The 102,668-nt window shown below is 43.3% G+C and overlaps 3 protein-coding genes and 1 long non-coding RNA gene across 10 annotated transcripts; 2 read left to right on the top strand and 2 right to left on the bottom strand.

The window, feature by feature from the left end:
- The first annotated feature begins 31,291 nt into the window (after positions 1 to 31,291).
- On the top strand, positions 31,292 to 48,781 carry LOC115777766 (uncharacterized). Of its 3 annotated transcripts, XM_030725753.1 has the most exons (13): positions 31,292 to 31,452; positions 34,780 to 34,808; positions 44,801 to 44,923; positions 45,009 to 45,323; positions 45,428 to 45,911; positions 46,017 to 46,099; positions 46,193 to 46,331; positions 46,419 to 46,442; positions 46,649 to 46,826; positions 47,440 to 47,528; positions 47,610 to 47,681; positions 47,847 to 47,977; positions 48,080 to 48,781. In XM_030725753.1, the coding sequence occupies exons 3-13, from the start codon at positions 44,809 to 44,811 to the stop codon at positions 48,235 to 48,237; spliced, it is 1,788 nt and encodes a 595-aa protein (XP_030581613.1). In that variant the 5' UTR covers positions 31,292 to 31,452; positions 34,780 to 34,808; positions 44,801 to 44,808; the 3' UTR covers positions 48,238 to 48,781. The 3 variants fall into 3 exon arrangements, with proteins under 3 accessions (XP_030581613.1, XP_030581611.1, XP_030581612.1); XM_030725751.1 differs by having other exon boundaries at positions 46,017 to 46,331; XM_030725752.1 differs by lacking the exon at positions 34,780 to 34,808 and having other exon boundaries at positions 46,017 to 46,331.
- Positions 45,136 to 49,710, bottom strand: LOC115777768 (uncharacterized). The gene is made up of 3 exons (XR_004019675.1): positions 49,654 to 49,710; positions 47,012 to 47,039; positions 45,136 to 45,253 (listed from the first exon to the last, which is right to left on the bottom strand). It is a non-coding gene; the product is annotated as an uncharacterized LOC115777768 (long non-coding RNA).
- A 4,115-nt stretch (positions 49,711 to 53,825) lies between these two features.
- pisd (phosphatidylserine decarboxylase) lies at positions 53,826 to 70,050 on the top strand. Of its 5 annotated transcripts, XM_030725741.1 has the most exons (9): positions 53,826 to 53,879; positions 57,389 to 57,432; positions 57,553 to 57,689; positions 67,839 to 67,973; positions 68,071 to 68,172; positions 68,280 to 68,403; positions 68,701 to 68,859; positions 68,936 to 69,096; positions 69,306 to 70,050. In XM_030725741.1, the coding sequence occupies exons 1-9, from the start codon at positions 53,842 to 53,844 to the stop codon at positions 69,567 to 69,569; spliced, it is 1,164 nt and encodes a 387-aa protein (XP_030581601.1). In that variant the 5' UTR covers positions 53,826 to 53,841; the 3' UTR covers positions 69,570 to 70,050. The 5 variants fall into 5 exon arrangements, with proteins under 5 accessions (XP_030581601.1, XP_030581602.1, XP_030581600.1 ...); XM_030725742.1 differs by lacking the exons at positions 53,826 to 53,879; positions 57,389 to 57,432; positions 57,553 to 57,689 and adding exons at positions 65,234 to 65,378; positions 66,732 to 66,876; XM_030725740.1 differs by lacking the exons at positions 53,826 to 53,879; positions 57,389 to 57,432; positions 57,553 to 57,689 and adding exons at positions 65,243 to 65,518; positions 66,732 to 66,876.
- Positions 70,051 to 77,347: 7,297 nt separating this feature from the next.
- On the bottom strand, positions 77,348 to 79,711 carry rnf224 (ring finger protein 224). The gene is made up of 2 exons (XM_030725715.1): positions 79,472 to 79,711; positions 77,348 to 77,668 (listed from the first exon to the last, which is right to left on the bottom strand). The coding sequence occupies exons 1-2, from the start codon at positions 79,709 to 79,711 to the stop codon at positions 77,348 to 77,350; spliced, it is 561 nt and encodes a 186-aa protein (XP_030581575.1).
- Positions 79,712 to 102,668: the final 22,957 nt, after the last annotated feature.

Below are 102,668 nucleotides of genomic sequence, written 5' to 3'. Positions count from 1 at the left end.
CCCTGAGCCACGGGATATGGCAACCATAGGGCCCCTGGGCCACAGGAAACGGCAATCAAAGGGCCCCTGGGCTATGCGGTACGGCGACTAGAGCGCCTAGGGGGACAGCAATCAAAGGGCCCTGGGCTACAGGATATGGCAACCAGATGGTCCCTGGGCCATGCAGTACGAAAACCAGAGGGCCCCTGGGCCACAGAATATGGCAACCAGAGGGCCCCTGGGGCATGGGGGACGACAACCAGAGGATCCCTGGGCCATGAGGAACGGCAGCCATTGTAAGAGAAAAACCAATATGGATTTTCCAGTGGACTCAGTCCTGCTAAAAATCACAGAAAGTCGCAATTGGCTCTCTGAAAAGTCGCTTAAAGTCACCAGATGACATCATGACATTACGTATGATGTCACAGCACCATGCACGCAATGCCAATCTCTAGAAAAACGTGTGGGGACGGTTATGTCTGTAGTAGAAGAAGACAGTGCTAGCGGATTTTTACAGATCAGAGCTAATCTGCAGCACTGATTCACCGTTAGAAATGCTTCTGACAGCGGCGCAAAGCTACAGTTATGTTGAGAACAATGATTTTTGTCACTTTAAAGACGAGCAGCCAGATTCACCAAAAGGTTGCGAAAGTTGCTAAATGTTTTTTTGTTGCTAGGGACGCCCACAAGTGCGGACATTTTTCCTTTCCAAAACCTCGCCACTCCGAACGGGGTTAGGGTTAGGGTAAGGGGGTAGGGATATGCACCCCCGGTTTCGGGTTTCGGAGTAGCGGGGTTTCGTAATGGAGAGGTGTAACCCCCACAAGTCACTAAATCAGAAGAAACAGCCTTTATTGTCCCACAGAGGGGAAATTTGGGTGTAACAGCAGCCGCAGTTATTATAAATATAAATAAAAATATAATAATTTACACTAAATCTAACGGCAAAGTTTAAATCTTTTCGAGTTTAAATCTTTTCGTTTAAATCTAACGGCAAAGTTTCTCAATTGACAACACCTGCTTCGTGACCACAACGTATCCTGGGCCTAACGCTGGCCCCAGTAGAGAGCTAGTAGAACTTGTATCTATTTTCTGTGGGAAGTGATTTCGATGGTGATTCACTTGTCATGATACCTATTAGTTGTCTTCGGGGAGAGTAATAGACAAGTAGACATTCACCTTCGGAACACCAGGTTTTGTACCACTTCACTTTGTAGATTACGCTTCCATATGTCCCACAGTTAAGTGAAAATTGAATCTAATATTCTTAAATCCATTTATCGAAACTTCTATCAATATTATTTTATTAATATCTCACATATCAGATTTAGCCACCAACAATTTGTTTAAAAGCTCATAGACATTTACATAATATTATAACTGTATTGGAATAAATTATATTGTACTTAAAGACTTATGTCATTGAAAGAGCAACTGTATTTTTTCAGTGAACAAATTTGGATTTCCAATGTCGATTTTCCAGTGGACTCAGTATTGTTAAGAAAATCACAGAAAGTTGTTATTGACTCTCTCAAAAGTCGCTAGAAGTCGCCAGATAAAGTCATGACATTATATATAATGTCACAGCGTTATAATGGGTGCACGGCTACGACTGTCCTACAAGAAGGCAGTGGGATTCATGTCGCTATTGCGACATGCTGCTATGCCGACAATTGATGTCTATTGTCGGCATAGCGATATGTGCCTAACCCAAAACTATTCCTAACCTTAACCATCAGTGAAGAAGTGTCGGAATAGCGACATGTCGACATAGCGGGATGTCGGAATAGGTATTGCTAACCAAGGCAGTGCTAGCAGCTTTTTACAGATCAGAGCTAATCTGCTGCCCTATTTCTCCATTAGAATGGCTTCTGACAGTGGCGCAGGGCTACAGTTGTGTTGAAAAATAATGCTTTTGTCACTTAAAAGACAAGTAGCCAGATTTGCCATAAAATCGCCAAAGTCAATAGATGGTTTCTTTTATCGCTAGAGATGCGCACAAGTTACTAGACCTAGCAACACTGTCGCTTTGTGACCACCGCATATCCTGGGCCTAACGCTGGCCCCAGTAGAGAGCTAGCAGAACTTGTATCTATATTCTGTGGGAAGTGATTTCGCTCCTGCACAATATTGTTTGCACACAAAATGACATGGTGATTCACTTGTCATTATAACCTATTAGTTCTCTTCGGGGAGAGTAATACACCAGTAGATATTCACCTTAAGAACACAAGGTTTTGTACCTCTCAACTTTGCAGATTTCGCTTGCATATGTCCATATGAACAAATTTGGATGTCCAATATGGATTTTCCTGTGGAAATCACAGAAAGTCACTATTGGCTCTCTGAAAAATCGCCAGATGACGTCATGACGTGACATATGACGGCAAAGCGTCATACACAACGCTCATCTCTAGAAAACGTGCATGCATGGCTGTGTTCATAATGCAAAAGGGCAATGCTAGCAATTTTTAAAGATTAGAGCTAATCTGCAGCACTATTTCACCATGAGAAACACTTCTGATAGCAGCACAGAGTTACATTTATGCTGAAAAACAATGACTATGCCGGGTGCATGTCGCTATTGCCATTGATTTCTATTGTCGGCATAGCGGTATGTTTTGGTTTTGTTTATTACTGACACACTGTTTAATTAAATGTGCCTAACCCAAAACTATTCCTAACCTTAACCGTCAATAAAGGCATATGCCTTACCCTAAAACTATTCCTAACCCTAACCGTCAGTAAAGGCAAATATTTATTACATTAGTTGTCGGAATAGCGGCATGTCGGGATAGCGAGAATCAACGGACAATGCCACTGAAAAGATGAGTTGAGTCATCAGCTGACCAAAAAGTTGCCAAAGGCGCTACACGACATTTTTAGTCGCCAGGGACCATCAAAAGTCGCTGAATTGGCCACAAGTAGTGGACTGAAAGAAGGGTCGGAGACTTTGGCTCTGTCTCTATATATATAACCCCCTGCATCACTTCTGTTCACTCAGAACTTGACCTTGGCTTACTGCTTGACAAATTGCTTTGCATTCAACCTGTGCAACATCACTTGTTTAGTTGTAATAATCAACAGCCTTTTTAAAGGCTTGCATTCATTTGTATCATATTATAATAGGCTATACTATATCATTATACGTATAGTTTAATATTCAACAGCCTATTTAAAGGCTTGTATACATTTATATTATATTGTATTATATTATATCATACTATATCATCATATGTAGTTTAATATTCAACAGCCTTTTTAAAGGCTTGTATACATTTATATTTTATTATTGTGTACTATATCACATTATACTATATCACATTATACGCATATCACATTACACCTTTAAAGGTTAAAAGCCTACCTTAAAAGGCTAGTGTATTTCGTGTTTAAATATAACACCTTCCGAACTTTAAGGAGTGTTGTATTGTATTTGGCCATTCTCTGGCAACTTCATTTAGTGAATTTAGCGACATTGCCTATTAGTTTTGATATGTAAACAACAGCTACTTTCTGCCTTTAAGCTTCACACTGCAACTTTTGGCCATCTTTAATAACTAAAAAGCTGATAAGTGACTTTTTCCCATTTTAATCATTTCATCATATTCTGTTCTGTCTTAGGAAGTCGTTGACTCGTTGACTCCACTCCCGATCTTGCACATGTGGACCAACTCACTTTTATTTTCAGATTTGTTGAAGCTGGGGGAGACGTTGTTGAGCGGTTTCTGGGTTTCGAGCCTATTGAGAATCATAGCGGGAGCAATTTGGCTGAGTGTGTTGTTGCAATGGTGGAGAACCTGGGCCTAGACATAAGTAATTGTCGTGGCCAGTCTTACGACAATGCAAGTAATATGTCAGGAAAGTACAATGGAGTTCAAGCTCATCTGAAACGCATAAACCCATTGATTTGTTATGTCCCCTGTGCTGCGCATTCATTGAATTTAGTTGGTGTCAATGCTGTTGACAGTAGCCCAGAAGCTGGGCGTTTCTTTGACTTCCTGCAATCTTTGTACACATTTTGTGCCTCTTCAACACACAGGTGGGGAAAGGTTTTCAGAAATACAAATGTGAAACTCACACTGAAGTCCTTGTCAGGCACTCGCTGGAGTGCAAGAGCTGAATCAACAAATGCTCTGTGGAAATATTATGCACAACTGAGAGATTCACTGAACAATATTTCCAAAGATCCACAGGAGAAACGTGACACTAGAAGTGAGGCCTCTGCACTTTGTGGCAAGCTGGACACCCTAGAGATAGCTGTCATGGCATACTTTTGGGATACAATACTGCAGCGGTTCCAAGCCACAAGCCTGCAGTTACAGAAGCCTAACATCAACATAAATACGGCAACACAGCTTCTCAGTTCTCTTTGTGATTTTGTGGCAGCACAGAGAGACAATTTTGCCCATTTTGAAAGATCAGCCTTAAGTGTTACTGATTCAGTCTCCCAAGACTACAGACATGATCTCCAGCGCACAAAGAAGCGCAAACATATGGCTGATGAAAGTGCAGAGCCAGATGTTAAATTAGGTGGAAAAGAAAAGTTTCGAATTGAAACGTTCAATGTTGTGTCCTGTCTTGACCATCGGTTAACTGCATACACACACTTGACCAATCTTTTTCATGTTCTTTTCATGCCTGATAATATGTCAATCAGTGAGCTCACTTCAAGGGTTAGGGTTATCCCACTGATCTAACCATGAGCCTGGCAGATGAACTTGTTCAATTCAAATCATTCATTCCAAAAGAACAAAGATGCCCAAATACAATGCTAAAGACCGTGGTAAATTTGGATTTGCAGTCCACTTTTCCAAGTCTTTACATCACACTTCGACTGTTCTTGACTCTGCCAATTACGAACTGTGAAGGGGAACGGTCATTCTCCAGAATGGCTCGAATAAAAAATGAGCTCAGGATGAAAATGACCCAAAATCGTCTGAACTCCCTCTCACTTCTTGCAATTGAATCACAGTTTGTGCAACAGCTGAACTTTGATGAGTTGGTAGATGATTTTGCACGAAGGAAGAGCAGAAAGAGACTTTTGTAGGGGAGTGTGTGTCGGGGGGGGGGGGTTGGGTTGGTATGGGCTCAGAGCGGGAGGGCGGGAGGGGGGGGCCCTTGCAATCTCCTTGCCCCAGGGCCCAGACCCACCTTAATCCGGGCCTGAGCACAATGAGTAGGCGACTGACCAAGCGATTCTCTTTCGAAAAGGTTCTGGTCCAGGTTTTTGGACATGATGAAGAGAGCACTGAAGGTGAGCCAAAGATAGAGGAGGATGTCTCGGAAGTGGAAGACAACACAGATTTTGATCCAGACCTTGAAGAGACTCATCAGTCAATAGATGGAGAGGGAGAGGCACCTGAAGAACAGGCACCTGAGGAGACATTCCAGTCCAAGAGTGGACACTTGCTCTGGTCTTCATCCCCCCAGGACAGAGGAAGTAGAGTGAGAGTAGAAAACATCATAAAGATGACGCCAGGGCCAACACGATACGCAACATCTCGTGTGGATGACATCAAGTCCAGCTTCCAATTCTTTTTACAAGAGTCCACTGAGGGAATTATACTGGAGATGACAAACCTGGAGGGGAAGCGTGTGTTTGCAAGGCCCAAATTGACCGGAGTGTCACATGCCACTCATGTGTATGAATTCTCTCTCACACACACACACACACACACACACACACACACACACACACACACACACACACACACACACACACACACACGACTTCATGTTGAGTTTGGTTTTTGGTTTTCCATTTATTTTTTGCATTACATGTTCGGTTTGTAATACAGTTTCAGTACCTATTGTATTTTCACTGTATTTTATGTCTAATTCTAAAAATTTGTGTTAAACACTACTTTGAGACATTATTAACACCTGTTGAATAAAAATTTGGTGGTGAAAAATGTTTTTTGAGCTAATTTAAGAGCAGTTTGTGTTCCCGGTCAAAATTGACTGGGAACACTAAAGTAAGGGGGGGGGGGGGCATAACCGGAGGGCTAGCAATGATGAGCAGACCCTTTTATATCCAGCTGCTGATGAGCCACACCTTGCTACACATCTTGCAGGCGTATTTTCCTGCCAATAATTAAAATACATAGTTATACATTAAACATTATTGTCATTCAAAATTGCACCATACAGTGCGCATTAGAACGAGATTTCGGTGCTATAGGCTCGGATTAAATTTGGAGGAACTGCAGCAGTGATGTACAAATAAGACTACCAGAAGGAAAAAAATAAGAGAAAATTACTAAATAAATAATCTAGTTAAAAATAGAGTATATGTATATACATACACACACATATACATATATACGCACACACATACATATTTACATATTTATGTAAAAAATCTATCTACATATATATACATATATATACCATACACATATACATACTATAATGTATAGATAGAGATACACACACTCACACATACACCTATATATATATACACATATACGCATACATACACACGTGTCCAACACCTGACATGCCCAGATATTCCTATAGACATAGTATAAATATATATGTGGCGACAGAGAACCAGTTGTGACACACACAGTGAAGAAATGGTCTGAGGAGACTGAAGAAGCTCTGAGAGACTGCTTTAACTCCACTGTGTGGGAAGAGCTTTGTGCCCCTCATGGGGAGGACATCGACAGCATCACGGACTGCATCACTGATTACATCAATTTCTGCGTGGAAAACACTGTGCCCACCAGGAGGGTACGGTGTTTTTCAAACAACAAACCCTGGATCAACTCCGAAATAAAGGCTCTCCTGAATGATAAGAAGAGAGCCTTTAGATCAGGAAATAAGGAGGAGCTGAGAGCCGTGCAGAAGGATCTGAGAAGGAAAATCAGGGATGGAAAAAACATCTACAGGAAGAAGATGGAGGACCAGCTACAGCAGAGCAACATCAGTGGGGTTTGGAGGAGTTTGAACTCAATTTCAGGCCACAAACCAAGCCCTAGGGTTGTGGGAGACTTAGAGTGGGTTAACAACCTGAACCAGTTCTTTAACAGGTTTGACCAGCCACCCACCCCTCCCCCAGCCCAGTCCCCCCTGCTGTCAGCCCCACCATCTTTAATGACTGCCAACCTTTCTTCTTCTTGGGACCTCACACCTCTCAGCTCTCAGCCATCACCCACCCCCTTCACTTCTGAGGACTCCATCTCACAACCCCCATCCCCCACCTCCATCTTGTCCCTCTCAACTCATCATGTGAGGAAGGAGCTACGTAAGATCAAGGTGCGAAAGGCTGCTGGTCCAGACGGCATCAGCTCCAGGCTCCTGAGGTGCTGCGCAGATCAGCTGTGTGGCATCATGGGATACATGTTCAACCTGAGCTTGAAGCTGGGGAAAGTACCACAACTGTGGAAGACCTCCTGCGTGGTACCGGTACCAAAGACCAAACATCCAAAGGATCTCAGCAGCTACAGGCCGGTAGCCCTGACATCGCATCTAATGAAGACCCTCGAGAGGCTGGTCCTCAACCATCTACGCTTCATGGTGTCGTCTTCGTTGGACCCGCTGCAGTTCGCCTACCGGCCTGGCATCGGGGTGGATGACGCCATCATCTACCTCCTGCACCGAGCTCTGACCCACCTGGAGAAGCCTGGAAGCACTGTGAGGATCATGTTCTTTGATTTCTCCAGTGCTTTTAACACCATCCAGCCAGGACTTCTGAGAGACAAGCTGGAACTGTCAGGAGTGGACCACCACATCTCCGAGTGGATACTGGACTACCTCACTGACCGCCCACAGTACGTGAGGACACAGGGCTGTGTCTCTGACAGGCTGGTCTGCAGTACGGGGGCCCCACAGGGAACTGTGCTGGCACCGTTCCTCTTCACCCTCTACACTGCAGACTTCTCCATCAACTCCCCACGCTGCCATCTGCAGAAGTTCTCTGACGACTCTGCCATAGTTGGCCTCATCACAGGTGAGGATGACTCAGAGTACAGACAGTGGACTCAGGACTTTGTGGACTGGTGCCAGCGGAACCACCTCCTGATCAACGCCGCTAAAACCAAGGAGCTGGTGGTGGATTTCCGCAGGCGCAGACCCACCACACGGACACCGGTGAACATCCAGGGAGTGGACATTGAGATAGTGGACTCTTATAAGTACCTGGGTGTTCACCTAAACAATAAACTGGACTGGACTCATAACACTGATGCGCTCTACAGGAAGGGTCAGAGCAGACTCTACCTGCTGAGAAGGCTGAGGTCTTTTGGAGTGCAGGGGACACTCCTGAAGACCTTCTATGACTCTGTGGTGGCATCAGCCATCTTCTATGCAGCAGTATGTTGGAGCAGCAGCTTGTCTACAGCTGAGAGGAAGAGGATAGACAAGCTCATCAGGAAAGCCAGCTCTGTCCTAGGATGTCCTCTCGACTCAGTGCAGGTGGTGGGAGACAGAAGGACTCTGACCAAAATAACATCACTGATGGACAAGGTCTCCCATCCCATGCATGAAACTGTTGCTGAGCTGGAGAGCTCCTTCAGTGACAGACTGCTGCATCCTAAATGCACAAAGGAGCGTTACCGCAGATCCTTCCTCCCAGTAGCTGTAAGACTTTATAACCATCACTGCTCCCAACAAAAACCACAATAGCCTACACAATGTAGGATAATATATAATATACTGTAAATAGTCCGGCCTGTTAAGGTTCAACACACAGGCACATCATGTACATTGTATATAGTGTTATTATTAGTAGTATAAAGGTTAATATTGTTTGTTGATTTTATATATATTCTTTTCTTAATAGTGTGAATTATTATATCTTTATTTATATTTATAATAACTGCGGCTGCTGTTACACCCAAATTTCCCCTCTGTGGGACAATAAAGGCTGTTTCTTCTTCTTCTTCTTCTTCTTAATATATAAAATATAAGACATAAGATATGTTGCATAAAAAAGTGTTTCACTGGAGCTCCATAGAATAGAGCCACCAGGAAGATTGGAGCAACAGTCTGATGGCATACAGGAAGAAGCTGTTTTTACATCCTCACTGCGTATAACTTTGGATACTGTGGCTCCTCTGAAAAGGAAAGCTTCAAATCAGAAGTGCCTGACTCCGTGGTATAATTCACAAACGCACAGCTTAAAGCAGATAACCCGAAAGCTGGAGAGGGAATGGCGTCTCACTAAATTAGAAGATGCTCATTTAGCCTGGAAAAAGAGTTTGTTGCTCTATAAAAAAAAGCCCTCCGTAAAGCTAGGACATCTTACTATTCATCATTAATTGAAGAAATTAAAAACAACCCCAGGTTTGTTTTCAGCACTGTAGCCAGGCTGACAAAGAGTCAGAGCTCTGTAGAGCCGAGTATTCCTTTCACTTTAACTAGTAGTGACTTCATGGATTTCTTTACAAATACAATTTTAGACATTAGAGAAAAAATTATTCATAACCATCTCAAAGATTATTCTTCATGTTCGGCTGCTTTCAGCACTGCTGGTATTTGTTTAGACTCTTTTGCTCCAGTTGATCTTTCAGAGTTAACTTCAATAGTTACTTCCTCCAAACCAGCAACATGTTTATTAGATCCCATTCCTACTAGACTGTTCAAAGAAGTCTTTCCAATTATTGATGCTTCAATCTTAAAAATTATCAATCAGTCTTTATTACTTGGCTATGTACCACAGACCTTCAAGGTGGCTGTAATTAAACCTCTACTTAAAAAAGCCATCACTTGACCCAGCTGTCTTAGCTAATTAGGTTTCAGAGTTCATCACAGTACAGAAATAGCATTAGTGAAGGTTACCAATGATCTTCTTAGAGCCTCTGACAGTGGACTCATCTCTGTTCTTGTCCTGTTGGACCTCAGTGCAGCTTTTGATACTGTTGACCATAACATTTTATTACAGAGATTAGAGCATACTATAGGTATTAAAGGTACTGCACTGCAGTGGTTTGAATCATACTTATCTCATAGACTCCAATTTGTTCATGTACATGGGGAGTCTTCTTCACACCATCCATCCATCCATCCATTCGCTTCCGCACATCCTGTTAAGGGTCGCGGGGGGGCTGGAGCCTATCCCAGCTGTCATAGGGCGAGAGGCAGGGTACACCCTGAACAGGTCGCCAGCCTGTTGCAGGGCTAACACAGAGGGACAGACGACCTTTCACACTCACATTCATGCTCTCATTCACACCTATGGGCAATTTAGATTAGCCAATTAACCTAACCCCAGTAAGTGCATGTCTTTGGAATGTGGGAGGAAACCGGAGTACCCGGAGGAAACCCACGCAAGCACGGGGAGAACATGCAAACTCCACACAGAGAGAGGGAGAGGCCTGGGCCAAGGTGGAATCGAACCCAGGCCTTCCAGATGGTATTCTAACTGTGAGGCAGCAGTGCTAACCACTACGCCACCGTGCTGCCCTCTTCTTCACACACTAAGGTTAATTATGGAGTTCCACAGGGTTCTGTGCTAGGACCAATTTTATTTACATTATACATGCTTCCCTTCGGCAGTATTATTAGAAAGCACTGCATCAGTTTTCATTGTTATGCAGATGATACTCAGCTTTACCTATCAATGAAGCCAGATGACACACATCAATTAATTAAACTGCAGGAATGTCTTAAAGCATTAAGGCCTGGATGACCTCTAATTTCCTGCTTCTAAATTCAGATCAAACTGAAGTTCTTGTACTCGGCCCCACAAATCTTAGAAACATGGTGTCTAACCAGATACTTACTCTGGATGGCATTACTTTGGCCTCCAGTAACACTGTGAGAAATCTTGGAGTCATTTTTGACCAGGATATGTCCTTCAGTGCACATATTAAACAAATATGTAGGACTGCTTTTTTGCATTTGTGCAATATTTCTAAAATTAGAAACATCCTTTTTCAGAGTGATGCTGAAAAGCTAATTCATGCATTTATTACTTCTAGGGTGGACTATTGTAATTCATTATTATCAGGCTGTCCTAAAAGCTCCCTGAAAAGCCTTCAGCTGATCCAAAATGCTGCAGCTAGAGTACTGACAGGGACTAGAAAGAGAGAGCAGATTTCTCCCATATTGGCTTCTCTTCATTGGCTCCCTGTTAAATCTAGAATAGAGTTTAAAATCCTTCTCCTCACCTACAAGGTCTTAAATAATCAGGCACCATCTTATCTCAAAGACCTCTCAAAGACGCCATCTTACAGCTTGGAGCTGTAAGATGGCGCCAGTGTCCTCGGCAGTCCGTCGGTCTCTATATGTTTTATTCATATTCTTTTTGTATTTTGTGGCGTGTAAGTCTCTGTTTGTATATGACCGCCAGTCACTCCTAGATATTAACAAAAGTCTGCGCCAAATGAACTATGATGGTCATAGGACTTTACCCCTACACCTCTCGGCTGTTCCAACCTACCTTCTCCGGACTTGGATTCTGCTTCCTCGGAGTAAACGCCACCACTACCGTGGCAAGCGGGGAAGAAAACTGATAAAACTGAAGAACTATTTGGCACGTTCTTTTCCTCCTCCTTTGGCTAAAACTGGATTATTCTTATCTGTACCTCACCGCTTTCTGGACCCGATTGCTTCCACTCTGATGCCTGTTTCCTGTTCTGAGGTGAGCTTTCAGCTGCGCTCCCCCTGTTTCTCTGGTCTCCGACAACGCGGAATAAATATGCAGAACCTGAGGTCTCTTTCCCGGGCGGCTCGATCGGCTAATCCGCTGACCGCGGCCCCTGTTAGATTTGCCTTGGCGAATGTCAGATCACTGGCAAACAAAACTTATATCCTAAGGGATTTTATCGCCTCTAGCAACTTGGATTTTTTCTGCCTAACGGAGACATGGACTGATGATGGAGACGCCAGCGTCTTTGTGGAACTTCTCCCACCTGGGTTTTCTTATTTTAATTACTCCCGGTCCTCCGGACGCGGTGGAGGTACGGCAATCATCCACAGAAATCACTTCAAGTGTAAACCATGTACCTTTTCAACGACGAGCTTTGAGGCCACTATATGTGTGGTAAATTGCCCTAAACCGGTTCTATGTGCCGTTATCTATCACCCACCGAGATGAGATAAGGACTTTGTAAGTGACTTTTCTGACTTCTTAACAGGATTTATGACTGAGTTTGACCGTGTGCTTATACTTGGGGATTTTAACATCCATATTTGCTGTCCTACTAAGCCATTGGTGAATGAATTTCTTAATCTCGCTGACTCTTTTAATTTGACACAATGGGTGTCTCATCCCACACATGTCCACGGTCATACATTGGACCTTGTTTTTTCCTATGGTCTGCCTGTTTCTGATCTGTTGATTGGAGACAATTTCTTTTCTGACCACATGCCCCTTTTATTTAATGTTGTCTTGTGTGATGCTGCACTTAAACCACCTGTCCCTGCTCGCTATCGTCGGATTTTTAATTCTCTCTCTGTCAATCTGTTTTCTGCTGCCTTTGAGCAGCTTATCTTTCCATGTGATATGGACACAGAGCAATTAAGTCTTTGGCTAGATGCCTCCTGCCTGGAAATCTTAAACACATTGGCTCCTATGAAACTTAGGCAGTCTAAGACCAAACCTGAACCTTGGTTCAATGATCAAGTTCGTGAGGTCAGACGTAAATGTCGTCGAGCCGAACGTAAATGGAAAAAAGACAATTTGCAAGCCTCCTTCCTGCTTCTCAGGAAATATTGGCATCTTTATCAAAGTTCCATTAAGGAGGCCAAAAAGGATTATTTGTCCAAGATTATTCTCTCTCATCAACATAATCTGCATGTCTTATTCAAAACTATTGACTCTGTTCTTAATGTTTCACCGTGCTTGCTTGGGGAGATGGGCAGTTTAACCTGCGATGATTTTATAAATTTCTTTACTGGTAAGGTGTCCAATTTAAGATCTCATATTGTGTTACCTGAAAATGACCCTGCCTGTTTAGCCCCATGTTCGGCCATTCTGGATAGGTTTCAGCCAGTAGACTTGACCTTTTTAAATTACATAGTAGAACACATGAAACCATCGGTCTCTCCTCATGATATTATTCCCCCTTACTTTTATAAGGACATCTTCCCTAGTATTGGGCACTCTATCCTTACCATTGTAAATAGTAGCCTGTTGTCAGGTGATGTCCCTGCGAGTTTTAAACACGCGGTGATACAGCCTCTTCTTAAGAAGCCTAGCCTTGACCAGACTGTTTTGGCTAATTTCAGGCCTATCTCCAAACTGCCTTTTATATCCAAAATACTAGAAAAAGTTGTCCTTTCTCAAATCAAGCCTTTTTTAGACCAACACAACATTTTAGAGACATTTCAATCTGGTTTTAAAGCTCAGCATAGTACCGAATCGGCCTTGGTAAGGGTTCTAAACGATGTTCTTAGGGCTAATGACTCTAGGAACTACGTCATCCTTGTGCATTTAGACTTATCTGCCGCTTTTGACACAATAGACCACAGTATCTTATTGTCCCGTTTAAATAACCATGTTGGCTTTCATGGTACTGTTTTAAAATGGTTCGGTTCCTATTTGTCTGGCAGGTCTATATCGGTTAAACTAGCTGACGCAGAGTCCTTACCTGCCCCATTATCTAGTGGGGTTCCCCAGGGCTCAATTCTTGGCCCACTGCTTTTTTCTCTCTACTTGCTGCCTTTGGGCTCAATTCTGCGGAAGCATGGAATTTCCTTCCATTGCTATGCAGACGACATTCAAATGTATATGTCCTTAAAGAGAGGTGCCTCCTCGATCAAATCATTATTGCTATGTTTGGAGGACATTAAAGCATGGATGGCCCTTAATTTTTTAAGCTTTAATGAAAATAAAACAGAAGTGATAGTGTTCTGCCCAAGTAGCCTGCAGGATTCATCTAAAATTGACCTGGGACCCTTAGCCCCTTACTTAAAGCAGACTGTGTCTAACCTGGGCTTCAAACTTGACTGTGAACTGAAATTTGATCGCCAGGTTGGGGCAGTAGTCCGCTCTTGCTTTCATCATTTAAGACAATTAACTAAGGTTAAGCCCCTCCTTTCTAAGCAGCACTTGGAGTTGGTGATCCATGCTATGATCACTACTAGGCTTGACTACTGTAATGCCCTTTATTTTGGTATCAGTCAGTCCTCCCTCAGACGACTTCAGCTGATTCAAAATGCTGGTGCTCGGCTCTTGTCTGGTGTTGGAAGGAGGGAGCATATTTCTCCTGTTTTGGCTTCTCTACACTGGCTACCAGTTCACTACAGAGTCTGTTTTAAAATTATTTTATTTGTGTTCAAATGTCTTCATGTCTCCTCCGTGAATCGCCACCTTATCGTGGTGGAGGGGTTTGTGTGTCCCAGTGATCCCAGGAGCTATGTTGTCTGGGGGCTTGTCCCCCTGGTAGGGTCTCCCATGGCAAATTGGTCCTGGGTGAGGGTCCAGACAAAGAGCGGTTCAGAAGACCCTTATGAGTGAAAAAACAAGGGAACAGTTTACCCTGCCCGGGATAGGGTTACCGGGGCCCCACCCTGGAGCCAGGCCTGGGGAGGGAGCTCAAGGGAGAGCGTCTGGTGGCCAGGCATTAGCCCGTGGTGCTTGGCCGGGCGCAGCCCGAAGAGGTTACATGGGCCCGCCGTCCTGCAGGCCCACCACCCGCAGGAGGTGTCATAGGGGTCGGGTGCAGTGTGTGTCGGGCGGTGGCCGAGGGCGGAGGCCCTGGCGGACTGATCCCCGGCTATCGAAACTGGCTATTGGGACATGGAATGTCACCTCTCTGGTGGGGAAGGAGCCTGAGCTAGTGCGTGAGGTTGAGAGATACCAGCTAGATATAGTTGGGCTCACCTCAACGCATGGCCTGGGCTCTGGAACCAGTCTCCTGGAGAAGGGCTGGACTCTGTTCCAGTCTGGAGTTGCCCTCGGTGAGAGGCGGCGAGCTGGGTTGGGTATTCTTGTATCCCCCCGGCTTGCTGCCTGTACGTCGGAGTTTTCACCGGTGGACGAGAGGGTAGTCTCCCTGCGCCTTCGGGCTGGGGAACGGGTCCTGACTGTTGTTTGCGCTTATGCGCCGAATGACAGTTCAGGGTACCCACCCTTTTTGGAGTTGCTGGGCGGGGTGCTGGAGAGTGCTCCATCTGGTGACTCCATAGTCTTGCTGGGAGACTTCAACGCTCACGTGGGCAATGACAGTGAGACCTGGAGGGGCGTGATTGGGAGGAATCCGATCTGAACCCGAATGGTGTTTTGTTATTGGACTTCTGTGCAAACCACAGTTTGTCCATAACAAACACCGTGTTCGAACACAAGGATGTCCATAAGTGCACATGGCACCAGGACACCCTAGGTCGCAGGTCGATGATCGATTTTGTAATCGTATCATCAGATCTGCGGCCGTATGTTTTGGACACTCGGGTGAAGAGAGGAGCTGAGCTGTCAACTGATCACCACCTGGTGGTGAGTTGGATCAGGTGGCGGGGGAAGATGCTGGACAGACCTGGCACACCTAAACGTATTGTGAGGGTGCGCTGGGAACGCCTGGCAGAAGCCCCAGTCCACGAGATCTTCAACTCCCACCTCCGGCAGAACTTCGACAGCATTCCGAGGGAGGCTGAGGACATTGAGTCTGAATGGACCATGTTCCGCACCTCCATTGTTGAGGCTGCTGCTCCGAGCTGTGGCTGCAAGGTGGTTGGTGCCTGTCGTGGTGGTAACCCCCGAACCAGATGGTGGTCACCGGAGGTGAAGGGAGCCATCAAGCTGAAGAAAGAGTCCTATCGGGCTTGGTTAGCCTGTGGGACTCCGGAGGCAGTTGACAGGTATCGACAGGCCAAGCGGAATGCAGCTTGGGTAGTGGCCAAAGCAAAAACTCGGGTGTGGGAGGAGTTCGGTGAGGCTATGGAAAAAGACTTTCGGACGGCATCGAAGCGATTCTGGCAAACCGTCAGGCGACTCAGGAGGGGAAAGCAGTGCTTCACTCACACTGTTTATAGTGCGGGGGGGGGTGCTGCTGACTTCAACTGAGGCTATAGTCGGACGGTGGAAGGAATACTTCGAGGACCTTCTGAATCCCACTGACAAGCCTTCTGTAGTGGAAGCAGAGTCTGGGGATGAGGGCGATGACTTGACCATCACTGGGGGTGAGGTCACTGAGGTAGTTAAACAACTCCTTGGTGGCAGAGCCCCTGGGGTGGACGAGATTCGCCCTGAGTTCCTGAAGGCTCTGGATGTTGTAGGGCTGTCTTGGTTGACACGCCTCTGCAACATTGCGTGGAGATCTGGGGCAGTTCCATTGGATTGGCAGACCGGGGTGGTGGTCTCCATCTTTAAGAAGGGAGACCGGAGGGTGTGCTCCAACTTTCGGGGGATCACACTCCTCAGCCTCCCCGGTAAGGTCTATGCCAGGGTGCTGGAAAGGAGGGTGCGTCCGTTAGTCGAACCTCGGATTCAGGAGGAACAATGCGGTTTTCGTCCTGGTCGTGGAACGCTGGACCAGCTCTTTATCCTCTCAAGGATATTCGAGTGTGCGTGGAAGTTTGCCCAACCAGTCTACATGTGCTTTGTGGACTTGGAGAAGGCATTCGACCGTGTCCCTCGGGGTGTCCTTTGGGAGATTCTGCGGGAGTATGGGGTGTCTGGCCCATTGTTGCGGGCCATTCAGTCCTTGTACAACCACAGTGAGAGCTTGGTCCGTATAGCCGGTAATAAGTCAGATTCGTTTCCTGTGGGTGTTGGACTCCGTCAGGGCTGCCCTTTGTCACCGATTCTGTTCCTAATTTTTATGGACAGAATTTCTAGGCGTAGCCAGGTGGCGGAAGGCTTCTTCCTTGGTGGCCTCAGAGTCTCATCTCTGCTTTTTGCAGATGATGCGGTTCTGTTGGCTTCATCAGGGGGGGGCCTCCAGCTCGCAGTGGAACGGTTCGCAGCCGAGTGTGAAGCGGCTGGCATGAGAATCAGCACCTCTAAGTCTGAGGCCATGGTCCTCAGCCGGAAAAGGGTGGAGTGCCATCTCCGGCTCAGGAACGAGTTCTTGCCTCAAGTGGAGGAGTTCAAGTATCTCGGGGTCTTGTTCACGAGTGATGGGAGAAGGGAACGGGAGATCGACAGGCGGATCGGGGCTGCTTCTGCAGTGATGCGGACGCTGCACCGGTCCGTCGTGGTGAAGAGGGAGCTTAGCGTAAAAGCGAAGCTCTTGATTTACCGGTCGATCTACGTTCCTACCCTCACCTATGGTCACGAGCTTTGGGTAGTGACCGAAAGAATAAGATCGCGAATACAAGCGGCAGAAATGAGTTTCCTTCGAAGGGTGGCTGGCCTCTCCCTTAGAGATAAGGTGAGGAGTGCGGCCATCCAGGAGGGGCTCAGAGTAGAGCCGCTGCTCCTCCACATCGAAAGGAGCCAGTTGAGGTGGCTCGGGCATCTGATTAGGATGCCTCCTGACCGCCTCCTGGGTGAGGTGTTCCGGGCATGTCCCACCGGGAAGAGGCCCCGTGGTAGACCCAGGACACGCTGGAGAGATTATGTATCTCGGCTGGCCTGGGAACGCCTTGGGGTCCCTCCGGATGAGCTGGAGGAGTTGGCTGGGGAGAGGGAAGCCTGGGATTCTCTGCTTAGGCTTCTGCCCCCGCGACCCGGCCCCGGATAAGCGGAAGAAAATGGATGGATGGATGGATGTCTTCATGGTCTAGCTCCATCGTACCTGTCTCAGCTAATAACTCCTTATCTCCTAACTCGCTGCCTCGGATCAGCTGATCAGCTGCTACTTGAGGTCCCAAGATCTAAGTTAAAGCTCAGAGGCGATAGAGCTTTTAGCATTTCTGCCCCTGTTTTATGGAACAATCTCCCTTTACACATCAGGAGTGCCCCGTCATTGTCAACTTTTAAAACTTTTTTAAAGACACATTTTTATTCACTGGCTTTTAGTATACATTGAGATCTTATTAATTTTGTAATTCCTGTTTTATTATTGTTGTTCTTGCTCTTTTTAGTGTACAGCACTTTGTTGCAGTTGCTGTTTTTAAAGTGCTTTAAAAATGAATAAAGTAAAGTAAAGTAAAGTAAAGAGAGCACTTCGCTCTCATACTGCTGGCTTACTTGTGGTTCCTAGGATACTTAAGAGTAGAATGGGAGGCAGAGCCTTCAGCTTTCAGGCGCCTCTTCTGTGGAATCAGCTCCCAGCATGGATTCAGGGGACAGACACCCTCACTATTTTTAAGATTATGCTTAAAACTTTCCTTTATGATAAAGCTTATATTTAGGGCTGGATCAGGTGACCCTGAACCATCCCTTAGTTATGCTGCTATAGGCCTAGTCTGCTGGGGGGTTCACATAATGCACTGTTTCTTCTCATTCACCTTATTTACTTTGTTTATACTCCACTCTGCATTTAATCATTAATTGATATTAATCTCTGGCTCTCTTCCACAGCATGTCTTTCTCTCCCCTCAGCCCAACCGGTCGCGGCAGATGACCCCCCCTCCCTGAGCCTGGTTCTGATGGAGGTTTCTTCCTGTTAAAGGGAGTTTTTCCTTTCCACTGTCACCAAGTGCTGCTCATAGGGGGTCGTTTTGACTGTTGGGTTTTCTCTGTATTATTGTAGGGTCTTTACCCACAATACAAAGCGCCTTGAGGCGACAGTTTGTTGTGATTTGGCGCTATATAAATAAAATTGAATTGAATTGAATTAAATCTGGCTGTTCTGCTTTGAAGACTGCGGAGCCTTCTTCCAGAGGCCAACAGGGAGAACATCCCATGGTGGGGGTGTAAGGGATCTTTGTAAATGTTTTGAGCTCTGGACAGGCAGCAGCTTTTAGCAGTGTCTTGTATTCGGAGGAGGGGGGTCCCGATGATTTTCTCTGCTGTCCTCACCACCCTCTGCAGGGACTTCCAGTCTGAGGTGCTGCAGGCACCTGCCCAGACAGAGATGCAGCTGGTCAGTAGGTTCTCTATCGTGCTCCTGTAGAAAGTGGTGAGGATCGGAGGAGGGAGACGTGCCCTTCTCAACCGCCGAAGGAAGTGCATGCGCTGCTGAGCTCTTTTGACCAGAGCTTCAATATGGGTGGACCAGGTCAAAGAGTCTGATATCTGTACCCCCAGGAACTTGGTTGTATTGACTCTTTCCACTGCAGTGTGATTGATGAGAAGCAGTGCATGGTTTGGCCGGCTCCTCCTGAACTCTATGATGATCTCCTTGGTTTTATTTACATTCAGGGCCAGGTTGTTGGTGTGACACCAGCTGACAAGGTGGTTCACCTCAGCTCTGTAGTCCATGTCATTGTCATTCTGGATAAGGCCCACTACCGTTGTGTCATCTGCAAATTTCACAATGTGAGTGGTAGTGGACCTGGCAGAGCAGTCATGGGTCATCAGGGTGAACAACAGTGGGCTCAGGACGCAGCCCTGAGGGGAGCCAGCAGCCAGTTACACAGGGGGGCTGCTGAAAGCCAAGGGGGGCTAGTTTGCTCACTAGGTGCTGTGGAAGGATGGTATTGAATGCTGAGCTGAAGTCCAGGAATAGCATTCTCACATGTGCATTTTTCCTCTCCAGATGTTCTAAGCTCAGGTGGATTGCAGAGGAGATAGCATCCTCTGTGGAGCGATTTGGGCGGTAGGCAAACTGGTATGGGTCGAATGTGGGAGGGAGTCTGGAGGTAATGTGGTCCTTTACCAGCCTCTCAAAGCACTTCATTATGATTGGGGTGAGTGCTACAGGCCGGTAGTTGTTGAGGGAGGAGATTGTGGGCTTTTTGGGCACCGGTATGATTGTGGCGGTCTTCAGGCGTGTTGGTACCACAGCCTGATTCAGCGATGTGTTAAAGATGTCTGTGAAAACCTCCGCCAGCTGATCAGCACATTCCTTTAGTACCCGTCCTGGTATATTGTCGGGGCCTGCTGCTTTCCGAGTGTTCACTCTCCTCAATGTTCTCGGGACATCTGCTGTGTGTAGACAGAGTGTCTTCTCATTGGGCAGAGGAGTAGACTTCCTCACAGGGGTGGTATTGAGTGCTTCAAACCTCCCAAAGTGGTTGTTCAGGTCATTGAGAAAGTTTATGTTGCTCTCACAGGGGGGTGGAGTAGCTTTGTAGTCTGTGATTTTCTGGATGCCTGGCCACATAAGTCTGATGTTTGTCGGTTGCTGGAAGAAATCTTGTACTTTCTGACCATAAGTACGTTTTGCAATTCTTATGGCTCGGTTCAGCTTAGCTCTAGCAGTTCTAAATGCCATCACATCACCAGATTTAATAGCGCTGTTCCGTGCTTTCAGCATTGCACGTACCTCACTGGTCATCCAAGGTTTCTCGTTGGCTTGTGTAACAATGTTTCTAGTCACACTAACATATGTGTCATGGCTCCTGTTAATCATGCCTTGTGTTTCAGGGGTGGGGCCTACTCCTGTTCTTGCCAGCTGGGTTACTCACCTGCTCTCCATCAGCCAATTTCCTGATCCCTTTTTAAGGAGAAGAAAAACCTTTAGTCAGTGCTGGACCGTACACTGCATCCAGTTAGTACTAAGCCTCTCTGTGTATCACTCCAACGTACTTCCCTGTTAACGATTTATTTTCCCCTCTCTGCACAGAATTCCAAGGACCACGCGGGTAGTTGAGTGACGGAGAGGAGAATCCATCGGAGGGTTGGAGTGATCCTGTTTCAGAGGCCATCAGCTGGATATACATCCCTGCAATATTTATACTTAACTTGTCAATAAATCTGTTAATTCTCTTCAGTCTGCAGTTGAGTCTCATCCCTGCCGTAAACATGACACTATGCACTTCTGGATGTATGCAGACACAGACTCCATGTACTCATCCACCTGAGTGTGACAGTTTTCAGTAGCAGCTGCCTTAAAGATGTCCCAGTCCGTGCACTCAAAGCAGTCCTGTAGAGTTTCCATAACTCCCGCAGGCCACACCCTCACCTGCTTCTCTGTGGCTTTTTTCCTGATCAGCAGGGGTTTGTATGCAGGAAGTAGCATCACAGAGAGATGGTCAGAGGAGCCCAGGTGGGGGCGGGGTGCAGCTCTGAATGCCTCTTTGATGTTGCAGTAAGCCTGATCCAGTGTGTTCTTACCCCTAGTTGCAAATTTCACATACTGGTGGAAGTGAGGGAGAACAGTTTTCATACTGGCTTGATTGAAGTCTCCAGCTACAATAAAAACTCCCTCTGGATGTTGAGATTGCAAGTCACTGATGGAATGGTAGAGGACATTTTGGGCTTCTCTTGTGTTTGCGCTGGGGGGTATATAAACTGCTGTGATGATGAGGACAGTGAACTCCCTAGGCAGGTAAAAAGGTCTACATTTTATAATCAGCAGCTCCATGTCAGGGGAGCAGTGGCTTGAGATCTTAACTGCATTGTTACACCAGTTATTATTAGTGAATATGCAGACGCCCCCACCCCGTGTTTTACCAGTGAGAGAGCTGCTTCTATCAGACCGGAATAATATTAGCCCCTCCATGCTAACGGCTTCGTCTGAAATAGATGGATTCAGCCATGTCTCAGTAAAGATTATGGCACAGCAGTCCCTCACCTCCCATTTTGTTGTTAAGTCCAGCCTCAAATAGTCCAATTTGTTCTCTAAGGACCGAACATTAGTAAGCAGGATAAAAGGAAGCGGTGTTCTGCTCGGGTTAGCCTTTTGTTTGCCCGGCATCCCCTCTTACGCTTCCTATCGCATCGTCGCCGCCGCCGTCGTCTCATCCACTGGCGGATGCTGCTGGAGTGAGGCTCCGCTGTATTATGGGTCGCTTGTTGCCGTCGCTGTAGCAGTCCGAGGCTCCGTAGAAGTTCCAGAGTGGATGCATCAATGAGTCCCAAACACCCCGAACTCCTTAAATCTAATAGCTCCTGTCTGTGATATACAGGTTTGTTATATCTATGCTGCAGATTCGTGGTCAAACTGTGCGAAATCACTGTGCTATTAGTCACTAAGTCTCCAATACTAACACGAGCCGTAGCAGGCGCAGCCGAGCAAGGCGCCGCCATCTTGAATTTTTGTAATTAAAACCATCACGCAATACATTTCACTGTGCATTTTACTGTGTATAACTGCGCATGTGACAAATAAACATTATCTTATCTTATCTTATAAAACATCTCCATAACCCATATCTACAATAAAACCATGGACCCCTACAAAAAACACCTAAAAAAATACCTAAAAAATCCCAAGCAACTCCCCCACCCAATTTTCTCCTTGGTCTCTCCCGGAACCTTTAAATAGTGTTCAGACCCCCTAACCCTAACCCAGTAGTTTCAGTGGTGTGCACGAGCGCGTTTCAGTAGTAAGACCATTTCAGCAGTGTGTGTGAGCACGTTTCAGTAGTGTGTGTGAGAGTGTTTCAGTAGCGTGTGTGAGAGTGTTTCAGTAGTGTGTGTGAGAGTGTTTCAGTAGCGTGTGTGAGAGTGCGTTTCAGTAGTGTGTGTGAGAGTGTTTCAGTAGTGTGTGTGAGAGTGCGTTTCAGTAGTGTGTGTGAGAGTGTTTCAGTAGTGTGTGTGAGAGTGTTTCAGTAGTGTGTGTGAGAGTGTTTCAGTAGCGTGTGTGAGAGTGCGTTTCAGTAGTGTGTGTGAGAGTGTTTCAGTAGTGTGTGTGAGAGTGCGTTTCAGTAGTGTGTGTGAGAGTGTTTCAGTAGTGTGTGTGAGAGTGTTTCAGTAGTGTGTGTGAGAGTGTTTCAGTAGTGTGTGTGAGAGTGTTTCAGTAGTGTGTGTGAGAGTGTTTCAGTAGTGTGTGTGAGATGTTTCAGCAATAATGTCCCTAACGGCCCTTCATATTGTTCAGTCTCCCTCAGAGGAACCTTTGAATAGCTGTACCAGTGAACAGCTGTTGAATCTTTTTGAGCATGATGAAGTTGACATTGGAGATAAACGGTTAAAAGAAGATATTAAAGGGTTGTTGGAGGGTATATTAGTTGAAAAAGGGGTATTGCCAGTTAAAATGCAGTCTTGTTGACAGTGTTGGTCAGTCTGAGGCTGCATCCACAGTTCCTTGGTCCTATGAGCAGCAAAAAGAGTTATTGTTGCAAATGGAAAGAAACAAACTAGGTTTAGAGGAGTCTATAGGGTCTCCTTTGCATAAAAAGAATACTTTTGATGTGGTGCATAACTTGCATTTAGTGCCACGGTTTACGAGAAGACCCAGATACCTTTTTTCTCTTTTTGAATGCATTGCCAATTTGAGAGGGTGGCCAGAAGCTGATGGTGTGATTATGTTGTAGTTTGTTCTGACTGGAATGGCCCATGAAGCATATACAGCACAACACAGCTGATAGCACTGGTCAACAAAAAAACCTTTTTGTCTGCTAACTGAGGAAAAAGATTTTTACTAATGTGGGTATGCTGATTCCAAATATGCCAATCACCAAACTCGACGTCAGTGATTTTTATTAGAAAAGTACACCGTGAACATATAACTGGTGAAAAAAAGACACAGATACCAAAATGGTAAATGGACTAGTTCTTATATAGCGCTTTCTACTCTGAGCACTCAAAGTGCTTATACAACACAAAAAAACAAATCAATCATATGAAGAATCTCAAATGAATACAGTCCACAATTCGTCTGCTTAAACAGTTCAAAAGTGTGACAAACACTTGTGCTTGTGCTTCACGGAGGTTTGACTCTGTAGAAACCAACAGTAGTCACCATCATGTACGCGTTATAGTGCCCCTGGTATCTGATCTCCATCTCAGCAATATCTTGATGGAACCTTTCACCATGAATCACTGTGAATCTTCGGTGACATTCTGCAGCCCATGTTTGAATGATACGAGCAACTAGTTCTTCATAGTTTGTGGTTGCCCAAGAAATTCTGTACCACCTGAACAAATGATTCCTGTGCTCTTAGTTCAAGGGTCTGAGCTTAGATGGAAAGTCTTTGTCACTAATGAGCTCAGAGACTTGGGGTCCATCCAAGATCCCAGCTTTAAGCTTAGCATCACTTTGGACTGCCTCAGAAAGACTATTCATCACTGGATGTAGCACTAAAACTTTGTTTTTATCTATTGACAGATCAAAGCAGTCACTATAAGAAATTATAAATTTCTGGCATTGTTGATCCTCAGTATTGGCAGTTAAACTTTATTTGATTGAATTTTGATGACCATAATTGGATTCAGCACCCCCAAAATCACCCAAATTATTGCTAAATTCTGTTCAATTTCAATATTAGAAAATCTTAGCACACTCTACATTTGTGTGAGAAGTGCAGTACAGCAATACATTAGCTAAATATTGACATGTGCATAATTCAAGAACCTGACATGCTAGAGAAGATTGTATTCCACCAGACACTATATTTTGACACATAGAGGGCAGTTTGGTAGGAGCACTGTTTCTGCTAATGTTCCTCCTGGGGATTTTGGTCGGTCTAGGTTTTCTTTATCTGTGTCTGCTAGAGTTAATCCTGATGAGAAATTGGGTGGTTTTGGTCAGGCCTGTAATTATGGTCATGAGACTGGACACTGGAAGGCAGCCTATTCTTTAAGGGGCAAGTTGGCTTGACAGGCTAAACATCTTAAACCTGCTGCTCTGAGCATTCCTGTCAAAACAGTTCCAGCGGCCCCTGGGACAGACCTTGCTTTGACCACAGTTGACTCTGGGACATATTCCAGCTTTGAAGCTTTTGTGTCAGATGGCTTTGTATCACTCACAGGCAGGGCTGGACTGGCAATCGGGCGTACCGGGCAACTGCCCGGTGGGCCGACAGTCCTCAAGGGCCGATGCCGTTGGATTTTTTTTTTCTTCCCTTTTTTTTTCTAAGAGACGGCCCACAATTTAGAGGGGGCGGCCCATTGGCCCATCTTCAATATAGACAGTGGACGGAACCAATCAGGATATAGGATGAAAGCGGCCCCACCCTTTCTCTGCGTGGTGCAGAACACTGAAACTACTCCCGCTAGTAGTTTCAGTGTTGAGCGCGTGTGTTAAAGGAGAGGCAATATGGAGAAACCCAAGCGGCAGAAAGGGGGTGCGGAGAAGTTACGTGTGAAGACATTCACATTCATTGTATATAGTGTTATTATTATTAGTAGTATTAAGGTTAATATTGTTTGTTGATTTTATATATATTCTTTTCTTAATAGTGTGAATTATTATATCTTTATTTATATTTATAATAACTGCGGCTGCTGTTACACCCAAATTTCCCCTCTGTGGGACAATAAAGGCTGTTTCTTCTTCTTCTTCTTCTTCTTCAATTCAATTCAATTCAATTTTATTTGTATAGCGCCAAATCACAACAAGCTGTTGCCTCAAGGCGCTTTGTATTGTGGGTAAAGACCCTACAATAATACAGAGAAAGACATTGAAGAGTGTCACTGTAGATGCTACAAAATGTGTAAAGATCACAGACATGTTCGCTGCTGTAGCCTCCACGTCCTCTGTAACAGTAATGCTGCAGCAACAGCAGCTGTAGGCAGAGCCGGCCAGAGGCATAGGCGACATATGCGGCTGCATAGGGCCCCCTGACCACCAGGGGGCCCCCAAGCTCGCCCACATTTGTCCTGAAACTTTTTTGGTTTGTTTTAATTTTTTACAAATGCCAATTTCCTAAAAGAATGAAGAGACTATTGTAACTGTCCAGATTTGTACACTTGTAACAACACTAATTAAATGAGTAGGCTACACTCTAATATTTCTGTCTCATACTGATGCTAAAAAGCTAATTCATGCATCTGTTACTTCTAGGCTGGACTATTGTAATTCATTATTATCAGGCTGTCCTAAAAGCTCCCTGAAAAGCCTTCAGCTGATCCAAAATGCTGCAGCTAGAGTACTGACAGGGACTAGAAAGAGAGAGCAGATTTCTCCCATATTGGCTTCTTTTCATTGGCTCATAGTACCATATCACCCCAACAGAGCACTTTGCTCTCAGACTGCTGGCTTACTTGTGGTTCCTAGGATACTTAAGAGTAGAATGGGAGGCACAGCCTTCAGCTTTCAGGCCCCTCTTCTGTGGAACCAGCTCCCAGCTTGGATTCAGGAGACAGACACCCTCTCTATTTTTAAGATTAGGATGAACGATGGGTTTTCTCTGTAATTATTGTGGGGTCTTTACCTTACACTATAAAGTGCCTTGAGATGTCTGTTTGTTGTGAGTTGGCACTGTATAAATAAAATGTAATTGAATTGAAAAATTGAATTGAAAAGGCTGAAACTGTAATATATCCTAAAAAAATAAAAATAATAATAATCAACTTTAACCCTCCAGCATTAATAACAATTAAGTTCAGGGGACAATGAAGTGGTATGAAGGGGACCCCAAATCAAATATTGCTTAGGTCCCCTTCAAGGCTTGGGCAGACTCTGCTGTAGGTGAAGACAGCAGCAGTGTGATGAGCAATGGCGATTGATTAATATCAATATTTATTTACATTTGCATACTTCCACAAATCTGGCAGCCACGGCACCTTAAATCTGATAAAATATCAAACGGTCAAGGCTGAGAAGTGTTGGATGAGCAGCAAGTGTCCATTTTAGGCTGCATCATAGCATTTTAGATATTTAGGTTAAAGGTGTGTTGAAAGGCTGCACAGTAGTTTGAATTTGTAGCCTCTGTGCTGGTTAAACATGTTTTAAAAAGCCCTCAAGCAGGTTAAATAACAGATTTTTAAAAACTAAATGATACATCAAAGCTTTGCAATTTAAGCATTACTAAAGTAAGTTAAAAAAAAGTATAGAAGTATTATTAGCAAAAGGTGTGCCCACACTGAAAAAGAGTAAATCAGTGTCAGATGCTTCTAAGACATAGTTGCGGGCCGGTCTAAGCCAAAAATGCCAGGGCCGATTTTTTGTCCCAGTCCAGCCCTGCTCACAGGTGATACTAACAGAGTGACACAGGCAAAGGATCAATTTATCTTGGCTTTTGTACTGCTTTTTTCTCAGGCGACTGATACTGGTGACTGTGCTTGTTCAGGGAATTGGTTTGACCACCCTTTGTGCCCCATTACATGAAGTCAAGTTACCATGTGCCATGGAGGATACTGATAACTGCATTGCAGTGCACCCTTCGTTACCTGATAGCATATACGTCATTTTGGGAAATGACTTGGCTGGTAGTTGAGTCTGGGCTGACAGTTCATTGCCTGTTAAGTCTGTAGTTCTGTAAGACTTGGATGACTGAGGTCTGGCTTTTCCTGATGTGGCTATGAATAGTGAAGATTCTTTAACTTAACAGGAGGGATGTCAGTTGGGACCCAGTTTTAAAAAAAGATCCTGACAGTTTTCCAGCAGCAGCTAGTTCAGGCACAGTGTCCTCTACCTTGTTTAAGCTTTTTGACAGAGTGCAGCCTAGTGATGACGTTAGTAGCACAGCCTCTGGGTATTTTCTGCAAAGGAATGTGCTAGTCCATACGTGGGTTTCGCAGCTTTTTGACTGTGTTGGAAGCCTAGTTATTCAAATTGTGGTTTTTACTATCGTGGTGATGTAATGTAGAATAGAATAGAAGATAAGATAAGATAAGATAAGATAAAACTTTAATGATCCCACGACGGGGAAATTTGCGCATTACAGCAGCTCAGTACAGAAAACTAAAAATAGAATAGAATAAAATAGAATAGAATGCCTTTATTGTCATTATACAGGATGTACAATGATAAGATAAGATAAGATAAGATAAGATAAGATAAGATAAGATAAGATAAGATAAGATAGTGTTTATTCGTCACATGCACAGTTATACACAGTACAATGCACAGTGAAATGTATTTTGTACCTGCAACCATATATACACACACATATAAATAAGAAGAATAAAAATAAAAATAAGCAATTCACACTATACACTATACTCTATATACTATACACTATACACACTTTTACATGGCACTATAGATTATAAATTATAATATTTACATTGTGCAATAATGGTCCAGTTAGGGCTCAGAGTTGAGCAGACGGATGGCTTGTGGGTAAAAACTCTTCTTCAACCTTTCAGTCTTAGTCCTCGGGCAGCGGTAACGCCGGCCTGATGGGAGCAGGGAGAAGAGAGAGTGTCCGGGGTGGCTGGGCTGTTTTAGGATCTTCTTGGCCCTCAGCCTGCACTGCTTGGTGTAAATGTCCTGCAGGTTGGGGAGGGTGGTTCTGATGGTCCGTTCAGCTGAACGAACCACCCTTTTTAGGGCCATGAAGTCCTGCTTGGTGCAGTTTCCCATCCAGGTGGTGATGCTCCCACGCACGATGCTCTCGATGGTGCAGGTGTAAAAGTTCCTGAGCACCTTGAGTGGGAGCTTGAAGTCTCTCAGCCGCCTGAGGAGGTAGAGACGCTGTCTGGCCTTCTTCACAGTGATGTTTATGTGATGAGTCCAGGACAGGTCCTGTGAGATGGTCACTCCCAGGTATTTGAAAGTGTCCACTCTTTCCACCTCAGCACCACTGATGACAAGTGGATGGTAGTCCCTCTGCTGCTTCCTGCTGAAGTCCACGATCAGTTCCTTCGTTTTGCTGACGTTGAGCAGGAGGTGGTTCTCCTGGCACCAGTCCTCCAGGCGGGAGACCTCTCTCCTGTAGGCTGTCTCCTCATTGTGAGAGATTAGTCCCACAACAGCAGTGTCGTCAGCAAACTTGATGATGACGTTGGACTCTGACGTGGCCTCACAGTCATGGGTGTACAGTGAGTACAGCAGAGGGCTGAGCACACAGCCTTGGGGGGATCCAGTGTTGAGGGTGAGGGAGGATGAGGTGAGGTGGCCCACTCGTACCACCTGTGGTCTGCTGGTCAGGAAGCTGTGAACCCACCTGCACAGGGATGGGCCCAGGCCCAGGTCCAGCAGCTTAGAGACCAGCCTGGAGGGAACTATGGTGTTGAATGCTGAGCTGTAATCTACAAACAGCACTCTCACATAGTTCCCCTTACCAGTGTCTATGTGTGAAAGGGTCTTGTGGAGGAGGAAGGATATGGCGTCGTATGTGGATCTGTCTGGCCGGTATGCAAACTGTAGTGGGTCGAGGGTGGTGGGCAGTGAGGAGGTGATGAATGTCTTGATGAGTTTCTCAAAACATTTCATCACCACAGAGGTGAGCGCTATGGGCCTGAAGTCATTGGGGCTGCTGGGGTGTGGTTTCTTTGGGACAGGGAATGAGATTGGAGGGCCACTCCTGTTCAGTGCCATGTAACAGAAAATCAGAAAATAAACAATGTGTAAAATATACAAAAAATAGAATGTATAAAAATATATACATACATATCTACATTGGTGCATCTGTACATTGTAAGAAAGTAAATGCGTGTATACATATAATAATGAAGATGATGAATATTGCACTTGGTGAATGAATATTGGATATTACCAATATAGGAGTGATAGATATTGTTCAGTATGAATAATATAATATTGCACAGAGATGTGGGTGTTGCACAGTTACGGTGGGTGAGTGTGTGAGTTCAGGGTGGTGATTGCTCTGGCGAAGAAACTGTTCTTGAGTCTGTTTGTTCTGGCTTTGATGCACCTGTAGCGCCTGCCAGAGGGCAGCAGGTCAAACAGGTCAAAGCCAGGGTATGAGCTGTCCTTGATGATGTTCCTGGCTCTGCTGATGCAGCGCGAGGTGTAGATGTCCATCAGGGAGGGGAGAGGGCAGCCAACGATTCTCTGTGCTGTCTTGACTACCCTCTGAAGCCTGACCCTGTCTGCCTCAGTGCAGCTGCCGTACCATACTGTGATACAGTACGTCAGCAGGCTCTCAATGGATGAGCGGTAGAAGGTCAGCAGCAGGTTTGAGTCCAAGTTGTTCTTCCTGAGGACCCTCAGGAAGTGAAGTCGCTGCTGAGCCTTCTTGATAACAGCTGTGATGTTATCTGACCAAGAGAGATCAGCAGAGATGAGGACACAGAGAAACCTGAAGGTGTGGACCCTCTCCACACGCTTGCCGTTGATGTAGAGGGGAGCTGGGTCAGTCCTGTGCTTCCTGAAGTCGATGATGATCTCTTTGGTTTTCATGGTGTTCAGTAACAGGTTGTTCTCTAATGTGGTATTCACGTGATCAAATGGGTCATTTGGGTATGAGAAAAATGTATAATTACATCTTGTGCTGTTTCTTTTGGCCATGTCTTAAGCATTATGTTTCTGCAAAGATTAAACACGCCATACCTGTCAAGTGATGATAAGCCAAATCAGTGAAGACTAGGCAACCAGTAAATGATCTGCAGTGATCAGTGAGCAGTGATCAGGTGGCAGTGATTGAACTGCGGTTTTGTGTCGTTTGAGCGTCTTTGGGTGTCACTACAACTACAAACACGCTGCATAAATGCCAGCCTTACCTTGAAGACCAGGAAGTTAAATTTGGCGGCCTCGTGGTTGTTTTAGTTGATAGATGGCGATCCATCAGGCACTAAGACGGTGACAGAGTGGTTCCTCTTCAGCAGCTCTTCTAAGATGGTCCGCATGTTCAACCAATGGTTGAACTCTCCTGGAAAAGCCAGAACATGTCTGCCATGTGCCGGAGCGACAGGATGAAGGAGCAGGAGTGCGACGGGAAGAAGAGGAAGAGGAGGAAATGTGGAAACCCGCATCATGTGTGAAACAACAAAAAGATCCTGAATTTGTGAACAAATTAAAGTCAGACTGAAGCTGCAGGTCCAGAGTCCAGCCTGCTTAGAGGGCAGCTACAGGTGAGAGCTGCGCTCTGATTGGAGGACAAACTGAAAAACACAAAGCCAGGAGCTGTGTGAACTCTGACTTTCTTCAAAGCAAGCACAAAAAACTTGTTTATTCATTGTCCAGTCTGAGGTTATCAAAGTTGATGATCAGCTCTGGTAAAACAATTACAGCAGGTGACTTTAGCCACAGCATCAGCACTGCATTCATTATCAGAGGCCTCCTCTCACACTGTAAATGAGCCCTTCCAGTCGTTCTAATCACACAAACGAACATTTCAAAAACTTTGGCATTCAGATTAGGTAAGATGGGAATCAAACCATCAAACTCCTGATTAGCAGGTGACCTGCTTTACCTCCTGAGCTGCTATATGAATAGTTCATGATGGGCTGCATATCAACAGGGACTAAATGCAACGACAGTAAATGAGTTTTTCACAGGACAGAAACAGCACTGGTAATTTAAATTTTCAGTTACTTCAAACTGTGACTCTTGCTTTGGAGAAACTTCTGGAATCTTTTGGTATGTTTTTTTCTCTGGAGCTTGAAGAAAGGGCGACTGGACTTTTTGTTTCTTGAAGACGTTTCACCTCTCATTCGAAAGGCTTCTTCGGTTCTCAAGAAACAAAAAAGTCCAGTGGCCCTTTTTTCAAGCTCCAAAGACTACTATGACCTGGATGACTGAGAACCTACACAGGTATGTTCGTGTTTGTTTTCATTGTGCTTTAATTTGAAAAGTTTCTTTATTCATTTCCGGTTTTCGTAGAAGCTTTTATTCTGAAGTCTCCGGCGGACGTTGCTCGGTACTGCTGCTAGTTTCCGGCCAATTCGTGATAAAAACTGAGGTTCCGATCCAGTACAGATTCGGCCTTTACCCGTCGGATAACCGACTAAAATGGCTGAGAGGACTTAACGGAGACCGAAGGATCCACGGGGCTAAAGACAGGTGAACGGAGCGGGTAAGTGTCCCGGTGTGTCCCGGTTTATCAGTCTCCCTCAGCAAAGCTTGCTAACGCAGCTAGCCGCTGCTAGCTCAGACGCCTTCCTTTATTTCCCCAAATCCCGTTTTTTTTCCAGCCTGACCTATACCATTTCCACTACGTAGCTTCCCTTGGCATTACGTCACATGATATTCCGCTGTGATGAAAAAACGTCAGATGAGCCCTTAATCAGCTGACAGTGAAAACAGGTAAAAGAGAGCTCTCCAGAAATTAGGGAAGTCTCGCGAGAGGACTTGAAGCAGCTGGAACATCTGTAAACCACCTTTTCCTGTGCTGCTAAAGGTGATGAACCTCTGGGCCGTTTCTCAGTACTCAAGTAGGCAAGGTTGTACCTGCGGACTTCCCATTATTTTTCAATGGGAACACCAGCGTAGTTGATGATATCACAGCTCAGTTCCAGTGTTTCTACCGTCTTCCAGCTTAAATTTACTGATGTTCGGCTTTAAAAACTTCATCTCTCAGCATAAAAACATTATACATGTAGACACTGCTTACTGAACAAAAACAAACCGGTCAGATGTTAAAATTATGTTACTTTTATTCCAGAAGACTTCCACCGCTTACAACAGACAGATGGTGTTTAGAGTTGAATTAATATTTAAAAAGTATGATGCCAAGCCTGTTCATTTATGGAACAGGCTTGGCATCAGTCTGCAGGATCTCCATGAACAGCATCAACATGCCGCTGCGATGTTCCTGTTCCCTGTGAAAAGGCTCTCACATTCCTTCCTGAGTAAAATACTTTTAATATCAGTTTTATGGATTTGCTCAGGAACAAATGAACACTGAAATAAACCAAATATCAGCCATTAGAGATCATCTGAGTGAATTATATCTGTGTTTACTCAGCAGCAAAAACCAGTGGTAATTTGAAAACAATGTGTCATAAGTCAGGCGTTCTCCCTGCGTATTGCGAGCGTCGACCGCCCGGCGAGCAGACGGCTGCTGTTAGAGCATCTCCGAAAACATCGGGGCACTTTTGCAATTAAACAACATCTTGATAAACGGAGCAGCTTTTTGAAGTTTACGCATCTACATTCTTGCCTGGAAAAAATCGTAAAAGTTTATTGTGTCGCAGAAGCAGAAATATTTCAAAATTTATTCAGTTTTAGCCGCTCTCCTATACCATTACTGCTTTTGCATTTCATTCGACGTGCATTCTGGGATACTTGGTTGCACGAAGGCCACACTGGTCACCACGAATGCACCCCTGATAGAAGGGGCGGCGCAAGAACACATCAGGGTACTAATGTATACTTGCCTTAATACGTACTTTGAATTGGAACATCAAAATAAAGTCAGTGCAAAGTAAAACTTTTTTTTTTTTTTTTTTTTTTCCCAAGGATGACCTGAGCTGTGTGAGGTCACTTGTTTCATTTCTTTATCCCCACTGTCACCTCACAGGTCGTCATGATGGTTGGTGCCCATGATCATTTACTTGAGCTTCCTGTTAGGTGGAGCTGTATAAATAAAGCTTAATTGAACTGACGGTACAGTGAGATGCTCTATGGAGCATGTGCAGAGTGGCTTTGCCTTCGTATGTTACAGAGCTGTCTGAGGTTATCCATCAGACTGATCAGTCAGTAGGGGCAGCAGGTCTGTTTTTGCTGTGGGCGGGCTGTGATTATGTGACCTGTGCTCTCTGATGGCAGCGGTGAAGAGTTCAGGGTGTTTGTGGACTGTGCGGTGATGTCAGTTTCTGATCTGAGGAGCACAAATATTTCTGTGGTAGCAGCTGAAGGATGGTTGAGCACCATGAAACAAACTACCTTCAGAGGTGTAATTATTGATCTCCTGACCTTAATGTGTGTGATGTTTGAGTTCGATGTGAATCCATTAAAGGAGACACATTGGGCTGCAACTATCGATTATTTTAGTAATAAAGTATTCTATCAATTATTCCATTGATTACTTGAGTAATTGGATAAGAAATACTTTTTTTGTATTAACAGTTCTTCTGCATATTTTAACTTCCGTACTGCAGTTTTTCCCTGTGTGAAACAAACAGGGCGGATGGAGCAGCCACAGAGTTTTCACTTGCTGATCAGTGTAGTTAATGAAGGTGCTCCAGGTGCTTCCCAGTAAAGGTTTTAAGGTGGTTACGGGGGGGGCATCTTTTGGAGGCTAAAAATGTTTACTTTCACTCCACCTGAGCTCAGTCTCTATAATGGCTCCGCCTCTTTGTGCTTGCGTAGACAAACTGCACGTGAAACAGCTGCCTGCTGCTGTTGTGTTATCAGTGTTTTGGTTGAAAAACTGGGCTGCAAAAGCGAAATGTTGTAATTCTTTGTGGTCACAAGTATTCTCCTAAATACATTTCTACTGCAGGTCTATTTTTAGTCACTAATCAGGAATTAAAGCATTAAAAAATATTTTGACGGGGTAGCTAGTGCTAATAGTGGCGCGCGCTAGCAGTATGTGATCCGTTCTGGGAGCTGAAGCAGAGACAAAAATAACAGCTGAAATTCTCAGCACAGCGAGCACAACACACAAATACGGCAGAGCAGTGGAGGCATGGAAAACATGTCAGTGATGATCCACTCAGTGTTAAAGGGAATCCGTTGCAGCAACAGGGAAAGTTTTAGAATCTGAGGAGGTTTTTTTTCTAACTCCTGATCCACACTCAAGTCCAGTAGGTGGCAGTAATGCAGCTCTAAGCTGGTTTGCCCACCACCATTAAACCCATAAGAAGACACCGACGGAGAAGTTTAATGTAGCTAATCGGGGAAATGCTCCAATTACACGGAGACACCTGAGCGCTGCAGAGTTTAAACGACACATCGAAGCAACAAATTTGCTTCAAGGCTTTTTTTCATAATTTGAGTTAATCAAGGAATCATTGCAGCCCTAATATAATTCAAAATCCACTTTTTTAGCCCTTAAATACATTTTTGTTGTGTACTGAGTGTGTAGCAGTGCAGCAAATTTAAATGTATTCTGTCCCGGTGCTGCGTAGATATCTTTATATTCTTTTTGGGTCATATTTTTCAGTCTGTTCAGTTTTCTCTATTCCCTGTTAAGTTTTCTTTCCTCTTACGTCACAGTATTTGCTATGGAACTGCTAAACAAGGTCATGAACTTCCAGCTAACTAATTCTGTGAATCCGCCATTTTTTTCTCGCAGTGATTTTGTAGTCCAAGTTCAGTTATGCCGAAGTTACAAGTAGGCACGTCAAAATGTTTGGTTGTTGGTGTATTAACCCACATATGTGTCCTTTAACGCCATGTGAGTCTCATTACATACTACTTTGAACTTCAGCTCATGACCCTCCTCTGTTCCTAACAGAAACACCTGAGACAGGTCAGCTGTACCAGGTAAGTAAATGGAAAGTGGTCTGGTCCAATGGAATCAGTTATTATTCTGTCTCTCTTCCACAGCATGTCTTTTGTCCTGTCTCTCTCCCCTCAACCCCAACTGGTCACCACAGATGACTGATGTATGTAAAGAAAATTGAATCAAGTTCTTATTTAGCACTTTTGTACTAGCGATGAGAAAATGAAGCTTTTGTGAAGCACTGAACCACTTGAACAACTGTTTCGAAAATGGGCTCATTACTCGAAGCTTCAATTATAGCGCCCTCTCCTGGAAAGGTTTTTAATTACACACCTGCATGCACATGCTCACACACAGTGATCTGAAGCATCTTTCCGTTGTTTGAGGTGCACACGTTATGATCAAATATCATGATATCAGGTTCTATTTACAAATATACAAGTGCAGGTCATAAAATTAGAATATCGGGAAAAAGTTGATTTATTTCAGTAATTCCATTCAAAAAGTGAAACTTGTATACTCATTCATTACACACAGTCTGATATATTTCAAATGTTTCTTTTAATTTTGATGATTATAACTGACAACTAATGAAAACCCTAAATTCAGTATCTCAGAAAATTAGAATATTGTGAAAAGGTTCAATTTATCAGACACCTGGTGCCACACTCTAATCAGCTAATTAACTCCAAACACCTGCAAAGGCCTTTAAATGGTCTCTCAGTCTAGTTCTGTAGGCTACACAATCATGGAGAAGACTGCTGACTTGACAATTGTCCAAAAGACGACCTTTGACACCTCGCACAAGGAGGGCGAGACACAAAGGTCATTGCTAAAGAGGCTGCTATTCACAGAGCTCTGTGTCCAAGCACATTAATAGAGAGGCGAAGGGAAGGAAAAGATGTGGTAGAAAAAAGTGTCCAACAACAGGGATAACTGCACCCTGGAGAGGACTGTGGAACAAAACCCACTCAAAAATGTGGGGAGATTCACAAAGAGTGGACTGCAGCTGGAGTCAGAGCTTCAAGAACCACCAGCACAGACGTATGCAGACATGGTTTCAGCTGTCGCAGTCCTCGTGTCGAGCCACTCTTCAACAGAGACGGCGTCAGAAGCGTCTCGCCTGGACTAAAGACAAAAAGGACTGGACTGCTGCTGAGTGCTCCACACTTATGTTCTCTGATCAAAGTCAATGTTGCATTTCCTTTGGAAATCAAGGTCCCAGAGTCTGGAGGAAGAGAGGAGAGGCACAGAGTCCACGCTGGCTGCGGTCCAGTGTAAAGGTTCCACAGTCAGTGATGGTTTGGGGTGCCGTGTCATCTGCTGCTGTTGGTCCACTGTGTTTTCTGAGGTCAAAGGTCAACGCGGCCGTCTACCAGGAAGTTTTAGAGCACTTCATGCTTCCTGCTGCTGACCAACTTTATGGAGATGCAGATTTCATTTTCCAACAGGACTTGGCTCCTGCACACAGTGCCAAAGCTACCAGTACCTGCTTTAAGGACCATGGTATCCCTGTTCTTGATTGGCCAGCAAACTCACCTGACTTTTAACCCCATAGAAAATCTATGGACTATTGTGAAGAGGAAGATGTGATACACCAGACCCAACAATTCAGAAGAGCTGAAGGCCACTATCAGAGCAACCTGGGCTCTCATAACACCTGAGCAGTGCCACAGACTGATGGACTCCATGCCACGCTGCGTTACTGCAGTAATCCAGGCAAAAAGAGCCCCAACTAAGTACTGATTGCAGTACATGCTCATACTTTTCACGCTCACACTTTTCACGCTCACACTTTTCACGCTCACACTTTTCATGTTCATACTTTTCAGTTGGCCAACATTTCTAAAAAGCATTTTTTTGTATTGGTCTTAATTAATATTCTAATTTTCTGAGATACTGAATTTGGGGTTTTCATTAGTTGTCAGTTATAATCATCAAAATTAAAAGAAACAAACATTTGAAACATATCAGTCTGTGTGTAATGAATTAATATAATATACAAGTTTGACTTTTTGAATGGAATTATTGAAATAAATCAACTTTTTTATCATACTCTAATTTTATGACCAGCACCTGTAGATGGATGAATGTGTGTTATTGAGCAGAGTGCTGGGAAAACATGGCATTAACTGGCTGTTCTTGTGTAACTGCCGCTTTTGTGTTAATCTTGATACAACAGCGTCCGTCATCATGTTGAAAGGACGAGCCAGCAAAGGTTGTCTTTAACTCATAACTCAGCAGTAACTGTTGGCCATAACACTAAAAAATGTCAGAGTGTGAACCTGGCAGTCTCGCTCCTTCACTTGTAAGCAGCGAATCACCTGAGCCAGTCAGGTGATTCGTTCTGAGAGCGAAGCAGTTGCTGTTTGGATGATATATGTCACATCAATTTTTTTTTTTTTTTTTTCCATCCTGAAGTAAGCTTCGAAGGTTCTCTGGAGTTCAAAGCACGTATCAAAGCTTGGGTTTCACACACTCATCACTATTTTGCACTCTAATTTGAGCACTCAACGTGCTTCATAGAACATGCCTCATTCACCCATTGATACAAGCATTTATTTCTACAGCTAAGTGCTTTCTATCATTCACATATTCAAACTCCGATGGTTGCGTCGGAGAGCAACTTTAGTTCAGTTTCTTGCCCAAGGATACTATGGCATGCAGTCTGGAGCAGCCAGGGATTGATCCACCAACCTTCTAATTAGTAGGTAACCTGCTCTACCTCCAGAGCTACAGCCAATCCCATCACATCTGAACTCTTTCACAACGGCTGGGACTCTAATTTTACTGTGAGGAACATAGGTTTTGATCCCAGGAAGCAGGTGCAGAGTTTGCTGATCCTGAGTCAGTTGCTGTGGTAACAGACTCTGGGAACAGAAATAATGAAGGCCTGATAAGGCTGCTATAGCCATTTCAGACATTCAGTGTTTACTGAATAATTATTGAAACATGATCATGAACCTGACCTGGGGGCTGATCCTGGAGGCTGCTGCTGCCTGGCTCAGTAAACTGTGTCCGAGCTGTTTCTCCACACCCTGACATCTAACAGCTGAAGCATTAGATTTAAAATCAAATTCAGCTTCACTGGATCAAAGCTCCAGCTGCTAAATGACGACCGCAGACAGAATCAACTTTATTCAGTGTGTGATGACAGAGAGCGGGTTAACCCATTCAGTCACAATACAGGAATCATCTTCTGCCAAGATCATCTTTTTAGGTAGGAGAGCATTAAAGTACAATATTTAACTGTAGAAAGTGAAGGACACAGGTGTGTATGTGGCAACTGGTGTGGAGCTGGTTAAAATGACTCTTTTACCGTCTCTAAGATCAGGATCATGGTTGCACTCACATCTGTTCCTGTTCTTACTGGTCTGGATTCAGATGGAGGTGCTGCACTTTACCTGTTGACATGGCAAATCCTTGTATTGGCACTCCATTGACGATGGCTCTCTGTCATTAACTCAGGGTGAACATATGAGGAATGTTTCCTTCTTGAATTTGAAGGATGAGTCCAGTGTATCCTTTGTGGCCTACCATATCCCATGATTCATTGCACATCAAAACTCAAACGTGGCAATGGCGGAGGATAGCGGACAAAAAAAATTTGAAATGACTGTTTCTGTGACACAAAATAAATTTAAGATGTTTTCAGGCGAGAATGTAAACGTGATAAGCGTCAAAGATATCGCTTAACTGCAAAAAGTGCTCCGATGTTTTCGGAGATGTCCATTGCCGCTGCTCTACCAGCAGCTCGCCTCGCTAGTTGTCAGATGACCGGGCTATTGAGGCTCACCTTAGCCGGAGAGAACACCCGACTGCCCGCACATCCTTTTCAAACCCTCACTGCATTTCACCACTGAGTTGAAGTTAAACATACGTACAGTGGTATGCAAAATTTGGGCACCACTGATAATTTTCATGATTTTCCTTTATAAATCATTGGTTGTTCGGATCAGCAATTTCAGTTAAATATATCATATAGCAGATGAACACAGTGATATTTGAGAAGTGAAATGAAGTTTATAGGATTTACAGAAAGTGTGCAATAATTATTTAAACAAAATTAGGCAGGTGCATAAGTTTGGGCACCCTTGTCGTTTCATTTATTTGAATACCTTTAGGCCTAATTATTGCAACACAAAATTTGTTTTGTAAGCTCATTGACCCTTGACCTACATACACAGGTGAATCCAACTATGAGAAAGGGCTAAGGTGGCCAATTGCAAGTGTTTCTCCTCTTTGCATCTTCTCTGAAGAGTGGCAACATGGGAGCCTCCAAACAACTCTGAAATGAGCTGAAAACACAGATTGTTCAACTTCATGGTTTAGGGGAAGGATCCAAAAAGCTCTGAGATTTCAGGAATCAGTTTCCACTGTGAGGAACATAGTGAGGAAATGGAAGACCACAGTTCTAGTTAAGGCCTGAAGTGGCAGGCCAAGAAAAACCTCAGATAGGCAGAGGAGAAGGATGGTGAGAACAGTCATAGTCAACCCACAGAGCAGCTCCAAAGACCTACAACATCATTGTGCTGCAGATGGTGTCGCTGTGCACCTTTCAACTATTCAGCGCACTTTGCACAGTGAGAGGCTGGATGGGAGAGTAATGCAGAAGAAGCCTTTTCTACACACAAACAGTCACTGAGGTCTGCTAAAGAACATTTGGACAAGCCAGCTTCATTTTGGAATAAGGTGCTGTGGACTGATGAAACTAAAACGGAGTTATTTGGACATAACAAGGGGTGGTATGCATGGTGGAGAAAGAACACAGCACTCCAAGACAAACACTTGGTACCCACAGTAACATTTTGTGGTGGTTCCATCATGCTGTGGGGCTGTGGGGCCAGTGCAGGTACTGGGAATCTTGTTAAAGTTGAGGGTCGCATGGATTCCAGTCAATATCAGCAGATTCTTGAGAACAATGTTCAACAATCAGTGACAAAGTTGAAGTTGTGCCGGGGCTGGATACTTCGACAAGACACCGACCCTAAACACTGCTCAGAATCTGAGGCATTCATGCAGAGGAACAAGTACAACGTTCTGGAACGGCCATCTCAGTCCCAGACCTGAATATTATTGGAAATCTGTGGTGGGATTTAAAGCGGGCTGTCCATGCTCAGAAACCATCAAACCTGACTGAACTGGAGATGTTCTGGAAAGACAAATGGTCCAAAATACCTTCAACCAGAATCCAGACTCTCATTGGAAGCTCAAGGAAGCATTTAGAGGCTGTTATTTCTACAAAAGGAGGATCTACTAAATATTGATGTCATTTTTCTGTTGGGGTGCCCAAACTTATGCACCTGCCTAATTTTGTTTAAATAATTATTGCACACTTTCTGTAACTCCTATACACTTCATTTCACTTCTCAGATGTCTGCTATATGATATATTTAACTGAAACTGCTGATCCGAACAACCAATGATTTATAAAGGAAAATCATGAAAATTATCAGGGGTGGCAAACTTTTGCATACCACTGTATAATTCACTCAGTTGATCCTTAATGGCTGTTTGGTTTATTTCAGTAGTTCATTTGTTCCTGAGCAAATTGGTTTGGCTGAAATTAAAGTTAGGCATCATAAGTGGATAGTTTTATTCAACAATAATGTCTCACTACAGAGCTGTTAATATATTTGGAAGTTAATCATTCACTCAGCTGTATTCCTTAATGTTGAAATGTGTTGCGCTTGTTTTAACAGCTTATTTTGATTTAAAATTAAACCACAAAGGAGCAAAATTTCGTTCTGTTTAACCAGCTGCTTTTCCACAGCTGTGCTTCGCACTGTCATGGTTGCTAGGCGACATGAGCTACGGTGAGGTGAGGGCAGGTGATGCTGATGTGAAGACTAGACCATCCAATTTCACAGCCACTCACTTCCAGCCTTTGTGATCTTTGTGGGCTGCGAAGGACCCGGATCCTTCGAAGGATGCGGCCCCTGAGTTTGGACACAGCTAAGCTAGCGTTTGATTTTAAACTTTTTTTTTTTTTTTTTTTTTTTTTTTTTTTTTTTTTAATTTATTTAAAAAGGGACCATGTACAGTATTAACATAAATTTTACCATTTGATACATTGTACCAGAGTTAGCTTAAAGCTCATTTGCATCTGCAGTCCCTTTGCAGGTTACATACAAAGAATCCTAATAAAAGAATATACACACACACACACACACACAGATCTGGCAAGACCGATATCCTGGCACCATAAATGCATTAGCAGGAGTGGATGGCTGTAACCACGTCTCTGAAATACGTAGTCCAAATTTGATTCTGACAACAGACGAATTAACCGGTCACTCTTTGTGGGAATACTTCTGATGTTTAGCTATCCTCCAAATGGTCCCCTTGGCTTTAGCTTTGAGTTCCAGAGGACCTTGGCATGATTAACGGTTTGAAAAACTTTTGACTGTCAGGTTTGGTCCATTTTTGGTGTAGAAAGATAGCTGATGTGAGTGATCACTCACTCTCGCTACACACAGTAAGCTCAGTGGCAATTTCCTTCAAATCTTCTGGTCTGTGATTCAGATGTACATCACCGGATAGGAGTATAAATAACAGGAATCCAGATATCTTAGACGGAGCGTCTGCGCGCCGCTGTTCTTTTCTCACTGCTGTCCGTCCACATTGCAGAACAGAGGAGTAAATTGTACACTGCCCAAAAAAATAAAGGGAACACTCAAATAACATCCTAGATCTGAATGAATGAAATATTCTCATTGAATACTTTGTTCTGTACAAAGCCGAATGTGCTGACAACAAAATCACACAAAAATCATCAATGGAAATCAAATTTGTTAACCAATAGAGGCCTGGATTTGGAGTTGCACACAAAAATAAAGTGGAAAAACACACTACAGGCTGATCCAGCTTTGATGTAATGTCCTTAAAACAAGTCAAAATGAGGCTCAGTATTGTGTGTGGCCTCCACGTGCCTGTATGACCTCCCTACAACGCCTGGGCATGCTCCTGATGAAGTGGCGGATGGTCTCCTGAGGGATCTCCTCCCAGACCTGGACTAAAGCATCCACCAACTCCTGGACAGTCTGTGGTACAACGTGACGTTGGTGGATGGAGCGAGACATGATGTCCCAAATGTGCTCAGTCGGATTCAGGTCTGGGGAACGGGCGGTTGTCACCCTAACCCTAACCCTCTTGCAGGAACCGCTGACACACTCCAGCCACATGAGGTCTAGCATTGTCCTGCATTAGGAGGAACCCAGGGCCAACCGCACCAGTATATGGTCTCACAAGGGGTCTGAGGATCTCATCTCGGTACCTAATGGCAGTCATGCTACCTCTGGCGAGCACATGGAGGGCTGTGCGGCCTCCAAAGAAATGCCACCCCACACCATTACTGACCCACTGCCAAACCGGTCATGCTGAAGGATGGTGCAGGCAGCAGATCGCTCTCCACGGTGTCTCCAGACTGTCACGTCTGTCACATGTGCTCAGTGTGAACCTGCTTTCATCTGTGAAGAGCACAGGGCGCCAGTGGTGAATTTGCCAATCCTGGTGTTCTCTGGAAAATGCCAAGCGTCCTGCACGGTGTTGGGCTGTGAGCACAACCCCCATCTGTGGACGTCGGGCCCTCATACCATCCTCATGGAGTCGGTTTCTAACAGTTTGTGCAGACACATGCACATTTGTGGCCTGCTGGAGGTCATTTTGCACGGCTCTGGCAGTGCTCCTCCTGTTCCTCCTTGCACAAAGGCGGAGGTAACGGTCCTGCTGCTGGGTTGTTGCCCTCCTACGGCCTCCTCCAAGTCTCCTGGTGTACTGGCCTGTCCCCTGGTAGCGCCTCCAGCCTCTGGACACTACGCTGACAGACACAGCAAACCTTCTTGCCACAGCTCGCATTGATGTGCCATCCTGGATGAGCTGCACTACCTGATCCACTTGTGTGGGTTGTAGAGTCTGTCTCATGCTACCGCGAGTGTGAAACCACCACCAACATTCAAGTACCTGGTCCCTACTCAGAGTTTCTGTCTGATTTCTCAGACTTTTTATCTGATTTAGTGCTCAGTTCAGATAAAATAATTATAGTGGGTGATTTTAACATCCATGTAGATGCTGAGAATGACAGCCTCAACACTGCATTTAATCTATTGTTAGATTCAATTGGCTTCTCTCAAAATGTAAAGGAGCCCACCCACCACTTTAATCATACTCTGGATCTTGTCCTGACATATGGCATAGAAACTGAAGACTTAACAGTATTCCCTGAAAGCCCCCTCCTGTCTGATCATTTCTTAGTAACATTTACATTTACTTTAATGGATTACACAGCAGTGGGGAATAAGTTTAATTACAGTAGAAGTCTTTCTGAAAGTGCTGTAACTAAGTTTAAGGATCTAATTCCTTCATTGTTATGCTCTTCAGTGCCAACACAGTGCAGAGCAGCTACCTAAACTCTGCTCCCAGTGAGGTCGATTATCTCGTCAATAGTTTTACATCCTCACTGCGTATAACTTTGGATACTGTGGCTCCTCTGAAAAGGAAAGCTTCAAATCAGAAGTGCCTGACTCCGTGGTATAATTCACAAACGCACAGCTTAAAGCAGATAACCCGAAAGCTGGAGAGGGAATGGCGTCTCACTAAATTAGAAGATGCTCATTTAGCCTGGAAAAAGAGTTTGTTGCTCTATAAAAAAGCCCTCCGTAAAGCTCGGACATCTTACTATTCATCATTAATTGAAGAAAATAAGAACAACCCCAGGTTTGTTTTCAGCACTGTAGCCAGGCTGACAAAGAGTCAGAGCTCTGTAGAGCCGAGTATTCCTTTCACTTTAACTAGTAGTGACTTCATGGATTTCTTTACAAATAAAATTTTAGACATTCGAGAAAAAATTATTCATAACCATCTCAAAGATTATTCTTCATGTTCGGCTGTTTTCAGCACTGCTGGTATTTGTTTAGACTCTTTGGCTCCAGTTGATCTTTCAGAGTTAACTTCAATAGTTACTTCCTCCAAACCAGCAACATGTTTATTAGATCCCATTCCTACTAGACTGTTCAAAGAAGTCTTTCCAATTATTGATGCTTCAATTTTAAAAATGATCAATCAGTCTTTATTAGTTGGCTGTGTACCACAGACCTTCAAGGTGGCTGTAATTAAACCTCTGCTTAAAAAGCCATCACTGACCCAGCTGTCTTAGCTAATTATAGGCCAATCTCCAACCTTCCTTTTCTCTCAAAGACTCTTGAAAGAGTAGTTGTAAAACAGCTAACTGATCATCTGCAGAGGAACGGTTTATTTGAAGAGTTTCAGTCAGGTTTCAGAATTCATCACAGTACAGAAACAGCATTAGTGAAGGTTACCAATGATCTTCTTACAGCCTCTGACAGTGGACTCATCTCTGTTCTTGTCCTGTTGGACCTCAGTGCAGCTTTTGATACTGTTGACCATAACATTTTATTACAGAGATTAGAGCTTGCTATAGGTATTAAAGGTACTGCACTGCAGTGGTTTGAATCATATTTATCTCATAGACTCCAATTTGTTCATGTAAATGGGGAGTCTTCTTCACACACTAAGGTTAATTATGGAGTTCCACAGGGTTCTGTGCTAGGACCAATTTTATTTACATTATACATGCTTCCCTTAGGCAGTATTATTAGAAAGCACTGCATCAATTTTCATTAAACCTGCCAGGCTGCGTCTGCGTCTCCACACCAGCGCCATTTTCATTGACGGTCCCCTCTGAGTATTGAACAACAACGAAGGGTGGGGGAGTCTACTTTGTGTTGGCTGAGGTGTCCCAGCTAAGAATAGGACTATCACGAAATGGCTTTGCCCGGTTGCTAATTGTTGCTAAAGTGATAGTCAACAGGTAAAGCCCTCAGCCCCTCAGCGCAGTGCCAGCCAATCAGCTGCCCTGTCCTCCCTCGGTATGAAATTGTAGCCGTGAGTCTGTCGATCCACATCAGCGCATCAGTACAAGACATCATTAAAAGCTTTGATCTGCTTTTGTCACAGGATGATCGATAAACATGATTTCTGGTTACATTGATTATTCTCACTCTCTCTCTGCCAGTCTTCGACATGCTCTCTCGACCGCTCACACTGAATGAGAGTGATGACAGGCGGCGGAGCCTGGTAGCAGTAACTCCACCTCATGTTCTCCCATTGGATGAGGATGATGATGACACACAAACAGGTGTGTGTTCAGTTTTGTTTTTATTTCTCTGTTTGAATTAAAACAATAACTTCTCATCCTCCCATTCCTCCTCCACCTCCTTTAGCTCCTCCTCATCCGCCTCCACCTATTTTAGCTCCGCCTCCTCCATCTGCTTCCGCTCTTCCTTATGCACCTTCATTTCCTCCCATTACTCATTCAGTTTCCCCTCCATTAGCCACTCCTCCTCCTCTTCCTCCTCCCTGTTGCCCCTGTGCTTCCCTCCTGCCTCGTCTCCTTTCAGCCCATCGGATGGAGGTACGGCGCCTCCTGCGTGGAGCTCTAGCATCTCTCAGTCGTCGTCTGAACTCTCTGGAAAAGAGCAGAAGGAAGCGGAAGAAGAAAATGAGCAGCCAGAAAGAAAAAGAAGGATGTTCTCATGGTGAGTGGTCTTTGAATGGTTCCTGCAGGTGTCTGAGGGTTCGTGCGTGGAATTTAACCCACAAAGAACAAGTTTACTGTTTCCTGCCTCTGTCTTCTTTTCAGGCTCACCTGTCTTTGGGTCCAGCTCCACTTCCTCTTTCTCCTGTAGCCCTCCGCCTCTCCCATCTCTCACCCTCTCTACTTCATCATCATCATCATCATCATCATCAGACAGTGAGCAGTTGCCCTCGCCTCCTCTTTCCTCAAGTTCCAGCCAATCACAACAGAGGAAGAGGAGGAGGCGAGAGAAGGAGATGGTGAACAGGAGGAAGAAGAGGAGGAGGAAGAACCACAGAGGAGATTTCAGCATTTCTCCAGAAAATAAAGAAGAGGATGAGGGAGAGGGGAGATTTGTGGGGCGGATGGCTGTCTGCGTCAGAGGAGGAAGCAAGGAAGAGGAAGAGGAGGAGCCTCTCACTCTGTATAACTTCAGCCCTAGGAAGAACAGAAGAACAAAGGAAGGGGATTCCAGCCAATCAAAGAAGGCTATCAGTGTGTTTGTCAGGAAGAACGGTTATGGTGCGCTGCCGGCGCCACTGCTAGACAGGTGAGAGGGCGAGAAACGGCTGATGGAACAGCCAATCGCAGCAGAGCAACCTTGCAGGTAATCCACATTAATCTTTTTTTTTTTTTTTTTTTTCTTTCCTTCCAGCTTCTCCCATCATGCTTTGCACCACCTCCAGTCAGCTGAGAGTTTGACGAGCAGCCAATCAGGAGTCTTTACTGTCTCCTCTGGCAAGTGGCATTTTTCAAACTTCACCCATCCCATTGACCTGTCCTCCAATCACACTGCTTTCCACCTCTGGCTTTGCTCCGCCTCTTATTCAGTTAGCCCAGCCCCCATGCTTCACCTACCAGCAGCTACCGTGGAGATGGTGTTGGATTCAGTGAAAGGTGGAGCTTGTTGGAGTCCGCTGCGGCCCCTGAAGGACTGGACAGCCCCGCCCAGCCTGAGCAGTGACCACTGGTTGGTTGGCTTTTGTTTTAAAATGAAGCTAATAAGCTTTAAATCAAAGAGTTTACCTGAAAATGTTTTTCTGTTTCATCTTTGCAGTTATGTTCGGACGCTGACATCAAGGTAATCTAAATTAATAGGATATTTATACAAATAAATATTTAGTAAAACTACAGTCTTCCTTAATATCACTAGTTAAACTAATGAAATTAATGCATCATTAGTTTAACTAACGATGTGTTTTCATATCATGATTATTATCAGTGTCATTGCTAAAAGCAGTGTTTTTGAGTCTTTCTGAAAAGAGAACATTGGTTCTTGTTTTTCAGCCCAGTACTTTCTGCCCGGCAACAGCAGAAGCAGCGATCCAGTCACAGCACTCGGAGCCTCTACCTACCCCAGAGACGACCCCTGCCCCTCCCTGCTTGTTCAGCCAATGGACTGCCTACTTTGCTCCCAGCCGGCCAATCAGCGGTCAGCTCAAGGTTTCTCAGCACAAATGGAGAGGTCAAGTTTCTTTTCTTATTTTTATTGTTTTTTTGAAAATGCATTTGAAATCGTAAAGCAAATCCCAAAAACACAACACCCAAACTTGAGGTAAACAGCACAGTTTCTGCAGAGTGTGAGGAGTGCTATGCAGGATAAATCAAACAGCCACTCCACAAATGCGTGGCACAACACAGGAGACTCACCTGAACAGGACCGGACTCACCTGTACACCTGTAAATAAAGGATAAAAGTCACTCTTTGACGACGCCAGTGTTCACACTTTGTACCGAAAAGACAGATGGTTTGAGAGAGGAGTAAAGGAGGCCATCTATGTCCGCTGTGAATCATTGAACATAGGCGGTGGCTTGCGGCACCAGCTATCAGCCACCTACAATGTGGTCCTGCATTTAACCGGGACCACCTCCAGGTTAAATGCCTGGGACTTTTCATCTTTTACGAGACGCAGCCTCTTGGATGAGAGCTGAAATGTCTTTGTGAAACTGTCTCCTTTTCAAAGACTTGAAACTGTCGTGACCTGGATGACTGAGAACCTCACTGTAGATATTTGTTCCTCACTTTTTACCTTACTGTTTTCTATTCCTTTGTTTTTTTTGTTTGTTTTTTACTGCAGCATGGTAAACGGGTCTCTCAGATTCGGATCCGCCGGGCATCACCACGAGAAATGCTGCTCACACCAATGGGACTGCCAAAGGTCAAAAGGTCAGGAGGGAAACTAAGTGATAAATTAAAAATTCAGTAAAAACAATTATTTCAGATGTGTACCTAAATTTAATTTTTCAGGTTAAAGAAAAAAGAGTTCAGTCTGGAGGAGATTTACACCAACAAGAACTACAAATCCCCCGCTAACAACAGGTAAAGGAAAAAACTACAAATCCCCCACTAACAGGTAAAATCAGCTGGGGCCTTTCAAAGGCAGCAGCCCCTGAATTGGGACACAGCTAACGATGACTGCTCCTGGTGTTAATGTGCCTGTGGAGCCAAACCCTGTCTCCCAGCATGCTTTGCTTCTGCCTGCAGGAGTCTGGAGACCATCTTTGAAGAGCCACGGGAGAAGGACGGAGCGCTGCTCCTGATTGGCCACCAGAAGAGACGCAGGCTCCTTCTCTTTCCTGACTTCACACAGCCCAGGAAGAGGAAGAGACCACAAGGTACACTGGCAAACAGTTTGCATTGGGCAGGTTGTTGCAGTCAGACAGGCTGGTTATTATTTATCAGCTGTTTGTGAAATTAATGAGAACTTTTGTATTTAGGGGCAGGACTTCCTGTCACCACAGTACCCAGGAAACGATCGGCTGCTCGGCGACATTGCCACAGCAATGGTGGCGATGACGCGGACCTTGACGTGATGCTGGTGGAGCGACTGAGTGCACTCGAAGACTTCCTGACACGACAGGGCCTGGATGTCTGAGCTGTAACATAACTTCCTGTCAGCTGAGAAAAGGCCAAAAAAATGAGCTGCTACAGTGCCTGCTGACACTGCGTAACCATAGTAACATTATCAGGCAGTCCGACAGTGGGCAGGTTTTTTTTTTTTTTTTTTTTTATTTTATTTTATTTTTTAAACAATGAGAATGTGAAATGTGAACCTGCTTTGATCTTTTTATAGTTTGAAACCACGCCCCCTGCAGGGCTCACATGAAAAAAAAAATGTGACATGTACTTTGAGCTATTCAAGAGGGCGGAGCTTATAAACACTATGCTGCTGATAAGACCCGTGACTCTGAGCATGCCCCAGCTATTTTTTTTTTTTCTCCCCACATTTATTAAAGTTGACCAACCTTCCCACCCTCAACCCCACACCATGCACATGCTGTACTCTGCAGTACTCTGTGCACAGTGCAGTACTCTACTGTGTGTACTGGGTAGTGCTTTGCAGTACTGTGTGTACTGGAGGTTGTGTATTTTGTCTGCTGAGTCTATTTTTGGATCAATAAAGTTTGTTTTGTCTCAGACTGACTTTGGTTTTCTGAGGTCAGAGGTCCCCGAGTAACACTTCCTATATGTGCTTGTCAACTTGATGTTTCCAGATGAACTGACATCATTTTCCATGGTTTGATTATCAGTAAAGTTCAGCTTTATTCCTTATCAAACATGCTAATTACCTTAAAGGCTCCTTATCCTGCCTGAACTCAGTGTCCTTCCACCTTCACAGATGATTTTGTCTGCCAGCGTTATTGATCAATACTCTTTCCTGATCAATACTGGGTCATAAAAGAGTTTCCAAGTTTTCAGCTGTGAACTTTAATGTTTGAGATGACCAAAACAGGAAGTCTGTGGTTTCTAATTGATCATTTAACATTCTGTCTCAGACTGATGGTGAGAAGCTAATTCATGCATTTATTACTTCTAGGCTGGACTATTGTAATTCATTATTATCAGGCTGTCCTAAAAGCTCCCTGAAAAGCCTTCAGCTGATCCAAAATGCTGCAGCTAGAGTACTGACAGTGACTAAGATAAGAGATAAGATAAGATAAAACTTTAATGATCCCACGACGGGGAAATTTGTGCATTACAGCAGCTCAATACAGAGAAAAAATGAAAAGGATGAGTAAGAACAAATAACTAAACTAAAAACTAAAACTAAAATTCAATAGAATAAAATAAAATAGCAAAAAACTATACACATATACATAAGCACTAGAAAGAGAGCAGATTTCTCCCATATTGGCTTCTCTTCATTGGCTCCCTGTTAAATCTAGAATAGAATTTAAAATCCTTCTCCTCACATACAAGGTCTTCAATAATCAGGCCCCATCTTATCTCAAAGACCTCATAGTACCATATCACCCCAACAGAGCACTTCTCTCTCAGACTGCTGGCTTACTTGTGGTTCCTAGGATCCTTAAGAGTAGAATGGGAGGCAGAGCCTTCAGCTTTCAGGCCCCTCTTCTGTGGAACCAGCTCCCAGCTTGGATTGAATTGAATTCATGACAGCAGTGATACATCAGTTATTAATCCCAGATTCCATCTGCAATCATTGTTTAAACTGATCTGATTGGTTTAGCAGCTAATCGTTTTCTTTGTTTACACAGACACACAGGAAGTGACTTCATCCAGTAAATCAATACAAACGGCAGTCCCACTCAGGTGTTAAAGCTCAAAAACAGAAACCTCTTCAAATGAACTTTTACACAGTGAGAATGACTTTATCAGTTTCTGAACTTCATTAAAGTTGCACAGAGATCCACAAACAGTTCTGATCTGAAACTAAAAACACTTCAGTTCATTTTGAAAACCTTTAAATCTGATAGGGTAATCATAAGTCATCTGAGAGAAGCTCCTGCAGGAAATCCCTGACCTTTAACCTCTGACAGACATCACTCACAAAATCAGCTGTTTATTTTCACTGTGAAAAAACAGGAAATGGTATTTACTCCATCCATCACTCTACCCACCCATCCATCCTATCACAAGTCCATCAACCATCCATATATCTGGCCAGCCATCCATCTATCCATCCAATATGATCAATCAGTCTTTATTAGTTGGCTGTGTACCACAGGCCTTCAAGGTGGCTGTAATTAAACCTCTACTTAAAAAGCCATCACTGACCCAGCTGTCTTAGCTAATTATAGGCCAATCTCCAACCTTCCTTTTCTCTCAAAGACTCTTGAAAGAGTAGTTGTAAAACAGCTAACTGATCATCTGCAGAGGAACGGTTTATTTGAAGAGTTTCAGTCAGGTTTCAGAATTCATCACAGTACAGAAACAGCATTAGTGAAGGTTACAAATGATCTTCTTACAGCCTCTGACAGGTCAAATAAATATTTATTATCCCCAGGGGGCCAAATAGTTTTGCAGCTAGCAGTGACAATAAAACACAACTGCAATCCCACATCTATGAGAATACGTTTAAAAATAAATACTGTATTTTTCGGACTATAAGTCGCTCCGGAGTATAGGTCGCACCAGCCAAAAAATGCATCATAAAGAAGAAAAAAACATATATAAGTTGCACTGGACTATAAGTCGCACTTTTTTGGGGGGGGGGGGGGGGGGGGGGGGGTTATTTGATAGAATCCGAGACCCAGAGCAGAAATTCCATCTTGAAAGGCAATTTAAAATAATAATGGATTAAAGAACAGGCCGAACATGGTTACGCCTACATTATGCTAACGTAACACATTCAGCTACATGACGCACAACGAACAGAGTACGTGTTTGGTATGTTAACGTAACATTAACAGTTATTCAAATAACCATAGCATAAAGAACATGCTAACAAGTTAACCAAACCATCAATCCATTGAATTCTTCATCCTCTGTGTCACTTCTAAACAACTCCTTACACTCCATAGGTAGATGAAGCGCCGCTTCCTCTTCTGTGTCAGACTCGTCGTCAGCTGCAGTTCCAATTATTCCAGCCTTTCTGAATCCCAACAGGATGGTTTGTCACTGAAGCCCATGTTTTCTTGATCCATGACTTCCAGGAAAGTTGGGTGGCGCATTCTCCAGGTTGCCATTAAGCTGTGCTCTCCATCCATCATCCACTGCACCCACAGGTTACGCAAGACTGCCTTAAAGCTCCGGTTCACGGAGATGTCAAGTGGCTGGAGTATTTTGGTTCATGTGTTATAAATGTCACATATAAGTCGCTCCGGAGTATAGGTCGCACCCCCAGCCAAACTATGAAAAAAATTGCGACTTATACTCCAGAAAATACGGTAAATGAAATTTTAAAAAATCACCTTGTGTTATTTAATAAACTTATTGCCACAGTAACAAAAGAGTTTTTGAACCTATTGTCCCATGACCGTGGCACCACATATCTGCAGCCTGAAGGGAGTAACCTGAAGTGGCCATGAAGAGGGTGGCAGGAATCAGCCAGGGCAGAGTGGCTTTTCTTAAAATCCAGACTTTGTACACATCCCCCCCGGGTTGTTCAGGGAAACCCCCATCCTGCTGCAAAGTTTAACAGTTCCCTGGAGACGATTTCTGTTCCTCAAATTTAAAAACCCATACCAACACAGAAAAAGTCTCTTATGTGCTTTCTTGCACACGGCATCAACCTGTGGCTCAAACATGAGTTTATCATCAATCAGCGTGCCGAGGTACTTGTACTGATTAACCACCTCACCTAACTGGTTGTTGATGGTTACAGGAAAAATGATGACTGGATTTTTACCAAAATTTATGATCATCTTTTTTTTGACATCAATATCAAGGAAGGAAGATTTACACCAGTGGATGACATCATCAACCACCGGGTCATGGTCACAGTCTCCATGGCTCACCAGAGAGAGGACGACAGTGTCATCAGCAAACTTCAGCATGTGATGCCTTGCGTGCTGCTCCAACAACTAGTGATGGTGAGATGAAGCTTCATGAAGCTTTGAAGCTTTCCATCCAATCAGCGAACCCATGGGTCAAAGCTTCATGGTGCTTCATTTGCTCTATTGCGCCATCAAGTGGACAGTCAATGTAAAACAGACAGACTGATTACAATCAGACCAAGGCTTTGGTGCGTGAAGCTTTGAACAGAATAATCGATTTTTGTGATGACAATAAATAAATCCTGAACTAATTAATATGGTGTCTGTCCTTATGATACAATGTTGGGAAATAAATTTGGGAGAGAGTTGTGATGTAAATGTGATTGTGTTACTTGGCTGGTAAGTGTGCTCACTAGGAACATTTTACTCATTCGTTTTTATTTAGAAATAACAGCTTTGCCACAGAGCTGAGCTTCAGGCGTTTTTTTTTGTTTGAAACGATTTCACCTGCTTCAGAAAATACCCTTTCACAGGGCACAGATGAAGCTGGAGTAATAATTTATTACTATGTGCTCACATTATTGGGAGAGATCAGCTGAAAATGTTCCCAAACAGGGAAAATCTCCTCTTTCTGGCTGGTTCAATCATCAAAAAAGAAGCAGCTCAAATAGACCGCAAACCAACGCACAATAGTCCCCAAAACCACAATCTGTGAGGGGGGATCTGTTGCATTTCACTGCCCGTTATATTTTGAATCGCACACCAAACCCATGAAAGCCTTAATCAAACATTAGTTTTCAGAACCAATGAAGCTATGAAAGGCCTTCAAGAAAAAAACTACAGTTCCCAGCAAGATGATGTCACTTCCTGTTGTTGCATTAAAATCGTGATAATTACAACGTGGTGGTTGATATTTGAACATAGGAAATGCATTTAGCAGCTGATTGATAAAACATTTGGATTATGTTTTTATTGGGTATGCTCTTCTGGATTATATGCAAAAATGATCACTATCAATCTAATAAGGCCTGGTTTAGCGTTCTGTGTCGGTCCTACGTACATAACTGAAAATCGTCTCTGAACCTAACCTGACATATAAGTACAGGTTCACATAGACTGATTAGGCTTCAGAGGTGCTTTCTGTTACATATGTAGGCCCGTCACTCAATTAACAAGTGGGAGCAGCGCACAACATAAGACGTCATCCCTGCAAGTTTTTTCTCCAGTGATATATAAAGGACATTGACACAAGCTGCTCTTTCTGTGGAATATGAAGAATATCTCTGTCACTTCTGGTCCTGGTCTTTTTCATGTACTTTCTGGCAAAATATACCTTTATTTCCCATATACATTCTTGACAACTTTACCCTTTCTTATACAAATATATTGTTTGGATTCTTCTCTTATCCCTCTAATAAATCAAACCAATTCTATATTCTTAACCTAATCTTATTACTTGCAAAATATCATATGCATAAATCTAAATTCTCAAACCACAATCCTTCCTTCTTAACTTTTAAAGAGGAATTCAAACATTATATTACAACTCTTCAACATTCAAAAAATAATAAAGCTATAAGGACATTTGAACTATGTGTCCAGTTTAATAATTTTGTGAATTTCTTTATTTAATTTCAATTTTTAGTTTGTCTGTTTCTATTTATGTTTGCTATATAACCCCCTGGCATTGTTGTTTTCTTCTATGTCTACAATTTTGTTTTGCTGTACCTTCTATCTTTTATTATCAATAAAGTTGATTTTAAAAAAACGACTTAAGACGTCACTTCCGCAAATTGAAGATGGCGGCGGCCTTTCGGAGGGTATGGATCAGCGGCAGGTATTTACCTTCTCTTCATCTCATCTGCGTAACTTTTTACATTGGTCTGAAGTTAGCTGCCGGTCGCGTGACTCGGACGGCGCCGTACTCCGCTCACCGTTTGCATTAAATTAACGTTTCCTCGCGTTTCCCGTACAAACGGCGTGTCGGTAATGACGTCACATAGATGATTAGTGTGAGCGTGTAAAGAGATTCGGCTCTGGTACTAGTCGGCAGGTGACTGATTCCCTTTAAACCCGCTCTGTATTTCGGTGTGCGCGTGACCCACACATCCCGGTGATGTCACAGAGCAGACAGTGAGTCTCATGACCACCCCTCATCGTAAAGAGTCACATGCTGAGATCGGGGCGGAGCCAAGTGATGAGAGGCTTAATGTGCTCAGGTGAGGGTCCCAGTTCAGCCTCCGGAGAGTAAACTGGTTTATTGAATGTTCCTTTACTGGATGAGAAACTCACGCATCATCACAAGCGTCAGGTGGAAACCTTCTCAGAGCCTTAATCAGGCCAGAGATCACGCAGACACACAACAGTGTGATACAATATGATGCTGAACTTACCCCAAATATACAAAGCAATACAGCACGTGTCCTGTGACTGAAGGAGCTTCACTGACAGCAGTTCCTTTGCCTGATACTCACACACTTTAAGTTTATGAATGTGTAACTTTTCACTGCTCTTCATCCTTTTTACTAGAAGGACCAGAGCACATTTCCCACCAGTGAAAACTTCCCACTTTGACCATAAAATTATTTTAACATGGCCTAAAAAGAATTTGGACAGATGACGAATTATTCTAAACTTTTCTCACTTGTGGTCCTTCACAGAGAAAGCAGCACGCCTGCTCTCCTCCACCTCTCAGCTGGCTCCTCCTCCTCCTCACACACTGCTGAATTCATCCCAGTGTCTCGTCAGGGGTGGAGAGCCTCCGTCCCATCTGCAGCCTGTCCTGACTCTGGGCACTTGCAGCTCTGTTAAGCTGCAGGATTAAAACACAGTTTATAGTTGTGAACACATACTTTGTATATTTGAGTCAGAGAGAAATTGGAAAAAGGCCAGGACAGACAAAAGGTGACAGGCTCAGGTGGTATAAAGCACTACAAAAATACCACAACAGAAAAAGTGTTTTTAATGTGCGTCTTACTGCCCCTGTTCTAAATAAGCTGAGAGCTAACCAGTGTTGCCAGATCTCGCGACAGAAACAAGCAACCAGCTCTATGAAAACAAGCCCAAAAGAAGCCCAACTGGCAACCCACAACACTGTGTAAACCTGAGGCCGAGTTTAAACAGTATATCTCTATAGTAGTATAGCTCACTTCTTTGTTTTGTCTCATTGTGTTTTGGAGCAGTAAAACCCATGGTTCTTAGCCTCATAGAAGAGAAGGGTGCACAGTTTGTGTGTGTGTGTGTGTGTGTGTGTGCCTCTCTGTATTAGCATGTTGAACTAAATCAGCATGGTGAGCACATATTTCACACTTGCAAAATCTGGGGAATGCCTTTGTTACGTCTCCCATTAGGACCGCAGCTACTTTCAGAGGTGTATGCAGACACTTTTTTGGGGGGGGGCGACAGGAGGAGGGGAGGTGAAGGAGTGCCTAATCAGCGCTGTTCCTCTGTTACTTATCATTTCATATGCACAGCTGTTAAATACAGAAAATGCGACTAGAGAAATCATTTCGTCGCATCGTTTTGGCGCAGCCCTCTTGTGCGGCGCCCCTATGCACTGCATATAGTGCATATCCACTTTCAGCGCCACTGTCTCCCATCTGAGCTCGGATCCATTCTGTAAGTGCGCTCTCTTTCTCCCACTCTTTATTATATTTTTTCTATATTTTCCCCACTTACTGGAGCTCATTCTTACGCTGCCTCCTCACTCTGGGCTGTTAGGAGTGTAACCCCTCTGTACTGAACAAACACTTCCTGGTGCTAACGGCCACGCCCACTAGCTAACAGTGACAATAGCAACCTGTTCTGGTAGCCAAAAATAAACCAGCGGAAATTGTCAGCTTGGCACCGCGCCAGGCAATCAGCTGCTAACCCTGCTCTGAATTAGCTTCAGCTGTGGTGTACACTTTAATGACTCAGCAATTATTTAGAGTTTAAAGTATAATTTAATGCAGAACACTTGTACTTTTACTTCAGGAAAGGTTTAATTTTGCAGAATGTGCATGAACTGTAGTATTACTATGTTCATATAAGTACAGGATATAGGATCCTCCTTCCACAGCTGTAAAAAGCTGATAGTCAGGATTTGATCACTGAACACATGAAACAGCTCTGCTAGTCTCTTTATGAACACCATTAAGATCTGTAAATGAACAAATATATGGCCTTATTAAACTAAAATATAGTTGTACAATAAATATTGTAAAAGTGATAACAGCCGACGGATACATGTGTGGTGTTTCCCTGTAGTCTGCAGGTCCAGGGCAGAGACCGCAGTGATGGCTCAGCACATAACTAAAGTTAATCAGCTGCACAGAGATGCCCCCAAACCATAAAAACAGCACACTGAGCACAGGGATGAAGAGTAATATAAGAACCTGACAGCAGCAACTGTCACTGTTTATCAGACACTGGTTCAGTCAGGCTGTCACAGCCTCTCCTGCCCACTCCACAGAGAACCTGTAATATTGCCTGGATGAACTATCATAGTGGAGCACATTTTATATTTGTTCACAATCTGGAAAATTCAGGTGATTATGAAATCTATTTTTCCTTTTTCTCAGGAATGATGTGTGCTCCTCGTTATGACGGCTTTTTAAGTCTTAAAGGTTTGTGATGCTGTGCAGATTAATGGGACAGGAGTGCAGAGACCTCAGAACTCCCCTCCCAGTCCTTAAAAAATTAAAGATTTATAATCCACTGACAGTTGTCAGTATTTCCAACACGACACAGGAAGCAATAACTGCCGACAGTTAATTAACTCGGTTTATAGCAGTAACCTGAACTGGCCATCAAAGTGACCAATCACATTGGACCCCTCTTCCTTTGGGCTCCACCCTCCTCCAAACTGTCCAGAGTCAGTTGCACCGAGTGAGCAGGTGCAGCTCCAAGCACAGAGCTTCCTGCGAGAGTGTGAGACTGCAGAGTAGCACGTGTGACTACTCACATGGATTGTTCAATGTAATTGCATGAATGGAGAATACCTGTACCTGTGAAATTCAATTATTTGCTTGTGATTATTTTTTTTTTCGTGTGTGGTTTTTGACCTAAATGTAATTCCATACTTCATGGTTGCCATCTTGGTGTCTTGAAGCCTGATGTGGCGAGCTCATCGTTAACATGTCATTAACCAATCAGAATCTGAGTTTCTGAAACTTGGAATGACCATAATTTACAAAACCTTTTGTTCAGTTTGAGTGACGGAGCACGTCATGGAGGTCAGAGGTATCGCCTGTCTGCCGGGGGGTGATCCCTGTGCTCTCTGAAGCTGGGGGAAGTAGATTAAAAAGATTGTGTGTGATGGGTGCAATCAGATTGATCAGTGTACGTTTCCCTGCTGTTTTTCAGTCAGAGCTGCAGAACCAGAACCAGCTGCAGAACCTTCAGCACAGGTTAGTTTGCCCCTCCCCCAATCCTCCTCTCTCCAATGGAGGAGGCAGAGCTCCTTTTCTGTTCGTTGTTTTTTGATGATGTAATCTCCGTTGTCCAATCAGCTCTCTTTGTGTCTTTAGGTCGTGGCTTCCTGCCCCGCCCCCGGCCGCTCCCCTTCCTTTTGGTGACTGGCAGTAGTTACCTTGGTTACAAGCAGTACAAGAAGTGGGGTCAGCAGGAGGATGGCGCTCTGCCCTCTGTGGCCACACCCACACAGGTAAAGAGAGAACTTTTTCTGCTCTGCTTTTTTCCAGACTGTATCACAGTCTGTGATATTTCAGGATGTCAGAGGGCAGTTTGAGCTCTTGTTGGCAGAGCTGGGATCACATCTGAGGCAGAGAAATTATTTCAGAGAGCCGACTGACCCGGAGAAGCATGTAGCTGTGTGTCTGAGGTAACACTGTATTATTTTACTATTCCCACATCACTGTATATTCAGTGAATGGGTGCACACTTTGTGGCATAAGCTCACATGTTGCTAAATGCAGCCCTTTGACTGGTCAGATGTTTGTTTGCTGGCAAAAATCAGAAAAATCGAACTTGATCCAAAAAAATAAATGCCTCAAAATTGTCCTGTGAAATGACGTGGTTGGTGTGAACGGCTGCATTAAGAACAGGCAAGTCCGAAAAATATGTTTAATGCACAAAATTTATGCGTCCGGTGTGTAAAGGCCTTTCAACAGGTACGGGAACCAGTGAAGATTGTGGGTTTAAGTTTAGCAGTAACGTAGCACATGACCGAGACAAGCATTGTGGGGCTGACTCAAACTCCCTCCTCAGCTAACAGTTCTGATAAGATGTAGAGTTCATCAGCAGCTAGGTCAGGGAGATCAGTCCAACACTGGTCAGAAGAAGACAGGACAGCGGGGGGGTAGAGCATCTGTTTACAAACATCCCGGAGACAATTTGATAAGCGGCAGTCCAAGGCTGCCAGGGAGCCAAATTCCTGATTCTACCACTTGTTTTGGTGCAGACTGTACTGATTAATTTGTTGACAGCCTTCAGTCTTTCTGGCACCTCTCTGTGGCGAAAAATCCAATTCATCCGAATCTTGTTGGTTCGTTCCTTCGCCGTGCAGAAACAGATACATACATCTCCAAGATCTTACCCCTCCGAATCAGCTCCAGATATACAGAGTCTGAGTTTGAGTCTGTACCTTCCTGCGTTCCTGTCATAAGCAGCCTTACCAAGGCCAGACAGCTGTCTAGACTTCCTGAATTGCAACGACAAGCCAGGTATCTCCTGGTCCAATTAGGAGAAACCCCAGTGTCAATAAGCCAAATGTGTGTGTCCTCCATTGACAATACGGCCAGGCACGTCATCTTCCACACCACACAGGAATCCATAACATAGCCAGCTGGAATGTCAATTGATAAGAGGGAATAGGGTTCTCCTTCCCCCAATCTCCTCATGGTGAAAATTTGATCAAAACAATGGCGTTGAGAGACCAGCTGACCAGATCCATAATTATAAATTTCAGTTCAGAAGTTGTGTGAAGAGAGGCTCTAAAGGAGCAAGCAGCAAAGCAGGGGAAAAAGGAAGGGCTGGGGAGAGAAGAAAAGTGCGACCGTCTCTGCTGAGAGCTGAAGAGAAAAGAATTGGAAGGGAAAGCGAAATCTTAAAAAAAATAACTCAAAGGGCCAAATTGTATTATACTTTTGACATCAACTCACGGGCCGGAAGCAGGGGGGTCGGGGGCCGGAAGTGGCCCGCAGGCCAGGAGTTTGAGACCCCTAGTCTATAATGATCATCTAATGGCATCTGATGCCGGAAATTGTTCTGTTGTCATATTGCTTGACCTCAGTGCTGCCTTTGATACCATTGACCATAATATTTTACTAAATAGGCTTAAGGTTCTGGCTGGCATCTCTGGCTCAGTGTTAGACTGGTTTCCCTCCTGTTCATCTGAGAGGACATTCACTGTTAGGACAGGCACGTTCTCCCCTAGTACTGCTTCTTTAACATGTGGGGTTCCACAAGGTTCAATCTTGGGTCCAGTGTTATTCTACTTTTACATCCATCCATTAGCCGGTATCATTCATTCTTTCTCTGGTATTTCTTAACATTTTTATGCTGAAGACATTCAGCTGCATGTACAGCTGAATGTCTTTTAAGCCTCACCAGTTATCTAGGCTGTCCACCCTGTTTATCCTGGATTAGTGACTGCCTCCCCAATAATTGCCTTGCATTAAACTCCGACAAGACCGAGGCCATGATTATACAGTGGCTTGCAAAAGTATTCATACCCTTTGGACTTTTCCATATTTTGTCACATTACAACCACAAACATAAATATATTTCACTGGAATTTAATGTGAAAAACCAACACAAAGTGGTTACAATTGTGAAGTGGAAAGAAAATTATACATGATCCAAACCGTTTTAACAAATAAAAAACTGAAAAGTGTGGTGTGCAAAAGTATTGAGCCCCCTTTTCTCTGAGTGCAGCCAATTGCATTCAGAAGTTGCCTGATGACTGCTAATGACTAAAAAGAGTCCACCTGTGTGTAATCTAATCTCAGTACAAATACAGCTGCTCCGTGACGGCCTCAGAGGTTGGTTAAGAGAATATTGGGGAGTGTTGTGTAGCGACTCCACCACCATTTGCCGCTACACCTTTGAGCAGGGAGTACTGCACCGCTGACTCGCTCTTAATTGATCACAAACAATTCAGTTCCCACATTGCACTTCAAGATGTTTATTTGTATGTTCCGAGCTTCCACACAGCAGTCAAGCCCAAGCATATGCAGGCTACTTCATGGCACTCCATACAAAGCGAGGCATCACATAGAAAGCGTGAAGAAAGTGCTTAGAAAGCGGTCAACAAAAATACACTCTTCCTACTCACCGATACTCCATGCTGACACACCGGTGACTAGGTGATTATATTTCCTACCCATTAACCAAACACCTCCCACGTGACCTACGTGCCTGCCGTAATCCCAGGCATAAACATGCAACACCGTAAATTCACCATAACACCAACTGAGTTGTATATGGCTCTTACAGGGAGTAAACAGCATCATGAAGTCCAAAGAACACAGCAGACAGGTCAGGAAGAAGGTTGTGGAGAAGTTTAAAGCAGGCTTAGGCTATAAAAAGATTTCCCAAGCGTTGAACATCTCACGGAGCACTGTTCAATCCATTATCCGGAAATGGAAAGAGTACGGCACAACTGTAAACCTACCAAGACAAGGCCGTCCACCTAAACTTACAGGCCCAACAAGGAGAGCACTGATCAGAGATGCAGCCAAGAGGCCCACGGTGACTCTGGACCAAATGCAGAGATCCACAGCTCAGGTGGGGGAATCTGTCCACAGGACAACTATTAGTAGTGCACTGCACAAATGTGGTCTTTATGGAAGAGTGGCAAGAAGAAAGCCATTGTTAAAAGAAAACCATAAAAAGTCCCGTTTGCAGTTTGCCAGAAGCCATGTTGGAGACACAGCAAACATGTGGAACAAGGTGCTTTGGTCAGATGAGACCAAAATTGAACTTTTTGGACAAAATGCAAAACGCTATGTGTGGCAGAGAATTAACACTGCACATCACTCTGAACACACCATCCCCACTGTCAAATATGGTGGTGGCAGCATCATGCTCTGGGGCTGCTTCTCTTCAGCAGGGACAGGGAAGATGGTCAGAGTTGATGGGAAGATGGATGGAGCCAAATACAGGGCAATCTTGGAGGAAAACCTGTTGGAGTCTGCAAAAGACTTGAGACTGGGGCGGAGGTTCACCTTCCAGCAGGACAACGACCCTAAACATAAAGCCAGGGCTACAATGGAACGGTTTCAAACCAAACATATTCATGTGTTAGAACGGCCCAGTCAAAGTCCAGACCTAAACCCAATCCAGAATCTGAAAACTGCTGTTCACAAACGCTCTCCATCTAATCTGACTGAGCTTGAGCTGTTTTGCAAAGAAGAATGGGCAAAAATTTCAGTCACTAGATGTTCAAAGCTGGTGGAGACAAACCCTAAAAGACCTGCAGCTGTAACTGCAGCAAAAGGTGGTTCCACAGAGTATTGACTCAGGGGGGCTCAATACTTTTGCACACCGCACTTTTCAGTTTTTTATTTGTAAAAAATGAATCATGTATAATTTTCTTTCCACTTCACAGTTGTATACCACTTTGTGTTGGTCTTTCACATTAAATTCCAGTGAAATATATTTATGTTTGGTTGTAATGTGACAAAATATGGAAAATTTCAAGGGGTATGAATACTTTTGCAAGCCACTGTAGCTCCTCCTGATATTCATTCAAGTATCAGTCAGGTGATTGCTTCCTTTTGCTCAGCTGCAACCATCACTGTTTGTAATCTATGACTAGGGTTTAATCCCGGTACCCGGGATTCCCGGGAAATGCGATCAGAACCATTTCCCGTTTCCCGGGAAACGTTAAGACGGGAAACCAGGAAAAAAGTTGCATTATGTAGCCTATAAAATATGCCTGCCCTGAACAATAAAGAAATATCTGTTTAACTTCGAGTGTTTCTTTTCCTCATTTGCAGCCACTTACTAACAATCATGAATTAGGATACGGGCCTAATGTGTGAAGAAAGTATCATGAAATAGATTACTTTAACATATTTCGCTTTTAAAATGGAGTTGAGTAAAATGTATATTTTTTAGGCTATAAGGATTGGCCAGTTTTTCAAAAGACGATTCACAGCGAACCTACTTTAACCCTCAGACACGGTGTTATAAATTTGTTGTTGCCAGAATGGCAATGACCAAGTCGTAGTGCATTACTCAAGGCCCTGTGTTATGCCATATTATAGTGTAGTACGGTAGTTAACTTTGCACACTGGTGGAACGGTGTGCATTGTGGAGATATAGTGCAACAGATGTCGCCACGACAGCGTGGCTGAGCCTTTATCAATGCTGTGGAGAAGAACCGTATTGTTTTGCACCAGCAGTTGTAAAATATCTTGGTATAATTCCATGTACAGTGGAGGAATATTCTAATTATATTTGTTAAGGGAGTGTTGAGGAACGATACAACACCGCATAGCTCGAGCACTCAAATGCCGAGATGTAGGTTTTATTGCATTAATCAAGCCAATGTTGCCCCCTACTGGGCATAACAGGACATAGCTGGAACGCTACCTACAATATCAAAATAGTTTAAGCCTGACACAGGCTACAGAAGGCCCAATTAAAATAAAATAAAAAAAAAAAAACCTTTTCCCGGGATTTGATTCATGTCATTTTCGGGAAAAATATTAAACCCTATCTATGACACACATTTATGAACTGAGAGCTATGGTCTCCTCCAATCTGGAAAATATTGTTCATGCTTTTGTGTCATTGTGCTTAGATTATTGTAATGCCCTGTTTACCAGCTTAGATAAATCATATCCAAGCAATATAAGATGCAGCAGCTGGACTCCTAACTCACTCTAGCAAACAAGCACACATTACCCTGTTTTATTCTCTATACATTGGCTCCCAGTGGGTTTTAGGATTCATTTCTCACTCTTATATACACAGCACTCAATGGATCAGCCCCAGAATATTTATCCCAATTACCCTTTAATCATACTGCTGCTCGCTGCCTTCGTTCACAAACTCAAAATCTTTTAGCTGTCCCTCGACTAAGGACTGGGGGGGACAGAGCTTTTCAAGCAGTGGCACCAAAGCTCTGGAACAGTTCACCTCTCCAGCTCTGTTTAGACTCTGGAGTCTTTTAAAAAAACCTTTCTGTTTAATCAGGGTTTCTGTTGACATTTTTCTTTTTTAATATTGTAATTCTGTTTTAACATGGTGTTTTGTTTGATTTTTGATATTGTGTTTTAATTGTTGTACAGCGTTTTGTGACTTTTTTGTCTGTGAAAAGTGCTGTATAATCACTTAATGAGTGATTGCATGAATGAGAATGGGTGAATGTGTGAGGCTTGTAGTAAAGAAAAGCTCGATGTATGTCTGTACCATTTACTCTTCCTCTGCATGGACCCAGACATGCAGACGGAAATGTCCTGGCCTGGTCTTTGGGGGGGGGCGCTGTGCCATATTTACATAATGGAGCACACCAGCTACCTGCTCTCACGTGCATGCTTGAATTGTGGCTTCTTTGTACGACTGTAACCACAGAGGTGACTTTACTTGTGTCAGCTGATCACTTGTTAGTCTGACTCACTGGATCAAAAGTCATCTCTCAGCCTCGGTCTTCATTGCCTCTCTGCTCTGCCTGTGACCGGCAAACATCAAACCCACGGTGTGATGTCACAGATATTCAACATTAAACACCTCAGTAAGAAATGAGGGCTTTTAATTTGAAACTGATACAGGAAGAGGTGAGTTTGTGGAACTGTGACTGACAGAGCATGAAAGAATAAACAATACTAAAACATGTCAAATTAGACAGAAGCTATTTTCAGCAGCTGAGGAGATGAAGGTCGAAGGTGATTGTGAGCTGAAATGTGGCGTGATGTCGGTCAGTCCATGCTCGCTTTGTCAGCATTACACAACAAATACTTATCAGTTATTGTTAGCAATCAATCAGAGGAAACAACATGCTCATAAACTCCTTCCCCTCCTCTTCATCACTCTGAGCTCAGACTGGACTCTCACCTGTCTGATTGACCCCTCACCTGCTGCTCCCCCCTCCCTCTTTGAAACACATTACATCAGACCCTCCTCCTCCTCTTCCTTACCACGGTCACAGAGTTCAAATGTTTCAGTAAAACACACCTGTGTGCTCGTTAGGCTTAGGCTAAGATGATGATGTAATAATGATGTGTATTTTTTCCAGCTGTTTTTATGATTGATTGATTATTGATAACTGATTAATCAGTTTGTAATTTAATGAAACTGTTTGCTGATGGAACAGGACACGCCCTGTTCAGATCACCTGATCTTTTCATACCTGGACTCACCTGGAAGCTGCCAACTTTAAAAAAAGAAAGAAAAAAAAAAAACTCGCCATGTGGTGAGTCAATCTGCTCCCTCTGATTGATTATCTGGGTGAAAGGTGATGTTGTGTCATATTGCCCGGTCACTCAGAGGCCCCACCCCCTCTCCCCACAGCTGTCTGGCTCTGAGTAGTCGATCAGTCAGGGGGCAGCGACACGACAGCTGTGACTGGACCAAATGTCTGTTTATCTGGAGGTTTATTGATCGTCAGTTGGAAAAAAAACAAGAATTGGATGAATGATTCAATAGTTTGAATCATTACAGGTTTTATGATAGAATAAAATAATAAATAATGCTAATAAAATCAATAAATTAAAAGTTTATTTATTGTTTTATAAATATAAGCAAGAAAAATTTTAACTAGTATATTGTCTTTGATTTATTAACTCTCCATAAGATAAAAATATAAATGCAATACATGATTTGATTCGTTTTCATGTATTTAAAAACTGAAAAATTGATCATACATTTGTAAAAAAAAAAAAAAAGAAAAAAAAAAGCAATTTATCAATAAAAACAGAAAACGTTCATTCATTAATAATTTCATAACAGCTTTTTTTTATGCATTTTTATTATTCTGTAAATTCAGTAAATAATACCAGTTTAATAACTTATTTCTATTTTAATTCCTCAAACAGGAAAAATTACAGGGAGGCTAAAAAACAAATTATAAATATTTTCATTATTTAAAGTGTTTTCAAAATAAAATAAAACTGATTTTAAACCTGAGAATAAAAAATGTGAACAAATGGATCAGTGATCAACAGTGTTTTCCTGCTTCACCCATTAATAAACACACGGAGGAGGAGGAGCTCTTCAGTATTATCTCCTCCTCCTCCTCCCTCTACTCCCTCTCATTTCTTCTCCTCTGCTCTCAGTGAACGCTCCTCTTCCTCTCCGCCTTCTCTTTAACTCTTTTCGTCGTCCTGATGTGTCGTCCACCGGTTCGCTCTCCTGCGGCGGCGTCTTTGCCCAACGCTTGTTCATGGTGAGGTTCTTCTCTGGTCGCCATGGCGACAGCAGGCGCCAGGAGCGCGACCTGCTGCGGCAGGTGAGGCGGCAGCGGCGAGCGAGCGAGAGAGATGATGGAGGAGGAGGGGTGAGGATGAGAACGACGGCATGCTTCAGGTGGGAGAGGAAGGACAGAAAAACTTTATCTAAACAACAACTACAGTTACATTTAGAAACACCAGAGGGAGTGACAGACGGGGGGAGTTTGGTCCAGGCTGAACGGCGATGCGACTTTAACAAAAAAATTACTTTTAAATAAAGAATCAGCTGTTCAGGAAGTACACGTTAAGTACACGGAGGAAGCTGAGCGTGTGGTGACGACCGCGGCTCATCACTGACCGGTACAGGGTTTAAAAACAGGACGCTCATTTAAAAGGATGTCAGATTGTTTTCAGGGGCGAGAATCCTACAGGTGTACAGGTGTGAGGTTAAAGAAGATTACAGAGTGAGAGCGTCTGTATGAGAGCGAGAGTGTGCGTGTGTGTGTGTCAGTGTGTGAGAGTGTTTCTGTGTGTGTCAGTGTGTGAGAGTGTTTCTGTGTGTGTCAGTGTGTGAGAGTGTATGTGTGTGTGTGTGTCAGTGTGTGAGAGTGTGTCAGTGTGAGAGTGTTTCTGTGTGTGTCAGTGTGTGAGAGTGTATGTGTGTGTGCTTAGCAGGTCAGCTGTGTTATCTTTAGCCTAGCTCAGCATGTTGTGATCCTGTGCTAACCTGCTAACCCAGATAACTGCTGAAGCTAATCCCCACCCTGTCAGAGTTGTGTATACAGGTGAGTTTTAAAGGAGAACCTACAGAGACACCTTGAATCTCATTGGCTTATAAATATAAATGACATCATCAGTTGCTGAGAGTTTGCTTTTGGGGAGTGGATGACATCATGTTAGCAGACTGTGACATCAGAGCGGTGATAAACACCTGAAATTATGAGATCTGAAGCTTTGCCAGTCCTGTCGCCAGATCTCAGTCTTAAGGGGGGGCTTATGAAATCCAGCGGGGGGGCACCACTATTATTAGCTTGATTAGTGATATGGCTTGGGTGGGCGGGCCAGGGCGGGCCCAAGCGTATCAATGGGCGGGCACGGCCCCCTAGGGCCCGCCCATAGCGACGGGTCTGAGCTTTGTCTGTGCGCAGTGTTAACATCTGCTCCTCTTCCACCTCTCCATACACAAGCCCCGCCTCCTCCTCACCTGTCCACACTCACTTGTTTACAGGGACTCCTCAGCTTTTAGCTATAGTTCAATGTTTATTCATGCCTTTGAAGAGCATTCTTCCCTTATTCACATTCTTTTTTTCAGCTCATTTAATCTCGTTAAATGTCGTTATCGCAATTAGGCTTCAGGTCCCTCGTTTGGCTCTCCGTCGCCGTCTGAGTGCGCTCAAGGGTGGCGTAAGTCGACCCGCTACGTGGCGCCACCGGCCGATCTCCTTCCTGTGCTATATCCTGTCTGTCAGTGCTCTGCGACCACTGGCTAGTCGGGTAAGAAGCCTCTGATTGGTTGAAAGTTCAAGTGGCAGGCGGGTAGCAAACATATATCATATATACGTCCTGCTTCACCTCTTTTCCTCTCTAATCAATTTCTGATCAATCGATCAGTTATCTGCAGCCTTTCCTGTCTGGATTTTCAAAATAAAAGTCAATCAGAAGCAGAAAAACACAGTGCATGTTATTGATCACTGATAACAAACTTATTGATCTGTTCTATTGATTGGATTCAATCCTCCTAAAATACATTGGACACCTCGACTCCCTTTACCCCGACTCCTTTAGTCCATGAACTCCTTCACTTCATAGAATGATTTTTCTTTTATTAAACATTTGAAAAAGTGTACAGAATTATGTGGCATATATACACAAGAGATACATCAGGTTGTACAAGGATCACATAAAAACAGATGAAAAAAGTGTGTCAGATATTAAACGGGGGGGGGGCACTAGTTCTCATGAAATAAGTTCTGTTCCTTATAGGCTTCAAGGAGCTGTACACCATGCCTGCTTTTCATCAATTTTAAGGCTTTCAGGTGGTTGTCCATTAGAAGGCTTTTAAAGGCTGAAAAGGCAGGTTTTCTATTTCCCCATTTACAGGTGTGGATGAAGAATTTGGCAAAGATTCGCAGGTTGTTAAGTGTAAGGTCAATTCTTCAGTCTCTGTGAGTGCTTCCAAATATATTCTCTCTTTTTAAGGCATGGGGTGGGACAGGTTTTGTTGAGATCTAGTCCTGAAAGTTTTCTCAAAATGTTCCAGTGTGCACACAATAGAATAAGAGATGGTCTGTTGTTTCAATATTGTTGTCACAAAAGGTACAGTTGTTAGTGTCCAAGTTGAATCTTTGTCTTAGCAGTTCCCTGGATGGATAGAATGTCTCTTCACAGATGCCTTCCTTGTTCTTATCCTCTGATGTAAATAAATTTAAAGGTGCAGCTCTTGGTTCCTCCTACAGGTGACTTTGTACCGCTCGTTCCCCACTCGCCTCCTCTCTCGGGCCTGGGGTCGTCTGAATGGAGTGGAGCTGCCCACCTGGCTTCGGAAACCCATCTACTCCCTGTACATCTGGACCTTTGGAGTCAACATGCAGGTCAGGACATGCTCTGTTTGTTTTGTTGACCATCTTGTTTTCTTTATTGTTGTTAAACAATAAACCAAACAAGTTTGATCCTCTGTTTGTCCACCAGGAGGCAGCAGTGGAGGATTTACATCATTACAGGAATCTGGGTGAATTTTTCAGGCGGCGACTCAAACCTGCAGTCCGACCGCTCTGCGCTTCCTCCTGCCTGGTAACCTGCTCGTCCTCTTCCTTCTTCTTCCTCCTTAACTGGGAACTGAACTGGGAAATAAAGTTAAACTGGGGCTTAACCTGGTTGGGATCTGCGTTCTCTTCCAGACCTCTCCAGCTGATGGGAGAATTCTTCACTTTGGTCGGGTAAAGAACTCGGAGGTGGAGCAGGTGAAGGGTGTCACTTACAGTCTGGAAAACTTCTTGGGACCACAGAATAGGCGGGGCAAAGGTAAGACCACACCCCCTCCGTGTGACTGTGACCACATGTGGAGCTCAAACATGATAGAAGCAAAGTGAAACAAATAAATTACGTTTGTTTTAGAACAATGGAGTTCTTCTCCATGAAGCAGGTTTGAGAAACCTGAATCTCTAAGACTCTTTGAATCTCACCTGATGGCAGGTGTGTGGCTACCTGAAGCGGCTGTCTTGATGCTTCTCATTCATGCAGTCACAGCTGTAGATTCCTGATCTTTGAAGTTTATTTCAGAATGTTTACCTGTTTAACCTGGCATCTTTCCGTCCTCAGACTCCTCAGACTCCTCGTCCTCCTCGTCCTTCAGGGACCTCCTTCTCTTGTCTCCTGACAGTGACCTGTTCCATGTCGTGGTCTACCTGGCTCCAGGTGACTACCACTGTTTCCATTCACCCACGGACTGGAAGGTGGACCTTCGCCGTCACTTTCCAGGTGAGAGTGTGTTCACCTGTGCAGCTCTGTGCTCTCTGTACTCCCACCTTGACCACCTGTGTACCATCCTCGTTAGGCTCGTTAATGTCAGTGAACCCGGGAGTGGCTCGTTGGATCAAAGAGCTCTTTTGCCTTAATGAGCGTGTGGTGCTCACTGGCCAATGGCAACACGGCTTCTTCTCATTAACGGCAGTTGGCGCCACGAATGTCGGCTCCATCAGAATTTACTTCGACCAGGTGATTTTACTTTGTGTCCCTGTGGATTATCTGAGCATGTGCAAAGTGACATCTGAGCTAACAATCAGGAGATTGATTGTTTTGAATATTTCCTGTTTTTGTTCAGTTACTTTTTGCTGGTGTTTCTTTCACGTTTCGCTCTGTTTATTAATAAATTGATTGAATGATGGTCTGTTTGAATATTTCCTGTTTCTGTTTTTATTCCTCAGGAGCTTCAGACCAACATGCCTCGCTACAGTAAAGGCTCCTTCCACGACCGCAGCTACATCACCAACAAGGTGTTAAAAGTAGCAGGTGAAGGGGGCGAGGTTTCTGTGACTGAAGGGGGCATGGGCTTACAGAAGGGGGAGGCGATGGGGGAGTTTAACCTGGGCTCAACCGTCGTTCTCCTGTTCGAAGCACCCAAAGATTTCAGCTTCAACCTGCATCCCGGGCAGCGAATCAGAGTGGGAGAAGGCCTCGGCAGCCTCTGATTATACAACCTATGGTCTCAGGGGGTGGGGCCTGATCAGAGACAGATTTTCAGAGAGGAGTTTAAGGAATTGTCGATGTTTTTTCTTTGCGGAGGGCTTGAAGAGGACGATTATCACGACTGAGACTCCCAGACTGCCTTGTGCCTGTGAGTGGGAAATGCCAAACCCCTTCCACTCTCTCTCTCTGTCACTCAGACTTCACCAGCAGCTGAAAATATTTGTTTGAATGTTTCAGACTTTATTGTTCATGTGTTTTTGTTAGCATCAGCTAGCTCCCATCTGAAGCAGATGATTGGTGGAAACGTAGCAGGTGGCCAGTGATTGGTTGAAACGGTCATTATTCCCAATTTGTCTTCATTAATCTCAGTTTTTTTATTCTTTGTTGTGGGATTTAAATGTGACACCACCATCTCCATTTCTCTGCTTTTGTAAAATATCTAATTATGAATAAAGTTTTTTTTAAAAAACAAAGAAAAATCTGCATGAAGACGTCTGACACTGCATCGTTTTTCACTTGATTTTCGGTGTGTCTTTGAATTCATCCTCAGTCATTCCCATCAAATGTGGCATCCTTTCCTTCCTAACACATTACCCAGTCCACAGATACAGGATTTATTTTCCTGTTGAGCTCTGATGTGTTTTCTATGGAAGCTTGTTTTTGTTTTAGATTCAGCTGCCAGAGGCCAGAAATGGAAGGATGTTAGACGAAAGTCAGAGTTAAACACAAACTGTCTTTCAGTAGTTTCTTTAAATGTGTCTTTTTGCTGCGCTCGCTGTAGGAGTCACCTGGGAGGTGTTGTGTGTTTAGCAGGTGTTATCCATGGAATTCGGGACAAAAACAGCAAACAAAACACAATGGAGGACAAGAGTCCAAAGAAAAAGGGGAAACAGTCCAGGGGGTTGACCCGGCCAGGATGCTCAGAGCTCACAGGCCTCTCTTACAACTGGGGCTGCTCAGCAGGGCACACTGCAGATACCAGGGCTGAAGCTGAGGCTGGGCCTTGGCCCCCTTTTACCTGCTAAATCACCATGGTAACTAATGCTGAACACCTCACCTGGTCTGGATCAACAGATGTTCAGAGTTTCAGTTTAAAAATCAGCTGACAGTGCCACGATTTCCCTGATTGTTTTATTTCCAGCATGTTCTCAGTGTGATGCAGACTCTGCTGGGAACACGTTTCTATGAGCAGCTCGTTACTGAAAGCTCTGAATGAAGCTGTGAAGTTACAGCAACTCTGACTGAATGTTCTTGGATTCATTAGCAGAAAATGTCTAAATGTGCTACTTGATTCTAACCTGCTGCTGAGTCTCTGCTGAAAACACAGACACACACCAAGAACACCTGTTCATACCTGTTCAGTCAGTCACTTTCATCTGACTCTGATCTGTGACAGACTGAAGTCTCCATCAGGCTGTGGGACAGGAAGCTTTAATGTGTTAAAAGTCTCAGAGTGACCTTAGAAATCAGCAGCAGCACTGACAGCGCCTCAGCCACATAATCATTCACTGCAGTTCAGATCAGATTACAGATTATTTTACCATCTGTTGTGCTGCTGTTGTGGGAAAAAAGTTTACTGCCAGAGCTGTCTTTAGAAAGGAATTTGGTCAATACAGAGCGCGCAGCAGTGCAATGAAGAAAGAGACAAAGGACACAGACCTTACTTATACAAAATCTTTCTCTCTCACATTGCATTGTTCAGCTCCTTGCAGTCATCCTACACTCACTACTTTTCCACCACTGAGATGCTGGTGTGGGTTTCAATGAACCGGCAAAATGCTTAAGAACGGGCCTGCGTTTCCACCGTGCTTTGTGAACTGCTCCTTTAGGAACAGGCCAAAGTTCAGCCTTAGGATCCAACCTAATTCACAGCCATGAAAATTGCATTGCTTTCCTCATGTAATACACACCATGCAGTGAAATAGCGGTAGAAAACTTTACGTTGAGACGGCAGAGTCACGCCCTTCTGCTGCTTGCGTCACATGTTCTTGGTTCCAGACCAGCTAGCTTGCGGTGCTGGAGTCAAACCCTTTTTTGGCCGAGCACCGAGTGCATTCATGATGGAAGAAACGCTGAACAGTTTGAACACGGGCACCGGCACCCGGTCAGTGGAAAAAGGGCCACACAGTTCAGCAATATATTTGTTGCAGTTTGGACAAACAGGTCTCACTGGTGTTGGAGACGGATGTACCAAGACAGAAACCAGGACTCCCTCTGTCAAGCAGGTCTCACATGTCTGCGTCTCCATTATATGCAAGGTCAAGAGGTCAAATAACGTAAAGCATCAGAGAGAAAAAGCTGAATCCTTGGACATAACAAAATAATCTTCAACATAGTTGTGGTACAGGCATGCCGGGTTTGCATCTGACCCATAGCCCTTTGCCATGGGACTCTCTTCCTGCTTTCCTGTCTTTCTGCACTGCACACTAATAAAAAAGAGGCAGTGCCCTATAATACTACTGTTTAATCATCAAACTGCAGGTAGGACCTCTGGTACAGTAATAGATGGAGTGTGACCTGGGGAACACTAGAACACAAGGACTCTAATATAACTAAACTAAAACCAAGAACAGACTCTGATAACTAAACTAAGAAGGCTTGCAAAACTGCAAAACCCATAATGAATCAATGACCAAACCAAACTAAGAACACAACTGAAGAAATTAGACAACAGAACTCCACAAAGCCAAAACATTGTGCAAAAGGCCCAGGACCATGACACAGCCTCTCTAAACCTGAGCATGAAGCCATGGAGAAATATAGTCACGACTTGCTGGCAGCAGGCATTATCCGGCCTTCCTCGTCACCGGCAGGAGCAGGATTCTTCTTTGTAGAGAAGAAGACAAATCCTTACGGCCATGCATCGATTACTGATTACTGTTAAAAAATAAATATCCACTGCCCTTGTTGTCATAGGCACATTTGTCCCACCCAGAAATTACACCGCGGAGGAGAAAAAAATTTAACTCGCGTGCTTTTATTTTGAAGGCGCAACATAGCGTCATGCCACTGCGCTCCCCCCGCCCCCCTCTGAACGGCTCTGCGTGTTTGGGAGCCGGAGACAGCGGCAGGAGTCAGAAACTCTTTGAATGAGGTAAAACGGTCTGTGGGAATGTTACCATGAATATGGCTGTTTGTCAGTTTACTTTCATACACAGGATAAAGTTTACTTACTGGACAAGAAGTCAATTTGAATGAATTTCAAATGAGAGGCAGAAAAATCATTTTGGCATTTTTAACCTTTTGTTTGGATAAATGCAGGGCTGTAAAGAGGCACACAGCTTGTTTATTAAATGTGAGGGGTATCACTTTTATTTATTTATTTTGCTTATTATTTTTATTGATATTTGTTTTGATTTATTAGATTAGAGTTTCAAACTGAATAGGCATATTTTAATAGCTGTTTTTTTTTTTTACTTAAAAAGTGAATAATTTGTTCATTACATTATCTTTGAGGATTCCTTCATGTCAGAACGTTGTTTAATTAAAGAACCAGTTCTGTTGCCAGTCAGCCTACATAAATGCATTTTTGAGCATTATTAAATGTTTTAGACCAATAAAACATATCAAACTTTGCACTTCTGTGCGTTACTAAATTATTTTTGTGCTACTGAAATATTTAGCTTACTAGTATATGAAGGAGTATGAAGGCCACATTGAGAAAAAAATTAATAATTTTGTGCATTTTGAGAATAAAGTCAAAATCATCGAAGTCGTCATTTCAAGTCAAATAATGGCCACAGCTGTTATACTCTCTACAAAATGCCTTGGGTAGAAACAACTTGATCAGCTGTGTTATTGTGTCTTGTGGGTCTACATGTCCCCTCTGTACTGTACGAAGGTGCAGACATCCTTCCATCTAACCGTTGCCAGTTTGTGTGGTTTTTCCCTCTGAGCAAATGCAGCTTTCTGCACTCTCTCTTTAATGTCCTACTTATCACTACATCATGTTTATGTACTAAAAGAGAAATCATTTCCTTGTTACTAAAACCGATTCTAAAGTATAGTTTCACTAACTCATAATACAAGACATTCTGGAGGGTATAACAGAAGTGTCGTGGCAGTTGTTTGACTTGAAATGACTTTAATCTGCACATTTTGACTTTTTTCTCAAAATTTTAAATTTATTCTTAAAATGCACAATTTATTTTTTTCTCAATGTGGCCCTAATACTCCTTTGTACTAGTACCAGTGCGGCCAGCTGATAAAGTAAGCCCTACAGCAGGGGTGTCCAAACTTGCGGCCCGCGGGCCACTTCCGGTCACGCCCATGTCCGGTCCGCGAATTGATGTCAAAAATAACATACAATTTGGCCCTTTAAGTTACTTTTTTGACATTTCGCCTTCCCCTCCAATTAAGAGGGTTAAGCGAAATGTCAAAAAAAGTACCTTTGTGGTTTGAATCATATTTATCTAATAGACTCCAGTTTGTTCATGTAAATGGGGAGTCTTCTTCACACACTAAGGTTAATTATGGAGTTCCACAGGGTTCTGTGCTAGGACCAATTCTATTTACATTATACATGCTTCCCTTAGGCAGTATTATTAGAAAGCACTGCATCAATTTTCATTGTTATGCAGATGATACTCAGCTTTATCTATCAATGAAGCCAGATGATGCACATCAATTAGTTTAACTGCAGGAATGTCTTAAAGACATAAAGGCCTGGATGACCTCTAATTTCCTGCTTCTAAATTCAGATAAAACTGAAATTCTTGTTCTCGGCCCCACAAATCTTAGAAACATGGTGTCTAACCAGATACTTACTCTGGATGGCATTACTTTGGCCTTGTTGTTTCTTGATCTTGATGCCATAATGTTGTGTTTGAAGAAATCCCTCGCCGACACAGTCTCAATGAATAACATAAGGTTTATTACAAAAAAGACAATATCAAGACAGATGCTTCTCGAGCCATCTGGGTGACAGAGAAAGCCAATGATCTTCTGCACCCTGAACAAAGAAACTTACAGCCTTATATAGGCTTTAACATGTGATAAACATGTTGTCACACCTAGACTGGTTTCTACCAGTTTTTGGAGGGACTCAAAGACCCCCAATAAATACCTTTCCTTTTTTGGTAAAGATAAGCAATGCAGATGAGCTCCCAAACTGAGAGGCCCCTTGCTGGAATTTTCCTACACCTTTAGGAGACAACATAAATGCAGTTTCACATAGGCATTTCAGACACTACAGCCTCCGGTAACACTGTGAGAAATCTTGGAGTCATTTTTGACCAGGATATGTCCTTCAATGCACATATTAAACAAATATGTAGGACCGCTTTTTTGTATTTGTGCAATATTTCTAAAATTAGAAACATCCTTTCTCAGAGTGATGCTGAAAAGCTCATTCATGCATTTATTGGCATAGGGTATAGGGTATAGGGGTGGCTGTAGCTCAGTAGGTAGAGCAGGTCACCCACTGATCGGAAGGTCAGCGGTTCGATTCCTGGCTACTCCAGGCTACATGCCAATGTATCCTTGGGCAAGATACTTAACCCCAAGTTGCTCTCCGACCGTCCTGTCAGAGTATGAATGTGTGTGAATGATAGCTAATTAAAAAAGCACTTAGCTTAGCAAAACATGGAAGTGCTAGTATGAATGGGAGTGCATGGGTGAATGTAAAAACATGTTGTATAAGCGCTTTGAGTGCTCTGATTGAGTAGAAAAGCGCTATACAAGAACTAGTCCATTTACCATTACTTCTAGGCTGGATTATTGTAATTCATTATTATCAGGCTGTCCTAAAAGCTCCCTGAAAAGCCTTCAGCTGATCCAAAATGCTGCAGCTAGAGTACTGACAGGGACTAGAAAGAGAGAGCAGATTTCTCCCATATTGGCTTCTCTTCATTGGCTCCCTGTTAAATCTACAATAGAATTTAAAATCCTTCTCCTCACATACAAGGTCTTGAATAATCAGGCCCCATCTTATCTCAAAGACCTCATAGTACCATATCACCCCAACAGAGCACTTCTCTCTCAGACTGCTGGCTTACTTGTGGTTCCTAGGATACTTAAGAGTAGAATGGGAGGCAGAGCCTTCAGCTTTCAGGCCCCTCTTCTGTGGAACCAGCTCCCAGCTTGGATTCAGGAGACAGACACCCTCTCTATTTTTAAGATTAGGCTTAAAACTTTCCTTTTTGATCAAGCTTATAGTTAGGGCTGGATCAGGTGTCCCTGAACCCTCCCTTAGTTATGCTGCTATAGGCCTAGGGTGCTGGGGGGTTCACATAATGCACTGTTTCTTCTCATTCACCTTATTTACTTTGTTTATACTCCACTCTGCATTTAATCATTAATTGATATTAATCTCTGGCTCTCTTCCACAGCATGTATTTTCTCTCCCCTCAGCCCAACCGGTTGCGGCAGATGACCCCCCCTCCCTGAGCCTGGTTCTGCTGGAGGTTTCTTCCTATTAAAAGGGAGTTTGTTTTTTTTGGGGCGCCCTGGTAGCTTAGTGGTGAAGCCAGCGATCACATACATATGCCGTGTTGCGGTGCGGGCGGCGTGGGTTTGAGTTCCGGCCCATCGCCAATTTCCCCGTGTGTCTTCCCCTGCATCTTTCCCCCATTTCCTGTCTCTCCCCACTACTGATAAAAGCTGCTGTGGGCACAAAAAAAAAGGGGGAGTTTTTCCTTCCCACTGTCACCAAGTGCTGCTCATAAGGGGTCTTTTGACTGCTGGGTTTTCTCTGTATTATTGTAGGGTCTTTACCCACAATACAAAGAGCCTTGAGGTGACTGTTTGTTGTGATTTGGCGCTATATAAATAAAATTGAATTGAATTGAATTGCTGTCATCAAATTAAATAAGAACAAATCACTGCACTCTGCTTTTATTTAGATTTTACAATGTTCAACCTTGTTAAAAAAAAACTATCAAGTCAACTGCCAGAGATTCTTTGTTCACCCAGTCAGAGGAGCAGTGCAGAGACGGATCCTACACTTTCAGCGACAGTGCTCCATCAGGACAAGCAATGTCAAATCTAAAAATGAAACCAATCCAAAGTGAAAGTGCTTTCTCTCATAAAGCTCCTCACCTGTTTGCATCCATGCTGTACATCACTGCCATCTTGTGGCTGCCGTTAGCTGTTGTGAACATATGTGAGGCACAGAAGATGCAGTGTGAATAAACTCTAAATAACTCTTTTCGGACGTTAGCAAGGAAAGTCTTGACGATGGACAGGTGACATCAAATCATTTAATAAAACAGGAAATGGAAAAGGAGCAGGCTCAGCGATTTCTGAGAAATCACTTAGTTGACCAAATGTGCAAAGTTCAAGTAGCTGTTTTGACAACACTCCACCTTCATTTTTTATTAACCCCCGATGTTGACAGTTAACCAGGCCACACACTGCTCAACCCTTTAAATGCAGCTGTGATCTTTTGTTACTAATATTTTTTAAATATACTTTTTAAAAAAAAATCAAGATGTGGCCTTGTTTTTCTGAGCATGCACTACATAACTAAATATAATCCACCTGCTTCGAATGTTATCAGTCCATTAAATGCACGTTATCAACAGTTATCAGTCCCATAGTTAAGGGCTAGGAGGAGCCGTCTCCACCTCCTAGCTGGCCAAAAAGGTTGTTATCATTGTTCTAATTGAGGATTACTGTTCCAGATCCAGTGGATCTGGATTCATCGTAGTCCCTCCCAGCAGCCAGCTACCGCTCTAATTGGTGATAACAGCCTACTGAGATGGCTAGCAGTTGCAGCAGGCCCAGTCTGAACTGATAACATTGGAATCGTCTGTATAATCCATATATTGTATTGCTGCTGTTAGCCCCGCCCTGAGCAGCAGAACCAACAGCAGTGCCAATAGGAGGGTGGCGGGCAGCAGTTGCCATAGCGATAGAAGCGGGGCTCAGCCAGACCTCCGTGTGACCAGCCGTCGTCTGTGGCCTCCTTCCCCAGCCACAGCTTCCCATCCTGGGCTGCATTTACCACTGACAGCCCATCCCTGCAGGCAGAGCTCCAGGAAGAGGAGGAGGAGGTGCAGGCCTTCACCCCGAGAAAAGAGGCCAGGTCAAGATCCAGAGCTGCAGCACCTCCTCTGGGTGAAGGCGTGTTCTGCCGGCATTGAGGACAGGGGATCCACACCTGTGGGGGAGTGATTACAGACACACACCTACTGTAACTGACCTTCACCTTCAGGTGCGTCTGATGTCTAATTAATTCAATGTTTTCAATTCAAGTAAGTTTTACTGATATAATGCCAAATCACAACAACGGGTGCTTTATATTGTAGGTGAAGACCCTACAACAATACATGGACAAGAGACACACTGTGGAAGAGATACAGAGATTAATAATAACTAATGATTAAATGCAGAGTGGAGTATAAACAGAGTAAATAAGGTGAACGAAAAGAAACAGTGCATTATGGGAACCCCCCAGCAGCCTAAGCCTATAGCAGCATAACTAAGGGAGGGTTCAGGGTCACCTGATCCAGCCCTAACTATAAGCTTGATCATAAAAGAAGGTTTTAATCCTAATCTTAAAAATAGAGAGGGTGTCTGTCTCCTGAATCCAAGCTGGGAGCTGGTTCCACAGAAGAGGCGCCTGAAAGCTGAAGGCTCTGCCTCCCATTCTACTCTTAAGTATCCTAGGAACCACAAGTAAGCCAGCAGTCTGAGAGAGAAGTGCTCTGTTGGGGTGATATGATACTATGAGGTCTTTGAGATAAGATGGGGCCTGATTATTCAAAACCTTGTATGTGAGGAGAAGGATTTTAAATTCTATTCTAGATTTAACAGGGAGCCAATGAAGAGAAGCCAATATGGGAGAAATCTCTGGTTAGAAACCATGTTTCTAAGATTTGGGGGGCCGAGTACAAGAACTTCAGTATCAAAGCTGCACTGAGGTCCAACAGGACAAGCACAGAGATGAGTCCACTGTCAGAGGCTGTAAGAAGATCATTGGTAACCTTCACTAATGCTGTTTCTGTACTGTGATGAATTCTGAAACCTGACTGAAACTCTTCAAATAAACCATTCCTCTGCAGATGATCAGTTAGCTGTTTTACAACTACTCTTTCAAGAATCTTTGAGAGAAAAGGAAGGTTGGAGATTGGCCTATAATTAGCTAAGACAGCTGGGTCAGTGATGGCTTTTTAAGTAGAGGTTTAATTACAGCCACCTTGAAGGTCTGTGGTACATAGCCAACTAATAAAGACTGATTGATCATTTTTAAGATTGAAGCATCAATAATTGGAAAGACTTCTTTGAACAGTCTAGTAGGAATGGGATCTAACAAACATGTTGCTGGTTTGGAGGAAGTAACTATTGAAGTTAACTCTGAAAGATCAACTGGAGCCAAAGAGTCTAAACAAATACCAGCAGTGCTGAAAGCAGCCGAACATGAAGAATAATCTTTGAGATGGTTATGAATAATTTTTTCTCTAATGTCTAAAATTTTATTTGTAAAGAAATCCATGAAGTCACTACTAGTTAACGTGAAAGGAATACTCGGCTCTACAGAGCTCTGACTCTTTGTCAGCCTGGCTACAGTGCTGAAAAGAAACCTGGGGTTGTTCTTATTTTCTTCAATTAATGATGAATAGTAAGATGTCCTAGCTTTATGGAGGGCTTTTTTATAGAGCAACAAACTCTTTTTCCAGGCTAAATGAGCATCTTCTAATTTAGTGAGACTCCAGTCCCTCTCCAGCTTACGGGTTATCTGCTTTAAGCTGCGCATGAATTTAACCATCACAGGTTTGACTGATCACTGATCACAAAGTTATCCACACAACCACAACGGATCTCTTACCTTCAGATGCGTCTGATATTACCTGTGGAAGCAGCTCTATTTTAACCTCTCACCTGCTGACCTTAACCTGCCTGTTACCTCAGTACATATTCTTGTCCTCTGACAGATTCACGTGGCAGTGATGTCATCAGTCACCTGTTCATTGATGACTGTGTTCAGTCTCTTCAGACACGCCTGGCAGAAGGTGTGGCCACAGTGCAGTCTCCGCGGGAGCCGCGTTGCCAGGTCATAGCTTCCAAAACACACGATGCACACCAGGTCCTGCCGCCTCAGTGAAATCATCGTCTCCAAAGCAACAGAGTCCGGGGGAGGGGGGAGGGGCTGACAAGCGACCTCCTCTTCCTCCTCCTCTTCTTCTTTTCTGTTATCAGACATTTTGATCTGATTGGATGAGGAAAAAAGTTGTCCATATTAAACCAGTCACCCTCAGAATCACCTGATTTACACCAAAACTTTATTTAATGAAGCCACGGAGACTTTGATCTTTCATGTACCCTGGATATATTCTGATAACTCACTGGATGAAACAGTGCATTCTGGGTAAGCTTTAAAAGTCAAATCACTGTTGTGTCCTCTGGCCTTTGACCTCTGGTTGTTCAACGTATACAGCATATTTAACTTCTCAGACTTGTCTATGTTGTTTCTTTCTTTTTAAAGTCTGCCTTCTCCCCTGGTATCACTAATGAAGCTGCATATTTTAGCTCAAGTCCTGTTCCTGTTCTGATGAAGCTCATTAATGTCTCTAATTCTGTTTTTTCCTCTTGACCCCTGCAATAAACCAGTGTAGATTTTTACAGTGTTCTGCAGTGAGTCCTATTTCCAGCATGGTTTAATAACTGGGATTTGACACTACTTAATCTTGGAAATGATTAGTAAATAAATTATATAATAAAGTTCCAGAAATTATAAGAATAAGATAGTTAAGCTAAGAATATCAAAAAATACACTGGTCAAAAAAAATGAAAGGAACCCTATGTAATCAGAGTTCAGCATCAGTGAAACGTCTGAGATATTGATGTGGTCAGGTAAGTAGCAGCTGCTTTGGTGTTACTGAAATTAACAACAGGTGCATCATCCCTCTGGGGTTGAGCGACGTGTCATCCAAATCAATTTAAGATTACGTAGTAGCGGCAAGCTGCTTTGTTGATTCTGCATTTCAACATGACTTGAAAGTGCGGACTTCAAACTACAGCTGTGTCCAAATTCAGGGGCCGCACCCTTCGCAGGACCTGGCCTATGTAGACCCACGAAGTCCGCAAAGGCCGGAAGTGAGCGGTTGTGAAATTGGACGGTCTAGCCTTCATATCAGCGTCGCCTGGCCTCACCTCTGCATAGCTTGTATCACCTAGCAACTGTAACAGTGCTGTGGAAAAGCAGTTATAATGGAGCTGAACTTTTGCTACTTCTTAATTTTTTTTGGTTTATTTAATGTCAGCTCCTAATTCACAATAACCTGTTAAAATGACACATTTCAACATCAAGGAATGCAGATGAATAAATGATTCATTTCCAAATATACTGACAGCTCTCTAGTGCTACATTAAATTTAAATAAAATCTGGTTATAAAGCTTAACTTGTACATACACTTATACATTGTACAAAAAAGGACTGTGCATATATATAATGACACCTATTTAAAAATTTTTGCACTCACAATTCTCATATGTGTATAGATTTAGATGTGTATATGGTGTATGTTATTGTGTTTTAGGTTTACTCGTTTAAATGAAACGGTTGCAGCTGTAACAGTAGTAATTTCCCTTTGGGATCAATAAAGTATTCTGACTGACTGACTGACTAACTTAATCTCAGCCAAACTAATTTGCTCAGGAACAAATGAAATAAACAAATGAACCAAACATCAGCTGTTAGAGATCATCTGAGTGAGTTATATCTGTGCTTAACTTCCACTCAGCGGTGAAAGCCAGCGGGGGTTTGAAAAGGATGTGCCGAGAGTCGGGCGTTCTCTCTGGGGATAAAGAGCCTCGATAGCCTAGTCAGCTGACAGCTAGCGAGGTGAGCTGCTGGCAGAGCAGCAGGAATGGACATCTCCGTTCATCTTAAAGTTTATTCTGTTTCACAGAAACAGCCAAATTTCAAACTTTTTGGCTGCTCTCCTCCACCATTGCCACATTTGAGTTTTGCTGCGCAATGACCATATCATGACCTTTGTGGCCTACCATATCATGGGATATGGTAGGCCACGAAAAATACATCGGACACATCCTTCAAATCCAGGGAAAAGAATGATACATTTGTCAACTGCATTTGGAGGAGTCTTCAAATTTGGACTCGCTATGACATAATCGCCCTACAAATGTGGCCTTCAAAGGATGCAGCCCCTGAATTTAGACAGCTTATGTACCAGGTTCTAAATCATGTCGATAGACCATGTAAAACCAGAGTTATGAGCAATAATCTACGTTTTGTCCTGTATATTATCCTCATGTTTGATGTGCGTTTTGTGCAGGAAAAAAGGTAAAACTGGGATATTTGGTAGCAGGAAGTGCTTGCATACAAAATGAAAAACACCCCAAAAATATCACAACATCCTCTTTCCTATTGGTGGAAAAATGCACCACATCAAAAAACTTTTATGGCAACGTGTTGCATTTGGTTGCTGAGGAACAGGTGAAAGGGTGATGAAAGACAGTGATATTGATGGCAGGTTTTGCCTGTGATGTGCTCCTCTGTCTTGTGGTGTTGTGTTAATGTGTTAATGCAGTACATCAAAATGAAAAAATAACTTTACAGCCACATATGTGAGGTTGTGCTGAAAAGAATGATACCAAATAAGCCAAGGTAAACTGTTTTTAAGGTAAAATATAAAGGTAAAATCAAATGCAGTCAAAAATGGCCAATTATACCCCAGACCCCAGATGGCTAGAGGGGCAACAATGAGACAACTTCCAAGCAGGAATGGTTTCACAGGTGGAGGACACTCACATTTTCCCCTCCTCATCTTTTGTGACTGGTTTTCACTAGTTCTACATTTGGCTAGGGTCAGTGTCACTGCTGGTAGCATGAGGTACTTCCTGGACCCTACAGAGGCTGCACTGTAAATGCCTGTTAAATGTGATGAACATTCTCCTTAAATATTGAGTGTTGATGTGTGGCGCCGTATGTGCTCGCAACTTTCAGCTTGTCCTTTGCCGTGTTGCGCTTTTATTTTGAAAGGTTAAGTTTACCTTCGCCATGCCAACACTCTGCTGGCGTCCGGTTTGGCTCTACGTGTAGATAACGTTGTGTGGTGGAAGATGAAGAAAGCAAAGTGGTATTTATTGTTTATAAGTTGATGTTTGTAAGACACAAGCTTGTATTGTCATCTGCTGCATTATCTTTACTGTTTCGCTCTTTTTCCATTTCTAAGAATGCTGCGCTGAAACGCACACTCTTTAGTGCAGAGCTCGGTAACAAAGAGGTTCGGGTCTAAAACTTGATTAGCGCCCTTGGAGAGCGGAATGAGATATAGAAATGTTCATTGTACACTCTATGACGAATGCTATTTGTTTTAGCTGGAAAAGTGTCATTTCATTTGTTTATATGCGTAAATTGCACAACTTGTCAAGATTGAAGGTAATATGTGTTTGAAAGTTTAATTTGTTTATTTAAAGGAGATGTTATGGAGTTGTTAATACTTATTTGGTTGTATTTGGAGTTGTGACTAATACTGTAACATAATGTTCATAAGAATTGTATGTGAATTATACCTGCTTTGTTCTGTAGTTTTCACGGTGTCAAGGTGGAAAGGTGTCACAGTACCACTGTCTGGTGTTTGCCAAAAGAGGAGAAATAAACAACACCCGTTTGAAGCTCTACGTGTCTGGTTTATACCATCCAAGGGGCCGCTACATGCACAGGTACTCCAACTCCTCCAGGATGGCACATGTGCCATTGCCAGAAGTTTTCCTGTGTCTCCCAGAACAGTATCAGAGCATGGAGGAGACTCCAGGAGATAGGCAGTTACTCTAGGAGAGCTGGACAGGGCCGTAGATGGTCCTTAACCCATCAGCAGGACAGGGATCTGCTCCTTTGTGCAGGAGGAGCAGGATGAGCACTGCAGAGCTACAAACTGATCTCCAGCAGCCACTGGTGTGAATGTCTCTGACCAAACAATCAGAAACAGACTTCATGAGGGCGGCCTGAGAGGGCCTGATGTCCTCTAGTGAGCACTGTGCTCATTGACTGGCACCCTGGAACCTGATTGGCATTTACCATAGAATACCAGAATTGGCAGGTCCACCACTGGCACTCTGTGCTTTTCACTAATGAGAGCAGGTTCACCCTGAGCACATGTGACAGACCTGAAAGGGTCTGGAGAAGCCACGGAGAATGTTATGCTGCCTGTAACATCATTCAGCATGACCGGTTTGGTGGTGGGTCAGTGACGGTCTGGGAGGCATAGCCATGGAGGGACACACAGATCTCTACAGGCTAGGCAACGGCACCCTGACTGCCATTAGGTATCAGGATGAAATCCTTGGACCTGTCAGACTCTATGCTGTTGCAGTGGGTCCTGGGTTTCTCCTGGTGCCTCATGTGGTGAGAGTATGCAAGCAGTTCCTGGAGGATGAAGGAACTGATACCACTGACTGACCCCCACGCTGACCTAAATCCAACAGAACACCTTGCAGAACAGAACATTATGCTTTAGTTCATCTCATGGACACAGGCTGCTCCTCAGACTGTCCAAGAGCTCAGTGATATCCTGGTCCAGATCTGGAAGGAGATTCCCTGAGGACACCATCCATTGTCTCATTAGGAGCCCTGATGCTGTCATGCATGCATACAAGCACGTGGGAGCCATACAAACTACTGAGGACCATTCTGAATTGCTGCAATTATGTTTGCGCATAATGGTATGCTGCTGCGTCATTTTTTTTCACTCTGACTTTTGGAGTGTCTGAGTGCAGCCCTCTGTAGGATGAAAATTTTTTACACATCCATTTCTTAATATCAGACAGTTTGTAAGGGTGGAGAGGTTTCTAGAAACAATGGATTTTATTGGGATACAGAGCTGTGCGTTATCGCAAAATGCTATTTGTTGATATAATGAGGCCCAGAAGTAGCATATGACGAGTGCCGCGAATTCGCTACAACCCACTTCCAGCCTCAATGCAGTCGAGGTGGCACAATTATTCCACTAATGAGGGTTGATGCATATTTATTACAAACCAAAGACTGTATTTGACACGCTGGTTCTGCCGTCTCGTGCTCGGAGTGGAAACTATATCCGGTTGATGGAGCGGAAGCTGGCACAGTGGTACCTGTCGATTTCGGCTGCTAATGTCTAAAAACTTCCTAAATAAAGGTAAGCAATATCAAAATAAAAATATCTACCAGCTAACTGCTAGCTTCTACTGCTGATCTTCCATAATAGACTACATGTGACAAATATTTTGCAAGTTATTTACATATTTTGCTTTGTCACGTTTTCACAATATTATGGCTGCGTGAAAACGATGTTGTGTTGAGGTGCGGTAGAAATTACAATTCCAGTGCATAGATTTCCAATGCTTTGATGAATGTTGCTCCTAAATGATTTCTGTAATTATTTTAATAATAACTTGTTGGGATATATATAAATACAGTTTCTGCCTTTTATGGGAAGCAAGCTGCTGCTCTTCTAAAGTGATGACAACTGTCTTAGTGATAGTGAGGATGTTGATGAAGCATGCAGACCCACACCATTATCACCAGGTGATGTCTTCTGTCCACATCAGTTATGAGAGTACAGACAACAAAAACAGCAGTGATGAAAATTCCAACAGCCATCATGAGGCAACTGCTACCACAAGTGCTACTGATGCAAGAAGGCAACCAGCCAGTACTATATAGAGAAGATGGCGAAACAACACAAATCTGCAGGACATTCCAATTTAGCTGCTTTTGCTGATGCTGATACAGTACTTCTGAGACTTTTGTTGACATTGATCATTTGGATACTATTGTAGAACAATATAATCTGTATTGCACACACACACACACACACACACACACACACACACACACACAGTTTAGTTTGGGACTGTAGTGTACATAAGTGTTCCCAAGGCCAAGAATGTACTAGTCCAGCAATTGTTGCATAGCACAGGTGGCTGATGTGATGGCCCAAGCTGGGGCAAAGTGCACATTTTACCTGTGCCTAAACAAGAACAACTGCTTCTATGGCTTCAATTAGATTTTTATTTTTTTTGTTATCATTTTTTTGTATAGTAACACCAATAAAATTGTCACTATCCACAGTATTCCTGACTTTGCGCCACTGCCCATAATTCATAGCAGAAACCGGTAGTTTACTTCTATTTGCGCTGTTGTTTACGGGTTGCGGGCTTACACACTTGCTGTTCATTTAAACATTTTGACACTTCAGTTTCTTTTACCTGGCCTAAATGGTACCACATCGGAGGTGGATACATAGCAAGGATGTTTTAGAAAGCAGCGAGGTAACAGTGCCTCACCCGTCACTTGTGTAAATGACATGAAATTATGGCCCTTAGCTACATCGACATTATCAGTTACCTTGTTTTTTTCCGAAGGTGTTGATGGCGGGGAATCACGTTATTATAAGAGCACCAGATTACCTTCAAAGTAATAAAATCAATAAAGTAATGCTTAACAAACAAGGCAACGTTATTTTACTTAAAGCAGCTGTAGAGCTGAGCCAGAGCATCAGCCAAGCTAAGCGCTTAGCATGGGTCATGCTTTCTGGGGCAGAATGGTAGCGTGGTAGTTAGCACTGTTGCCTCACAGCTAGACATACCTGTCAAGTTTTGTATTTAAAAATATGGGAAATTTTTCGCTGCTGAAAATAGAGGTCACTATATGACGTCATCGCCTAATTTGCATAATTGTTCATTTGGATGTACTGTAGTTGCAATCCAGGCTGCAGAAGAGAGGAAAAACATCTTTGGAGAGACAAAAAGTGAAGGAAAAAAAACACCATAAATATGTTTAGAACTACAAATAAACTTTATGAAATAACTTAATAACTTTAATGATTTGCCTAGACCCACATTACATAGATCAGTTTTGTCCCGTATTGTTTAATGTTAGAATATCAAATTTAATGAAAACACTGTGGGGTGAGACTGCTAGCTACATTCAACCCTCCTCCTTTATCTGAGCCACTGTTGCCAACCTGTGTAAGAAAACTCGCTGTCGCCTGTCTGTGATAAAGGCCGAAGTGAGGACTGGGGATGGGAGCGGAGGGAGCGGGTGGGCAGGCTCGGTGTTTAAGTGAGGTTTGGGTGTTGGAGGGTGGAGACAAAGTGAGGTCTGGGAGATGCCAAAGTGTACGAAGGGACGCAGTAAGAAGGCTGTGTGTACACAAAACATGGTGACAGCGGAGGATTTCACTGTCGCTGAGCCCTAGCGTGGCTTTGTTTATGCTGCTAAACTAAACCGGAAACACGTCACCGAACTCTGTGAAAAGCGCACACTGAGTGTCATGGTGCTGGGCCGTATGCCCAGCATTTTGTGTTTAGTTCTGTTTTCACTGGGTTTTGTTATTTTCTAGTTTTGTTTTGATCTTCCTTATTCGTCTTAGTTCTGGCCTTATCAGTTGTGGTTTTCTAGTTCCCTTTGTTCCTGTCTCCCCTGTGTCTGTTTTTCTGTATTTTTCCCTGTTCCTTGGTCCATGTTTAGTTTTCCTCTGTGCCAGCCCCCTGTGTTAAGTCTGCGTGTATCTTGTTTGGTGTTTCCTGTTTTGTTTTGATAGTCTTACGTTCCCTGTGTTGTGTGGAGTTTTGCTTCCCATGTTTCATTAGTATGATTTTGTCCACCTGTTCTCCCCAGCTGTTTTCTGTTCTCCCTCGTCATTCCCGGTGTATTTATTGTCTGCGTTTCCCTCTGTTCCTGGTCGCGTCCTTCCTCATGGAGGTGTGGTTCTGTTCCTGTTTTTCTGCCTCTTCATAAACCTCAGTTTTGTATATTTTGGATTATTTTCAGTAAATAAACTCATCACCTACATTCAGTCCTGTTTTGGAGTTCTGCTTTTGGGTCCACCCTGTTCGCCACACCACCCAACTGTGACACTGAGGTCCAGTTGTTTTTATGGGGTTGTTCTGGCTGCCGGCACTAACCTAGTGATAGTGACAATTCAGTTTGGAGTGGCACAGGAATGCTATAAAAAATTTCAAAAAAAAATATGGGAAAATAAAAATAAGGGATGACGCCAGGACAGAGGGGTAAAATACAGGAATTTCCCAGCCAAAACGGGAGACTTGACAGGTATGCAGATAGAAGGTGTGGGCTCGAATCCACCTTGGCCCTTGCCTTTCTGTGAACAGCTTGCATATTTTCCCCATGCTTACATGGGTTTTCTCCAGGTACTTCAGTTTTCTCCCACAGTCCAAAGAGATGCGGTTAGTGGGGTTAGGTTAACTGGTGATTGTAAATTGCCGATAGGTGTGAATGGTTGTCTGTTTCTCTGTGTTAGGCTGGTGACCTGTACAGGGTGTACCCTGCCTCTTGCCCTATGACAGCTGGGATAGGCTCACAATGGAAACAAGATGATTTTTTATTGGCCAGATATGACCTAAACCACTTGAGGACTGTCCCAGATATACCCAATGCTGCAGCCTCTCCATCAAAATTACATGGTGTGCTGTAACAAATGCTGCACCTAAGTCAAGCAGCACAAAAACATAACATTCATCAATATCAATATCAATATAATAGATTTCATCCTTGTTTCTGTTAAAAACATCAAATCCTGTCCCAGAAAACATGGAAGGTATCGGCAAAGCCAGAGGAGAGACAAGTGTTGATGCTAAGCGGTCCACTGAAACACCTCCACGGCCACAGGGGCATGAGATAAAAATACTACAATGGGCTTGTTTCACAATGTCAATAAGATGTCTAGAGTCATGTTTCAGTAACTCAGACTAATGTTCTGGAATATCATTTATATCCTCTGGATAGGAATGCATTATGCTAGGAAGCTTCTCTAAAATTCCAAAATCATATCACTGGGAAAAGACAGTACCTTTTTATTCTTAATTTCCTCATAATTGAATTTACAATTATGAGGGTTGCTGGAGATACTGGATGATTGAAATGTGGATGGTGTATAGCCATTCCCATGGAAAGACCCATGCCATGGAATGAATGCGACTGAGACGCTGGATCTTCACAGATCAGGTAAAACATGCCAGAAGACCAGAGTAGACCCATGCACTGGTGGGTGATGGCTGTGAGCAAAAACATAGACATAGACAGGGACTTCGTGCTTATCCAGAAGGTTGTAGCTGTTAGCCTTGATGGCCTATTCTCAATTTACTCACCTTACACTGACTAATCAGAACGTAAAGTAACACAATCACTAAAATGAGGGCTTAAATTTAGGTTAAGAATTGCAAAAATAGCTGTATATTCAAAGGATTCTCAGCAGAGAGGGGATTCCATCTTTATTGCTGAGCTGAGGTTCATTCAACATTGTTGATTTAAGGTTTGCTGAAACCTTTCTTTTTATCCTGTGCCACCTTTCACTAGAGTTCCTATCATCACCATGTGGGATAGGGTCTTCTCAAAATGAGTTCGAGAAAATGAAAGTCCTCCTGTTGCCTACATTTTCAGTTTGGACATCTGGTTAGGATGCCTCCTGGGAGCCTCCCTTTGGAGTTTTTTTTTTGGGCAGGGTCCAACTGGGAGGAGACCCTGGGGTAGTCCCAGAACCTGGAGTAGAGATAATATATCTCACCTGGCCTGGGAATGCCTTGGAATTTCCCAGTAGGAACTCAAGAGTGTTACTAGGGAGAAGGCAGGAATGCCTGCTTGGTCTGTTGCCACTGTGACCTGACTTAAGTGGAAGTGGAAGACAATGGGTAGGTGGATGGAAATTTGGAGCCTTTTTATTCTGTCAATATTATACTTTCATCCTGTTTTCATAAGATTATACAAATGGCAATGATCTGTAATTTTAGTATTCAGCATGTTTCTCTTCTACAGAATCAAGAAAATGATTGTGCACTATGGGTTCTGCTTTGGAAAGGCTGGATTTTCATTGTCAACATCTGCAGTGTCATAGATGGCAGCCCAAACTGGCCGGTGTTAATGGCTGTATTTTCTTTGTCAGATTGCTCAGCTGGAGCAAAGCTCTGTGGGATATGTGAACTACTGCGCTGGATTAATTTATGACCTACAATAGAACAGGTCCGCCAGGCCATATCTTTACATTTTTACATGCTGTAGTGCCATTTTTTGGAATATTTCAATTTTCTATACATCAATAGAATCTTTATATCCTAAATTTCCAAAATATGTATGAAAGAAATCCATAGTACCTACAGAAATTAGCTAAAAAGTCCATTAACCCCCCCAAAAAAATTGAAAATCGTTTTTTATTTTTACATATTTTTCTAGATACAGAAAAGCCATAGCTGTATTCTTCAAAAGTGTAAATGAGAAAAAGATGCACAGAGGCCTTTCAAACCACAGAAAATAAATTTTGAGTCTGTTCATAACTTCATTTGTAAGATACACTCATTTTATAAACTGTAGGAAAAAACGAAAAAAAATGAATACTGTGCAGAATTTGCAAAAAGACAGCATGTGCATCAAAATAATAGTGTAATCAAAGTTCTAAGTGTCTCTGGAACGTATACAGGAAGGTATAAAGTCAAACATGCAGTGGTTTCTGCTGTGCCAGGCCTAGGAGAATAAAACTACATTTCCCGGCAAGAATATGAGCGATTCGCGGGAAAATGACGTCACTTTCTGTTGCTGCAGGTAGTGGCTTGCATGAAATCATGTGATAGTTCGTGTGACAATGTGATGACGGACTTTCCAACATAGAAAGTGCTGTTAGCAGCTAATGAAAACAGTGACCGCAAGGATTATAATATATGCGTTTTTAAACTATTTCTGCGAACCTGCTGGAGGAAGGATATAGCGCTCTGGGGACATGTTGAATGCATGATATGTAAGTGTAAATTCTCTGATTTTATATACAAAAAGAATTACTGCTCTCTCTTATGTGGTTGCAGTTCAAGCGTCATTACAAAAGGCGCATGCAAATGGGGACACCGACGGGCCTGTCGGCGGGCCCGCCGGTACAAAGAGGTTAAAAGTGTTCTGTCAGTGTTGCTCTGTTTGCATCAAATCCAGTCAATATTTATTTGTCACATGCATGGTCATACAGGGTACAACTAGCAGTGAAAGGCTTTGATGACTGCTCTTAGACTATAGCACAAGATGAAGATATATAGAATGATCAAAAAGTAATCAAAATGTGCATTGAGATAAAATGGAGGTGGAATGATTAACAAGATTGAGTCAAAATAAAATATATAAAAAGTAATAAATATATACACTAGAATATACATACTATACACTTACTACTATACATACTGTACACTATACACTAGAATGTAACATGTATTTACGCTGAAGTCAATCAACTGTCCTGATTCAGGGCCTTAATAACCTGTGGAAAGAAGCTCCTCCTCAGCCTCTCAGTATTAGCCTTCAGGAACCTTCAGCATTTCCCTGACTTCAACAGAGAGAAGAGTCCTTAGTTGGGATGGCTGGGGTCTTTCATAATATTCCTGGCTTTGGTCTGGCACCACCTGTAGTAGATGGTCTGCAGGTCAGGAAGTCCAGTCCGAATGATGCATTCTGCTGAATGCACCACTCTTTGAAGAGCTTGTTTGTCCTACTTGGTGCCGTTCCCAAACCAGACTATGATGTTCCCCATAAGGACGCTTTCAGTGGTGCAGGTGTAGAAGTTCTACAGTACCTTGGAGGGCAGTGTGAAGTCTCTTATACTACTTTTCCACTGCTGAGGTGCCAGTGCTGGTGTCGCTTTCAATGAACCGGCAAAACGCTTAAGAAGTGTGGGCGGGTCCTCGTCTGGACACGGAAGCCAAAGTACACAAATGTGGGAGAACACACTCCCCTTTCTTGTGCTGCGAACATATTTTACCGTCCAAACCAAACTACTGCAGCATCTGTGTGCAGCACAGAGGTAAACACAGACAGCGATTACAAGCAAGACGACAAGTACGCACTTTGTGTCCTTTTATCTGTGAACTGATACAAAGCAGCACGTTCAGCCTTAGGGCCCAACCTAATAATTCACAGCCGTGAAAATCAGACACTTCTCATGAAATTCACACCACGCAGTGAAATAGTGGTAGAAAACTTTACCTAGAGATGGCAGAGTCACGCCCTTCTGCCGCTTTCATCATGTGTTCATGGTTCCAGACCGGCTAGCTTGCGGTGCCAGAGTTGAACCTGTTTTTTGGCTGAGCACCGAGTGCGTTTGCAGTGGAAAAACTGCTGAATGGTTAAAATACTGGCACCGGCACCCAGTTGGGTGAAATAGGGGCTAAGATGTCTGCAATGGTAGAGACGCTGGCGAGCCTTCTTTGCTATGGAGCTGGTGTGGCAAGACCACGACAGGTCCTGCATGATGTGCACTTCAAGGTACTTGAAACTGTCTACTCTTTCTGCTGGGGCTCCACTGATCTAGGCATCGCTCCTGCTTCTTGCTGCAGTCCACAATCAGCTCCTTTGTCTTGCTGACATTGAACAGAAGGTTACTGTCCTGGCACCAGTTTTCCAGGTGTTTAATCTCATCCAGGTAGGCCCTCATCATTGTCTGAGATCAGGCCCACCACTACGGTGTAATCGGCAAACTTCCCAATGGTGGCAGAACTGGAAGTGGTCACACAGTCAGGGGTGTATAGTGAGTAAAGCAGTGGGCTCAGGACGCAACCCTGGGGGGCACCAGTGCTGAGAGTGAGGGTCGTTGCCCACCTGGACTATTTGTGGTCTGTCTGTTAGAAGGTTGGATATCCAGTCACACAGATGGATGGAGTTATAGAAAATTCAACTTTGTGGTGAGTATGGAGGGGATAATAGTGTTAAACGCTGAACTGCAGTCGACAATCAGCATCACTGCTGATTTTTGAGATGTGTGAGTTATACCACTCAAAGAGTGTTTGGGGGTGGCACGACAACAGGCAGTGAAAACACAGGACTTAAATACACAAGAGGGCTGATGAGGGGACTGGAAACAGGTGAGAACACAGGTGAACCAAATTACACTGACGAGACCAGGCGAAGCAAAACTGAACACGACACACAGGGACCAGATGCCTATCTAAATAAAACAGGAAGTCAGATGTGGGAACAGAGACACAGACCTGACACAGACCTGGAAACACAAGGAACTAGAAATCAAAACATAACCGTCCCCATAAGTAAAGAAACCCAGAACAGAGCAAATAAAGCAAAACAAAACACAGAGGGTCAAAAGGACAGGATGTGATCTCTTATGGTTTGTCCCAGCTGCAAAGTGACCAATCATTCCTTCACTTCCTTCACTTAAGTTTTTGTCATGAATGATTTCTGCAGCTTCCTTTAAAATATAGCTTAGTTACTTTACTGATTATTTAATTTTAGAAGTAACTAAGTTAGATTATAAGTTACTTTATTAGTTACTTTCGACAGCTGCCAGTGTTCTGCCAAAAATTATTTGCCAAAAAATGACTGCCTATATTTAAATGTCTGTAAATGACTTGTTGACCTATAATCTCTGAAACGTGTCAAACATATCTCTTATGAATGATCAGTGTTGTGGTCAAGACCACCTAACCCAAGACCGAGACAAGACCAAGACTTTTAGGGTCCAAGACCAGTCGAGACCAAGACCGAGGGAGGGCGAGACAGAGACAAGACCAAGACCAGTGCCTGATGCTACATGACCCAATAAAATGTGAAACATGATCAAATTCACTTCTCAAATTGATCTGAAAGATCCTCATTCCCATAAAATCAACTAGATGTTAAACACTCACAGCTCAACTAAATATAACCATCTTTATTTAATAGTCCTGGGTGACTTCCATCATTTATCACAGAATGTAAATCAATAATTCATAGTTCATCACAATAGTCTTAACTTTTCTCTGTCTTTCATAAACAATGCATAAAGTTGTGTTGTTTTTAAACCAACAATCTTTGTAAAAATGGGTGCTATTTCAAATCCACATAGCTAAATGTGTAAAACTGAAAAAATGGCAAACAATCATCGACAGTAATAACAAAAGCCTTTAATCTTATACAGATTAAAGCTGCAGTATGTAACTTTTATAAAAAATTTGGGTTTTACATACTGTCACCATGTCACAACAGTATGAGACCGATAATCTGCGAAAAAAATGGCGCTCCTCCACCTCCTCCCTGAACTGCTCCCAGTCAAAAACAACCAATCACAGCCAGGAGGAGGGTCTTAGCACTGTCAATCACTCCTGGTGTATGTGCTGCTCAATGTAGTTGTGTGCGATACTTCAAGATTTGGTATCGATCCTATGCCAAGTAAACACAGGGCCATTATCACTGATACCGATACTTTTTAATAATTATGAAGAATTTCCATGAAGTTTAACTGGTTTGAGTTATTTTCCTTTGGATCATTAATTAGTTAAAACCCAGGATAGAACTGGGCAAAGTTTATATATAAGTAGAAAATACTTTATCAAAAGTTATTGTTCTCAAACAATAGAACATTAACAAAACAATTTTCCCCATACACTGATGTCTGGAATTTTTTTTTTATAAATGAAGCGTACAAAATCATCACTCAAGAACAAATGCAAACTGTTTTCCAGGTAGATTGTTCAGAAAGTATAATACACAAATTTAATAAAAATGTCCCTTCATTCACTAATTTTCTAGATTTTTTTTCTTAAATAAACAAGCTGTACAAATTTAAATTTAATTTTGCTTTAAATGTTTCATAGCAAATTCCTTTTTTTCCCAATTAAAATATGTATCTGTCATGTAACGTCTGTGTGCCAGGCAGGAAGGAGGACCCCAATGCAGGACACACAAGACGGAAGGTAAAATATCAAATCAGCTTTATTTTAGCGAGGGCAGAACAGAAGACAGGGCTGGACCAAACCAGCGGCAGATTCAGGACAACAGAAATAACTTGACTCGAAATCTAAGCACTAAGGCAAAAACAGGATTCAATTCAATTCAATTCAATTTTATTTATATAGCGCCAAATCACAACAAACTGTCGCCTCAAGGTGCTTTGTATTGTGGGTAAAGACCCTACAATAATACAGAGAAAACCCAACAGTGAAAACGACCCCCTATGAGCAGCACTTGGCGACAGTGGAAAGGAAAAACTCCCTTTAACAGGAAGAAACCTCCAGCAGAACCAGGCTCAGGGAGGGGGGGTCATCTGCTGAGACCGGTTGGGCTGAGGGGAGAGAAAGACATGCTGTGGAAGAGAGCCAGAGATTAATATCAATTAATGATTAAATGCAGAGTGGAGTATAAACAAAGTAAATAAGGTGAATGAGAAACAGTGCATTATGTGAACCCCCCAGCAGACTAGGCCTATAGCAGCATAACTAAGGGATGGTTCAGGGTCACCTGATCCAGCCCTAACTATAAGCTTTATCATAAAGGAAAGTTTTAAGCCTAATCTTAAAAATAGAGAGGGTGTCTGTCTCCCGAATCCAAGCTGGAAGCTGGTTCCACAGAAGAGGCGCCTGAAAGCTGAAGGCTCTGCCTCCCATTCTACTCTTAAGTATCCTAGGAACCCACAAGTAAGCCAGCAGTCTGAGAGCAAAGTGCTCTGTTGGGGTGATATGGGACTATGAGGTCTTTACAATGAACAAATTGGAGTCTATGAGATAAATATGACTCAAACCACTGCAGTGCAGTACCTTTAATACCTATAGCAAGCTCTAATCTCTGTAATAAAATGTTATGGTCAACAGTATCAAAAGCTGCACTGAGGTCCAACAGGACAAGAACAGAGATGAGTCCACTGTCAGAGGCTGTAAGAAGATCATTGGTAACCTTCACTAATGCTGTTTCTGTACTGTGATGAATTCTGAAACCTGACTGAAACTCTTCAAATAAACCGTTCCTCTGCAGATGATCAGTGAGCTGTTTTACAACTACTCTTTCAAGAATCTTTGAGAGAAAAGGAAGGTTGGAGATTGGCCTATAATTAGCTAAGACAGCTGGGTCAAGTGATGGCTTTTTAAGCAGAGGTTTAATTACAGCCACCTTGAAGGTCTGTGGTACATAGCCAACTAATAAAGACTGATTGATCATTTTTAAGATTGAAGCATCAATAATTGGAAAGACTTCTTTGAACAGTCTAGTAGGAATGGGATCTAACAAACATGTTGCTGGTTTGGAGGAAGTAACTATTGAAGTTAACTCTGAAAGATCAACTGGAGCCAAAGAGTCTAAACAAATACCAGCAGTGCTGAAAGCAGCCGAACATGAAGAATAATCTTTGAGATGGTTATGAATAATTTTTTCTCGAATGTCTAAAATTTTATTTGTAAAGAAATCCATGAAGTCACTACTAGTTAACGTGAAAGGAATACTCGGCTCTACAGAGCTCTGACTCTTTGTCAGCCTGGCTACAGTGCTGAAAACAAACCTGGGGTTGTTCTTATTTTCTTCAATTAATGATGAATAGTAAGATGTCCTAGCTTTACGGAGGGCTTTTTTATAGAGCAACAAACTCTTTTTCCAGGCTAAATGAGCATCTTCTAATTTAGTGAGACGCCATTCCCTCTCCAGCTTTCGGGTTATCTGCTTTAAGCTGTGCGTTTGTGAATTATACCACGGAGTCAGGCACTTCTGATTTGAAGCTTTCCTTTTCAGAGGAGCCACAGTATCCAAAGTTATACGCAGTGAGGATGTAAAACTATTGACGAGATAATCGACCTCACTGGGAGCAGAGTTTAGGTAGCTGCTCTGTACTGTGTTGGCACTGAAGAGCATAATAATGAAGGAATTAGATCCTTAAACTTAGTTACAGCACTTTCAGAAAGACTTCTACTGTAATAAAACCTATTCCCCACTGCTGAGTAATCCATTAAAGTAAATGTAAATGTTACTAAGAAATGATCAGACAGGAGGGGGCTTTCAGGGAATACTGTTAAGTCTTCAGTTTCTATGCCATATGTTAGGACAAGATCCAGAGTATGATTAAAGTGGTGGGTGGGCTCCTTTACATTTTGAGAGAAGCCAATTGAATCTAACAATAGATTAAATGCAGTGTTGAGGCTGTCATTCTCAGCATCTACATGGATGTTAAAATCACCCACTATAATTATTTTATCTGAACTGAGCACTAAATCAGATAAAAAGTTTGAGAAATCAGACAGAAACTCTGAGTAGGGACCAGGTGGACGATAGATAATAACAAATAAAACAGCTTTTTGATTTTCCCAATTAGGATGGACAAGACTAAGAGTCAGGCTTTCAAAAGAATGAAAACTTTGTCTGGGTCTGTGATTAATTAATAAGCTGGAATTGAAGATTGCAGCTAATCCTCCTCCTCGACCTGTGCTTCGAGCATTCTGACAGTTACTGTGACTCGGGGGTGTTGATTCATTTAAACTAACATATTCATCCTGCTGTAACCAGGTTTCTGTAAGGCAGAATAAATCAATACGTTGATCAATTATTAAATCATTTACTAATAGGGACTTGGAAGAGAGAGACCTAATGTTTAACAATCCACATTTAATTGTTTTATTTTTTGGTGCAGTTGATGAAGCTGTATTATTTATTGTTTTTGAATTTTTATGCTTAAATAGCTTTTTGCTGATTTTAGCTTTGGTTTTTGGTGGTCTGGGAGCAGGCACCGACTCTATGGGGATGGGGTTTTGGGGGGATGGCAGGAGGAGAGAAGCTGCAGAGAGGCGTGTAAGACTGCAACTCTGCTTCCTGGTCTCAACCCTGGGTAGTCAGTTTTTAGGAGGGTTAATAAATTTGGCCAGATTTCTAGAAATGAGAGCTGCTCCATCCAAAGTGGGATGGATGCCGTCTCTCCTAACAAGACCAGGTTTTCCCCAGAAACTTTGCCAATTATCTATGAAGCCCACGTCGTTTTTTGGACACCACTCAGACAGCCAGCGATTCAAGGAGAACATGCGGCTAAACATGTGGCTCCTGGTCTGATTGGGGAGGGGCCCAGAGAAAACTACAGAGTCCGACATCGTTTTTGCAAAGTTACACACCGAGTCAATATTAATTTTAGTGACCTCCGATTGGCGTAACCGGGTGTCATTACTGCCGACGTGAATAACGATCTTACCAAATCTACGATTAGCCTTAGCCAGCAGTTTCAAATTTCCATGAATGTCGCCTGCTCTGGCCCCTGGAAGACATTTGACTATGGTCGCCGGTGTCCCTAGCTTCACGTTTCTCAAAACAGAGTCGCCAATAACCAGAGTTTGTTCCTCGGCGGGTGTGTCGCCGAGTGGAGAAAAACGGTTAGAGACGTGAACAGGTTGGTGGTGTACCCGGGGCTTCTGCTTAGGACTACGCTTCCTCCTCACCGTCACCCAGCCGGCCTGTTTTCCCTGCTGCTTGGGATCTGCTGGGGGGGAGCTAACGGCGGCTAAGCTACCACGGTCCGCACCCGCTACAGGGGCCTGGCTAGATACAGGATTTTCCAGGGTGCGGAGCCGAGTCTCCAGTTCAGAAAGCCTGGCCTCCAGAGCTACAAACAGACTACATTTATTACAAGTACCGTTACTGCTAAAGGAGGCCGAGGAGTAACTAAACATGTGACACCCAGAGCAGGAAAGTGCAGGAGAGACAGGAGAAGAAGCCATGCTGGTAGTGAGTCGGCTAAGGGCTAAGCTACTAGCTGAGCTAAGCTAGCGAGTTTCTAAAAACAAATAAAGTGAGTAATGTGGATACAGGTGATTCAGCAAAGAGTATGCTATTTAAAGTAGGTGAAGATTACACTAAAATATGTTATTATCCAGATAAATCGAGTTATACAGATATAACAGCTAACAGACAGCAAAACACTGTGCTCCGAAACAGGAACAGGAAGTGATACAATACCGCAGTGAGAGCCAACACCAAGTGCACACAGCAGGGGAACAAAGAACAAGACGAAGACGTGACAACAGGCACTGGAAACACAGGACTTAAATACACAGGAGGGCTAATGAGGGAGGTGGAAACGGGGTAACACAGGTGACGCTAATAACACTGACGAGACCAGGGGAAGCAAAACTGAACACAACAGACAGGGACTGGACGACTATCAAAATAAAACAGGAAGTAAGATGAGGGAACAGAGACGCAGACCTGACACAGAATACAGGGAGAACACCAGGGACTAGAAATAACAATTAAACCCCACAACCAAAAGAAACCCAAAACAGAACAGATAAAATGAAGCAAAATAAAATACACAGGCTCAAAAGGACCGCAGACCATGACAGTATTGTTAGGGATTATTTTTTACTCAGTGAATAAAGGACAAATGTTTAAAGGTAAACTCCAGTAAATTAATTAATAAACAGTGAATCAACCAAATAATAAACAATTAAATAATACATTAGACAGAGAGCAACTGATCAGAAAGTAGTAGACTTACTTCTCTCTTTCAGAGCATCTTATCTCGAGGTCCGGCCACCGAACGTACAATTAGAACATTGCCAACGTCACCATGATCTGTCATTAATCTGGACAAGATTTCTCTGTATTGATTAAATTAGAACATCAGGAAGAAGATGTGGCTATGACTGAGAGGAATCTGGGTCATGAAAAACCAGCTGGAAAGAGCCTGGATGACTAAGGTCAACTCATAGCGCCCAGAGATTGTTTATGCTTAGATAACAACGTGTATAAAAATGTTTTGGTTAGACACGAACACGGGCTCAGAGAGAGAGAGAGCACACACACAGGCTGTCTCTTCTGAGTCCCCACATGCATGTGTACTTTTTCTGATCCTTTAATATATTAAATGTCTTACTTTTTTAATTAAGTGTTTCAGGTGTCTTCCTTCACAAAAAACCTGTTTACCTGACAGTATCACATGACAGTATAAAAACACACTGTGGGGAGGGGAGGAGCAAAGTGCTCTGTGCTGTGACAGGAGCGACACTTAGACAGTCAGCTCACATCTTTGATGAAACCGCAGCACTGCATACAGGAGAGAAACTGAAGCCAACGTATCGATCTTATTACACTGATATTGATCAATACCAATACCAATGTTTGTACTGATATTATCGATATTAGGATCGATCTGCCCACCACTAGCCCAATGTACTAATGGCGGAGAAACAACTTACTTCTCTGCCGTTACCACTGGTGTTGGCCATGGTAACTTCAGAGTTCTGGCACGGACTATTTCTCACCCCAGTGCTTACACTAATGCTAATTAGTAAGCTAATGCTAACCGCTAAATGCCACTCCCGCTTGTTAATTGAGTGAGGGGGGCCTAAGATGTAACTGGAAAGCACCTCTGAAGCCTAGGCAGTAATCAGTTTTTTTGGACGTTTAGTTCCATTTCTTCAGGTACATGTCAGGTTTGGTTCAGAGAGGATTTTTGGTTATGTACATAGAACCAATGCAGAACTTTAAATCAGGACTTATTAGATCAATAGAGTGATAATTTTTGCATATAATCCAGAAAAGTTACATTTATATATCATGCATTTAATGTGTCCCAGAGTGCCGTTTTCTTCCACTAATGTGTTTGCAGAAATCACATGAAAAAATACACAACAAAAACATAATCCAGATTTTTTTAACAATCAGCTGCTAAAAGCATTTCCTATATTTGAATATCAGCCACCATGTTGTGAGCATAAACTATCACTTTTTTAATGCAACAATAGGAAGTGACATCGTCTTGCTGGGAACTGTAGTTTTTTTATTCTTGAAGGCCTTTCACAGCTCCACTGGTGCTGAAAACTAATGTTTGACTATGGCTTTCTGAATACAAGTAGGGCTGCAACTATCAGTTATTTTAGTAATCAAGTATTCAATTGATTACTCCATCAACTAATTAAGTAATTGGATAAGAAATAAGTTTTCATTTTAACAATTCATCAGCATATTTTAACTTCCGTACTGCAGATGTTTCTCTGTGTGAAACAAACAGGGTGGATGGAGCAGCTACAAAGTTCTCTGTTCTTCATGTTGCTGATCAGGTGGTTTCCCAGTAAAGGTTTTAAGGTGGTTACAGGAACAAGAGCTCCTCCAAATTCCGACTGCAGGTCTATTTTTAGTTGCTAATCAGGGATTAAAGATAAAAACATTTTGAAAGAGCCCCTCGGTACTGGGGGGCACCGAACGATTGTTGCCATTTGACGTAACGAAAAAATAACAGCTGACATCCTCTGCACAACACACACGCGCACATTCAAACATGCGCACTCACAGCACAGAGAAGTGGGGGCGTGGAAAAACATCTCAGCGATCCACTAGTGTTAAAGGGTCGGGTTTTTTTTTTAACCAAATGACTGAAATCAGTTGCACTGACGGAGAACTAATGTGGAGAGAAACGCTCCGCTTACACGGAGACACCTGAGCTGCAGAGTTGAAACGAAACATCAAAGCAACAAATTTGTGTCGAGGTTTTTTAATTATCGAATTGAGTTACTCCAAGAATTATTGCAGCCCTAAAATTTGGATTAAATTTTCAGTTTGTGTATCAAATACATGAAGGTTGGTATTTACCTTTCATGCTGGGATTTTTTTGTTGAATCGGAAGCCTGAAATTTTCCTTTGACCTTCATTTTCCCTCTTACTTCTCTTCAAAGGCGATTGCTCTAAGACTGCAAGGGAAGCTCAGCTTCCCCCTAAAATGTCAAAAAATAAGTGATCAAACATATACTGTAGTGTGTACATGTCATTGACTAAATGTGCGCTACAACGCGCTCAACTTTTGTTCAGAATCAGCTTCTTATCACTGGTAACGACGCGGCTTTCCTCTCACTCATTCCCGCAGCTTCACAGTGCTTTAAACAGTGTTGACGCTGAGCGTCCGCAGAGTTCAATAGCGAAGCAAAGAGTGCAGCGAAACGAGACGAGTCATTGGATAAATGCTGGGCTTTGTCCCGCCCATCGGACGCTCAGCGTCTCTGGGGGTCTATGGGGCAGTGGGCTGGCCTCGGCCGGCCCGGACGCTCAGCTTCTGCATGATGATTGGATGATCTGTCTGAGGCTGAATCCCTTTTTGATTGACAGCGAAATGAGCGAATCAGCGATCTTTTGGTGCAAACATCCGTGGGAGCATTTTAAAATTTTCATTCTGTTCTGAGTTGAACCGGAGACTTTCCTAACCCTCTTAGCGGCATTTTCTTTGTTATAAACGACAAATCGAGCTTCTATTTCTGGTGGTTTTTTTGTAGCTGCTTGTGTTTGGAGACTGACTTCTGTCACTCTTTCTTACTTCTATCGCAGTTTCTGTCCAGTGGGTGCTGCTGTATAAATAAACCGACACATTTTATGATGTAGGCCGAAATTGAGCTTCCCCTCATTGAAAGACCAGCATACGCCACTGCTTCTCTACGTGTTCATGCTGGTTGTTATTTCGATTTATGCAGCACACGCATGACCATAGTGAGACCAAACGTGCACATTGTGAATGAAACTGTCCGTGCTCTGTGGTAGATTGCAAACTGCGGTGAAATGATACAGGCGTAAGCAGCTATAATAGCAGTGACCTAGCCGGGCGGAGTCTGCGAGGTGCGCTCCTTTGAGAGGCAGAGGAGCGCAATCTTTGTTGGATTTGAATCAGTACGTTTTGTATCCAATAAAAGCAAAGATGTTAGCAAATAAATTGGACAATATTCTGGCAATTTAGTGATATTTCCAGAGCTGTGGTCTTGACTGGTCACAATGTCCGAGTCCATGACAAGACCGAGACCATCAAAAAGCGGTCTTGAGACCAAGACCAATCTCGAGTACTACAACACTATGAATGATATCAGGTAATTTTGAGCAAGAAATAACATTTCTGTCACAAGGTAGAAGCTGCACTCAGTTTTGGCAAAGTGACTTTTATATTTGTTTTTTTTATATATTTGTTTTTCACAACAAATATAACATCACAGTTCTATGAAGACATTTGAAGTGGCCAAAAAGCTCTGGATTGATTATAATGTAGGTACAATAACAGGCTCCTAAAGATGCTTGGAAAACAGGTTATTTCTTCATTTTATATATAAGCTCTTCAAAAATCATGCTGACTGCACTCTATTTACCAATATAAGCAAAGACATTACACATAAAAACACACAGAAACATCAGGATCACTTTATGGCAGACGATCACTTTTCTTTTTTCAAATTTGGACCCACTCAGACTTATTTTCATGGAATAACCCTTTAGTAACCAACTGGAACCAGAACCCTGAAAACAAACAGTGTTATAATTTTTCCTGTAAATAACTTAAACAACAGAAACATTTTTACACTGTTTTTAAGTTTGAGTATCATCTGCTGCATTATGATTGGTTGGAACAGAAACTCACCTGCCTTTACTTCTTTATGATTTTATCCTTCACATCTTCTCCTCCTC

The sequence above is a fragment of the Archocentrus centrarchus genome, unplaced genomic scaffold (genome assembly GCF_007364275.1).
Source record: "Archocentrus centrarchus isolate MPI-CPG fArcCen1 unplaced genomic scaffold, fArcCen1 scaffold_71_ctg1, whole genome shotgun sequence".
Lineage (NCBI taxonomy): Eukaryota > Metazoa > Chordata > Actinopteri > Cichliformes > Cichlidae > Archocentrus > Archocentrus centrarchus.
This window is presented reverse-complemented; position numbering and strand designations above follow the sequence as displayed.

Coding starts and splice junctions, on each gene's coding strand:
- rnf224 (XM_030725715.1), bottom strand. CDS start 79,711: ATGTCTGATAACAGAAAAGAAGAAGAGGAGGAGGAAGAGGAGGTCGCT. Junction 77,669..79,471: donor ACACAGTCATCAATGAACAG/GTGACTGATGAC, acceptor ACTCCCCCACAG/GTGTGGATCCCCTGTCCTCA.
- pisd (XM_030725740.1), top strand. CDS start 65,376: ATGGTGAGGTTCTTCTCTGGTCGCCATGGCGACAGCAGGCGCCAGGAG. Junction 65,519..66,731: donor AGAACGACGGCATGCTTCAG/GTGGGAGAGGAA, acceptor TATCGCAATTAG/GCTTCAGGTCCCTCGTTTGG. Junction 66,877..67,838: donor TGCGACCACTGGCTAGTCGG/GTAAGAAGCCTC, acceptor TTCCTCCTACAG/GTGACTTTGTACCGCTCGTT.
- LOC115777766 (XM_030725752.1), top strand. CDS start 44,809: ATGCTCTCTCGACCGCTCACACTGAATGAGAGTGATGACAGGCGGCGG. Junction 45,324..45,427: donor AAAAGAAGGATGTTCTCATG/GTGAGTGGTCTT, acceptor TCTTCTTTTCAG/GCTCACCTGTCTTTGGGTCC. Junction 46,443..46,648: donor GTTCGGACGCTGACATCAAG/GTAATCTAAATT, acceptor CTTGTTTTTCAG/CCCAGTACTTTCTGCCCGGC.